A 142,552-nucleotide genomic window follows, 5' to 3' on the forward strand; every position below is an offset into this window, starting at 1 on the left:
GTCATCAATTAATTTTTCAGAACAACAGGAGGGCAGATTGTGGTTTCTTATTTAGATTACTGTACATGAATAATGAAAGGCGGGGCATGGGGGGCTAAATAAAGCCCATGAGATCACATGTTCTGCCTTTTTATCTGCGTCTCTCGTTCCCCTTTTGGATAACAAGGCCTCCATTGATACTCCTCAAGAAAGGGGTAGGGAGGGCACAGGAAAAGGGGTGTCACTGTCACCCCAATGGCCCCCGGTCACTTCTCCACGCTCCGTAATGCGATGTTCCCACCGACAGAGAAAGGCAGAAAAACACAGTGATCTCATGATTCCAGAACTGACTCATGCAAACAACACCCAGGGATGGATGGAAATGAGATGGCGGGGGCAGGAGGACAGGAAGGGGAACAAGGTGCAGGAGGAGTAAAGGAAAGGGGGCGGGAGCAGTAGGGGGGAAACGGGGGGGAGTCAAGAGACAGGTGCACAGGTGGGAGGGGGAGGGAGCAGAAGCGGTGGCAGGTAAATCACAGGGAGCAGAGTGCAAAGAGAGGTTTTGGAAAGGGTGAGATACGAAGAGAGAGGATTTAGAGGGCTTGTTGCAGACCACCAAGAAAAGCTAAGTGCAGGTACCTTACCAAACAAATGCAGACATCCACTGGCGTAGGAAGGGCGGGGCGCCCCAGGCACCGGGATCCCGATAGGGTTCCATCTCGGCGCCCCCCGCCCCCAGAACGCGCGCCAACCCCGCCCCCCGCCTGCTTCCCACCACTGCAGACATCCAAACTTTCCTGTTAGCACCTGCAGAGATCCATCCAGCAGCAGTATTTGCAAGATCTTGTGTCTACCACACAGTGCCGGAATTACGTACAGTGGCGCCCTGCTAGATGAATGCCTCGCTAGACGAAAAACTCACTAGACGAAAGGCATTCGCTAGCGGAAGGTTGCCTCGCAAGACAAAAAAGTCTATGGGCTTGCCTCGCAAGATGAATTCCCCCCCCCCCCGCGAAAACCGCTATTCTCCCGTTGGTGCTTCGCAAGACGAAAAATTCGCTATACGAAGACACTCGCAGAACGAATTATTTTCATCTTGCGAGGCACCACTGTATAAGCTAAACAAGCTATAGCTTAGGGCCCCACTCTTTTGGGGGGCCCCAAAAAATTTAAAGGGGAAAAAATGGATGTACATTTCCTAAATATAAGATAAGTTCAACAATTACTGTGATAAAATACATATTTTGTTATGTGCAAATGGCTTTAGATACCTATTAGATCCATAAATTACCATATAGCATATATTCAACACAAAAAATAGTGACAATTTGTTGTTGACAATGGACAGCTGGACATATAAAGGGCCCTTCAGTAGCTTAGGGCCTCATCAAGCCTAAATCAGGCCCTGCTACCACATAATGGGCAGGCACAGTCAAGCTCATGTTTTCTGCTTTGGGAAATAAATTAGAGAAGTACAGTGATGCGTGAAAACACACCAGTCTTCGAGTAATCCTTTTTTAAAGGGAAAATAAAATATAAGCCTAATGGCAAGGGCGCATAATAGCTCTAGACTGGGAATGGGGAACATGAGGGTCGGAGGCTGAATAAAGCCCCCCCCCCCAGACCTGTCTATCCAGCCCTTGGGCTCTCACCAGGCCACACACCCCTCACCAGCCCTGCTTCATGCCCTCCTCGAGTTCTTTTGCCTGGCTGAAATGTGTCCTTGAACCGTGTGGTGTTTCTCGCTTTACTGGATGAAGAATGTGTGCATGAGAGAGAGAGAGAGAGAGAGAGAGAGAGAGAGAGAGAGAGAGAGAGAGTGTTTGTGGGGCTGGAATGAGGGATGGGAGAAGCTGTCAATATTGGTTTCTCTCAGTTTCTCACTGCCCCCCATCAATCTTAAGGTCACTTCTCCACATTTCCAACTCAGTATGCTATATATACAAAAAAAAAAATCTTACCAAAAAATGTAAGCCAAATTTCAATTGCAGCTGTTTGTAAGTTAAAACAATTGATTTTTCCACCATGTGAGGAGTATTGCGCTTTTTCTGTTTGTGCATTTAACTGTGTTCCATCCACACCTTCCCAAGGTATGGCATAACGGATGTGTGTGTTACTCAGCACACACTCGGTATAACCCTCACATTCACTGTGATACCCATTTATTTATTTTAAAACCTTTTGATTACCACCATAGTGCTTTTCTAACTATATTATTTTAACCGAAAGAGAAGCATATCACTATAACAGCACAAATGTTTATTGTGTTGCTGTAGTGCTATATACAGCAATAATACTGGATTTTTGTTTAAAAAAAAAGTTTCGGCAATATATGGGAAAAAATAATAATAAAGTTTCAGCTGTGCTTCTGTTGCTCTTCCCAGCAGGAAGGAAAAAGCCAAGTGTGTGCTGTGTAAGCCAGCTGCTGCACTGAGCAACTTATGAGTTGTGGGGTGGGCATGCTGAGAGTCACCCCCTCCCCTGGAACCCGGGTCGGCCCCCCCTCACCCCCCTAGTGACGTCCCTGCTCAGAAGTGCAAGGTGTTCAATAACACAGGAAGAATGCATTTATTTTCTCAGGCAACCTCCGCAGAGGAGGAGGAAGAAGAAGAAGAAGAAGAAGAGGAAGAAGAGTTTGGATTTGATATCCCGCTTTTCACAACCCGAAGGAGTCTCAAAGCGGCTCACATTTTCCTTTCCCTTCCTCCCCCACAACAAACACTCTGTGATGTGAGTGGGGCTGAGAGACTTCAAAGAAGTGTGACTAGCCCAAGGTCACCCAGCAGCTGCATGTGGAGGAGCGGAGACGCGAACCCGGTTCCCCAGATTACAAGACTACCGCTCTTAACCACTACACCACACTGGCTCTCATTTTGATCTGAACAGGTTGGCAGGCTGGTATGGGAGAAGGGAGTCCCTCAGGTATCCTGGCTGCACCCACCTATGGCATTTGAGGCCCGTATCTTAGTGGTTGTGAAAACTGTGCTGCGGTGTGTGCTCTGATCATCCGGGTTTCATGCCCGATTAATCAGTTTGTTATAAAAGATGGAAAACGCACCCTTGTGCTGAGTCAGGGCAGCGGGCCAGCCAGTTCAGAATTGTCAACATTGACTGACTTCTGCTCTCCTGGGGATTTCCCCATCACTACCTGGGGACGCTGCAGGTTGAATCTGGGGCCTTCTGCAGGCACATCTACTACTACTGAGCAGTGGGCCTTTCGGGATAGAAATGTAATCTAGTCTGGCAGGTCTGGACTGAATCAGGCAAGTGCTGGAGATGCGAAGAGGCGGAGAGAACGTTCTTCCATATGTGGTGGACTTGTAAAAGGGTAAAAGAGTCTTGGGAACTTAAACTGACAGAATATGTGCAGCTTGCAGACTTAAGATATAGATTTAGAGAACAAGAAGAACATATGTTTAGAGAAGATTGGGAAATGTTTATTGAATATATGGGAAACAATTGTGTACAGCTGAAAACGCCGGCAGCATTAAGATAAATTCAGCAGTGTAAATAAGTTTTGATTGATGCAGTAATGGAATACTGAATGGTATAGTTTTTTGTAAAATAGGCAGGGATTTGTGATATGTAAAATGAACCATGGAAAGAGAAGAAGAGAAGTCATTGATATCTTAAGTACCGGTATGTAAAAATGAGTATTTTAAATGGTAAAACAGAAAATTTCATAAAAATTATATACAAAGGAAAAAAAGAAATGTAATCTAGTCTTACTGGTACCCCACCTGCAGCATATATTTAAAGCAGTATCCTACTAATTTATACAGTTATGGCTCCCCCCTGAAGAACCCTGGGGAGTGTAGTTTAATTGAGAGTTGTTAGTCCCTTCACAGAGCTACCATTCCCAGATTGGTTTAACAATTAATCTGTCTTTTTCCAGAGAACTCTGGGAATTGTAGCTCCATGGGGGGGGGGAGGCATCTACTCTTTGCAACCTTAATAAACTACACTACCCAGGATTCTTTGGAGGGGGGGAGCCATGGCAATTTAAAGTGGCAGAATGCACAGTGCATATGGGGCGTGGGTCTTATGCACCATGTGCCGCTACAAGGAACATCTGAGGCAGCGAGGAATTATAACCACATCAAAGGCCGAATCCTCTGAAGTCCCTTCTCTTTCCCCTTCTCCCTAACTGGGCTACGTTCAGGGGGTGCATTTCCCCACAGCCCTCTCCCGGAGTGGTGCAGTGACGATTAGGTGACCTCCGGACAATGTGCTCCCATCATTCAGCTCAGAGCACAATACAGCAATTAAGCTCTGACCCTTTGCTCTTTATATCCATATCCTCGGTGCAGTGACACCCCCGCTGCAGGAGGATGTGGGGGCATGAGGCTTGGTTTACACTGTTTCCATTTAATGAAGATGGAGAGCTCGGGAAGAAACAAAGAGCTCTAAGCATAAGAGGAAGTGAAAGGCTTCCAGCGGAGAGACTATAGGCCTCCCGCATGATCAGATCCACAAAGCACGCCGCCGTGGCCTTGTTCTTTCAGCTACCTGACTTTTGAGGAACCCCCCCGAAGTTCTCAGTAGTCATGATGCCCTCTGGCAGGCTTTCCCAGGACTCCAGGATGTGATGGTTCAGTCAAAGCTCCTATATCAGAGTAGAGAAGCTGCGGCCTTCCATATGGTGCTGGACTACAATTCCCATCATCCTTGAGGATTAGCCATGCTAGCTGGGGCTGATGGGAGTAGGAGTCTACAGGTTCCCCATCCCTGATACATATTTTCCTTAGCCCTGACTTTACAGAATGGACATTAGTTTGTGCCTAGGGATTGGGGGAGGGAATTCTATTCATTTCACAGTGAAAATGAACTTGCCTAACTCAGACTTTCCAAAACAATACGTGAACATCTTCACTTCTCTGAATTTTGCAGCACAGTTCTCCAGCCTAAAGGTGTGTGCAAAAATGCATATACTAGAGTGTGCATATCCAGTGCTTATATTAGTGAAAATAATATATAAAGGTGCATTATATAAAGGGAAATGGCTTTGCACAAATGTGCCCATTAGGCAATAGTGCATATAAATATGTGTATAGTACAAGAAATTCACTCAAATATGCTGACAATTTTCATGACTTTTTTTTAAATGCCAAACTCACGTGGTAATATGGAGACCTCAACTTAAAATTTGAAAAAAGAAAAAATAAGTAGCTGAGAGAAACTGAAATTGACAAATTCACCCATCTCTGGTTGCCCTCCAGCTTCTCAAAAGTTTTCTTCCCTTGCAAAACAGACCCCTGCGTTTATCCCTCATACACAGAACACTTTATTATTTCTTTGTAATTATGGTGTTTAATAAATTTGGTGTTTAATAAATATGGTGTTTAAATTTACCAAATATTTGTGTAGTGGCTGAAGAGAGGGTGTGCATTTTTCTTCCCGTTACTCAATTCCCCTAGCATTCTGCAGCCTCCCTACCTGCCCTGCTTCTTGATATGAAAAAGCTTATGGGAGGACATCTTCCCTAGGCTTAAATTTAAGGGTGGGAAGTCAAGGAGTGCCTGAGATTGATGTGCTCACTGATCTATTTTTTATGTTCTTCATTTTACATTTAAAAAATAAATAAAAAATAAATCTACACTGGTTTCTTTAAAAACAAAATGACTTAACCTTTTCCCCCTAAGTGGCAACAAACAGGTGTCAGACCAGCAGTAGGCATCCTCCACAACCTCCCATGCTTACAGGAAAGCCAGTTGAGGATGTCATTGAAATTTCATCAAGTATGGGCATCCAGGAAAGCTGCAGGATACAGACCACTAGAGATATGGTATGTTGAACGCAAGAAAAAACGCTCAGAACCACTCCTTGGTCACATTGAAAGCAAGGTAAGCACATTGCACAGACAAATCACACATCACCCCTGAGAATTTCATTGGAATTTTCTCTCCCTTTTGTTAATTTAATTGACAGAGAATGGTTAAAAAGAATGGAAGAGAAACATTCAGTACAGCACTAACAGATAGTTACCCCAGATCTGCAGTGGCCCATATCAGACGTAATGCTAAGCTATGGTTTAGCATTATATACACAAGCAGCAGTGTATTATATACTCCAGCTGATACACGTCCCCTGCCTTCTTCTTCTTCTTCTTCTTTTGAGACAATTGTCTTTTTATTTGCTTTAGTAACTGGCATGGCTGCAACAAGATCAGAAACACCTGCTTTTGCATTTACCAGAATTCTTCAATAAGTCTGAACTTGAGGAACTGTAGTTAGTTTAACTATGGCCTGTGAACAAGCCCGGGTGATTAAACTGTGGCTTCATATGGGTTTGTTTGAACAATCCATAGTTTAAATCTAAGGTGGCTAACCTGTGGCCCTCCATATGTTTCTGGACTATAGCTTCCATCCTCCCTGATTGCTGGTTGAGGCTGATAGGAGTTGTAGTCCAGTAACTTTGGGAGAGCCACAGATTCTCCATTCCTGGAACTAAAAAATGGCGAGGGTTAGGGAAATGTGGGGGTAATGCTGTCTTCCATCCTTCCTTTGACACAAGACTACAACCACTGAGGGAGTGGGAAGCTGCCTCCTTCTAGGCCCCCTCCTTGAATTTATCTCTTCTACTGTGGAGATGCACTGGGGAAAAGTTGTGCAGAGATTATTCTAATGATTTGATAGTCTGCTCCCACCTTCTCTGCCCTGTCCTATAAGCACAAAGGCACTTTTGATTGGCAAACACTTAAAAAAAAAGAGAGTCCAACTTACTATTTACCCCAACTTTCCTTACCCAAACATTCTGAAAGTAGCTAACAGCAAAATAAAATAAAATTTAAAAGGTCTGGTTAACTACAATAACAAGTTTCCCCCTTTTTTGTAACGTACATAATATCTTTTTTTGTTTTGTTTTCTACATGGCTACTGTTTCTTCTTTTTGTGTCTTATCTTACTCAGTGCACTTGTAATTTTGTACTTTTTTATTTTTCAATACAGACCATACAAAAATGAAACAAATAAAAGCAAAGCAATTTAAAAGAGCAGTTATAAAAGCAAACACAGTGGTTTAGAATAAAAAGCACAACAAGGAAACACCAACCACAGCAGTTCAGGTCTTTACATACAGTAGAATACAATAAAACAATCTACAGCCCAAAAGTCTTCTTAAGGCAAGTTTTGACTACTTTCAGGAAGGTCATTAACCATCTCCAGCACCATCATGTTTCTATGTATGCCACTTTTTCACAATGACCGCTCTCCACATCAAATGGGGGGCGCCTTTTGTGTGGTCGTGCGCAGTCCCTCGGATCCCAGTGTGGCTCCTGGTAGTTCGGGCTGGCTTCATCCTCCCCAGGCTGCATACCTGGAGGTCTCCGCCTACCTCAGCCAATCGCCCAATCCCACCTGGGGAGGCGCTGCCAGGAGATTGGCCAGGTAAGGGGAGGGACCGCCCTGCCCACACAACAGAAGGTGAATCTTACCTGCGAAGCGGCAGTCGGCTCCAGGGCTTCTCCCACCCTCCCCTCCCTCAGTTAAGTCTTCTTTTGCAGGTTAACCTCTTCTCCACAGGTACGCAGGCGCTGCTACGTCAGGGTCGCTGTTGAAGGGCCGGAAAGGAATTTTACTGCATTGGCAGGTTTTGCCTTTCCCGTAGCAAAACGTCACAACTTTGGTGATTTCAGGCCTTGGGCGGAATCCTTTAGTCTATTTTCCTAAATTGGGGGGGGCGTGAAGTGGTGACCCACGCCCCACTTGCAGCGGTGATACCAGGTCTCCCGGTTAAAGGGGTCTTGGGGGGAGGCATTGACCATACGCCGAGAGGTTGTCATTGCTCTCCCCCTCCAGCGGCAGCGAATGGGGAGGGCTCTCTGCTTCAACATATGTTCTCCAGAGCCAGCCCAATCCCCAAACATTCTGGATAACCCTGAAGTCTCCCAGATCCCCGGATTGGGAAGGATAAACGCCCAATGCCTGAGCCAAGGTCTCCCTACACCTGAATCTTAATAAAGTTGTGGCCAATTTTAATCCCACAGCACGTTGTCTTGAGTCATTATTCCGCTCAGGAGTTGCCTGGGGTCGGGGGGACTCCGCCTGTCCACACAATATACCATTAAAAGGGAGTCAATATGTGCCTGTAAACCATTAAATTATTTTAAGCCTATTTGGCTATTTGCTTTTAGGTTCTTTCTTCCCCCCCCTCCTTTTCTTTTCTTTTTTCCTTCTTTCTGTTTTTTTTAAATACTTTTTTAAAAAAAAATCTCATTTACATCACTATTGCTGTATTTGTACTTTTCTTTTTCACTTGTATTGAATTTTGACCCCGTTATGGGCATTAACAAAATCAGGCAAATACAGTAATTGTTTCTCATTTTTAACTTTATTTTTTGTGGATTGAACAATAACATTTATTTTTTAAAAAAAATATTTTAAGCTTATTTGGCTATTTGCTTATAGGTTCTGAGTGGTCTGCACTTATCCTTCTCACCCCTTCCAGGATGAACCTAGCACTTCCACCTTCACCAGAGAGGCACAGGTATTCCTAGGCATTTCACCCCTTTGGAACTCACTGAAGAAACAGAGAGAACCTTGCCTGCACAGGAGCCATAACTCAGTGGTAGAGCAGTTGCTTTGCATGTAGAAGGTCCCAGGTTCAAATCTCAAACATCTGCAGGTAGGGGTGGGAAAGAACCCCATCTGAAATCTTGGAGGGCCAATGCTAGTCAGTGTAGACAGTGCTGAGCTAGATGGACCAGTAATCCAACGTGGTATAAGACAGCTAGCTTTGTCTGTTCCTAATCTTACGCCACAAAAAGAGGGCAGGGCATTTTCAGGGAGGGCTGTAGCTCAGTGTCTTTACATGCAAAAGGTTCCAAGTTCAATCCCCAGTGAAGGCCTGCCTAAAACTCTGGAGAAGGTAGATGTGGGTGGCACTGTTGTCTAAACCTGGTATGCCCTGCAGAGGACCTTAAGGTCCATGAATAACCATAGTTTAGAGTACCCAGGCCCTAAGGAAGCCAGACTATCCTCCACCAGGGCCAAGGCCTTTTCAGTGATCGCTCCAACCTGGTGGAATGCTCTGTCCCACGAAACTAGGGCCCTACAGGACTTAAACCTCCTTCTGCCGGGCCTGTAAGACAGAGCTATTCCGCCTGGCCTTTAATTTGAACTCAGCTTGATCTTTTATTTCCCTTCTCTCCCCCCCCCCACCCCTTATGAAGATTGCCCGCTCTGGGACCCCACAGCTAATTCTCCCCTGGCCTCCTCGCTGGCCCAAGTAGGACTCATTTAGCCAGCTAGCCCTGGTGACTATATAATGTTTATTGGATGGATTTCCCCCCCAAATTGATTTTTGGACTTTGAATTTTATTGTTATTCATGCTTTTATACTGTATTTTATGCTGCTTTTATGTTGTATTAATGTTAAGTGTTTTAAATTTGTTGTTAGCTGCCCTGAGCCCAGGTTTCTGAAGCGGGAACGGCAGGGTATAAATAAAAATGTATTTACTTATTATTTAAACCACTGAGCCAGTCTTCGGCTTCCCGGTAAGAAGATCGGCAGTTCGACAGTGGCGGAGAAAGAGGAGTGCGGGAGGAGCACACCGCCTCCAGCAGCGTGATCCCAGCAGGGTGCCATCGTGACTGCCCCCCGCCCACGCTGGGTGCCCCGCCCCCGCAGGAGGCATGCCCCATCCCCAGGATGCGTGCCATGTCCCTGCGGGCGGCATACCCCGCGCTCAGGACGCACGTCAGCCCCACCCCCGCCTGCTCTCCGCACCCTGGTGCCGGAGCATGAAGCTCCACCACTGCGATTCGAATCCCCGTGATGGGGTGAGCTCCTGTTGTTCTGTCTCAGCTCCTGCCAACCGAGCAGTTCGAAAGCATGCCAGTGCAAGTAGATAAATAGGTACTGCTGCAGCGGGAAGATAAACGGCGTTTCCATGAGCTCTGGCTTCCGTTATGGTGTTCCGTTGCGCCAGAAGTGGTTTAGTCATGCTGGCCATATGACCCGGAAATCTGTCTGTGGACAAACACCGGCTCTCTCGGCCTAAAAGTGAGATGAGCACCGCAACCCCATAGTCACCTTTGACTGGACATAACTGTCCAGGGGTCCTTTACCTTTACCTTTTTACCTAAAACTCTGGAGAGCTGCTGCCAGTCAGTGATGATTATTGGTAGCCAACATGGTGGTCTCCAGATTCTGTTGGACTCCAGCCGCCACCAACCCCAGCGTGGCCAATGATCAAGGATGAAGGCAGCTGGGGTCCAACAGCATCTGGAGAGCCAAGAGTAGCTAATGTGGTGTCTCCAGATGTTGTTGGACTCCAGCTTCCATTGGCCATGCTGGCTGGATGGCACGACTCAGTAAAAGGCAGGTTTTCACATTTTCTCATCTCGTCTTCTTGGGAGATAGATGGAGGGAAGCCATGTGAGGCGTTCTCATTAGGGAGCCTAGAAGGGTGTACAAAATGGCAACCATCTTGAACAGAAAGATGGAGAAGAGTTGGCTTCTGGGCACTTTCTTGTGGTGTTGGCTAGCTCCTACCCCGCACCATACTTTGACAAAGGGTTTTGAAATTAGGCAGACAGAGAAGAGAGAGTTTCCTTCTAACCAAGGGTAAAAAGGGGGGGGGAACGTTGCCTCCTTCCTACGCAGGACCAGTGGGTGTGGGGCAAGCAAGGGAAATCTATGATGGGTAGAGCAATGCCTCAAAACAATTGAGCACTGTCCCCAAGCCCTGAGCACCCGAGCTTCTGGAACAAAAGGCTCACACACAAGGGACCTGACTGTGAAGCTTGCATCTGCTTTCATCAGTGACCCCCGGGGGCAGCCAGGTCACGGGGTCATCCCACTTAAACTCAACATTTTCAGCCAGAAATAGAGTTGGGAAGTGGGAAGGGGCTAGCTCAGTGCAGGGGTCTCTACTTCTGGAGGGGAATCTTTGACTAAACCACTTCATCCATTTTTTGTCAGACAACCCCCCCCCCCCATATTAGTAAGAAAAAAGAGGGTGTCATTGTGAATTACGACTGCTCTTAACAAGAATCTTTTTGCATTCCGAAGGTGAAAATGTGATGCATTGATGGAGAGGGTGGGCGAGACCCCCATGAGTAATGAGAGCAAACGATGGCCTTGCTTCTCACCCATCAGCTTTGCCAACCCACAAATCTTGTCAAGGGGAACTTTGACCCACCCACAGCACCCCTGACAAATTCCCTCGGGGCTTCTGGGGGCATAGCTCAGTGCATATTCAAAGTCTGGTCTCCTATCCTGCTGGTGGAAAGCCTGGATAAGCATAGATTGTATCTATTTTGGGGTGGGATTCAGTCACATACTAGCAAATTCATGTTGAGGAATGATAGCTGATTTGGTGGTCTTGTGCAACAAACCTGTGTCTCCATGATTGTGGTTGGTTGTGACAGGATGGTGCACCGGAAAGTGTTGTCTGAGACTTGCTTTCCTGCAGCAGCATCTCGCCTCTTTGAAAACACATTGGGATGAGTGGTCAATGAAGAGCTGTTGTTGTCTAACCTCCCTGCAAACAAATGCTCAGTAAACAGGTCATGTGGAAGCAGCCAGTGTTATCAGTAGCTCCTGAACAAAAGAGTCAATTATCAAGGGTCTGGAAACCAAGCCTTATGAGTAATGGTTGATGCAGTTGGGCATGTTTAGCCTGGAAATGGGGAGACTGAGAGGAGATACGATAGCCACCTTCAGATATCTAAAGGGCTGTCACTTGGAAGACGGAACAACCTTGTTTTCTCCTGCTCTGCAGGGTAGGATCCGAACCAATGGCTTCAAGTTACAAGAAAGGAGATTCCGACTAAACACCGGGAAGAAGTTTCTGACAGCAAGAGCTGTCCAACAGTGGAACGGATTCCCTCAGGAGGTGGTGGACTCCCCTTCCTTGGAGGTTTGTAATCAGAGGTTGGGTGGCACTGCAGGGGGTTGGACTAGATGACCCTCAAGGTGCATTCCAACTCTACATTTCTATGATTCTATCCGCCATCAACATTTCATCAATGAAACCAGTGTGTTGGAGAGCCAGATAGAACCATGCACAGAAGAATCATGTTATTTCAAACTAATAATCCTATTATGCACAATGTAATGCACTATGTAGTGTGGTTAACATTTCAGATTTTCCGTCTTGTAATAAAATATACAAACAACACGCAAGCTTAGATACCAACTGGCATATGCAGGTGTAGCCACAAGGTGGTGCAATTGTGCTACAAATGAATTTTAAAAAGCACCCAGGGAAAGAACCTGAGGGTCAGTCCTGTTAACTCTGTAGACAATATTCCTTTGCAGAAGAGGGTTTGGAGAGCAAAAAAACATTGTCTGCAACTTTGTCTGTCCTCAGGGGTTATTATAATTTCACCTTTCTGGAAGCATTCCAGTCTAGGGCCACCATACTCACACCTATTGCCAACATCAGCCCACCTTTTCTCCAACTCAAGGTGCTCTCCAGGCTTCTCCCTCCTCTCCATGTTATCTTCACAACAACCCTGTAAGGTAGGTTAGGCTGAGAGACAGTGACTGGCCCTGTTTTCTCATTTTTCTACCAAAGTTTCCTTGCAACAGATCTTACAATCAAAACATAAAACAGTGCCACTGATAGTGTCATGGCGGAGGATGTGGGCCTTGCCCAAATGTCAATGTGCAGATGAGCCTCTTGTGCATATGACTTGTCCATTCATCTAACTGGATGCACAGATATAAAGAAACGCATCCCTAGATCTGCCTCCAAGTCCTCATCAAAATGAAGAGAGCAGCCCTGGCAGGCAGAGGAATGTGAAGCATGCATAAAAGCATTCGTATCTGATAGCATTATAAGAGGACTTGCTTCTTTTATTTACAGCACCAGATTTTGGGAGCTACAGGCGTCCCTTCCAGTGCAAAACCTTCCTGTGCATGGCAACTCAGAAGTAAGCCCTACTCCCTAGTCAGCATGTTTTAGGATTGCAGCCCCAAGCCATTACAGATATCCCTTAGCACCATAGATTTCAAACAGTGAAATCTGGGGGTTTGTTTGGAAATGTTTCAAGGATTGAGACTGTCACTAACCTTGGGCAAGTTGCCACCCTGTTCAATCTTCCCTTGCAAACGTCAGGAATCTCACTGTGTTCAAAGAGCACATGGTCAGTTCACATGGGCTGATGCTGTCTGTCAATGGCTATGTTCTGCCGCAGCAGCCTCTGAGTACCACTTGCCAGGAATCACAAGTGGCAAGAATGCTATTGACCCCTGGGTCTGCCTTGCAGGCTTCTCATGGGCCTCTAAAACACAAAGAGGAGACCTGTGGCTGATGCAAAGGGATTTCTCAGTGGATGAGTTAATATGGAAAGTGTTCTTTGAAAAAAGAAAGCTCCCAAACCCCCGCAACCCAATCCAAAAATATTATTATTAATTAGTACACTATTAATTCCACTGTCCCATCTTTTCCACAAGGCGGCTTACACAAAATTAAAACAACACAGATAAAATACAGAAAGCTAACAGCATATGAAAGGTAAAAGTTAAAAAGCAATTAAACTATAATAGAATTAAAATGATACAAAAACAAATCTATTAAAATAATGGATGGTAAGAACAGCGCAGCATTGTTAAAAGCCCTTTCCTTAACAAAACAGTCAGTTCCCAAGAGCCTGTCAGAATGAAGCACATAAAAATATGGCATTCAGTTCACCCTGAGAGAGTGGCGGATGCCGCCTTGTTGTGCAGGAACAAGATGTGCAAGTTCCTTGCGCTTCCTGTTCTCCTGCAGCAACATTGTCTCTGAAACAGAAGCCTTTTGCATCTCCCCTGCTGGCAAGATGTGAAGGTTATACTCTGGATGGGATGTTGTCGTGGAGGAAGAGGAAACATGGGAGGCTTGCACACCCTGTTCCTGTGCCAGAAGGCAATGTGCATCTCTCTCAGGGTCAAAATGAACCTTCAAAGCTTGTATGGGTCAGGAATGGGGCAGAAATTTGATCTGTTAATGGTGAATCAACTTTATTCACACTTTCTGAAGTAATATGCAAATTGTGATGCAACCATCCTTCACAATTCACATTTATTCAAATTTTGCCATGCAGTTCCCCAGCCAAGTGATGTGCAAAAAAAGAAGTATATACTAAGTAAAGTGTGCATAAAAAAGCATTGGGGAAACTAAACACCAAAATGCATCTGCTCAGCCACTGTGAAAACAGGGTGCTGGACTAGATGCAGGCTTGTCTTGTGTTGTTGTGTATTGTATTAGGGGGAATTGTTTCCCCCCCCCCAAAAAAAATGTGCAAATTAGGAAAAATTCACACCAAAATGTTGATGACTTTTCATAAGAGCTTTAAAAAAAATGCCAACTGATGTGAAAGTGTAAAGAACTTTAAGGCTGGAAAAATGAGAAACAGAAACTGTGAGAGATTCGCCAGTTCCTAGTCAGAGTATATAGCAAAATCATCATCATCATCATCATCATCATCATCATCATCATTGTTTCTCTATAACATTCTACTGACGTAAGACCACAGACAGTTGCCTTGCACCAAGTTAAACTATTTGCCCACCTCCTGTGATTGGGAGTAGCTCTCCAGAATCTTGAGTAAAGGTCTATCACACCACCTGCTCCTTTGCACTGGAGATCCCTGGGATTGAATGTGGTTCCTTCTGCATATGCCCTCCCATTGAGCTATAGTTCCTCCCTCATACAGACCGAGCTTGTAACAGACCCTTCACCATAGGCCAGTTTACTTGGAAGAATAAACCACTTGTCTCCCTCTCTCTCACACACAGCTTCATCTCTTAGCTACCCACGTCATGCTGTCCCTTCGACATGGGTGGTTTCACCTTCAGATGCTTTGATCTGCGTGTTCATTCATGTCACTTAACCGCACGCACGAAACTTTTATGCACTGAGGGAAAGAGAAGCAATTGTTAACAAAGCCATGATCCACACAGACAAATTTCCGGATAAAAGAGCGACTCTCTTCTTTGTGTCAAAAGTCAGGTCGGAAGAATCTTGGTACTTCAGACATTTAACAGTGGTTGGGGGAAAACGACACATGAAGCAATAGGCTTCCTTCTTGGTTTTCTTTTTTTATTTTAAATCAAAGCCCTCTTTTAGTTCTTGGAATCTTCTGCCGAGGTAAAAACGCTATTAAACATTCTGACTGTCAAGCTTTTGGTTTAGAGAAAAGGCGAGTAAGAGGTGACATGATGGAAAGGGTAATAATAATAATAATAATAATAATAATAATAATAATAATTTATTTATACCCCGCCCTTCCCCGCCAAACCGGGCTCAGGGCAGCTAACACCAATAAAATCACAACAAAAACATAAAACAATTCATTAAAATACAGATTAAAATACAATTTAAAATTTAATTTAGACTCATTTTTAAGTAGCCCACCAACCACACCAAAAGAATGAAACAGCAGGGTTAAACTGAAACCAACCCAAAGGCTAGGTGGAACAGCTCCATCTTGCAGGCCCTGCAGAAAGATGCCAAATCCCGCAGGGCCCTGGTCTCTTGTGACAGACTGTTCCACCAAGTCAGGGCCAGTACTGAGAAGGCCCTGGCCCTAGTTGAAGCCAACCTAGCATCCTTGTGGCTCGGGACCTCCAAAAAGTTATTATTTGAGGACCTTAAGGTCCTACCCGGGACATACCAGGAGAGGCGGTCCCTTAGGTACGAGGGTTCTAAGCCGCATAGGGCTTTAAAGGTCAAAACCAGAACCTTAAACCTGACCCTGTACTCCACCGGGAGCTAGTGCAACTGGTAAAGCACTGGATGTATGTGGTCCCGCGGCAAAGACCCCGTGAGGAGCCTCGCCGCGGCATTCTGCAGAGTTTCTGGGTCAGCTTCAGGGGCAGCCCCGCGTAGAGCGAGTTACAATAATCAAGTCTGGAGGTGACCGTCGCATGGATCACTGTGGCCAAATCAGGGCGAGAGAGGTAGGGGGCCAACTGCTACCATGATAAAATTATACATGGCATGGAGAAAGTGGATAGAGGGAAATAAGTTTTTTCTCTCTCTCTCTCATAACACCAGAACTTGTAGCCATCTAATGAACGTGAATGCTGGAAGATTCAGGACAGATAAAAGAAAGTACTTGTTCAGACAGTGAATTAAAACTATGGAACTCACTGCCACAGGAGGCAGTGATGGTCACCGACGTGGATGGATTTAAAAGAGGATTAGACAAATTCATGGAGGATACAGCTATCAGTGACTACTAGCCGCTATGGTTATGTTCTACTTCCACTATCAGAGGTGGTATGCTCCTGAATATCAGTTGCTGGAATCAGGAGGGGAGACTAACGCTCTTGTGCTCAGGTTCCGCTTTTAGGCCTGGCCACTGTGAGAACAGGATGCTTGGACAGAAGGACCCTTGGCAAACTCTCTCCTTATGTTCTCAAACCAGTGGTCCCCAACTTCTGGATAAGATTTGGATTGAAAGACTAAAGGAAAGCATGAGTACACAGAGGCTGGGTGTTAAGTGACAACACTGTGTTAGACCGTATAACTTATTTATTGCTTACATAGCAGGGAAGTTAAACTGGGTGACTTTACTATTTCATATCAGTGCATGAGTAAATCAAATGTTTGTGCCTCAACTCACTCTAGTAAACCACTTGGGTCTTGTTTTTTATTTTTTTTAATCCCACATTCCAAATGAGGTTCACATTTCCTTGCATTTGATGGAGGGGGTCTATGATCCGAGGGACCTTGTGCCACTTTTTTTTTAAAGGCGCCACAAAATAAACGTCGCAGACAGTTTTAAGGAAGGTTGTGACAGATCGATTGTTGGCTACTATTTGCACGCGCGCGCACACAAATGCAGACACAGCTGCGCTGGTCCATTAGAAATAAAAATTCCACAGCAACACTGTTATAAAAAATTTCAGATCCTCATGCATGCCGCAGAATTAAATCGCCTAACAGCGCGATTTTGCAGCGGAGTTTCCCCTTGGGAACCGTCACACGCCTCACCGTGCCCTCCCACCTAGCACGGGAGGCTGCTAGACCCCGCCCACATTCCCTTTCAGCTGCGACGTCGACGCGTTCTACCTCTGTTACCGCGGCAACCAACTGCTTTCCCCCCCCCCGCCCCATTCTGACGCCAATCCGCGGCGTTCGAAATGTTGTTATCGCGAGAGACGAGCCGGCTCGGGTTTCCTTCTTTCCTCCTAACCTCCTTCGACAGCCTTTGGACCTCGAAGAGGGGTGGGCGTGGCTATGCAAGCGAAGTGGGCGGAGGCTTCCGGCGAGGTTTGGCACTGACGTGGAGAATCCAGGGGGAGCCTCTGGGGCTTGACAGGTAAAGGAGGCGAGGAGAGAGCGAGCAGGTGGATGCGGATGCTGAGCTCCAGCCAGGCGCTTCCGGTGAGGGGAAAAGGCAGGGCAATCCCCTCCCCCCACCACTAATAATAATAATAATATCCCGCTCCTTCTTAAGGGTTGTAAAGGGGAACTCGGGCGGTACCTGTGGCGGGAGGAGAGACTCGCAGTTCCCCTCCCCCAAGCCTACCCCGTAAGGGCTGTTGTGAAGAAAAAGTAGGGATGGCATTATGTAGCTGCTGGTAGTTTATTATTATTATTATTATTATTATTATTATTATTAACCACTGTTGGTAGTATTGTGATGTTTGGAAGAATGCGATGTTTAAATAAAATTCATTTTCTAGGCTTTTCACATACACAAGCAGTGCTAGATAAGTAAAAACAAAATTTCTCTAGTGAAAGCAGCCTTCTCTCTCTGTTATGTATATGAACCAGGCCAAAAGGTAGAGCAATGCTGTCATGCCTGAGCTACAAAAAAGTATTCATGCTGCTACATGGATATAGAATTCTGTGCATTAAAAAAAAATATGGGAGCCATGAAATCATACATCAAAGAAAATGGTCTGTTCTGTTATTGTACGGCATCCATTCTGTGCATTTTGGAGGAGTTGCCAACCAGTCAGAGCCGATTCAGGTGTTACTTTGAATGGGGAAGCACAGTTTATGTCATGACACGGACATGGTACTTGCCTGCAGTGAGATTTGTGTGCTCTGGAGCACTTTATTAATTTATTTAATGCCATTTATAGACTGCCCTACAACCAAAGTTATCTGGATGGTTTACAGGGATTGAAACCAACAAAAATGAACAAACAACAACACACAACCAGAATAACATCACAAAGTCACAATTCACTTTAAAGCAGCAGCAGCAGCAGCAAATCAATTTAAAACTGAAGGCAGAGAGCTTTCAGAGGTGGCAAGTCGCTTCTTAGGTGATGGTGGTTTTTTTCTCCTTTCCAGGTAGTTTGGAGCAGTCAGAGTCTCCCACAAGAAGCCATCAATAGTTTGGAACCATGTTTGCAGACTTGGACTATGACATTGAAGAGGACAAGCTGTAAGTGTCTTACTTCTCTTTACTTTTCTTTTTACTCAGTAGGTTTGTATGTATATATATTTTTCCTGGAAAAAAGGAGCTGTTCAGATAAGGAATTAGTATTGTCAACTTTTTGGACTGCACCCACAGAATTTGTCTCATAAGTTGGAAAAAAGTGGAATGAGCACCCTAAAAAATAACCCTGAATATCCTTCAAGGTTGAATTTAGAGCTAATTTGCATATGACTTGGTTTCGGGGCTTAATTCAGTTCATAAGGATATCTCTTCTACTTGGGTTGAATACTATGTTTTTAATTTTATGAGGGAATAGGAATTAGGGTTTGTATCTGGAAAGGAATACATGTACTAGAAGGAAAAGTTATTGTTATTGCTCTTATGTATGTAAACACATAATACGATTTTCCTTTCTCTGATAATATAATTACTGTGTTTCCCGTGTGTTGTGTTTCTTATGTGATCATTGCAGTCCCGATATATTCCACAATATATTCCGAAAGCAGAGATGACATGATGGTGGCACCCACTTTTATGCAAATTTCTGTACGTCTGTTTTATTCTAGGGGGATTCCCACTGTGCCTGGGACAGTGGTCTTGAAAAAGGACTCTCAAAATCTGATTGGTATCAGCATCGGGGGAGGAGCTCAATACTGTCCCTGCCTCTATATAGTTCAGGTGGGTGTTTTTAGGAGAGGAGTATTTTATCCTTGGGAAAAGAAGGGCAGTTAGGATTGCACTGAGTGTGAGATTGGACTACACAGTTTTGAGCATAGTGTAATTCTCAGTTTCATTGGACTTCCGCCAGCAACAGCCTTGCACATAAATGCAAAAACATTGTCTCCCAATGCCTTTCTGCCTGTCACAGGGCAACTTGAGTGGCAGATTTGGCAAGTTAACTGTATTGGTCTATTGGTCCGTTGTTTATTTGCTCTTTTTCTCTTTGAAATACTTCATGGACTTGTAAATAATTATATTATTAAGTTTACTGAATTTCATGTGTGTGACCTAAAAAGAAATCCTAAGGGGGAAATCTCATGGTCCAGTGAGAGCTGTGAGCATATTCAGCATTTTTCACCTGCAAGAGCATGTGTCACAAGTGACACTAAGGACATTTTTGCATTATCTAACAAATTTGAATTTTTGATCTACACAAATGTGAAGAACAGCCATTCTTAATTTGAAATTAGGCTGTTTAATTTGGGTGATCCAGCAAATATGTGAGCAGATGGGATCATGAATATGTTTTTTATTGGTCTCCAATATTAGTTTTTCACCATAGAGAAATGCAGAGTCAGAGGTATCCCTCCTGGGATAATGGTGTTTCTGTAAGTGGGGGGGAGACCCCATTTCATCATGATAGTGTGTGCAACAACAACATTCATGAAATTGATATGAGTGACAACTCTGAGGTTTAAAGACTTTTTATAAATAATATGAGTAAAGGGGCATGAAAACAGACGTGCTGCCATCCTAGTTCCTTACTTCCATCTTTGCCTTTTTCCTGCTTTCACCTTCACCGTGTCTTCCTCTTTAGGTATTCGATAACAGTCCTGCAGCTCAGGATGGAACTTTGGCAGCTGGTGATGAAATCACAGGTGTGAATGGGAAGTCAGTCAAAGGGAAAACCAAAGTAGAAGTGGCCAAAATGATACAGGTGGTGAAGGTGAGAGGTAGGAAGGGGTTTCTGGAATGCAAAGTGTCCATTGTTGCTTTTCAGTGGAAGTTGCCCCCCCCCTCAATTGCAGAACAATAGCTCTGGCTTTTCGTGTTCCAGGGAGAAGTGACGATTCATTACAACAAACTCCAGGCTGATCCGAAGCAGGGAAAGACATTAGATATTGGTATGTCGTGCCGTCCTCTCAGTCTCCCTTGCAGTGCTGATGTAGTAAGCAGGACTGGCTTTTCTGTGGCATTTATTTTATCATTAGCCCAGTTATGATTTCCTCTTCACTGGGCTTCCTCTGTCTGACTAGATATAATAGTATAATTGCTGTGCTATCGGCATAGAGAAATGATTCTGCTCACGGAGTGTGTTTCTTTCCTGGAATATAGTGCTGAAGAAAGTGAAGCACCGCCTGGTAGAGAACATGAGCTCAGGGACAGCAGATGCCCTGGGACTGAGCCGAGCCATCCTCTGCAACGGTAAGCAGCATTCAAGGAGGACATTCACACTTGGCTTCTGTGACTGTGCCTAGCGATGCCAAGGACCATGTTAACATTCTCACACACTTTACAAAGTGTGTGTTGTCCTGAAAGTGGCCTTCTGCATTGGTTCATAATTTTGTGGCGTTGAGAGCTGGGCTAAATAATGAGATGTGAACCGGAAAGTCCTCAGTTCAAATCGCACCTCCATCGGCAGCCTACTCTGTCTCAGCCTTAGCCCCTCATCTGCAGTGTAGGAGTAATAATATTTCCCCTTACCTACAGGATTGCTGTAAAGATTAATGAGATAATATGTGTGAAGTACTTGAACATTTCATTGTGCTATATCACAAGGCTGACAGTGAAAGTTGGCAGAAGTTTGATGAACTGGAGAATCCAAATACAGTATTCTTTCTCCTGAATTTGTGGAAAGATGTATGATTTCAGGACCCTCTCCTTCAGTTCTAGGAAGTCTTTTCCTGCACTAAAGTCCATCTGACAACTTTTCTCTTCCTCTTTCTCACTTGCCTCACCACAGCTCAAACGTTTGTTAGTTCGCTCTCTGGATACCATTGCTTTGGGAGCCAGTGTGGTGTAGTGGTTAAGAGCAGTAGTCCCATAATCTGGTGAACCAGGTTCACATCTCCACTCCTCCACATGCAGCTGCTGAGTGACCTCAAACTCTCATTGTAATAATGGATCCCTACCCCTTTCCCTGGCTCTTTTTCTTTTCTTTCTTTTTGGTAGATGGGTTAGTAAAAAGACTGGAAGAGCTGGAGAGGACTGCAGAGCTATACAAAGGTAAATAGACATTTCCCCTCCTTGCTATGAAACATAGAAAGGGGTTTGTGTCTTGGGGCTTATGTTGCTCATTTATTGAAGGATTGAATGTTTTGAGAAACATATCTCACCCTCACGGCCAATAAGCTTTTAAGGTTTCAGACCAGGAGGCTACCCCTGATATATGCATAGTAGATAAGAGACAACTTTTATTTTCTTTATTAGATTTATATCCTGTTTTCCCACCACTTAAATATTTAAGAGGGCTTGCTGAGTTTTTTTTCAGTAGGGACAGGTAAATATTTCACCCTAGAACAATATTTCACCCTAGAACAAACCAACCGACACCCTTATCCTATACAAGAAGATCAATAACCTTTATGTTACCACAGTTTTTTGCCTTGGTCTTGCTGGTAGGGCAAAGAGTAAATCCTTCCGAGAACCATTTGCATGTCCCTGCGTGCGCGCACACACAGAAACCAACCCAGGAGCAGAGCAGTTAATGACATCCAGGTCAGTACTGCTCTTGCCACGGTCTTTCCTGCAAGCAGTCTCACTGACAAGAACCAGCATAGGCTACATTTTTCTCATGGTACAAAAGGCGAAGTCAGTGGAGATTTCCCCCAACCACACTTGGCCTTTGTTTTCTTTTCCCAAATGCCTGCTGCGGTGCTAATGTCCTGAATTTAAAAGTAATGATATCCCACCCCATGTCCATAGTGAATGTTTTGGTTTTTTCTCCAACTCTGTCTAGGCATGACGGAACACACCAAGAGTCTCCTCAGAGCTTTCTTTGAACTTTCTCAAACTCACAGAGGTAAACATGGACCAGAAGACTTTCAGGTTGTGACGAAATCATGGCACATGCTTCTGTGGGCAGGAAATCTCTCATCATAGATCTTGAAAACGCTATAATTGTCATCCAAGGCAATTATGAGAACTACAGGTCTTGGTTCCAGTAGTTTGTAAAGTGTTTTGGGATTTGCTTCTCTCAGGTGTGTGCGCTGACAGGTAAAAAAATCCTTTTGAGCTTCTCTCCTGCTATTGGCCTGCAGAAAAGCAGTTTAAAATGCACCTGCATCAGGTGCTCAAATCAATTGACATACCATTCCAAAAGATGGGCTTATAATCTTATTTCAACCAATTTAAATTGTTTGTGTCACCTGTGGACATACACATTCCCCTAGGGCAGGCATAGGCAAACTCGGCCCTCCTTTTGGGACTACAACTCCCATCATCCCTAGCTAACAGGACTAGTGGTCAGGGATGATGGGAGTTGTAGTCCCAAAACATCTAGAGGGCCAAGTTTGCCTATGCCTGCACTAGGGGCTCCACCCCTGCTTGTGCTGCTCACCACCCTGTCTACAACCTACCCACCCCCAAGCAAAAAATCCACCCCACACCAAAACCATCACCACCTAGACCTTGACTACCCCCATAACTCACTAGATCAGGATTTTTTTTTTAATAAACTGCTTGGAGGAAAGCCTTGCCATTTTCACTGGAGAGCAGGGAACACCATGAAGCAAATGACTGATAATGGTGGGCTTGTAGGATACCTGTGGGGTTGCAGCCAAGTCTAGTCTCAGAGCAGTATGGGCCTCCATTGAGGGTAGGTAGGTGGGGCAGTGTCTTCTGAACTTGCTGGCAAGGGTGTGGTGACATCTGAAGTAGTAAAAGCATGGTGTTTATACTATGGTAGTGATCATGAACTGAAATGAGGAAATAGTCCAGAATGATAAACAACAAGTCTAAAAATGCACCTGTTAATTTGACTATGGTCCCCAATTGCATGTTTTGCTCTTTTTTGCCCAGCATTTGGTGATGTTTTCTCGGTCATTGGTGTACGGGAGCCTCAACCAGCTGCAAGCGAAGCCTTTGTGAAATTTGCAGATGCCCATCGCAGCATTGAGAAGTTTGGAATCCGCCTTCTAAAAACTATCAAACCGGTAAAGAAACATAGAATCATAGAATTTTGTAGGGTTGGAAGGACCTTTATAGGTCGTCCAGTCCAACCCCCTTCAATGCAGGAATCTTAGCTAAAGCATTTGTGGCAGATGACCATCCAAGCTCTGCTTAAAAACCTCCAATGAAGGAGAGTTCATCACCTTCCAGGGAATGACTGGGGTATTCCCAGAGACTAAGGTAACACTGAACCACCTTGAGACCCCTGGGTATAGGGCAGTATATAAATTCAATTAAGAAAAAGAATAAATGGTTTGCAGTCTCCTATAGAGGGCAAAAGTGAGGCAAGGCAGATAAGGCTCAATAAAAGGGGTAACAGTGTTGAATGATAAAGGGTGGCATTAGGCCAGTTGTAGTACAGCTCTTTACTCACTGTTATGTGGGGCTTTTCATCTAGCTCTGCTTGTCTGCTCTCTCCACATCACCTCTCCCTGCTAGGCAGGGACACATCAAGGTCCATTAAAACAGAGGGAAGTCAGATATGGGGTAGTGGTGGGGGAAGGGGGGTTCATGGACCTGGAATGCCTTGAACTAAGACTGGGGAGTACGTGGAAGTGGCAGAAGGGTGCTAATTTTACGTGGCTTTGGATCGGACCAAAAACAGGAGTGGTGAACAGAGCCTCCCTCAGATTGCCTAATAGATGTGCCACAAATGTTGCATCAGGTCCTCTTAAGTGAGAGGGAGGCTCCGTTGTGCATCTGGTGTTTTAACTATGCTGAGAGCTGACGGAAGGGTTGGCGTTCACAGATCACATCCACTTCTTGAGATTACTGGGCTTGTTGCATGCAGAAGAGCCTTTTCCGCTCTGTTTGGTCCTACATTTTTCACTGTTCAGCCTTTCCTTACAGATGCTGACTGACCTGAACACTTACCTGAACAAGGCCATTCCTGACACAAGGCTAACTATCAAGAAGTATCTGGATGTCAAGTTTGAGTATTTGGTAAGCTGTTCTTTTATTGTTGTTAAGAATGCTCAAGAGAGTGGTCCGCGTGGCCTGAAATACTGACAATAGTGGGTCCTGGGCGCTCTGCCGCTAGTGAACAAGGAGGAGGAAAGGATCAGTTACAGAAAGATCTGTTTGCTCACTCAGGCTTCCTAAAATGGTAAGTCACGGAAACATTCAGAACAAGTAGACATTTCATGCAAGGGACCTACCAATGGCTTTGCCTTGCACTCCCAGGTCAGATATATCAAGCCAAGGGAAACTGGCAGCACCAGAATTCAGCTCCTAAATGGAGTGGCTTGTGCGATCGGATTGTAGTAGCCTTCACAGCTGTTGGTAGCTAGACAGGGTGCTGTTTCTTTCAGGTCTGCTCATTTTCATGTTTTAAAATAAAAACAGGAGCTAGAACAAGACCCAAGGGGATAGGATGAGGCCCCAGTGCAAACCAGTAGCTCCATACAAATACGTACCATTCCACAGCTGCAGCGGGTATGTCTTCCTGGCAGCAATTCCATCACAGCATGAATGTTGAGACTTAACAAACTAGCTTTGAATAGGACATGTTTTCTCTTATTCAGGCACAATTTTTTTTTTTAAAAAAAGATTTTTTATTATTTTACAATAAAACAAAACAAAAACAACAATAAACATACATAAACACAATAAAAACATAATACACAATCAACAATATCAAACACAACAATAACATACGAAAAAGAAAACTTATACAAACCTTACCTAATACCTATCTTTGTTTCTCAACTTATTTTTTACTTCTTGGGGGGACTTCCCCTGGTCCCTCCACTGTCTTCAAAAACATATATACTCTTTAGATAGCTTCATTTCTTTTCCCATTAACTTATAATCGATTTCTTAATGCTCTTTAAGTTTACTTTAACCAATATACATCTTAACTTATACTCTATATCTTAAAACCTTCTTGTACAAATAGATCTATCACATCAAAAATTTCTTCTAGACCGTTATAACTAACCTTAAACTTCTAAAGCCGGTTCTTCTATATATTTCTGCTCAAATATTCAAACATTCAGTTTAACATACTTAATTAAATAGTCCTTAAATTTCTTCCAATCTTGCGACACCTTCTCCTCCCTCTGGTCTCGGATTCTAGCGGTCAGGTCTGCGAGCTCCATATACTCCATCAGCTTCATCTGCCATTCTTCAATTGTCGGTATCTCTTCACCCTTCCAAGTTCTTGCCAATAAAATTCTAGCCGCTGTCGTGGCATACATAAAAAATACTCTATCCTGACTGGGTATCTCTTCATTGGTCATGCTCAAAAGAAATGCCTCTGGTTTCTTACAAAAGGTAATTTTCATTACCTTTTTAAGCTCATTATAAATCTTGTCCCAGAAGGCCTTTACCCCTGAACACGACCACCACATATGATAAAAGGTACCTTTCAACGATTTACATTTCCAACACACATCCGACATTTTAGAATTCATTCTAGCTATCTTAACTGGTGTCAGATACCATCTATATATCATTTTCATTACATTTTCTCTTAGACTATTGCATGCAGTAAAATTGATACCTTTCTGCCACAATCTCTCCCAGTCATCCATCATAATATTATGACCCACATCTTTTGCCCAATCTATCATTGTTGATTTAACCAGTTCATCTTTCGTATGCCACTCTAGCAACAAATTATACATCTTGGAAAGATTTTTAGAGTTCGATTCGATCAGTTCTGTTTCCAGTTTTGATTTTTCCACTTGAAAACCAATTTTTTTGTCTAATTTAAATGTTTCATGTACCTGGTAGTATTGCAGCCAGTCGGGGACTTGGCTTTTGACTTGATCGTAGCTTTTCAGCTTAAATGAGTCCCCTTCCTGCTGCAATATGTCCATATATCGTAACCAACTTGCAGACATATTCGGTCTCTTATAGGCCTTAGCCTCCACTGGTGAAATCCATCTAGGAGTCTTTCTCTCCAGTAAGTCTTTATACCTAATCCAGACCTGATACAAAGATTTCCTAACTATGTGACTCTTAAAAGTTCTGTGGATTTTAACCTTGTCATACCAAAGGTATGCATGCCAACCAAAGATGTTATCGTGTCCTTCCAAGTCCAACACATCTACATTCTCTAATTTAAACCAGTCTTTCAACCAGCAAAAGGCCGCTGCTTCAAAATAAAGTCTTAAATCCGGCAGGGCAAAGCCTCCTCTCTCTTTGGAGTCTGTCAAAATCTTAAACTTAATTCTAGGCTTTTTGCCCTGCCATATAAACTTTGATAGGTCCCTTTGCCATGTCTTAAAACAGTCCATTTTATCCAAAATTGGTATGGCTTGGAATAAAAACAGCATCCTTGGTAGGACATTCATTTTAATCGCTGCTATTCTTCCCATTAACGACAGTTTCAATCTTGTCCATATCTCCAGATCTTTCTTTATCTCTGTCCACAATTTTTCATAGTTGTCTTTGTACAGGTTCACGTTTTTTGCTGTGAGATTGATTCCTAGATATTTTACAGATTTGACAAAATTGAGGCCTGTGCCATCTTGTAGTCTTTGTATCTGTTCTGCACTCATATTTTTACTTAAAACTTTGGTTTTCTGTTTATTTAATTTGAAGCCAGCTACACGTCCAAATTGTTCAATTAGTTCCTGCGAAGGCGCGTAGTTTGTATTCTTTCTCTCCCACCCTAATTCCTTTTATCTGTTTCTCTTTTCGTAGCATATTTAAAAGGACCTCCAGGACCGTAATAAATAATAAAGGGGAGATAGGGCACCCTTGTCTTGTTCCTTTTTCGACTTCGATTTCCTCCGATATCACACCATTTACTATTATTTTTGCTCTTTGTTCTGTATAAATGGCTTTAATGCCATTTAAAAATCTTTCTCCAACTCCCATCTTTTCCAAGTTCTTTTTCATAAACATCCAAGATACCTTATCAAAGGCTTTCTCCGCATCAATAAACAGTAGTGCTGCCTCTGTATTTATGTTTCTTTCCAGTTTTTCTAAAATATCCACAATGATTCTTGTATTATTATTTATTTGTCTTCCTGGAAGGAAACCCGCTTGATCTTTATGTATATGGTCTTTCAACACTCTTTTTAATCTTGTAGCCATAACATTTGCAAAAATTTTATAATCCACGTTCAAAAGGGAAATTGGACGATAATTTTTCATTAACGTTCTATCTGTATCTGGTTTTGGAATCAGTGTGATAAAGGCTTATTTCCACGTCTCTGGTGCCCTATCTCCTTCTAATATTTTATTGCAAATTTCTTTCAGAGGCTGCGAGAGCCAATCTTTAAGAGTCTTATAAAACTTTGCTGTTAATCCATCTGGTCCTGGTGCCTTTCCTAGTTGCATGTTCTTAATTGCATCCTCAATCTCTTGGGTCGATATTGGGTGGTTGAGGGTTACTAGTTTATCCTCTGGGACTTTTTGCAAACTGTTTTTTTCCAAAAATCGGTCTATCTCTTCTTCTTTTATCTTCTCCTCCTTGTACAGTTGCTTGTAAAATTTTTGAAAACACCTTCTGATTTCCTCCGGGTTCTCCACTATTTTTCCATTTACTGCTAAATTGCCAATGACATTTGCCTTTTGTCTTTTCTTCAGTTGCCAAGCTAGTAGTTTTCCACATTTATTCGCAGATTCAAATGATCTTTGTCTCATCAGTTTCACTTTCCATTCAATATCTTGATTCACAATTTTAGCATACTGGGATTGTAAGTATTTGATTTCCTTTTGAATTCTTAAAGATTTGGGATGTCCTCTTAATTCTTTTTCTTTTACTTTAATTAATTTCAATAGCCTTTCCATTTCCGCATTTTGTAATTTTTTCTTTTTTGCTTTTTCACTTATGAGGAATCCTCTCATTACCGCTTTACTTGCATCCCAAGCAATTCTCTTTTCTACTTCCGAATTCCAATTAATTTGAAAATACTCCTTCATCTTTTTCGCAGCTCTTTCTACCAGCTTGGTGTCTCTCATCAATGCGTCATCCATTCTCCATCTGAAAGAACCCTTGGAAACCATTTTGAGAGTTACCTGTACAGGATTGTGGTCCGAATAGGTCTTTGGACCGATTTCCGCTTTTTGTATTTTAGGTGCCAATTCATTCGATATCCAAATGTAGTCTATCCTCGACCATGACTTCTGAGATTCACTAAAATAAGTTGCCTCTGTATCAGTGGGGTTTTTTAACCTCCAAGCATCCTCCAAATTCAAGTTGTCCACCATTTCAAAGAAAGTCTTTAGTAGTTTCCCGTCATTCGTTAATTTAGTTCTTTGGGATCTATCCATTAGTGTGGAAACAGCCCCATTAAAATCTCCAAGGCAAACTAATTTATAATCCAAGTAATCCAACAGCAGATCATGTATTTTCTTGTAAAAAATTGACTTTCCATCATTTGGTGCATAAAGTCCCAGAATCAAGAATTTTTCGCCTTGTATTTTAATTTCAATTGCGATGTATCTCCCTTCTTCATCTTTGAATAGCTGTCTTGGGCTGTATTTCTCCTTTGCATATATTACTACTCCTCTCTTTTTGACCTTATCCGATGATATGAACTCTTGGCCTAGTTTTTTATTTTGTAGTAATCTTCTATGTCGCCGAACTATGTGGGTCTCCTGTAGACATATAATATCCAAATTTTTCTTTTCCAAACTATAAAATACTCTGCGTCTCTTTGGTCTCTGGTTCAATCCCCGAACATTCCATGTCATTAGTTTGAGCGCCATTTTCCTTTATTTTAGTCTTCTCCTCCAGTTGCTTCTGCTTTCTTACCTTCTTCTGGGTCCTTATCGCTTGGTCCTGGTACCCCCGGCGGTGGAAATGATCCTGAAAGTCTGTACAGGAATGCTGGATCAAGTGATGTACCTTTAAACTCTTCCAGATGTTTATCCAAAAAATTTTGCTTTTCAGCCGGGGATCTAATTCTTATCTTTTTCCCCTCAAACGTAAATGCAAGGCCTTCTGGAAATTCCCAACTGAAGGAGATGTTTCTTCTTCTTAGCTCAGCAACCAAGTCGTTGTAAGAAATTCTTTTGTCCAGGAAAAATCTGGGGATATCCTTATAAAAAATGACTTTGTTCTGCTGTACCACCAGGTTGTTTTTATAATGCAGATCCAGAAAGAAGTCCCTATCGTTTCTATCGTGCAACACGACCAAACAGTCACTGACTGTTTTGGTATTTTTCTTCCCTCTGGATCCTCTAGGCCCAAATCTGAAGGCCTTCACTATGCGTGCTGAGACGTTTACTTCTTCCAATTGCCAATATGACGAAAATTGCTCCACAATAAAGGCTTTCAGGTCTTCACCTTCCAATTCTGGAAGACCTCTCAAACGGATGTTCCCTTCTCTCTGGTGGAGTTGAAGAAAGGCAAGAGATTCTTCTACAGTTCTCTGTCGTGTTCCAATTCTCTCTATGTTCTCCAAATCTATATTTTCCAATTTCTGTTCCACCTTTTTTATTTTCTCTTTGACCACTTTAAATTCCTCAGAGTCCTTTTTCAAGGTTGTCACCTCCTGGGCTATTTTATTTATTTCGTCTCTGTTCTTCCTTACATTTTCCTCAATTTGGCCAATTGATCTCTCCAATGTATCGGTGGAGTTTTTTATATCAGCTTTTATATCAACTTGGAGTTTTTCTATTGCAGAGTTGACTGTAGCATTAACTGATGCACTGATTGTATTAACTGAGGCCTGCGTTTGCTTCAACCCCTCAGTCACACTTTTAAGTCCTTCTGCTATTTCTGCAACACTTGCAGCTAATCTCTCCATTTGTTCCTGTAAAGTTAGGGAAACAGAGCCTTTTCTTTGTGCAGAGCTAGATGTTTTAGATCTAGTGCTCTCATGCATTTCCTGTGGGCTCTGCAATTGTAATCTCAAGGTCACTCCAGTTGCTGTAGTAACCGTCTCAGACATTCACAGCAGAAAGCCAGCAGTCTTAAAAATAAACACCAGGTGGCCAGCAGTTCACTCCTGAGAACAAAGAGACTGCTGAGCCAGGAGTCCCACACAAGTCCAATAGTCAAACTTCTAGGCAAAGAATTCACAATTTTAAAGTCCCAAACTATTTTACAGTCAAAAAGAAGTCAGTTTTTAAGCAGCCCAAGACAGTAGCTATATTCCACTTGCAGTGTTACCACCAAGTCTCTATATTAAGTTGTAACTGGCCACAAAGTAACCCAAATGTCTCCACTGGTAAACAGTCACTGACACAGTAGCAAGAAAAAAAAATGGCAACAATTTACTGCAGCCCGCTTCTGACCCTGAATCCTAATCCAGAGGGCGAGCAGTGTCTTCTTTTGCCATATCTCCTGTTTTTAAGTCTTTAAACAACCTTAGAACAACTTTTAATCCACTTTTAAAAAGTTTGGCAGAGTTCGCAAAACTTTTCCGTTAGTCGCGGCTTTGATCTTTTAGCGCTACCAAGCTCCGGCAAACAGTTCAAGGGGAACAGGCTTCCTTTTAAATTTTCTCTGTAAGCTATTATTCAAAATTCCAAATCAGTTCAAAAGTTTTACTTACAGAGTTTCTTTTAAAGTTTCTGGGTAGGAAGTGTCGGGTGCTCAAGTCTGGCGGGATCGCTGCTTTGTCCTCCGAAGGCAGCCGCCTCTTCAGTCCCGTACCGGGGCTCCGCTCGCCTGATTTTCCCCCTTACGAGGGTCAATCAGGAGCGGAGACGGCACGTCTGGGACCCACGAGGCAAACGGTCCACGGGACGCTCTTCCCGTAGCTTTAAGGGACCCGTGGCGCAGGCACGGTAATCCCTAAAGCCTCACGGAGGACGGAGCCGTCGGACTCCCGTCCGCCATTGACCGGCACCAAACCGGAAGTCCTATTCAGGCACAAATTTTACTTCTGTTTAATTTCTTTTCATTCCCTTGGCTTGAGCAGTCGGGGAAGAAGAGATATTGTGGAATACCACCTCCTTTCTTCTTCAGGGTTTACATCTCTCTGATCTTAGTGTGTGATTTCTCCTCATTGCCAAGCCTGACCACTGAGGAAGCAGCACACCGTTACTTTTTGACACATGCATCCATTCACTGTTTTTCTTTTTGTTAATTGACTACAGTCTCCCTAGAATAAGTTCCTACACTAGCATGTGCCTGTTTCCCCTTCCTATGTCATGGGAACTGTAGTTCATTAAGGATACTGGGAACTGTGGTATATTACCCCATATAAGCTCTCTAAGATGTTTAAGAACATGCAAAACCCCTGTTGGAGATGTGATGAAGTTGGAGATCTTTTCCATATTTGGTGGAAATGTAAGAAAATTGAATCTTATTGGAATGATATTCACCTAGGATTGGAAGTAATTTTAGCAGCTAAATTCTCTAAAACTCCAGAAGCTTATTTATTAGGGGTTACAACTCCAGATATACCAAATAAAATGAAGAAATTTTTCTTATATACCTCTGCTACAGCGAGAATCTTGGTGGCATCCTATTGGAAGAGTGATAAAATACCCAGTAAAAAATAACGGCTTTTTAAAACTATGTTGAGTTGACTTTTCTATCAGAAAAAAAATAAAATAAAATCCGAGAAGTAAATTTGTTGAAGAGTGGAACAGTTTTTTATGTTACCTAAAAAAGAGGTGCAACCTCAACATGGTTCACGCATTGGATTAACTCTTGTAGAACAACTTTGAAATAACAGCTTTAAGATAAATTTGTGAGACTAAAGATGTTATATGACTAGCTTTACAATCAGTGTTTTTTGAATCAATGGAGAGTTGGACAAGTCAATGTTCAAATATAATCAAGTTCTTCTTTATGTGAGTATTGAAACTGTTAAAATGAATTGGATTTATGTGTAATCTGTATTTTCTTTCTAATGCTATTGCAATGTAATTGAACTTAAGCTTACCTGAAGAAGTGTACGATTGAAGCAAAGAATCTTTTTTTGTATTATTATTTCTACTTTCTTTTTCTTTTCCTTTTTTTAGTTATGTACTAAAAACGAATAATTTTTTTTTAAAGGATACTGGGAACTGTAGTTATGTGTGGGGTAAGATTCGAAATGTGGAACTTGTAGATATTAGAAGTGACAGTTCTGTTCATCCCAAAAAGCACACCCCAATCTGTCTGGATGGATGGTAGTAGTAGTTTGTAACATTGCTTATTTCTTATTCCCCTTCAGTCTTACTGTCTCAAGGTGAAGGAGATGGATGATGAGGAATACAGCTGCATTGTAAGTACTGAGCACTAGCATGCACAGTGGTTACATCCCATCATAGTCCCATCTTTGCTCATAGGCGCTTCTATTGCCTGCTTGCCTGCTTCCACAGACTTAAATGCAGGGGTTTGTGTACTATGCTCATGCTCACCAAAGTGGCGTTCTTCTGAATCTTGCATTGATGTACAGATTGACACTATTTATGACAGTGTCAGTTTCCCCCAACTCTAAATTGTGGCTCAGGGGAAGTCAGTTTATGAACTAAGATTAGAACTTACTTCAAGTGCTGTGGTCATTTGTACCTTGCCAAGCAAGCAGCTAACAGAATGTATATAGCTTTTGATGTTTTGCTGTTGGCCGACCAGGGTTGCAGCATGATCAAGTGAGAAGCTTAAGTTTGGCAGGGCACATTAGGGAAGCATTTAGCCATACATGAAGCCATTGCACGATTTGTGGTTGGTTGCTACATTGATGTCGTATTTTGGCCAGGCGCTGGGGGAGCCTCTCTACCGAGTCAGTACTGGGAATTACGAATACCGCTTAATCCTGCGTTGCCGCCAGGAGGCACGGACGCGCTTTGCCAAGATGCGGAAGGATGTGCTAGAAAAGATGGAGCTGCTAGACCAGAAACATGGTGAGTGGGTTGCCTTTTCCAAAGACTAGTTTGTAGAGACTCTGGTGTCTACAACTCCCTTCATCCCTGGCCACTAGCCATGTTGGCTGGGGCTGATGGGAGAGGGACTCCAACGTCTGGAGGGCTGCAGGCTCCCCACCCCTGCCCTGGAGCCAATAATGTTCACCTGCCATCAAGCATGCTACTAATTCTTACCTGAGGCTGGCTGTGTTCTTCCCCACCCCGTCTTGAAAGTACACCAGCTGTTCAGCCAAATGTGTCATTGCTCCAGTGCAGGGATGGGTAACTGGCAAACCAAGATCCAGATGTTTTATGAGCCAGCAGCTGAGCCAAGAACTGTGTTGGTCTTCACAGGCAACACACCCAGATTTGGACCTTTCTATCACTCTTGCTGTGACTTTTCCAGATCTGTGCGTGTGTGACAGATAGAAACTTATTTGCCTGCCTTTGTTGTAGTGGGATAAGAACGTTAATGTCACTGGAACTAGAAAAGCAGAGGGATATTTCAGAGTGACCTTAGGACATCAGACATACAGTGTGGAGGGAGGTTGAATTAGAGAGGTGTCTTTGTGCTGGGGGAGCACTCTGAGGTGAAGCTGAAAGATCAAGCATAGAACACTGTGATGTGTGATTTTTTTAAAACCTTTTCTTTTCTTTTTTTTAAAAAGTGACCTTAGAGCTTAAGGAGTGTTGAGCAACATGAACAGCTGTGTCCTTGTTTAGGAGGAAGGGTTGGAGGAGATGCACACAGGAGCACCTTTTCAAAATGTTGTATCCAGTGCTTATTTTTCTAGAAAAAGAGGTGGCAGAGTAGCTCGGTTGTGGAGCTGCTTCCTATTGAGACCCCTGCACCTCAAGATCTCTCCCATGTATGTCAGCTTACCTTCCTTTTGCTGACTCTGCTTGGTTCAATTGATCCATTCTGGATCCTTCACTTAGCAGTGCTGCATATATTATACCAGGAAGTCATATCCATTGAGTTCCAAAAAGCCTATTTCCAAGGGCTTGCTCTTGGTTCCACGGTCTTTGGCGTTTAGGCCTTTTGCTTTAAACAGTAAGTAGCATTTGAACTAATAAGCCAGGCTGCCAAAAACGAGGGTTGCAGTAACTGTGAGGAATCTGTAAGTTGGGTGCCGGCTTCCTACACACTTGCTGCACCCCCCCCCCTTAACTGCTGTCTGTCCTCTCTTGCAGTGCAAGACATTGTGTTCCAGCTCCAGCGCTTTGTCTCGACCCTTTCCAAGTACTATGACGACTGCTACGCGGTGCTGCGGGATGCCGACGTCTTCCCCATCGAAGTGGACCTGGCACGTACCACGCTGAGCTATGGGCAGAAGGATGTCTTCACAGACGGCGCAGAGGATGAGGACGAAGAGGAAGGTTGCGGAAGCCGCGAGTGCAACAGGAAGGAGGAAGAGAATGGCGAGAAGCTCATTGATGATGCCTGAGCTCATGGACTTGATGGAGTGGGAAATCCCTTCAGAGACTGATAAATTCTATTTCTCTAGGCAACTTGTCCACGGTGACTTTTTTTTTTGTCTGTATAAGCCCAGTCAGGGAATCAAGATTCTGTTCTGGATGTGGGCAGTTGCCGGGGGGCGGGGGGGGGGGGGCTTGTGCCGAAAGTGCTTTTGCACAATCCCTCTTTCAGAAAACCCTTTCCTCCTTCCTTGTCTCTCTTTCCCCCCCAAATCTTTCTTCCCGTCCCTGGAAGTGGCAGGAAAGAGATAACTACCTGGGAAAACACCCTTGAACCTCATCCCTGGTGGCTCTCTGTGCAGAGAGATTGTGACTGAATGTGCAGGACACACAAAAACACACGCTTTCATTAACTAAAATCATTAACTAAAATGTCAGAAATGGTTCTTGCGGTCAGCCTGGCCTTGTGCATCAGCTAAGTCCAAAAACTTGTCCCCATTCCTGCTTTCCAGTGTGTGAGAAGAATGGAAGTGGATAAGTTTGGTCTCCTTCCTTCTTTCTCTTAACTTACCTTGCTGTTAGTAGGCGGGTCTTACAACATGCCCCTTCCCTACTACTAGGCATGGCTCTTATTAGATAAGAAAGGAATCAAGGTGAATGGAAGCTGGGTGAAGCCAGAAGCCTTTGAGAGACTAATCAATAAAGGGCATCGGAAGGACATCCAGAAGAATCAATTTTTGTCTATCATTCTTCTCATCAGGATCAAGTCAATATGGACCAGCAATATGGAACTTGACACTGGGGAGAGCTTGCCCTGGTTTATGTTCCCAATCCCCACTGGTTTTAAGGATCTCACAGCCTGCCTTTTACACTATCTTGCATAGGTGCTTTGCTGCATGAAGTTTTGTAAAACATAAGCCTTATATAGTATTTAAGAAGGTGTTAGATTTGGGGGAAAAACCAACATTATATCTTGGGGTGGGGGAATGATTATCCATGGAATGAGGCCCATAGATTTGCTGAGGTTAAAGATCAAACAGCCAGTTTAAGCATTAAAGCTCTCAGTTCCTACACTGCACTTTCATTACACCTACACATTTACTTTTATTCCTTTTGAAATGCTGCTTCTGAGGACAGAGAGCCTATTATGCGCCTTGACCAGTGTCCCCACCCCTGTCACTCGCCCACATGAATCTTCCGACACCAAAGGAAGAGGGGTGGGGAGAGAATGCTTGTTTGTATTCTGAGGAATTATTCCAATCCTGTATCATTCTGATATTTTTTTGATGCAATGGAATGGCATTTTGTCCTGATTAGCAAGAGTGATCTTTCAGTAATAAAGGGGTGTTGGTTTCAGCTTAACTCTTATGTAGATTGTGCCAACTGGCAAGGAGAGAAGCTACAGAAGAGCTTAAATTTTATGACTTATATGCTTTCCCCTTGGTTTTTGATTTCTCTTGTGTCTTTCTCTGTGACTGGCAAAGAAAAGACCATGTGGATCCAGCGTACTCTTCAGAGCGCTTTTATGTGTTGAACTCTGTGACTAATAAAGAAAATGTGAACTTCATTGTCTTACCTTTTTCCTCCTGGCTTCTTAACCATTTGGCTTGTCTCTCCTTGATCCTTTTGTTCACAGGAAGAGACACTATCGATCAATTTTGTAGTCGGAAAGTATGGCACGGAGACCAATGCAGTTGCACTTTTCCATATACAGTGGTAACTCGGTTCTCAAACAGAATTCCATTCCGGAAGCCTGTTCCGCTTCCAAAACATTCAGAAACCAAGGCACGGCTTCCCATTGGTTGCAAGAGCTTCTTGCACTCGGTGGAAGCTGCATTACACGTTCAGGTTCCGAAAAATGTTCAAAAACGAAAGCATTTACTTCCGGGTTTTCGGCATTCAAGACAACGGAGGCGTTTGGGAACCTAGGTTCCACTGTATACGACTGTCCCTTGGCTTAAAGTTCAGGTCATATATATTCTTTCAAAGGGAACCAATGCTTAGCAGTTCATAAATGCTATGCAAGTAAGAAAGAAACAAGCTGTCCTAATGTCTTTTGCCATGTTGAATATGCAGCTGGCAGCAAAACTGTGTGTAAAGAATGACTTGAAATGACATGTCGGGAGCTTAGTCTCTAAATCTCATTTCTTAGGTAACCCAACACGGATGCTGTATATGGTGGGCACCCATACATTTTCTGCACAAGGATCTGATACTGTTTGGCATCTTGAGAATCTGAACATTTTCAAGCATGTTTGAGGAGAAAATCCTGAGAGAGTATGTGAAGAAAGAGGTTGGGAAACAAGACGATGCCTCTCGTAAGCAAAGGCTGTGGATGTAGTGTTCCACACTGCCTGCGCCTCTCGTAAGATTGTGGATTGAACTGCTGAGACTTCTGGCCATAACATTTGTCTTTGTGAGCAGTGTGTCTAGCTGTAAACTCTACAGAATATGTGTGTGCATGATGAACATGCCCACAGAGGCTGCTCTGTCCTCAAGCTCATATCTCATAGCTGGCACTGTAATATCTGCAGCATTCTCTTGGCACCAGGAAGGAGGGACTGGGAGAAACCAAACATAAAGATTTGCCCGTGGAGGCACTAATGACCATATCATAGCCATAGATAGTAACGGGCTTGTGCTAGGTTGTTGGAGAAACTAACAAGCTTTTGAAAGTGTCTGACCTGCTTGGATTGATTTTCATTTCTGCACAATTCTTCAGAGGTGTTTTGCCCTGAAATTGCCCACTAAAATACATTTATTTTTTCTTTCTCCAGTTATTAATTGGGCTTTTGATGAATGTGGTGGTGTGCTTCGTCCTGCTCAGAAGGCAGTCGAATCTGACCACAAAGCTTGTTCTGCCCACTCAGTCAACACATCCAAGAACCTTCAGCTTGTGTGGGTCCTCAACTCCTCTCAGAGATGTCTGCAGGACAAGTAGACTGGCTACATGCTGTCAGTGTTAGTTGTCACAGAGTGAAAGGTCTGGGCTTCTTCAAGACGCAACCTACTTGTCTGGCTATGTACAAAAGCAACCAAGCAGGAACCGCAGCAATTGCTGAATGGACATCTCCACTGTCTTGCCTGGATATAAGGGAGTATCCTCTTGACCCTTGCAGTTATGGTGGTGAAAAGCCCATCACGTGGGCACAACATTGCTGCTGCTTCTGCTGCTCTTAGAAGCTCTTAAACAGGGGTAGGCCAGATCCAGCCCAGTCACCTTCTAAATCCGGCCCACGGACGGTCCAGGAATCAGCGTGTTTTGACATGAGTAGAATGTGTCCTTTTATTTAAAATGCATCTCTGGGTTATTTGTGGGGCATAGGAATTCATTCATTTATTTATTTTTCCAAAATATAGTCTGGCCTCCCACAAGGTCTGAGGGACAGTGGACCGGCTTCCTGCTGAAAAAGTTTGCTGACCCCTGCTCTTAAAGGAAAAAAGAAACCTTGTAAAGGCACCATGTGGTGAAAGCTTCAGTCACCTAGACTACCATGTGCTATTTAGTTATTGCAGGAATAATTCGATCTGCTGCTGCACTTCATGGCTTGTTAAAAATGAGCTCGTCGCTCTCTTCCTAGCTTCAAAACACTTTTTGTGGTGGGGGGGAAGGGAGACTTCATCGTGATATTTTTTTCTGAGTGCCAACACGGCCCAGGGGCGCACACCCTTCCTCCTACTGAGTCTGCCAACCATTGCATTTAGTGTCTGATCCTTCTGTGATGTAACAGTTCCTCTAAGGTGCTGCCCTGGGGCACCTGAGGTCAGGATGCTGAAGCAACCGGAAGAAAGGGATTTGGCAGAGGGTGTCTCTGGGAGACCTGGGTGTAAAGCAGATTAAATGTGATTTAGGCATGCCCAAGGAGGTAGCTTTCCTCCAGAAATCCAGGTCTTTAATGACCTCAGCAGCCCTTAACCTAATTTGCTTGCTGCTCAAGTGCAGAGGAGTTTCATTTCAGCCTCTTGGCTGCTGTTTGCTGGTCACTGCTAACATTGGTTCCTTTATGTAAGGAGGGGGGGGCATGAAATTACAGCTTGTGCAACATTGCTGGGAGTGGATTATTCCTCAGGATACGGGGGTGTCTTCCTTGAGACTGCAGATATTTCTGTTAAGGAATTACCTGTGTGGGATAATTACCACAGAGTAACAAACATGCTTTCAATCCAGATGCTAATGTAACAGTCATGTACCAGTAGATGCTGTTTGAAGGACAAATGTTCCCACTAAATGTAAGAAGGGAAAATAAAAATAAAAATGCAATCCTCATAAACTGTGGCAAGATGATTAGGTGGCTGCCAGCTAGTTTTGTCCTGGATCCCCTTTCTAATTTTCTTTCTTCTCTTCACCCTGATTGTTAAACCACTGAGCCTAGGGCTTGCTGATCAGAAGGTCAGCAGTTCGAATCCCCGCAACGGGGTGAGCTCCCGTTGCTCGGTCCCAGCTCCTGCCCACCTAGCACTTCAAAGTGCAAGTAGATAAATAGGTACCACTCCGGCGGGAAGGTAAACGGTGTTTCTGTGCGCTGCTCTGGTTCGCCAGAAGTGGCTTAGTCATGCTGGCCACATGACCCGGAAGCTGTATGCTGGCTTCCTCGGCCAGTAACGCAAGATGAGCGCCACAACCCCAGAGTTGGACACAACTGGACCTAATGGTCAGGGGTCCCTTTACCTTTACCTTTACTAGTATAAAAGGACGCAGGTGGTGCTGTGGGTTAAACCACATAGCCTAGGGCTTGCTGATCAGAAGGTCGGCGGTTCAAATACCTGCGACGGGGTGAGCTCCCGTTGCTCGGTCCTAGCTCCTGCCAACCTAGCAGTTCAAAAGCATGTCAAAGTGCAAGTAGATAAATAAGTACTGCTCCAGAAGAAAGGTAAACGGCGTTTCCGTGTGCTGCTCTGGTTTGCCAGAAGCGGCTTTGTCATGCTGGCTACATGACCTGGAAGCTGTATGCCGGCTCCCTCGGCCAGTAACGTGAGATGAGCGCCGCAACCACAGAGTTGGACACGACTGGACCTAATGGTGGTGGGGGCATCCCTTTACCTTTACCTTTTACTGGTATAAAATACTACAAAAATATCAGGCAGACTTTTGTGGCACCTGCCATTCTAGTATTGTTTTGCAGAGTTTGTGAGATTTGGTTATTTGTACGTATTTTAAGGGTATCTAAGAAAGTGAGAGGCAAACAAGGACTCCACACAAGACTGCTCTGAAGCCATTGGGTCAATAATATTTACAAGATAGCAAATTACCCATGGCCAGTCCACATAATTAAACAACAGTTCTAACAAAAACTGTTTGTACAAAACTTCCTCAGAAGCTATACATTACTGCCTGTATCATCCTGACAGGATAGTTGCACTCGAAGGTGTCAGAAAGCAACCAAATCTGGAGGAAATAAATAGCCCATCTGGAAATGCTGCCATGTTAAAGTAATATTTACATTGGGGGTTGTGGTTTGCAGTCTGCTGCTTTTTCTGCCCTCAATTTGGCTGAAGAGATCCTGTTGCCAGGAGCTGCAAAATTGCAAGTGATGTCCTTTCAGGAAGGGCACAGCTGTAATGCAAGGGGTACAGCATAGTTATGAATCCCACTCGGTATCCAGTATGCTTATCAAAGCCAAAGTAACTTCAGCTGCATAAAGGACTGGCTGAATTTCCAGGGTTGCCTGGAAAAGAGTTGGAATCAGGCAGGTTTAGGATATTGTCATAGCTGCTGCTGCAGCAGCAGCAGAGATTGTGCCACATTTTGCTGTTGTTTGGAGATGCAAATTAGTAGCACTGGGCTGCCAAGACTGAAGGACTTGTCAGTGACTGAATCTTTGGTGCAGTACAAGAATTAAGTTAGACAAAAATTTTTTTATTGGATCTATGGGGTGTGTGTGTGTGTGTGTGTGTGTAAGCTTTCAATTTCCAAAGGGTAATTCTTCCAGTAGAATGGAAGGTAAAGCAAATTCTGAATTGGCATACGAAACAGCACAAATATAGGGCATCACTCATGGGTGCTTAGTATTTCTACCTCTGGCTATACAAACGCTACAAGCAGCCCTGCTGGGTAAAGAACAAAGGATAGATTTATGTATTAAAGGCAGACTCAGAAGATGCATCCACTTTTTCTTAACCCCTGCCCAGACTCCTGTGACTATCTCATACCATGCAATGAAAGGAAAGGCTTTTTTGTTTATAGATGATGGGTGCTGCTTAGGATGATGGGCCTCTTTCCAGCCACAAACCTTTCCCACCAAAGGAGGACAGTTTCACAGTGGGGCAGAGGCTTTGAAGTTAAAAGTGGCTAGAGCTCCCCTGGCTTGCGGCAATCCCTGGCCAATGGACTAGGCTGGCCATACTGCAAAAAGAATAACAAGGTTTCTTTCCCTTTAAGAGCTTTGAAAGAGCACAACAACCGACAGGTACAGTTTTCCCTGCTGTAGCAACACTGAAGAACTTTTACCTGCTGTAGAACACCTTAAAGGGACAGAAGCCCTGTTGTGGATAGAACACTAAAGGTAAAGGGACCCCTGACCATTAGGTCCAGTTGTGTCCGACTCTGGGGTTGCGGCGCTCATCTCTCTTTACTGGCCAAGGAAGCCGGCGTACAGCTTCCGGGTCACGTGGCCAGCATGACTAAGCCGCTTCTGGTGAACCAGAGCAGCGCACGGAAACGCCGTTTACCTTCCCGCCAGAGCGGTACCTACTTGCACTTTGCTGTGCTTTCAAACTGCTAGGTTGGGAGGAGCTGGGACCAAGCAACGGGGGCTCACCCCATCGCGGGGATTCGAACCGCCGACCTTCTGATCGGCAAGCCCTAGGCTCTGTGGTTTAACCCACAGCACCACCCACCACCCTTAGAACACTAAGGGTGCATTTTTTGCCAAATAAATAAATAAATAAAATGGAAGGCATTTTCCTCTCACTTGCAATGTAAGAGGGCTACATTAGAGTGCTGAGCTAATGGCATGGCTTACCTGAAATGTTTGCATTGAATATTTACTTGGCCTGCCTGAAAGCATAATCATTCTATCGTCTTCCATCTCTGTTTTAGGCCGGGGGGGGGGGGACCCTCTCTCGTTACACAGTCTGGTCTACATAGCAACCACCAGACATCCACCTTGGACTGATGGAAGCTTCTTTTTCCAACAGAAATGTGGCCAATAGTTGGCATCTCCTTAGCTCAGGGGTAGGCAACCTAAGGCCCGTGGGCCGGATACGGCCCAAATGCCTTCTCAATCCAGTCCACGGATGGTCCAGGAATCAGCATGTTTTTACATGAGTAGAATGTGTCCTTTTATTTAAAAAGGCATCTCTGGGTTATTTGTGGGGCTTGCCTGGTGTTTTTACATAAGTAGAATGTGTGCTTTTATTTAAAACGCATCTCTGGGTTATTTGTGGGGCATAGGAATTCGTTCATTTATTTTTTTTCAAAATATAGTCCGGCCCACCACATGGTCTGAGGGACGGTGGACCGACCCACGGCTGAAAAAGGTTGCTGACCCCTGCCTTAGCTACATACCATCTCTCTTGTTGAAGATTTGGCACACAGCCAGTCTTTCAAAATAGATATGTGACTTTCCGATCTATATGGTACTCCTCTCCCCATTCTACATACTGAAACTGTTAAAGGCTCTGCATGCAGAAGGTCACAAGCCGACATCTCTAGGTAGAACTGGGAGAGACCTTGGTCTGAAACCCTGGAGAGCAGCTGCCAGTCAGTGCAGACAATACTGACTGCGGTGGACCCAAGAGTTTGACTCAGCATAAGGCAGCTTGCTATGTTCCTAATATGCTCTACACCTATGACAAAACTGGGAAAACCATGACCAAGGGTAAGGATTACAATGTGATGGCCTCCTTTGCTGAGCTCTGGATTAGTAGAGGTAGCTTAGAAAAAGGTATCAAAGATAGACAGATCATTAAAATCTCCTAAATTAAGTGTTTGTCAGTACATGGGGGACAACCCCCCCTCCCATTGTGTTGAACAGCATCACATAATTCTGCAAGCCATTCAGGGGAGCCCTATGGCTTGTATTCATTCAAATTTCTGTTCACAGTACAGTGGAACCTCAGTTTTCGAACTTAATCCATTCCGGAAGACTGTTCGACTTCCAAAACATTTGAAAACCGAAGCATGCATTTCTGGAAGCAATTACGTCTGGAAAACTCAATACGGAAGCTGCGTGGCACATTCGGCTTCCGAAAAGCGTTCAAAAGCGGAAGCATTTACTTCCGGGTTTTCGGCGTTCGAAAGCTGAAACGTTTGACTTCTAAGATGCTCGAAAACCAAGGTACCACTGTACCATTGTGCCTTTACACATATAAACATCACTATTCTTGAGACTCGGTCTATCTCATCCCAGCATCCAGAAACATCCGTTTTCCATAAACACTCCTCCTTAGGTTGGACCCCATACAATAGCGACATTGTCTCTTGTTCATCAAAGCTGAGCTCCACATAGCTAAAAACTGTCTCTTTCCACTGTCTGGTGAGCATCGCAGCCCCCCGGTACCAAAGCTGTACCCTCCCCTTCCAGCCGGCCGGCTCCATCCACGTTCCTGTTCTCTGCAATGTGGTTCACTGCATCACCCGCAGCATTGTTAATGCTGCGGGAGTGGTGGTGATTGTCTCCAGGGTGATCCTCTGCTTCCGGGACATCTGATTCTGCTTCCTCTGTTTCACTGCCACCTCCGTCTGCAGGAGGGTTCTCTGGCTGAGAGTTCTTCTTTTCCTTCCTGCTCAGGCAGCAGTAAGAAGCCACAGCCAGGAACACAGACGACAACACAACCTCCGAGCCAGCCAGGTAGAAGATAACCTCGTATTTCTTGAGCGCATCCACCAATCGTCCTGGGATTTTTTTTTTAAGAAAGAGAAAGAGAGAGAGCACAGCATATCTGTATTATAGCAACCTACCACAATTTCATGTTGATGCCATATTAAAGCACTTCCTCAGAAACTGGAACCCGTGCTGCTTGAAAGCTCACAAAATGTAGACATCAAGGCAAAAAAATGGTACCCACAGTCAGTATATTTCCCCCTCTCCTTAGTTCCATGCATTCCCCTGCCTGGTCACTGAAACAGCAGAGATGGTAGGATACAACTATGGAAGGAACAGGATGAGCAAGTTGTTTCTTTAAGGCAGGGGTGGCTGACTTGTGGCTTCTCAATGGCCCACGATGATGGAAGCTGCAGTCCAACAACATCTCGAGGGCCACATGTTACCCACCCCAACTTGGGTTGGAGGTGAATCTGGGCTGGCCTCTACGCACACACCTCACAACGCTCACTTCTAAGTCTTACTCCCCCAAGTTTCTAGTGCTTAACTCTGTTCTCATTGCTGCTTCAGGGTTCAGTTAATGGTGATGTTAGGTAGCCCATAGGGCTAGCAGGAAAAGGGACTGTGTGCTTGTGGAAGAAAAGCAACAAAGGGAGAGTGATGTTGAGGGTTGCAAAGGTAGGGATCAGGCTCCTTGGGCCACCCTGGAACAACACACTTGGCAATAAATATGCTTTGCCACCACGTAGTATATTAAATGAACCAATGGGGACTTCAGAGTACTTTGAGGCATATGTGTGTATGAGGTGGAGGGGAGTCAGAATGAAAAAGGATTTAGAGAAAAATAAGATGGCTGTGTCACTTACTCCCAACACTGCCAGTCATCCCATTTTAAGCCAGCCAAGAAACACACAGAAACTGGGAAGGCAGGCAGGCAGGAATGTGTGCTTTCCATAGTAAGCTGCCTGTTCTTCTTCAGAGAGCCCATGTGCATAGGTAAAATGTCAAGTGGGATCTACCTGCAAACTGGAGATGTGCTATCCTGTGAAATAAACCAGTATTCTGGCATGATAGGAAGCCACCATGTTAGGTCAGGCTGGCTGAAGAGAGAACAGAATCCCTAAGGTATCTGTAAGCTATTTCAGCAGGAACATTGGCATTTCCAGGAGATACACATTGTTAAGGTGTTGTGGCACCTTCACATGGCCAAATCTCCTAAGAAGTCACACACCCCTGACCAGACAGCCAGTGTGATGGTTACAGGGTCAGTCTAGGATCAGGGAAACCTGAGTTCAAATCTCTACTCAGCTGTGAAGTCCACTTGGTGGTCTTGGGCCAGCCCTTCTTTCAGTCTAACCTACCGTACCTTAAAGGATTGTGTGCAAATAAAATGGGAGAAGATCAGACATGAACTCCCTAGAAGAAGAATGAGCTAAAAATTTAATAAAAACCAAACCCTCAAACCCTGGCTCCTAACCACAGATATACTGAGACTCGTCAGTGGGATGGGATAGCTTTCTGCATATGTTCAAATGCACCCTGCTCTTTATTATTACTTTTATGAAGTTTTTGTCTTGGGGTTGTGCTCTTTCATGGAAGCCCCACCTGCAATTAAGCTCTGCAGAAATGAGTGCAGGTAACAGGTGCCCAAGAATTACCTGCAGTAGGTGGTCCGATGAGCACAGCAAAGGCCTCAATGAGCAGCACGAGCCCGATGGCGCTGGAGAACTTCTGTGACCCAATGATGGCCATGAGCACTTCAAACTGCAGGGCCCCCACCATCCCATAGGAGATGCCAAAGAAAATGCAGAAGATGACAAGGGCCGTGTAATCGGTGGCCCTGGCGCTGAAGATATCTGTCAGGCCATTGAAGAGCATAGCGAAGCTGAACAAGTAGGTCACATGGGGCCGCACCCGCTTTAGCCCAGCAAGCACCCCGCAGGATGGGCGGGCAAAGATGTCTATGAAACCAATGATGGACAGGAGGAAAGCGGCCTCTTTGTCTGGCACTCCTGAGTCTTTGGCATAGTTGACTAGCAATATAGTGGGCACAAAAAGACCTAAGACCATGATGAACTTGGCAATGGCGTAAATGACGAAACCCCGGTTTTTGAAGATGGAAAAATCCAACAGCTTCTTCCCTTTCTTGGGCTTCTTTTTCTTCTTGGCATTATTTGACTTCTTGGTGCTGTCCGTGGTGCTGACAGCCTCTTCGGCCCTTCCTCCCATGGGCAGCATTTCTTTGGCTTCATATTTGTCCTGGGCTTCCTCTCTTTTCTTCTTCCTGTTCAGCTCCAGGGGTCTCATGACTGCTCCGCAGGTGCAGCAGTTAAGCAGGAGCCCCCCCATGATGAGGAATCCCCCTCGCCAGCCAAACTTCTCCAGCAAGACTTGGCCCAGTGGAGAGAGGGCTGAAAGGAAGACAGGACTCCCGGCCGCAGCGAGCCCATTGGCCAGAGGTCTGCGCTTATCAAAGTAGGAACCTAACATGATCAGAGAAGGCTGAAAGTTCAGAGCCATGCCTAAACCTGTGGGGTATAAAGAGATTTGTGAGTAACAGGTGAGAAAAGAGGATTGTGGCTTTAAGAGATGTATAGGTTTCAAGATCCTGGTATATCAGCTTTACTGAGGTCTCCATTGCACAGCCAATTCCTGAATATAGAATTCATCCATGCAATTTATAACACTTCAGAGTTATTTAAGACTATTATTTGAAGTTATGTGTCATGGAGATAGTACCTCTTGATTGGGCTCCACTCAATCACAGAATTTGCAAAGCAAACATAGAAGCCTAGCTGATATCACCAATAATGCTCACAAGTAACCCAAAGGAGCCCAAGAGGTGCATTTAGCATCGCGTGTGTGAAAATGCTGCGATCATTACGTTCTTTCCTCCCTTTTGCACTTTCACAACACTCTGACAATTTCTCATGCCATCTATCACTTCCAGGTGCATTCCCATGTGGCACTGCTTTCCACCCAGGCCACTTGCCCAACACTAACCTGTCAGCACACCAGCCGTCAGGTACAGCTCAATAATGTTGGTGGTGAAGGAGGCTAGAATCATCCCAGAGGAAGCCAGGAGCCCCCCAACAAGCATCACAGGCCGGCACCCGAACTGGTTCACCAAAATGCTGCTCACAGGCCCTGCAGACAATCAAAGAAACAAGAAAGGGAGGAAAGGCCTTGGTTAAATAAAAAGGGGAGGAAAAAGTGAAGCAACGTGTGATTTCCTGTCACCATGCAATTGGCTGCATTATTATGAATAGAAGAAACATCTGCCATCCTTAAGAACAAGGGTGGAGGAACTTTTTCTTTCTGTTGAAGGTGAAATTCCCTTGTGAGTAATCTGTTGTGATCCACATGCCAGCGCTGGGCAGGGGCAGATCAAATGCTGGTGGAGTTTTCAGCACTACAGGATTATCTAGCTCACTCTCTAGGCCACTACATAGGGACGCGGGTGGCACTGTGGTCTAAACCACTGAGCATCTTGGGCTTGCCAATCAGGGCAGCTGAAATTATAGGAATCAAGAAGGGGAGCTGGGTGAAAGCTCACTCTGCTCAGAATAGCAGCAGACTGTCCGTGGGAATGAAGGAAGGCGGTTAAGGAGGCCACTCACAATAAATGGCTAGATCTTTGCTTTCATGGCTGTGTACATTTTATAAGCACAGACAAGGAAGTGTTTCCTGGGACGGAGTCGTGGGATCCTTACCTGTTCCATACAACATAGCCAGCATGATAGATGAGATCCAAGCTGTGTCACTATAGCCCACATGGAAGTCATGCATCAGTTCCTTGAAATATATGCTCACTGCCTTTGGAAAGGCATAGGAAAAGCCAGTGATGACAAAGCAACCCAACAGTACTATCCAGCCCCAGCCACCATCTGGAGGCTTTGGTCTTTCTGGCAGGTGGCCGTCCTCAGCATGGCCCTTCCCCATTGGTCAACCAGGGGGAGGAACCCGAAAGCGAGCGAGATGAGTGGTGCTGCAGGAACAGAAGAGAACAGAGGATGCAGATACAGACAAGCAGCTCCCATTGTCTCCCTTCAGCCTCGTTTCTGTTCATGTGCTTCCCCTCCTGAAGTAGGGCAATAACTATGTCTGAAGGCAAACTCATGCAAGGGACTAACAGTGCTGCTCAACAAGGCAGTAGCTGCAGTAAGTAAACAATGCAGCATCAAAATGCAGCGTAAAACAATAGGAAGTAAATACAATTAATTAAGACTAAAATGCAACTGAAACACAATTTAAAAATCAGTTCAAATGCAAGAGACCCAGTTTGTGAAACAAGGCCTGGGTGAGTACAAGGATCTGAAAATCCATAAAGATGGCACCAGCTGAACCTCTCTGAGAAGGCTATACCATAACTGGGGTACCACTACTGAAAGGGGCCTCTTCCTGTTTCTTACCCACTTGGCTTCATTTGCAGGATCACTCAGAACAGGGCCTCTGAAGCAGATCTTAATATTCAGTCAAGTATATAAGGGGAAAGGCACTCTTTCAGGGAACCTGGTGTGGTCTCAAGCCACTTAGGTTTAAATCTCAGTTCAACATCAATAATACAACCAAAAACCAATGAATTGTTGTATAACATATAGGACCTTTTCAATTTTTTGCGGGTATGTTTAGCCTGGAAAAAAGGCAATTGAGAGGAGATATGATAGCCATCTTCAAATATTTCAAGCCTGTTTTCTCTTGCTCTGGAGGGTAGGGCTTGATCCAGTGGGTTCAGTTAACAAGAAAGGAGATTCCAACTAAACATCAGAAGGAACTTTCTGACGGTAAGAGCTGTTCAACTGTGGAATGGACTTCCTCAGAAGGTGGTGGACTCTCCTTCATTAGTTTTTAAGCAGAGGTTAGATGGCCACCTGTCATGGATACTTTAGTTGAGATTCCTGCATTGCAGGACTAGAAGGTCCTCAGGGTCCCTTCCAACTCTACAATTCTATGATTCCATAATACTTTCAAGAAAACAGCAAGAAGCAAGGAACTGGCATTTCTGGCACAGCTACTTCCTCTGGACAGTTTGGAGACATAACAACGTATCTCTAGCTTGGAGCCAGAATATCTAGGCTCTGACACTTTCTCTTTTCCCCTTGAGTTTCAGGCTTGTTTATTCCCCTCTGGTCCTTGGATTTCCTCTCCCACTCTTTGTCTAGCTTTAAATGTTAAAGTACCATGATCTGTGGTGCGATTTAAAACCATTAATACAATCTTTTGCTGAAGGTTCTGCATGCTGCTGTAATGCAGAAAACAATGGCCCGTTCTTCTGAAAGACCTTAAACGCAGACAAGTAGGCCAAAAGTTGTGACCAAGAGCACAAATTAAGCAATTAATTGTGTGAGTGCATGCCAGACAGATTATTTGTCTGTGTGCAATTGCTATGGTTGAGTACAAAAGTATGGGTGTAAACAGGAGATTGGAAGGGGGCAGTGGAGGTTTCTCAAAGCCTTAAGCTGGTCAAGAATGTCTATGTAAGTTTGCTACCCGCTCCACAAGTTTTCCGATGCAACAGCACATGACCTTTGTGATACTGAGCATGCTGGCAATGGGGAGGTTATTAGAGCATCAGCATCAGAAGGCCATGCTGCCAGATCCTGTGGTGCTTCAGTGGCTGTGGCAACACCAACAGTGTCTCACATTACCATAACTACCTTATCTGTACCCAAGAGGTAGATGTGTACAGCTTATGCCCGTTGCAGGGAAACTCCAAACACTTCCCAGGCACTGGGTTGCACCAGCACCTGTAGGATCAGCACTGGGCAAGTGCTCTTATGCTGCCTTATCTCTGGGGTTGTAAGAAGGCACCATTTCCCACTTCGCTCTCTATTTATCGCAAGCAGCCGTGTTTCCATTCTGTTGCAGTTCGTCTTCCACCTATCACGAAGTTATTCACCTCACTGTCCACTACAGTTAAATTATGTAACTCACGTAATTTATGTAATTATTTACATATTTTTTGTAATTACATTAGCATTGAATTATTCCATCCCATTCATTTCAGTGCAAAGGAAACAGAATGCGAATGGAGGGGCGGGGAAACCTAACATCTGCAGACTGAAAGCACCACCAACAGCCAACGCTGATCATATTCCTGGGATTTATTTCCATTCTGGACATGGGACAAATAGTAAGTAAGCATGGGCAATTTCTGCTCTCGTTCCCATTTTTCGTTGGAAATCCCTGGCATCCCTAGTTGTCTCTGGAGGAGAGCCAACACAGCAATACTGATAGAAGCTGCTGCACAGGGACTGGGACTTTCTCTCCCGGTTTCTGCACTAGATGTCAATTGAATGGTCAGGGCCAGTCCTACCATGAGGCAGAGTGAGGCAGCCACCTCAGGCGGCAAATGTTGATGACCAGGAAAGAACTGTGTATGCCTAGTGGCATGCCCTGCAACCCTCTAAGCTAGCCTGCTGTCCTCAGGAGGAGGATGTCCCATTTGCCATTGTCAAAGTGACATTCAGCTGCCAGTCTGGTTGGCTTTTGTACATGGAACAGGAACAGGTGCCATCTTGTCTTTTGCTTCAGGCAGCCAAATGTATTGGGCCAGCCCAGAGGACACTTGTGCATTTTTGCCTACATGCAAAGGATTCAGCAGGGTGGATCCTTTTGCAATGATGTTTTGTAGACCATATTCATGGCAGTTAGTACATTATAGTTGCCACACACAGAATTTTCAGTGGCACAGTAAAAAGCACTTGAGCTGCAAAGTTATCTGCTCCACACAAATAACTCACTGAGCCATCATTTAGAATGGCATTTGCATGGGATCTATAACATGCAAACCAGGGGTGGGGAAACTTTGGCCCTCCAGATGTTCCTGGACTCCCACCATCCATCACCACTGACATGCTGGCTGGGGTTGATGGGAGTTGGAGTCCAGCAACATCTGGAGGGCCAAAGGTTCCCCAGACCTGATATAAACCTGCCTTAGGAGCGTTTTCCCCCCTTTCTCTCAGTTCTGCTAGCCTTCATGGATACAGAAACAGGCTTCCGCTTTACTTGTAAATTGCCTCAGTCTGAAGGTTCCAGGAATATAAATATAAGCAATACCTAACACCTGGGCAGCAGACTGAACTGGCACAAAAATCACCAGGTAACAGTCTTCCCCATTTTGTATTTCTACTTAAATTATACATATAGATCAGCACATGCCATTTTTCATGCAGATTGATGTCCTCTTTCATCTTCTTCTTCTTCTTCTTCTTCTTCTTCTTCTTCTTCTTCTTCTTCTTCTTCTTCTTCTTCTTCTTCTTCTTCTTCTTCTTCTTCTTCTTCTTCTTCTTCTTGAAGTGTCTCCTCTTTTTTTGGCCACTCTGTCTTAGCCAGAGGCCTACATGTACATATCTATACAGAGCATGTACATGCACACAGAGTCTGGAATAAAAATAATCAGACTCCAGGGGAGCAGAGATTTCCCTTCAGGTCCGGTAATCAATACGGCTCATATGCACTCTTTTTAAAACAAGCCAAGACAACATAACCCAGTACACAAGGTTCTGCAAAACAAGGGACTCAACACAAACTCCAAATTTTGTACAAGTTGCAAGACCCGGGAGGCCAGTTCCTGGGATCCCCAAACCTAAAACAGCAGAGACTCTCCATCTGAATGCACAAGCAGCACAAAGGAAAGCACCCAGGGCAAATTAACTTAGTCTTTAAGAATATCCCTTGCCCAATATGTTATGACACCAGTATTCATCCTGAGTTGAAACCAGCTGGACATCCTCCTTGGGTCACTAATTCCCAACGCATATAACAATGCTAACACCTGACATACAAAATATCATGCTCCATATTAAAATACAGACCTTGGGTGGGCTGTGCCTTCCCTTTCACTTTTCGACTTCCAAGGAGATGGATCCAAGGAGTGTTTCCTGGTGCCTAGGGCTAGTTTGAAGAAGGAGGGGACAACCTTTCAGAACTCACTCCATGACAGGCATCCAATGAGAACCCCTGGAAGAAGCCTTCTGATCTCTTGCATCCTTCTTTCCTAGCCAGCCAAAACCTCAGCTCTCAAAGATCCTGAAAACCTGGTGCTGGTGGGATCTTCTTGTGGTGATCAACAGCAGCTTCCAGGCCCTCCTCCAGAGTCCCCTTGGCTCCGCGAAGCCTGCAGCTCAAGCACCAAAGTGTTTACAGCATGGATGTGGGTCAGCGGCTGCTTATGCTTTAAAGTCGCTAAAGAATCATAGGTTGCTGATCTAGCAGAAAGAAACCACTTCTCCACTTTTAAGAGGCTTTCCCAGCCAATGGGAAGGAGCAGAGCCGGCATGCCTGGGCCACAATCCCCCTGTAATCCAGCCTCTCCAAAGTGAGAGGTAGCTGGGAGAGGGCTAGAGTCTTTAAGCTGCCTCCCTCTCTGCTCTTGAGGTTTTCCTGCAGGGTTTGAGGAGGGGGGGCAGCCACTGGTCCTGGCTCCCGAGACCAGGGCAGCCTTATGGGACATAAGAAAGTTGCAGGAATGACGCTGGCAGGATGCCATCATAGGGCATGACACTGACGAGACACAATCTTAGAGCAGGGAAAATGCAGAGGTCAAGATGAACATCCCAGGGAGCCTCGTGCTTCTACATTGTCCTATGAGAAGCAGGCATGTTCAAGGTCAGATTCACCATAGCACTAACGTCTAGACAACTATCCCATGCATTCCCTAACCATACCAATGGTAAGTAAAGCAACAGCTCCATCTGCAGACAATTTAAACAATGACTTCATGTTGCACATCAGTGCACCTTACGGCTGCTTAATAAAGTGCTCTTCTGGATGACCTGTTTACAAAAAGCTTATGCCATAGTTGTGGAGCATTTGCTTGCGGGGCACTTGTGCATCAATGGCATTCATCTCCCATTGGAACTGATTTGACTGTAAGGCATTTACACAGCTTCCTGCAAATCATTTGTTCATCCCATACTTTTCAATGCGTTTCCAAACTGCAAAAAGTCAATAGTGGTGTTTTTAATAGATTTTAATCAATTTGGATTAGAATGGATTAAAACCCATTTGGATGAAGTCACAATTAATGAACTGTCAGTAACTCCTGTGAGAAAAACTGATGAATAGTTCCTTACTGCATGTTTCACATTCATAATATCAGGGGGGGAGACCCAAAATAAGGTTCCTTTCATGGTGTGTGCATGAGAGAGAAAACGTCAAGATTAAAGAAGGTATCTATATTATGTGAGAGCTGGACCATAAAGAAGGCTGATCGCCGAAGAATTGATGCTTTTGAATTATGGTGCTGAAGGAGACTCTTGAGAGTCCCATGGACTGCAAAAAGATCAAACATATCCATCCTTAAAGAAATCAGCCCTGAGTACTCACTGGAAGCACAGATCCTGAAATTGAGGCTCCAATACTTTGGCCACCTCATGAGAAGAGAAGACTCCCTGGAAAAGACCCTGATGTTGGGAAAGATGGAGGGCACAAAGAGAAGGGGACGACAGAGGATGAGGTGGTTGGACAGTGTTCTCGAAGCAACTGGCATGAGTTTGGCCAAACTGCGGGAGGCAGTGGAGGATAGGGGTGCCTGGCGTGCTCTGGTCCATGGGGTCACGAAGAGTCGGACACGACTGAACGACTGAACAACAACAACAGCAACAATCTATATTATATGAATATTCAGAAATGGACATGTATAGTCAGAAAGCCCATGTTTACTATGATGGCTACATTAAAATTCCATGGTGTTTGACTCTCTAAAAATCTCCCTATCGCAAATTACAGGCACTTTATAGGCAAAAATCACTGTGTCTTTTGAAAATGGTTACTGTTCTTTCCCCATCTCCACAGCAAGCCCCATGGTGCTATAGTATTGTAGTATCTTCGAGTGAGAGCCCTCTCTGAAAATATGAGTTGTGTGCATTCATTACAGTTTCCCCCTTTTTTGCAAGTTTTTCTTTTTGGTGTATTGCAAAAAGTAGTTGTCTTCATATTTAAGTATTTGATGCTGCAATCTGCTCAGAAGTCCCACCAACTTCAAAATGTATTGTGCAATGCATGGAATGCTACTGTTAACCTGTTTCAGGAGGGTTGTTGTTGTTTTTTTGCAAGATCAAGGGGTGGAAAAATGGCAGCCCTGAAAAGCGCATAATGCGAGGGTAAAGAGATTCTGTTGGCACAATATTTCTGAGGGCAGAGGCAGTGGGGGGGGGGTGAGGTTAGGCCACCGTAGGGAAAAAAACCAAGCTGGCACTCATGTCACCAATGAGCCCAGGTAGGTTTTAATACCTACCCTCACAAGTCCCAGAAGTGAAAGGCCTTGGTTTCTAATCCTCATAAGCTCCTTAACTTCTTTCCCTCCTTCACCCGCTTCTCTATCTATACATTCCTGTCAGGGGGAAAAGGAGTAAGAGCACAGGTAGGGAAGGGAGCGTGTAGGGGCTTTCAGAGCTCACAGACGGGGTTTAATTTCTATTAATAAGGCTAATCGGCTAAAGGAACCACAGCAGGTCTCTCCCTGCTCCCCCTTCCACTCCCGGCCACGAGGGCTCAGGCAACAATGGGGGGCTTGTGCAGAGGCCCACGTGAGGCCTTGAGATGCAGGCATCTACGAGGGAAAGAAAACAAGCTCCCTTCTAACTCCCTCCTTTTTACAGCAGAGAACCCAGTCCCGGCCACCACCACCGGGGAGATTTTCATTAAACCAGGTTTAAAAGGTGACTGACAGGCGCAACACCTGGCGCCACTGAAGGAGAAACCGAACTCCACGCAGGTGGGGGGGGGGGCAGAGCAGGTTTGTGTGGCAAGAGAGAGGGTGTGGTGTGTGCCAACCCAGCATAGTCTCTGTTTACTGTAGGGAAAAGGTGAATGTCACATCTAACAGTGGCCGGTTCACCAGCTGCAGCTGTTCCAAGAAAAGGACAGCCTTGCCGCTCTGACGCATGGCTCATAACCTTCCCAATGGATTACTGCAATGCATTCTTTGTGGGGCTGCCCTTGTAGATGGTTCAGACCCTGCAGCTATGGTCAGCTCCTTGCGGATCATACTGCATCAGTCCTGAGAGAATTACACTAGCTGCAAATTTACTACCAAGCCAAATTCAAGGGAACTCTAGAGTTCTCTCCCATTATTATTATTATTATTATTATTATTATTATTATTATTATTACTACTACTACTACTACTACTATTCCACCCATACGATGAAAGCTAAGGGTATCAATGGATGATTGCCTTCAATGCTGCTTGCAAGGGCTGGCAATCCAAACTGGTTCCTCACCTGACAATCAGCCAGTTGGCTGTTCAGCCCTGGTATTTAAAAAAAAAAAATCAGCCAAAATCAAGCTTGCCTGCTGAAGCCTCGTTCCCTCTGAAAGTTATGCTTGTTGACTTGCTAACTGGTTAGAGCGTGGTGCTGATAAACAAAAGAGGTTTAAAGACTCTCTCAAGGCAAATCTAAAATAACGTAGTATAAGCACTGACAACTGGGAAACACTGGCCTGCGGGCGCTCCAATTGGAGAGCAGCTTTTACCAAACGTGTCATGGGCTTTGAATGCACTCGAACTCAGGACGCGAGGGAGAAACGTGCTAAGAGGAAGGCACGCTTGGCAAACCCTCACCGTGATCAACTCCCGCCTGGAAACCTATGTCCCCACTGTGTGGATCCAGAATTGGCCTCCACAGTCACTTACGGACTCACTGTTAAAACAGTGTTCATGGAAGACAATCCTACTCGGCTACGAGCGATCGCCAAAGGAGGAGGAGGAGGAGGAGGTGCTGATAACGCCAAGGTTGCAGGTTCAATCCCCATAAGGGACAGCTGCCTATTCCTGCATTGCAGGGGTTGGACTAGCTAGCCATGTGCACCATGCCCCTTGCCCTGGGGAGAAGATACCATTTGTTGTTCCACCTCAAGCAGCAAAATATCCTGGGCTGGCCTTGTGTCCCTTCCTTAGCAAAGGACCAGCTGCAGGAACTGAGAGGGAGATGGGGAAGGACTGCTAGATTATGCTGCCACCTGGTGGCAGTTAGACTGATCAACCAAAAGCATGTCAAAGGAGCCAGGCTGCTGTTCAGGTAACATAAGAAACTGCTCAGCATTGTCTTGCTCCACAGCATCCTTTGCTCATTTAGCAGGTTGGGAAGAAAGAGAAATAGAATGTCTCTTTCTGCAAGAATATGCTGTCATTTCAACATGCAGACGTCAGAAACATTATTTCCGTGCAATCCAGTTTTTCATGTTGGTGACATTTTGTCCTGAGATCAGTTTCATCTCAGCCACCATCTGGTGTGCTTTTCCGCTCAGGCCTTTCATGGCAACAGAGTCTCTCTGCTGGACCCTGAAGCTGCCCTGCGAGTGAGGGGTGGTGGTGGTACCTGCACCAGATAAAAGCAGAAGGAAGCTTCTATCAGTCCAAGGAAGTAGAGTGGGCAAAGGAAAATATTGCTGTGAGCTTCAGCTGGTTTTTGTTCAGGGTAAACCTGCTGGGCAGGTCTGGCCGGCTCATCCCTTTGTTATGTAAACGACGGGAAATAAATATTGCTGGAACATCTCACTGCTCAGAGAAGTGAGTTGCCACATAACAATATCCAGGCATATTTCCTGTTTATTTTGTCAAGACGGAATTTGATCTTATTATTACAAAATACAAAAATAATAATAATTAATATTCTCTTCAATATTAAAATGTACTTTACATGTTAAGAGAGTCTTCAGGCCAGCATGTTTGAATAAGGTGGTTTGCTGTCTTAGAAAGGCAGCTCTGTATCAGAAGACAGATTCTGAAGCAACAGGCAAACAATGAAATGCACAATACAGTCCCAAGGTCACAGCTGCACCACACATTTAAAGCACAGGACTTTCCTCAATGAATCCTGGGAAATGTGGTTTGTTAAGAGTGGTGGGAATTGCAGCTCTTTGAATGGGTAAACTACGGTTCCCAGGATTCTTTGGAGGGAAAGCAGTGTGATTTAAATGTATGGTGTGACCGTGACCCCAAACCCAACAACAAGGCAAAACAATTGCTTTCCGCAGAAATTTGTACATTTTCCTCTTGTGATAAAAGCAATAAACACGTGACAACATGAGTTGTTTAGCTTTTTTTAAGTTATTGAGCAAGATTGCGAATAAAAGGAAGCTTTTGAGCTATTTTTAAGGAAAATTGTCCAAAACATTGCTGGCATAGGTTGCCATATGTCTGGATTTTCCCAGACAGTTTTAGCGGTTTCTGCCCGGACACTGCTTTTGACTGCAGTATTCTGGCTATGTCCAGGAATTTCCAGACGTATGGCAACCCTAGCAAAAATGCAAAAGTCCAGCTCAGAGGCTCCAGGGTCACTTCCAGAGATTATTTATTTACTGTTCATTCATCCTGATTTATTCATACAGTCTTTGGGGAGGTTAGAAGACGTCTACTGTTTATTGAGCATCCATTCCGATTTGTTTGCAGGGAGGTTACATGACTTTGCATAAAGAGATTGTAATTCCACTTTTTCCAATAATTTCCTCCTCACTTTCCTTACTGCAAAAAGTCTGGGGATTTTTAGAAGTGGGTTTGATGTGCTATGCAAGATCAACAAACACACTTTAATTCAGTAACCTGAATTTGTCAATATGTGATTGAATCTCACTCACAAAATACCAACAGTCTGGCAGTAACCTTGGTGGATTTCTTGGTGTCTTGATTTTTATCTGTTAGAATGGTTCAAACACTGAGAATCTTCTCTGTGCAACATGCCCTGAATGTTTCGAAGACTGCATTTTACATGGAGAGACATGTGCCTAGGGGATGGGCCAATCAACCAATTTCACCTTCCCTCAGTTTCTCAAGTTCAGTTCTCCATATTTCCACATCAGTTTGCAATTTTATTCCATTCTTTTAAATGTCCACATGAAAATTCATCGGCACTTTAGTGTGAATTTCTCCTCCTGTACACATTTCTGTATGCGATTTTCCCTAACATAATGCATTGTTGTATGTTTTCTTCAGTAACATATGCATTTTTATACACACATTATTTGGCTGGGGACATGAACTTTAGGGCTTGGGGAAACATGACTTCCAAAGAATGCTTGAGTTTTGGTTTGCGTATTGTTTTGGAAAATGCGGATTAGGAAGGTTTGCCTTTGAATGAGAACCGAATCAAATTTCTTCTCCATCCATGACCCAGAATGGGGGTGGTTATTTCCCAGAGCCCAGTGGCTAAAGAATATGGCACTGCAATAACAGAAATTACCACTGGAAAGCCCCTGCTGTACCCATGGGTCATGCTTACAGACAGGAAGCCATGTCACATTAGCCTGTTGCAAACAAAAAACAAAAACGCACAGAGTCTTGCAGCACCACCTAACAAGATTATTATGGCTTAACCTTTTTGGAGTGGAGTCCATTCTTCGTGCAAAGAACTATAAGGCGCTGTATGCAGGGTTAACCTTGCACCTTGTTTGGAAGCTGCATCTTGCACAAAATGCAGCTGCCCAGGTGTTTAGTGGGACACCCAGCTTAACACATGCTGTATTCAAGTATCTGTTGAAAGATCTGCACTCGATTGCCTATAGACTACAGAGCCATGTTGTTCAAGGTTTTGTTCCTGACAATTAAAGCTCTAAAGAACTTGGGGCCCAGTTACTCAGTGGGTGACCTCCCTCGTAGCGTAAAACAAGTTGATCTTTTAGATCTTCTGAGATTACCCTGATGATGTTTCCACGGCCAGCAGATTGTCTCTTGGTGACAACGCAAAAGCAGGCCTCCTTGGTGAAAGCACACCCACCCTCTCAGTGGCCTCCCTCAGGTAATTTGTGAGTCAGTGGCAGTGGCGACGTTCAAATTGCCATTTAAAATAAGGTTACCAGACATCCCCGTTTCCCGGGGACAGTCCCCGGATTTACAAATCAGTCCCCTGACAAAATCCATCTATTTAGAAGGAAGTTGAAAAGTGTCCCCGGATTCATTGAAAAAAAATCTGGTAACCTTACTTTAAAACTTACATGTTTTTCCCTTCTGTTAAGAAACCTGAAGCCTTTTTACTAGGTATTATAGGTACAGACATTGAAAAACAGGACATTAAACTTTTCCAATACGCAGTGACTGCAGCTAGGATTTTGCTAGCACAAAGGTGGAAACAAGAAGAAATACCGACGAAAGAAGATTGGACAGTGAAATTGATGGAATATGCAGAACTGGACAAAATGACGGGAAGAATCCAGGAACAGCGGGACCAGAAATTCATCAAAGACTGGTTTAAGTTTACGAACTATTTGAAAGACAATTTGCAGTTGAATGCGCTAATAGGACTTCAAGAAGCTTTGTAGGGAAGTCATGGCTATGTTAGCCAAAATTGGAAAATGTATGCGAATGTATATTTTATTTTTTGTAGTAGTATAGTATAAAACAATAAAACTTACATGTTTTTCCCAAGCTTTCCTGAACTCTGACTCTTAATTTGAGCAATTTCAACCTCGCAAGTTTGAAATTGTGCAAGTTAATTTCACGCAAGATGTGACTGTACTGTACTGTGGGTTGGCAGGGGCGGGTCAGAGTGAAGTGTGAGATGGAGGAAGCAGCTGGGCACGGACGTTTCACCCTCTTCAAAACCACCATCCCATTGCACCTTATTTAGGAGACAAGAGGCAAGGGAAATCAAGAACTGGCAAATCAACTTGCATGGGAGGAAGAGGGCAATCCTGCATTTCCTCCTAACCTCCTAGTTCTGTAAACACTGATGCATTTGCCTTGAGATAATACCACTATGCAAAGTGATGTAGCGAAGGTGAAAGGGAAAGGTCTCCAACAACCGCAACTTGCTCTTACCTTTTGCTTTCCATGAAGTGTGTCTCCCATCCCCTATCAAAAGGCATGCCTGAAATATGAACTTCACAACCCAAAGGAGATGTTTATTTTTTACTTTATTCTTTCTGTTTTTCTTTCTCCAACACCCCCCCCAAAAAAAAACATTTCTGTTAGTGCTACTTACAGAAACATATTGGGGTGTGTGTGAAATAATGCAAGACAGCTAGATCTCCTCAGCAATTTTAGAACTATTCCCTGTTGTGCTTATCAAAGCTGGTAGCACGGTGGTCTGTGATGAATGGGTGTGGGAGAGGAAATCCAGGCATCTTCAAACAAGGATGCCTTTAAATCTACCAGTGGTGAGGAGCAGACAATTCTGCAAGTTACCTGAGCAAGGAAGTTTACATGGCAGTCTCTCAAGACCGACTTCCACGTAGATTTACTGGCTGACCATTGAACATTAATGGTGCCCCTCAATGGTTTTACAACAAGATGTTTTGTACAGCAGACATGACTGGCTTGGATTATATCATGTTGACTGGTATCTCTTGAGCTGTCCGTGTGGGCATGAAATCAACCAAGTATCCAACAGAAGACTTCTGAAGGCTTTTCCACAGACTCGTTCTGAGGGGCCCTTCCTAGAGTGCCCTATTTATGTCCTACATCAGATGACTGCTCTCTGCTGTAATGTCTCTCGATCTTCAGTCTGAAGCAGTTGTTTCTCTGCCCGGTCCAAAGTCACTTCCAGACAGCCTGTTTATGGTCATCCTCACCCGCTTGCACAAAGTTTGCAGGGAAATTGTAGCGCAGAGCACAACCTGGCAAAATGAACGCTACAAATGGGAAAGAAACGCACCTTTTGCACAGATGGGGGGTGGGGTGGGAAGCCTTAAAAGAACAAAACAAAATGACCTTGGGACCTATTGACCACTACAACATGAGCAGACATGGAAAAGGAGGCTAGGAAGTGCCCTCCGCTCAGGCTAGCCACTTTGGGAGAAATAGCTTCTCCAAGATAATGACAGCCTGAGCTCAGGAATGAGAAGGGTTGCCCAGGACAACTTTCTGTGCAAGCCACCCACCCTCCCAAAACCGTAGCTGGCGTTCACCGGATGACAGGTGCCGATCGGTCGTTGGTCACCGTTGGGCGCAATTTGACTGTAGCGAAAGGATTGGTACCTCTAGGAAGAGGGAAAAGAAAAGTGGAGATTAAATTTTTGGAAACGCATTCAAGCCAGCCACACAACTCCATTACAACATAAAGGCTACCAACACACTGGATACAATCCGTGGTCCTCAGAAAAGTGCCTGGTGTCAGATGAATTACTAGGTTAATAGATATGGTCAGATATTACCAGATATGGTCTTCCACAGAGTGTCCTAGTTTCAATGGGCACTCAGGACCACAATACCTCAAGGACCGCCCCTCTCCATATGAACCTACCCGGACCCTGAAATCATCGTCTGAGGGTCCTCCATGAGAAGTCCAGAGGGTGGCAACACGAGAACGGGCCTTTTCTGCTGTGGCTCCCCATTTGTGGAATGCTCTCCCCAGGGAGGTTTGGCTGGCGCCTTTATTATACACCTTTAGGTGCCAAGCAAAAACGTTCCTCTTCAACCAGGCATTTGCCTGATTGACATCCGATGCCCTTTTAAATGTGTTATGAGAGGGAGAATTGTTGGGTTGTCTCTCTTCTTATTTTCATTATGTGCTTTGTGTTTCTTATATTGTAATTTTATGTTGTGAGCCGCCCTGATATCTACGGATGGAGGGTGGTATACAAATCATCACCATCATATTCTGGGCTTAATAAGTTAGATGTGAACAAGCTCCTTTACACAAGCCATGAGCAGGCCAGGGAGTCTCTCATTAACCTTAGCTTCCGTTTTAGCCAAACAGGGAAACTGTTGTTACCAGACAGTTTTGGAACAATTCAGGGTATCAAACCACCGTGCTTTAATATCCTAGCTTGTTCCAAAGCTGGTGACTGTAGTTTTCCAGTTCAGATGAAACGGGGAAATATGGTGAACTAGATACTTATCTGAGTATCTGAAGAAGTGTGCATACACACGAAAGCTCATACCAAGAACAAACTTAGTTGGTCTCTAAGGTGCTACTGGAAGGAATTTTTTATTTTATTTTGTTTTGACTATGGCAGACCAACACAGCTACCTACCTGTAACTAGATACCGGTAATTCCTGTTTTGATCAGGGTTGGCTCGAAGGGTCTGCTCCCTGGGCAGCCAAAAGGCTCCTTTATCTCAGTCTATTAATCTATGAATATCTGAATGAGGTCCATTTTTTCATGATATACATTATAAATCATCAAACATCACCATTTAATTAGGTCAACTGGACTGTCCCTTTTTGTATTTGACACCTCCTGCATTAGGAGGTGTTGGGTATTGTAACTCCAGACCCTACAAGTGTCCCTATTTTCTGGGGGCGTCCCTGATTTACAGAAGCCACCCCAGTTTCCAATTTGATCCTGGAATGTCCCACTTTTCCTTAGGATGTCCCTATTTTCATTGGAGAAATGTTGGAGGGTATGTAACTTTAAGAGGACAAAATAATTCTCTTTGAATGTGTGTAATAGGGGTGGGGAACCTCAGGCCCAAGGACTGAATGTGGCCCTCTAGGTCTTTCCGTTTGGCCCTTGAGACTCCCCAGGCCATATCCCTTCCCAAACTGCACCTCTTCTCCCCAGACCACAGCCCTTGCCCTTTTTGGCTGTGTTTTGCATGGCTGGGATGTGTTCTTAAGCTCTGATAATGCCACTCACTTGCCTGGATGGAGGCTAGAGGGGTGTGTGGGTGTGTATGTGTTGTTTGTGTAGAAACTAGTCTACTGGCCACACCCACCATTAACATGTGGCCCCCAGAAAGGCATGTGGACCTCAAGCTGAAAATGACTACTTGCCCCGATGAGTGAGTGAGATGTGGCATCATCACATAGTCCGAAGAAATATAGTTAAAAGCATCTCTTAAAAGAAATGGCCTTGACATATGCAGGGAGTATATTGTCCAGGAGAAAAAGGACACAAACATTTACCTGGGAAACAGTTCTGGATGATGTTCCCTCCCTGCTGGCTTCTGCAATAAAGAAGAAAAGAAAAGAAGAAAGGCAAAGGCTGAGAGAAACAATACCATATGAATATTCAACGGAGACAAAATGAGAAAGGAAGGGACATGCGAAACACACAGGTTCAAGTGGTGTCTGCACTAATGGTTCGCAGCAGGTCAGAAGTGCAACCAATGCACATTCAACCCCCCTCCCCCCAAAAAGCAACCCCCAATTTACATTTGCTGATCCATTCCACTCAATATCAAACCTGGTTGTTCACAGTTTATAGTTTTGCTTTAAAAAAAAAAAAGTTACTGTTCAGTTGTCGCAATGAAATTTACTGAGGGTGTGTGTTTGCTTGCTCAATTTGCATATATTCCTATACTGGAGGTTAGGTCCCCCGGGGGAATAGGAAGAAGCCTGTAGAACAGGGGTGGCTAACCTTTGGACCTCCAGATATTGTTAGACTCCAGCTCCCATCACCCTGGCCATTGGCCATGCAGTCTGGGAATGGTGGGATATACAGTTCAGCAATGTCTAGAGGGTCACAAGTTAGCTACTCCTGCTCAAGAAAGATCTGCCTACTGAAACACGGATGACAGGACTCATTCATCACAGAATGGCCTCCTCCAATCCGAGCAAAAGGGACCTCTGCTGCAAATCCAGTGTTGCTTATTGTTGCTGCTTTGTTCTCCAGGATTTCTTCCTTGCACAGACGGCAGCCCTAACAGAAAACTTGTCTGAAAAGGGAAGTCATGTCAAAATCCCTCCTACACATGGTAAGCTTACGAAATCCAGGTCTTCCACACAAGGGAGATTTTGACCTGGGAATGCTTTCGTGCCTCTTCAGGCTCTCTAGATGTCTAAACACTTCAGCAACACACCCAAGGCTGTGTTCACACGAACAGAAAGAAACAGCATTAGGCCCTCCAGGCGTGGTTATTCCAGAGGTTGGACTGGTTTCCATTGGCATATGTTCCTCTGTTACGCATATATTGTTTACGTATTTGTAATACCTATTGCCTGTCATATATACAATATATCATGCATTCGTGATCAGGACAGTTGTACATGACTCCATTTCCAATACTGATTATGCCTGCAGAAGTTTCCAGGCAAACATACGGCTTCCTTTCCAATCAGTGCATGTCCTGTAACTTTTCTGCTGAAATTCTGTAACTTTTTACATTCCAAGGTTGTTGACTTTTTGCCCTGCTTTTGTCATGCTATAGTGCCCCTCCAGATGGCCATAATACAATAACACTGGGGAAGAATCACAGAGCAACTGGAATGATGTGTGGATGTTCCAGTATAATTCCACAACCAATGCAATATTGTTGTCTCAATGACAAGTTGGCCCACAAATGCCAAACTGGCTGGATTCTTTTATCACTGTAGCCCAACGTAAGTGTATTTTACCTGGCAACAGCTCTCCAAGGCAGAAGTGCTTCCGAGATCTGCTGCGTAAGATGTCCAACATTTGTGGACTTCCTCTTCCTCCTTTTCATGCGCCCTCCCAAATTTCCTCAACTCTCTGGAGTAGATTTTCAGGGTGCAGAAGGGCAGCATTGGATGAACCCCTATGCATTCAAACTCCACTGAGCTTTAGATCCGTAATCAATCATTATTGTGTTTTCTGGTCATTCTCAATTTAAAAAAAATAAAAATGGTCCCAGTTTCATCTGGGCACTCCCTGTCATAGCAGCATTAAATAAATAAATATTGCTGAAAGCTGCTTTGGCAGCCAAGGAGAGGAAGATCAGGTCTTTGTCTTTTAACAGTGCAGGATAAGTTATTAATCTTCTTTAATCAGGGAGTTAATTAATTAATTAATTAATTAATTAATAATTTATTTATACCCCGTCCATCTAGCTGGGTTTCCCCAGCCACTGTTGTTGGCTCCCATCAGAATATTAAAAATCAAACATTAAAAACTTCCCTAAACAGGGCTGCCTTCAGATGTCTTCTAAAAGTCAGATAGTTGTTTGTTTCCTTGACATCTGATGAGAGGGTGTTCCACAGGGTCGGTGCCACTACTGAGAAGGCCCTCTGCCTGGTTCCTTGTAAACTCACTTCTGACAGTGAGGGAACTGCCAAAAGGCCCTCAGAGCTGGACCTCAGTGTCCAGGCTGAACGATGGGGGTGGAGATGCTCCTTGAGGTATACTGGGCTGAGGCCATTTAGGGCTTTAAAGGTCAGCACCAACACTTTGAATTGTGCTTGGAAACACACTGGGAGCCAATGTACTTTCCTCATGTCAACCGCTCCAGTGGCGTCCAACTTTTGTAACAGTATGAACATGGGAGTGTAAATGACATCTTTTATTTCATAAAGTGCATTTGTTAAATTGAAGTAACTATTCGTGTGAACATGGCCAAACTCTCAATCCACAGCAAGCAGCAACCCCCAACCCCAACCCCCTTGTGTTTTCCATTCCTAGAAGTTGAGAATCCGCCAGACCACAACACAAGCACCCTTTTGCTTCCAGGACAGGCCCTTTGGAAGAGATGCTCCATAGTACTCAGTGGAGGAAGAGAGAAAAGGAAGGCTTCTCCATCAGTTGACCAGGTGGCCCCACCCAAGCCCACATTCAACACTCAGCGTCCTACTGTTAGCAGAAAGAGCTGCTGCCCCGGAGCCACCAGAAATCAGGCTGAGATGTCATGGAGAAGAGGAGTGAACTGAAGGGACCCTGGGGAGCGAAAGAGAAGGGACTGAGATGCTCCCGCTGTCTGGGTAGCAAAGCAAGGGACCAAGGTGACTATGGATGAGGGTGGCATGGGATTCTATCCTTTGAGGTTGTGGGTGGCTACTGTAAACTGAAAGAGAAGAACAGCTCAGAGAAGGACTGTCCTGAATAAGGACAATAAGCAGATGTAACAGGAGGAATTGCAGAAGTACTGAGATGTCTATCTTAGACGTCTAACAGAGAATTGCAGGGGATTTCCTTACCCAAACTAAATGCCATGTTAATTCCACAAATGAAATCATGTCCTGCTTGCATCAGAAGGGAAGCCTCCATTGCTTCCTGTCTGAAGCAAATAGCAGCTTCAGGGGAGATGATTTTCATTAGGAACAGGAGAAGGGATAAACTCTCCCTCCATACCCTTTGTGGCCCCAAAGCTGCTTGGGCCACTGGTTACCTTTTTAAAAGCATTTACATCCATTCACTCATATTACGCTGCAGGCAGATCCACACTATACATTTAAAGCACATCTAAGGCACATGCTTCCCCCAAAGAATCCTGGAAACTGGTTGGTTAAGGTGCTGGGAATTCTAGCTCCATAGGGTGGAAATTACGGTTCCTAGGATTTTTTGTGGGAAGTAAATGCACATTGAGTGTGCTTCAAATGTATGATGTGTGGATCTGCCCTCAGTCTAGTTTGGTCCTAATCTTCAGGGTGAAGAAGTACTAATGGTACTTGTTGTTGCAAGAAAAGGGCTCGTGTAAAAGTGCGCTTTTAGGGTAGCTATCCTCATCCTACTCCCTTCTTGTTTTCAGAACTTGTCATCTGGTTAGTTTATCTTCTCATTAGGTGTCATGCATGTCCTTCTCATCAGCAAATTTCCAGTGGCTCTGCCTGCAGTTCGTTTTGCAGACCCTGCTGCTGATATTGGCTAGTCAGAGGGAGCTCCTGCCAGCTGCCCTGTTAACCTGTTATCTGCGCGAGAGGGAAGGGTGGCAGCAAAAGCTCCCCCACACAACAGGAGAAACTAAGCAGTCTGTCACTCATGTGAGAGAACCGCATCCGCTCTACCCAGTGGCAGGAAGACAACTTCAGAACGCAATGCAGCCTGGGAAACTGGGCCTCTGCTTGCTGCTGAAGGGAGGAGAAAGGGGAACACTCCACGTCATGGGGCACAGGGCATGGGTGTAGCCAGGATTTATTTTAGTTGGGGAAGGCTTAAAGTTGGGGGGTGGGCAGAACAAAGTTGTCTACGACACAATTGGTTAGTTAAGTATGTTTATTTATTTACTTGATTTAGGGGAGGTAGCTGCAAGTGGCTATGCCCATAGGACAGGGGTGGGGAAAGTTCAGACCAAGGGCCACATTCCTATCTGGGGGAACCTTTCAGGGGCCACATGCCGGTGAGAGTCCAAAGTGGGCCGAGCAATATAAATTTTATCTTTGTACAGTTGGCTTGTTTACACACACACACACACACACACACACACACTTGCCTCTGTCCTCTCCATTCAGACTTTGTCAAGAGGGGTGGGCAGAGGAGATGTGTCAGAGGAGGGGGGTTGTGGCCTGGGAACAGTCCCAGGGAGGCTGCATGTGGCCCCTGGGCCTGTGATCCCCCACCTGCCGCATCGCAGGAGGTGGCAGATTCATGACATATGGGGGGGGGACATCCACTGGGCTCCACTCCAAATCATAGCGTCAGTATAAGCAAAAGCAGAACAAGGCCATAGCAGCCACCTGATTAGACCTTGCATACAGATCTGGAGCTGAATGGCAGACCAGCCATTTGTTGGCAGCTGGTGCATCGCCTGCGTAACTTGTGAATCGAATCTGAGCCAACTGTCAGAAAGCACCAGGGGTGGGGAACCTGCACCCCACCCCACCCCCATCCCATATGTTAATGGACTCCACCTTCCACCATCCCTGACCATTGGGCATGCTGGCCAGGGCCGGCTGGAGTGGGAGCCCAACAACCTCTGGAGGGCCACAAGTTCCTCAACCCTGCTGTGCATCATTAATTCATCCCAATCTACTGCTCTGTTCCTGTAGCCCCCCCCCCCAACAGATTTCCCAAACACCCCAAAATGGCAGAAGCACTTACCTTGGAGTCTGAGGTGGCTGCGGCGCTGGCTGAGCTGCTCCGGCGGCTGCCTGCCCCCAACAGAGCAGGAGAAGGACCTGGAGACTGAGGTCTGCTGGGGTTGTGCCAGTAATTGCTGGCCGATGGGGTGCTGGGCCGATCCAGGAGCTCGTCTACGCTGCGACTGCTCCGCAGAGGAAACATTCTGAGAAAGTGGAGGGGAAAGAAAGGCTGGCAAAAGCTGCTGGGGTGCAGGGGGCGCATTTATTTATCTATTTGGCCTTGACTGGTTGGAGCCTGAGTACCTGAAGGACCGCCTGTCTCCACATATACCAGCATTTACGTTGAAATTCTCGCCAGAGGCTAATGAACATACAAATGATTCCCCCCCCCCAAGAATTCCACAGGAATTCTCCAAATAAATAAATGACATGCCTAACTAGCACCAGGGAGGCAGCCTTTTCAGTAGTTTTGCAATGTTCTTCCCAGAAAGGCTTGCTGGGCAACCACTGACATCTTTCCAGGGCTAAGCAAAAACTTTTATTTCCCATTTCATAGAATCATAGAATCATAGAGTTGGAAGAGACCACAAGGGCCATCCAGTCCAACCCCCTGCCAAGCAGGAAACACCATCAAAGCATTCCAGACAGATGGCTGTCAAGCCTCCGCTTAAAGACCTCCAAAGAAGGAGACTCCACCACACTCCTTGGCAGCAAATTCCACTGCCGAACAGCTCTCACTGTCAGGAAGTTCTTCCTAATGTTTAGGTGGAATCTTCTTTCTTGTATTTTGAATCCATTGCTCTGGGTCCACTTCTCTGGAGCAGCAGAAAACAACCTTTCACCCTCCTCTATATGACATCCTTTTATATATTTGAACATGGCTATCAGATCACCCCTTAACCTTCTCTTCTCCAGGCTAAACATACCCAGCTCCCTAAGCCGTTCCTCATAAGGCATCGTTTCCAGGCCTTTGACCATTTTGGTTGCCCTCTTCTGGACACGTTCCAGCTTGTCAGTGTCCTTCTTGAACTTTGGTGCCCAGAACTGGACACAGTATTCCAGGTGAGGTCTGACCAGAGCAGAATATAGTGGTACTATTACTTCCCTCAATCTGGATGCTATACTCCTATTGATGCAGCCCAGAATTGCATTGGCTTTTTTAGCTGCTGCATCACACTGTTGACTCATGTCAAGTTTATGGTCTACCAAGACTCCTAGATCCTTTTCACATGTACTGCTCTCAAGCCAGGTGTCACCCATCCTGTATTTGTGCCTTTCATTTTTTTTTGCCCATTTTTTGCCCATTTTTTTTTTGCTTCATCTACCGGTACCAGCATTCCCTTCATTTCCCCAGTCTTTTCAACTTTTGCTGACCTGTTTTACTTTTGATGCTAGATGTATATATTTGCTTCTTTTTAAACTTATTTTAATCCATGAGTTAATTTATGGGGGCACATTCAACAAGGCTTTGCCCAGGAGCAAAGAACAGCACGTATGAATATCACCATGGATGCAACTCAAGTTCACTTCACCTGGGGGTGGTCTCCTCGGGGTCTCTCGCCTCCTGCAGTGGCTTCACAAAAGCTTCAGGAAACCAGCCGCTCCTGAAACCAAAAGCACATGACAACAGTCACCGTTCATGTCCATTATCGCCACGCCTTTTATTATGGGATGTTAGCTCATCAGGTTCCCTATAATATAAGGCAGGCATCTCCAAACTTGGCCCTCCAGCTGTTTTGGGACTACAACTCCCATCACCCCTAGCTAACAGGACCAGTGGTCAGGGATGGTGGGAATTGTAGTCCCAAAACATCTGGAGGGCCAAGTTTGGGGATGCCTGATATAAGGGATACAGAAGATACAGCTATTAATTACAGGTCTAGGAGCCCTGCTCTCATTCTGCATTTAATGAGACTGACCTGATGAAATGCTGTGAGGATCAAAAAACCTGCATCTCTTGCACTAAGTTTAGATGTTTTGTTTTGTTTTGTTTTGTTTTGTTTTGTTTTGTTTTGTTTTGTTTTGTTTTGTTTTGTTTTGTTTTGTTTTGTTTTTAGGACTCAGAAACCTGGACCTGGAGAAATCACTACAATTCCTCCACATTTACTTGCTCTTATAAATACGTTCCCAGGCAGCAAAGGGGAAGTATAAAGGTAAATTTACAATGGGAAACTGTCATTGACTCTCTTTTTCCCACACGGGGCTCTCTAGGACTATCCTATAAAGCAGGAATGGGGAATCTGTGGCCCTCCACATGTTGTTGTACTACCAGACCCATCATCATCAAAGAAGATTCCACCTAAACATTAGGAAGAACTTCCTGACAGTAAGAGCTGTCCGACAGTGGAATTTGCTGCCAGGGAGTGTGGTGGAGTCTCCTTCTTTGGAGGTGTTTAAGCGGAGGCTTGACAGCCATCTGTCAGGAATGCTTTGATGGTGTTTCCTGCTTGGCAGGGGGTTGGACTGGATGGCCCTTGTGGTCTCTTCCAACTCTATGATTCTATGATTCTATGATCCCTGACCATTGGGTCATGCTGGCTGGGGCTGATGGGAGTTGGAATCCAACAACTTCAGAAGAGTCACAGATTCCCCACCCTTCTTGTAAACCAGGGATGATGAACCTCTGCCCCGTGGGTGAAATTTGGCATGCCAGGCCTCCCCTGCAAGGCCATTTCCCCCCAAACCAAACCCACCTGCCCCACACTGACTTCAGATGTGGGTCAGATAGAGATGTGGCTGATTGGCTGCTCACACAGCCAATCCTTGAAAAAACTAGTATGGGGGGAGATAAAGATCTCACACACCAGGCCAAAAAGGTTCCCTACAATTGCTCCAGAGGCTGTAAAAAGGTAAAGGACTCCTGGATGGTTAAGTCCAGTCAAAAGCGACTATGGGGTTGTGGTGCTCATCTCGCTTTCAGGCCGAGGGAGCCGGCATTTGTCCACAGACAGCTTTCCGGATCATGTGCCCAGCATGACTAAATTGCTTCTGGTGCAATGGAACACTGTGACAGAAGCCAGAGCGCATGGAAACGCTGTTTACCTTCCCGCCACAGCAGCACCTATTTATCTACATGCACTGGTGTGCCTTTGAGCTGCTAGGTTGGCAGGAGCTGGGACAGAACAACGGGAGCTTAGTGGGGATTTGAACTGCCGACCTTGCAATCGGCAAGCCCAAGAGGCTCAGTGGTTTAGACCATAGCGCCACCTGCGTCCAGAGGCTGTAAAGTGCAATAGCCCCAAACTGAACTGATCCCCCTAGACAAGCTCCAAGTCAAAGAAAAGCATGAGTGGTGTGCATAAATTCAGAAGCACGATACAAATTTCAATATGTAGCCCGAACCCCTAAAAGCCAAGAACCTCCTCAACCTATTACTGTACTCTCACAGATCCATGTCTGAGCAGACTTACGTGGATGTACCTTCCAGCTTGCCATACAGCCAGCCATTTTGTGCTTCTGGTATCAGCACGGTGACCATATCTCCAACGCTGAACTGCAAAAGGGTCCGGTTGGAACCAGCAGAGTGGGGTGCTATAGCTTGGACTCTCAGTGCGCTGTTGCTGCTCCCCTCTTTGCCCCCAGCTTCTGCTCTTCCTGCTGCCTGCTCCCCAAAGGAGCTGGAACGAGAACGTTGGCCGGTGGAAACAGAGCCTGCAAGAAATTACGAGAGGCTAGATCTCTTGGAGTTTTCTTGGCAGGGATACTGGAGCGGCTTGCCAGTTCCTTCTCCAGGTGGATCACGTTTGGTCCAAACTCTCCGCTATGACCTGTCCATCTTGACCTGTCCATAGCTTGCCTGAGTAATTCAAGCCCCTTCGCCACGACAAGGCAGTGATCCATGAAGGGGCTAGAAAAGACCCTGATGTTGGGAAAGATGGAGGGCACAAGGAGAAGGGGACGACAGAGGATGAGATGGTTGGACAGTGTTCTTGAAGCTACTAACATGAGTTTGGCCAAACTGCGAGAGGCAGTGAAGGATAGGCGTGCCTGGCGTACTCTGGTCCATGGGGTCACGAAGAGTCGGACACGACTGAACGACTGAACAACAACAACAACAAGATCTCTTGGAGGATCCCAGCTTTGCTAGAAAAGTGGGCTATATAGTTCACGTGAATTTATCCATAAATAGGTCAAATGACAAAGAAGGGCAGTGCCAAAGAATGCTCCAACTACCGCACAATTGCACTCATTTCACACGCTAGCAAGGTTATGCTTAAAATTCTACAAGGCAGGCTTAAGCAGTATGTGGACCGAGAACTCCCAGAAGTGCAAGCTGGATTTCGAAGGGGCAGAGGAACCAGAGACCAAATTGCAAACATGCGCTGGATTATGGAGAAAGCCAGAGAGTTCCAGAAAAACATCTACTTCTGCTTCATTGATTATGCAAAAGCATTTGACTGTGTCGACCACAGCAAACTATGGCAAGTTCTTAAAGAAATGGGAGTGCCGGATCACCTCATTTGCCTCCTGAGAAATCTCTATGTGGGACAAGAAGCTACAGTTAGAACTGGATATGGAACAACTGATTGGTTCAAAATTGGGAAAGGAGTACGACAAGGCTGTATATTGTCTCCCTGCTTATTTAACTTATATGCAGAATACATCATGCGAAAGGCTGGACTGGATGAATCCCCAACCGGAATTAAGATTGCCGGAAAAAATATCAACAACCTCAGATATGCTGATGATACTACCTTGATGGCAGAAAGTGAGGAAGAATTGAAGAACCTTTTAATGAGGGTGAAAGAAGAGAGCGCAAAATATGGTCTGAAGCTCAACATCAAAAAAACTAAGATCATGGCCACTGGTCCCATCACCTCCTGGCAAATAGAAGGGGAAGAAATGGAGGCAGTGAGAGATTTCACTTTCTTGGGTTCCATGATCACTGCAGATGGTGACAGCAGTCACGAAATCAGAAGACGCCTGCTTCTTGGGAGAAAAGCAATGACAAACCTAGACAGCATCTTAAAAAGCAAAGACATCACCTTGCCGACAAAGGTCCGTATAGTTAAAGCTATGGTTTTCCCAGTAGTAATGTACGGAAGTGAGAGCTGGACCATAAAGAAGGCTGATCGCCGTAGAATTGATGCTTTTGAATTATGGTGCTGGAGGAGACTCTTGAGAGTCCCGTGGACTGCAAGAAGATCAAACCTATCCATTCTCAAAGAAATCAGCCCTGAGTACTCACTAGAAGGACAGATCCTGAAGTTGAGGCTCCAGTACTTTGGCCACCTCATGAGAAGAGAAGAATCCCTAGAAAAGACCCTGATGTTGGGAAAGATGGAGGGCACAAGGAGAAGGGGACGACAGAGGATGAGATGGTTGGACAGTGTTCTTGAAGCTACTAACATGAGTTTGGCCAAACTGCGAGAGGCAGTGAAGGATAGGCGTGCCTGGCGTACTCTGGTCCATGGGGTCACGAAGAGTCGGACACGACTGAACGACTGAACAACAACAACAAGGTCAAATGACACTTGTAAAAAAAAAACCAAAACAACACTGGACCTTGTCTTTGGCAGGGGTGGAGAACCTGTGGCCTTCCAGATGTTGCTGGACAACAAATGCAGTTATCCGTAGCCATTGGCCATGATGGCTGGGGCTGATGGGGGCTGGAGTCCAACAACATCTAGAGGACCCCAAGTTCCTCATCCCTGGTCTATGGATTAGATAAATTGTTGTATTTGTCTCTCATATATGTAATGCCACATTTGCTCCATAGAGATCATTGTGGCATAGAAGAAGAAGAAGAGTTTGGATTTGATATCCCGCTTTTCACTACCCAAAGGAGTCTCAAAGCGGCTAACATTCTCCTTTCCCTTCCTCCCCCACAACAAACACTCTGTGAGGTGAGTGGGGCTGAGAGACTTCAAAGAAGTGTGACTAGCCCAAGGTCACCCAGCAGCTGCATGTGGAGGAGTGGAGACGTGAACCTGGTTCCCCAGATTACGAGTCTACCGCTCTTAACCACCACACCACACTGGATTCTCTCCTCCTCCAAGCACTGCATTCTCACAACCACACTGGTTGTTAGTTGGTAGGTTAGTTTGAGAGATAAGGACTGGCCCAAGGTCACCTTAATGGTGGCTGACTGGGGATTTGAACATGTGTTTCACCAGTCTTAGTCCAACACTCTTAATTTTGACACTACAATGGTTCTTAAGCATTCAGGTCCTATGCTTCACCACTTTCTCCAATGAACCTAAACACATCACACCGACCCATGTATCAGGAATCCCAAGGCATCTTGGGGAAATGTTTCTTAATGGAGAGTCTTCGTCCACCATCAGATGGGACTCCCTGACTCCTCTTGAACCCATAATTTTCCCCCTCCCCTGAAATATCTTACCGATAGAGGGAGTTCTTTGCAGGGTTCTCCTCCTTGTTTCCGGCTGAGAGGCAGGCAACATTTCCGCCGTCTCCTGTGGGAAGGGACTGGCGCTTCGCCCTGCTATCACCGAACTGAAATCACCCAGAGGCCTCTGCGGATGCAAACAAGGAAATGAGAGAAAGAGCAGGCACTTTGTGAAAATGATCCCAGGGGAGAAGATCCTTGGAAGCAATCCTTAAGGCATATTGTCATCTCCTGTGACACACTCTGGGCCAGTCGCCCAGTTCACAACCACTAGAAATCCTGAACTGCCAATCAACTTAACTGGGTGGCTGACTGGGAATTCATACTTTATGAAAGGGGAAAATAAAAACTACCAATTTTCTCCACACTGTGCCTAATGTTATTAACTTTGTATTACGTTCCCTTTTAGGCTACATATGCACCATACCTTTTAAAGCACTCCCTGCACCAAAAAAAGAGGAAAAGGGGATCCTGGGAACTGTGCCCCACACAGTTACAATCCCTCTTAACCAGGCATGGCCAAACTTGGCCCTCCAGATGTTTTGGGACTACAATTCCCACTGGTCCTGTTAGCTAGGGATGATAGGATTTGTAGTCCCAAAACACCTGGAGGGCCAAGTTTGGTCATGCCTGCTCTTAACAGTTCCTGGGATTCTTTGAGAAGGGAATATGGGCCTACATCATATATATATTTTTAAAAAACCAAACCAAACCAAAAACCCCAATAGATGGGGAACGTTTTTTTAGTCTGAGGTAGGCATTATCTTCTGGGCAACCACCTTGAGTCATATGCCAGCAGTGGATGGGACAGAGGCAAGAGTTGATGGAGCAATGAATGTACATTTCACCTTTATACAGTTTCTACACGCATCCGCCCACCTGCTTCTTTATCCCCCTTCTAGGCAAAGCAAGAGGCAGTCATAAAGTTCAAGGACACATTCCAGCCAGGCAAAAATACTCAAGGTGGATGTGAAACAAGGCCAGTGATGGGTATGGCTAGGGAGGGTGTGTGGCTTGGGAATAGTTTCAAGGACCGAATGGAGCCACATTTGGCCCACAGGCCTGAGGTTCCCCAATCATGATTTTGATTCCCCGCCCCTCCACATGCAGCTGCTGGGTGACCTTGGGCTAGTCACACTTCTCTGAAGTATCTCAGCCCCACTCACCTCACAGAGTATTTGTTGTGGGGGAGGAAGGGAAAGGAGGGTTGTTGGCCGCTTTGAGACTCCTTAGGGTAATGATAAGGTGGGATATCAAATTCAAACTCTTCTTCTTCTTCTTTCATAGTAAGGAAGTTGGTTGCCCTTTTTCTGCCCCTGTTCTGGGATATCCTCCTTGAGACTGTCCAGCCAGAACTGCACACAGCACCCCAATGACTGACTTAGGTGATTCCATCCCAGGTGTACCTCGTTTCATAAACCTTTCCCGCCCAAGGTTCCTTTCATCTTCTTACCATCTCAAGATGGGAAGGAGCAGGAGCCAGAGAGCCAGATGCATGACCTGGGCTGAGCATTGTGCTGCTGAGCGAGGTTGGGGCAGGATTGCGGGTGGCTTCCAGCTGTTCCTTCCACAGCGGTGCCTTGCTGTGAATGATGGCACAGGCCTTCGCAGGAGGAAAGAAGACAATAACAGAGTCTGGGGAGTAAAATGACAAAGGGGCAAGCGGGAAGTGCGACCCACAACTTATTCAAAACAGCAGTCCGAAAGAATGCAGCAAGGAGAAATCACCACTACCACCAATCTTTTTATAACGGGACAGGTCCCACATATTTCTGCCTGCCAAGTAAAGTTGTAAAAATGGCCACTTGGCACTATATTTAAGAGATTCAGACACAAAACCAAACAATGCATTTGGAATATATAGTTATGCAAACTGGGCGCTTGTTTGTTCAATATGCAGTGTTTGGTTATTAAAGTTTCATCATCTGGCGGTGGATTCCCTACCTTCCCCAGTTTCTGAGCTTTAAGCAAGCAAATAATATTAGCTATATATTTCCCATGTCTTAGCTGCTTCCATGAGGGCTAGAAACTTGGTATCTTTTAAATACAGAAGTCATAGTTCTCAGAGTTCCTCAAGCACTGTCACATTCTAATATTCTATGATTCTATGATTAACTGGGTGATTTGTGGCTATTCACGGTAAGCACTGGGGTCTCTTGCTATAGTAAAAGCCACTTGGTTCCCTCCAAGAGAAGGCTTCTCACCAGACTCCCTTTAATGCAACAAATGAGGAACCTGCAGCCTTCTGGCTGTTGTTCCACTGCAATTCCCATCGGCCCCAGCCAGAATGGCCAAGGATCAAGGATGATGGGAGCTGTAGTCCAACAACATCTGGGGAGGGTCACGAGTTCCCTGTTTCTCCTTTAATGCCAAATTAAACCATCTCCTCCACCACCAAATCGGGGTATGCTGAGGTGCCCTTTCCCTACAGACCTCCCTCATATTACATACGTCTTACCCTGGTGTAGAACTGCAGGAAGTTATTGGAGAGTAGCTGGTGCTTCTCAGCTAGGAAGCGGTAGCGGCGTTTCTCCTCCAGCTCAGCAGCCTTCTGGCTCTCGGTGACAAATTCTTGCATCTCGGTGTGCAAGCGCATCATGTTCTCCTGGAGTGAGGGGAGAAAGCATCGAGGTCAGCCTTCAGAGTAAGCCCTCTGGGGCCCAGGCGTGTGCTCACACCTGCTGCTTCGCTGCAGCCCTTAGAAATTCTCTTTTAATTTTTTTGTTGTGCAACTAGTAATTTAAAATTTTTACGGCAGTAGCAGCGCAGCACTCTCTCAGGACACCTCACCCAGAATTCCTTGTTCTGAAGAGGTACCCCCTTCCTCAGAGTGAGGTATAGGAATGGCGGGAAAGTGCTATGGGGAGCCCCACAGAAGCTGGGTGAGCAGGTGGCAGCTGCTGGGTGGGTGAACTGGTGAGTCAAGCAGGCCAGGGCCCCACAGGCACTAACTCATCATCTCCTTGCCCCCACACCCAGAGGCAATTTGCTTCATTCATTCATTTATTTATGCTTTGCTTCCCCGCCTTCCCTCCAAGGATCTCAAAGTGGTGTACATGTCTCTCCCACTTTCCAAAATTGTCCTCACAACAACTCTGAGAGGTAGGTTGTGTTGATAGGCAGTGACTGGCCCATGGACACCCAAGTGAGCTTCATGACTGAGAGGGGATTTGAACCCTGGTCTCCCAGGCCACAGTCCAACACCCTAACCACTACACCACGAGTGCTGAGCTTCAAACGGCAGCACCCGAAGCAGTTATATCTCACCCACTGGTTCGGACAGACTATAGTGGGGTGCATGCACTTTAAAAGCACAAGGCATGCCCCCCCCCAATAGTCTGGAAAGCCAGTCGTAATTCCACTCCTAGCTTTCAGCTGAAGAGCAACGACTGGGCAGTGCCAAGGGGCCATCCATCTTAAAGCAGCCTCCATATTGTTCCACACCTTCATCTCCCAGACATTCTTGTCTCGCGTTCTCTCCATTCTCCACAGATCCGAAATGCATTTATCTATGTTGGCAGTTCTGCGTCTGTGTTCCTTCTCATATCGCTGCCGGCTATCCTATGAGCAGGCACATTGAAAAGATTTTTAAAATATATACATATAAAGACAAAAGCCTGAACTCCTGGCTAAGAAAAAGGGTGGGTGGGAACCAACACCCAATCCCTGCACAATAGTTTGCTGAAATAAATTTGAATACAGTCCAACCTCGGTTGTCAAACGTAATCCGTTCTGGAAGCCCATTCGGCTTCCGAAATGTTCGACAACCGAGGCGCAGCTTCCGATTGGTTGCAGGAGCTTCCTGCATGCAAGCGGAAGCTGCGTCGGACGTTCAGCTTCCAAAAAAATGTTAGAAAACTGGAGCATTTACTTCCGGGTTTTCAGTGTTCAGGAGCCGAAACGTTCCAAAATGGAGGCATTCGGGATGCAAGGTTTGACTGTACGTTAACAACAACAAAGCACTTTTTCATTGCTCCTGAGTCAAGGTACACAGCCACACCATACTTTTAATGTGCTATGATACCACTTGAAACAGTCATGGTTTTCCCCAAAGAAATCCTGGGGACTGTTATCTGTTAAAGGTGCTGAGAGCTGTTAGGAGACCCCTGTTCCCCGCACATAGCTACAGTTCCCAGAGTTATCTCTGAAGAGGAATTTATTGTTAAACCACTCTGCAAATCATAGCTCTGTGATAGGGGTCTCCTGGCAGCTCTCAGTACATTATTCTGCTATTCTGTGTTACAGTGCTGTGTGCAAGGCCAAGGCCTTTCAGGAGAAGAATTTGGATTTGATATCCTGCTTTATCACTACCCGAAGAAGTCTCAAAGTGGCTAACATTCTCCTTTCCCTTCCTCCCCTACAACAAACACTCTGTGAGGTGAGTGGGGCTGAGAGACTTCAGAGAAGTTTGACTAGCCCAAGGTCACCCAGCAGCTGCATGTGGAGGAGCGGAGACGCGAACCCGGTTCACCAGATTACGAGTCTACTACTCTCAACCACTACACCACACTGGCTCTCCAAAGGGATGGCTCAAAGCGGAAGACAAGGGTGAGACAGGCACTCACATTGATGAACTGCACATCCAGCTTAGTGTTCTTCTCCATGTGCTGCAGCAAGTCTGCATGGAAGGTCTGCGCCTGCTCAGAGAAGAGGAAGTTGTTAGGAACCAAATCAGCATCCCTCACCTCACTCAAAAAACTGGGCATTAAGTGGGAAAGCAGTCGTAGCCCAGTGGTAGAGAGAACATACTTTGCATGCAGATGATCACCAGCATCTCCAGTTTCAAAATAACAAGTGATGGGGAAGACCCTCCTCTCCTGGAGAAATGTTGCCAGTCAGAGTAGACAACACTGGACTAGATGGACAAATACCTGTAGTCTGAACATAGGCAGATCCCTATGTTCCTAAATAATTATTAGCAGAGCTCAGAAGACTGAGTATGGTTCAGGTAGGGATTGGGAAGAAATGTGATTCAGTTGAAATATAAAGGCAATTCTACCTACCTTAATTCTCACTTTCTGAAATAATCCAAGAACCAAAACACAGCCATCCTTCAAAATTCACACTTCTCTAAATTTTGCAGTGCAGTATTCCAGTCAAGAAATGTGTACAAAAATGCATATACTGGGGTCAAGTGTGCATTTAAAAATGCATATCTTAGCAAAAACAACACACAAAAATGCATTATATTAGAGGGAAATGCTTTGCAAAAATATGGACATGAGAAGAAATTGCATACAGGTGTGGATATGAGGAAAGAAAATGCTTTAAAATGCTGGTGGATTTTCATGATTACTTTTTTAAAATCTCAAACGGATGTGGAAATGTGAAGAACTGAAAGAAAGATTGGAGGCAGGGATGGGAAATTGAGAGAAGCTGAAATTGACAGATCCATTCATCCCTGAACCCTGGAGAACAGTGACCAGTCATTTAGACTAGACTCTAATATAGAGCTAGATTAGGATGACCACAACCACGTGCCCCACTTTACAGAGGCCATTCCTGCCTATTGATAAAACAAAATAAAATAAAAAATTCCTTCCAGTAACACCTTAGAGACCAACTAAGAACAAACTTACCGTAGTTGGTCTCTAAGGTGCTACTGGAAGGAATTTTTTATTTTATTTTGTTTTGACTATGGCAGACCAACACGGCTACCTACCTGTAACTGCCTATTGATGTTAGGTAGACAGACACCCAATATCGTTTCAGACACCAGCCAAAAGCTTTATTTCAGCAAGTCCATAGATAAATATTTTAGATACCTATATTTTTACTTGTTCTGCACTGCTTAGAGAGTTTTATGACTGAGCATATATGCAAATCTTTCTAAGCATAACTATATAAATAAAAACAGTGGCAAGCAGTTGCAAACATGTACTGTGCAGACTCACACATAATGTTATTCCTTGTGGGTGGACAAAATGTAAGTAATAGGCAAGCAAAGCAACAGGAAAATAAATTCTCCTTTCTATTACACACATGAAACCCAACCACCATCATGGTAGAATCACAAGCATGAGACTTGGTTATTTCCCTATACAACCTCCCATTATTGCACAAACGTCCCTTCCAGATACTCACGACTGCTTCCAGCTTGCGGTTCAAGTTAATTTGGGTGTCAGACATCTGTATCAAGATTTCACCTTCGAGGAAGAAAGAAAAAGAGAGAGATCATAATGAACTGTTTGTCTTCTTGTGAAATTCTTGAACGAAAGACAAGCCCTGCTGGATCAGGCCGAAGTCCCATCTAGTCCAGCATCCTGTTCTGACAGGGAGACGTGAGGAAGAATGAATGAAAGGGTAGATAAAGACCGATGAGGAACTTTGCCCTCTAAAAGTCGCTACAGAAATTATCAAACATACTATATATTGAAAACAATAAATGACCTATTATCCAAGTTCCAGTGATATATGACCTTATGCAAAGTGTTATCTTGGAACAAAAGTTCAGTTATTATAATTACTTTGATAACCTGTATGAAAAGTCTATGGGAAGCGATTCAGAATGCAATCTAGGGAAAGTCCTGTTTGACTCCTGTTGAGGCTTACTTATGTTTGAAGTTAAACCAAAGGTTTAGAGGGTGGAGCTAATTTTCTTTTTAGCTGTCTTAAAAATTGAGTTTCTAGTTGAAAACCAGGTTAAAAATTTCTGAACTACGTGAGCGGATGAAGAAGAAATGAAGTGGAATGTGAAATATTCTGTTGCTCTGTAGGATATTTTCACACAAGACTCTAAAAAAGCATCTTGCATTTCTCACATGCCATTTGAATATAAGCCCATTCATTATTATTTCATATGTTTGGTTTAAATATGAACCTTGTATTCCACTATGGAATATATTTTGCACTATGAATTCTTTTTTAAGCTTTCTATTATTATTATTATTATTATTATTATTATTATTATTATTATTATTATTATTAACATATTTATATTAATATTATTTATATTTATATTTATATTGCAGTGTTATTTTTCTTGTTCTTATTACTGTTTTTACAATTACTTTTAGCTTGATGTTTCATTTGTTTTTTGTTTACCATAAAATAAAATAAAAAAGAACAGAAGTCCAGCATTCACTCAAAGAATGCATTTATTATACACAGTTCTATTCTGATTTCTGCCTCAAGCAAGAGTTAAAAATGAACTATGGTTCCACATGAACATGGAGCTTTGTGGTGAAAACTACCGAAACGTTTTTTCTCCACTCCTGTCCTGGACTGCTATCGGGAAACAAGCCAGAGTCTGGCTTGCTGTGATGTCCAGACCCAGGCTTGTGGTTTGTTTCTCTGTAAACAAATCACAAGTGATAACCAAGGTTCAGATGACACAACAAACTAGGCTCTGGCTGGATTCCCAGCAGCATGAAAGTAGCAGGAACAGAGCGAGAATTTTTCAGTGCACACTGCACACTCCTGTTAAACCATCGTTTCTTTTAAGCTGTGTTTTAATGTGACATGTGAAGCCAAACTCTGCCCAATACCTCTAATGCCTCCACTGTGGGACGCAGTAAGCCTTTGAATATGAGTTGCTGGAAATCCCAAGTGGGCGGGGGGCGGGGGGCCAATGTGGCCCTTGGGTCCTTCTTGATCCGGTTGGCCACCGTGAGAACAGGATGCTGGACTAGATGGGCAATTGGGCCTGATCCAGCAGGGCTCTTCTTGCATTCCGTCTTATAAAAATATAGGAAAACAACAGGCCAGTTTCATCTCTAGACTGGATAACATTCTGCAGCTCTTATTATTTCTTTTTTAAAACTGAAATTATATACCGCCCTATACCCGGAGGTCACCAGGTGGTTCACAGAACAAAATCAAAATATAAAACCGCAAGAAATATATACTCAAAATAAAAACAACAACCCAATAACACCCCCTCCCCTCTTAACAAACACAGGAACGCTGCCAGGAAAAATATGTGAGGGCAACTCCTGCTCCCACCACTTAAGGGGTCTTGGACCTGCAGAAGAGAAGAGTGCAGCAGCAGGAATCTTACCCAATATTTGCGAAGTAGAGCTCTGTAGGGCTTGCTCCCCGATCTTTTGGATTGCTGTAAAATAGACATCAGCAGCCTTGGATAACACTGCAGAAATTTCAAAGAGGAGAATTAGGAGGCTTCCTCTCCCTGCCTGCAACTCCTCATCTTTTTTGCTCCTCCTTCACAGCTCCTTCCCTTTGCTCTCCATTTCTGCTTTCTTCCATTTGCTGCCACCCTCCCGGGTCCACCCCTCCTCAAATTCCTTCCACCATCTTCAGAAGATTCTTGTCAGCAGCACCCAGAACCCCTGTGAAAGTCTTCTCAGACAGGATGCCCCTCCATTTGGCATAGGAGCTGGGAGGATGGGCTTATGATTAGACTTGCTGGCTCCACCCTCAAGGACAGCATGAGTCGAGCACTGGAAATTATATACAGTGGCATCAATTGTGTGCTTGGTATGTTACATGTGCACTACATACGCAGTTCATGTCTACTGTACACAAGTGTCCTTGTGCAGGTGTTCTTCTCTACATGTGGTCCTTGGGCATGCTGAGGAGGCAAAGCCAACAGCCACAATCTTAGTTTCGTCATAGCCCCAGGTGCACGTCAAACATCTCCATAGGGCTACCGATGGGCCAACATGGTGGACACGGATATTCACCTCTCACCTGCACAGTCAGTTAACATCGCCACTCACCATGGAAAGCTTGCACATACTTGTTACCCAGGTACACCAGATTCTCCAGAGCTGGGTTAAACTGTTCCAGGATGCTCTGTTAACCATCCACGTGAAGGAAGGATTTAAAAAACAAACACGTACAACAGCATATTAGCATGCATCTCAAATCACCTTTGGAAACCTTTTTGGTAGCCAATGTGGTGCCTGCAAGATGTTGCTGGACTCCAGTTCCCATCATCCTTGATCCTTGGCCATGCTGCCCGGACTGATGGGAGTTGGAGTCCAGCAAACACAGAAAGGCACCTCATTGGCTACCCTAACCTTTATGGGCTATTATTTGGCAGCAAATTGGAAACACCCACTTTTTGGAACGGGCTATTGTAGAGTTGTGAAAAATTCAGAGGACACCAACCAACATGATCAGCATTGGAGGTTTTTCCGTTTAGAGGAAAGGCAAGTAAGATAGAAATCTGTTCTAAGCTTAAAACAACAGATTATTGCCTGCAAACTAACCGTTTCAGCTCAGCTGGGCCAAATAGTGTAGAAATAGCAAATGCCTCCCAGGATTATTGAAATGCAAAGAACAGAAGTGTTACGTCCATTGCCAGCCGATTGAACAGCTAAATAGCAACCTTCTTCTTTTCAGATATTGCCCACCCTGGCATCTCCTCTGCTGCTGTCTCTCTCATATGCCGCATCTTTAAGCCCAAAGTCCAAGTCTGTCTTGAATTGGATCTAATTCCCTTACAGAAGGAGTCCCACGTGAGCCTTGTGTTAAACAGTAAAAAGCAGGACATCAAATTCTGCTTCTTCCACCTTAGAGAGAGCCACTTTACATATTGTGCAACAATTGTGACTGTCATGACTACACCAGAGTGAATGGCAGTGGCATGTCCTGTTGGGGCCTGTGGCTTGAGAGCTCTCTAGGACACAGCCAGGAGTGTTTAGGAAGGGCGCCCACCTCCAGTCACTCCATGCTTGCTTGGAAACTCTAGTATAATGGCAGTGAATATTAATGCTACATAACGGGTGAAGCAGCGATCAATTTGTCCGCAAACCTGATCAGGTTAAGAGCCTCTTTCAGTGCAAGCGCCACATGGTTTGTGCTGTCACAGATTGTTAATGACTGCCTGTTCCGGGTTCAAAATCCATATCCCTTGAATTTGTGCCATCTGAGATCTGGACCAGAGATGTTAAGAATCGAGCAAATTTCCCTATTTATTTCCCCCCAGTGCCAGATCTTTGGTTCCTTTTTTATCCCTCTCTTGTGCAACCCCTCATTAAGGAAAGTCTTTCTAATTCACATTTCCTTCAGCCAATCCATAGTAGTTCTTACGTTCCAGAACACGCACGCAAGGAACCAAGCCTCACCTTGTAGATAGAGATTGTAGATCTGTAGGACTGCTCCATACCCTCGAGTGTTTAACAACGACCCGAGTTCCTCCCAAGGATCGGAAATGTTGAGGTCTGCAGTCTTCAGGAACATGTATTAATCCTGTTCCACACCCCCTTAGCCTCCTCTCTATCACCACAGAAGAGACGGCACACTTACTTTGAAAAGAAAAACGCTGCTAGTGGGGGGGGTTTAATAATTCACCAGCCAGGATGTTAGAACTTGATCCTTAAGTGTAACCAGATACCAGGTAGGGAGGATTCCTGCTATAGCCATGAAGGTCATGTGACTTCACCCTCAATTATTTATTGCCAGTTTCCATATACAGCTCCCTGCATAGCTCTTTATGATCGAGTTGGCTGTCGTCTTGGGTGAAACAACTGCATAAGGCTGTCACCCACCCACAACATGCCCATCTCTTGAAATACAGAATGCACAGGGATCGGCTATACTGTACATGTCCTACTTCGCCATCCACTGTTGTCCATAGATGTTCCAATCTCTTTACAGACATGGGCATCCATAGGAATATTTAGGAGGGAGTGTCCATGAGGAAGGAATAAAATGCTGAAAGCGGGGAGCAGGCTAATTTCTCATTAAAAATGAAGATTGGTATATGCACATTTTTTTCCTCATACCTCAGTGTCTACAAATGCTAGAAACTTAACTTTAAAAAAGGAAGCAAGCTGGGAATCTGGGGGTTATGGTGGTTCATGCAGGGAGGGACCCCAACATGGATACCCACGATGTCAGTGCTGCAACTTGATAAAGTGCTAACTTCAAAAGTGGTGAGATTTTGTTGCCTTGCAAAATTTCCCCACTTTTTTATGGAGTTCTAATGCCGAAACTACAAAAAAGTTCGAAAGTATGTCAAAGTGCAAGTAGATAAATAGGGACCGCTCCAGCGGGAAGGTAAACGGCGTTTCCGTGCGCTGCTCTGGTTAGCCAGAAGCGGCTTTGTCATGCTGGCCACATGACCCGGAAGCTGTCTGCGGACAAACGCCGGCTCCCTCGGTCTATAGAGCGAGATGAGCACCGCAACCCCAGAGTCGGACACGACTGGACCTGATGGTCAGGGGTCCCTTTACCTTTTTAATGCCGAAACTCAATTTTAACATGCACAAGTTAGCCAAGCTATGAACAGGTATGTCCACTAGCAATTCCTATGATAGCAGCCCCTGGTGAAGGTGCTGCCACAATATCCACGATGGCCAAATTCACACATGACATTTGTCGTTGCAAGGCACGTAACACAAGGGTGTGTGTGGAGCCAAGGGTGCTAGCATGGAAGAAAAACACCAAAGCGAAGTCAAACATGAGCCAATGAGCTTAAGTGCATACAAGTTTGTGTTGGACCTCAGTCTCATTACATCCCAGCCCTCGGTCACTGCGCTCTAAAGGAGGGATGGGGAAAATCTGTAGCCCAGTCACTGGATTCCCATCAGCCTCGGCCAGTATGGCCAGTGGGCAGGAATGATGGGCATTGTAGTCCAGCAACATCTGAAGTGTTTCTAGTTCCCCACTCTTGCTCTAAAGCAAGTGGTGGTAGTTGTTTGTATAAATAGATTTGCTTAAGGACCATGTATGCATATAGAGGATCTTGTATTTAACCCAAGGGGCCAAACAGTGGAAGTGATTCTGAGTGTCAACAGCAAATGGCAGAATCACATTGCTGAAATCTCCATAAGAAAATCTGACTCCAGCTTCGGAAAAAGCTGACCTAGATCAGATTCAAGATCAGATTTTGCTTTCATCTCAGTCCTCCATTCCAGGTCACTTAGATGCACCTCCATCATCTTAGCCTATTTCCTCCTGAATACTAGTATGCCGTTCACCCAAACAGTCTATAGGCGGTCACTATAAACTGGCGAGCTACAGGCTTGCTATTGGACAGTTACATATAAAATGATCTTCCGTACAAGGACCCTAATTCTATTTTGCATTAAGAAAAGAGAGAGTGAGAGAGAAAGCTGCGGATGCTGCCAGCTACTGAGAGCACAGAGGGGGCAACTGTCTCAGTTACTGTTTTGGGTGCGGACTTCAGTTGGAGCACGGGACTGAACCAGCAAAGCCATTCTCATGGCCTTTCAGAAAGGAGCTTGCACTGTCCATGACAACTGCTTGCTCCTTTCCAAAGAAGGGAGTCTCACACTCGGAACATAGAAACAGAGGAAGCTGCATTATACAAGTCAGACCATTGGTCCATCTAGCTCAGTACTGTCTACACTGTCTGGCAGCAGCTCTCCAGGATTTCAGGCAAGAGGTCTCTCCCAGTCGCACCTAGAGATGCTGGGAATTGAACCTGGAACTTCTGCATCCAAAGCAAACCCTCTGCCACCAAGCTTCAAGCTGTATTAATCAAGCGCAAGTCAGTTTTCACATCACGCATTTCCTTTTATTTAATGTTGTGTCAGTTTCATGAAGACATCAGTCTATTAACATCACTACAGTTCAGAGTTATATTTATACAAACTAAGAGTGTTTTACAAAAATGGGGCAGAGGGGCGGGAGAAACACCAATTAGATTTCACATTCTCCAGGACATTTTTTCTGTAGTTCCAGTACAGTCTATTAAACTAGTCAAAATGCAAGAATAGTGGCAGTGTTTGCACATTTTGGGAAACCATATGTAACTGCTTATCCCTAGAGCACAGAAGGTTCCTTGCATTTTGTTCTTCCCCTCTAGCCAGTGGGAGCAACAAACCACGATCCCTTCACTCCAAACAAAGTAGGGTGTCAAGCCAAGCTTTGCTCTGCGCTTACCAATCACAAATTGCTTGAGTGACACAAACAAATCATCCCAGGTTTGGATGCACTACTAAGCCAAGGACTGTGGTTTGCTGTTCCCAGTGGCTAGAAGGGAAGAGCAAAGTGGAAGGCAAACCATTAACCACGGTTTATTGTGACATGCAAACTGAGCCAATAGGTTATTGTTAGCAGCACTGTTTTGGGGGGGGGGGGAGGCAGCAGCATTGATGGGGGGGAATCTAGTAAGGAAACAAATCTATGGGAGAACAGGAAAAAACAGACACTGGAATGTGTGCCTGACCATTGGATCTGACAACTAAAGGTCTTCTCACTAACTCAGTTTAATTTTTGATCCCCTGTATACTGCTTATTCTGATTAAGGAAGTTCTTCATAAGCAGGGAGAAGAAGCCTTCTACACCTCTGCTGGTGGGCAAATACTGTCTGAAATAATTTGTCAAACCCAGCCCATCCTTCCTGCTCTCGCTCCGCCACTCAGATCAAGCGAGGAGGAAACAGAAAGAAGGAAGCAAAAAACAACCAGGAAAGGGCATGGGGGAGAGAAACAAGCAATTCAATTTGTTTTAACTGCTCATGTACAATTTTGGACAGAAAGGCACATTAGTCAAACCCAGCATGTCAGACAATGCATCTGGCCCAATATGCCCAGAAGTAGCAGAGATAGTCCAACTCTGGTCAGTTAGATCCCATGTTATCACACACAAGCCAAGAGAAACGTAGTGAGCCCCTTCCAGTTATAAAGGTAGCTGGTGTACTGGAATCAGGCATACTGGAAAGAGCAGCCACAGCAAGTACGTGAACTGGGCAGGCGGAAAGACGTTTCGGTGGGTGCAGCCCTCCAATTCTTCCAGTCGGTTTCTTGCCATGAATAGAAGGGGCAAGCCACAGGCCAGCGGAATCTACCACTCCTTGCTGAGAATCCAGGGTCGCTGCAGCAGGGAGGCATGGCGGAGCTGCAAAGCATCATGGAACCACGAGCATATCTACCAGCTGTTGAAATTCTGCCCAGTTTTTGAAAATGTACATCTGAGTTTCCCAGAGAAGGTCCACCAGGATCACATTGCTCACCTCATCCAGCATCACATCCAGCTGCAAAGGAGGGTTGAACCTGCGGGTGCCATGAATCTGTTAGGGTGTGGCGAGATGGGAACGAGAGCAAGGGTTTTGCCTATGCCTGGCAACTGGAGATGAAAAGGCAAGTCTCCGAGATAGAAGGCAGAGGCAATGGAAAACAAGACAGAAAACCCAATACTCAAGAGAGTGCTATGGTGCAGTAGAGATTCAGTTAGAGATCCCCAAAGTGCAACGGGTGCAAGGCACCGACAAACTTAAATCAGGGACTTTGGCAGGCAAACTCTTTGGACACCTTTAACTCCATGGCATTTTGCCAGATGCAGTCACATAAGTGCTTTCAGTTTCCTTTCTTTTGCTCTCAGGTGCAACTGATACAGCTGGCCAGGAAGAGGTATCGCAGCCTCCTACTTGACATGCCCAAGCTGACTTAGTAGCTTTATCAGGTGATGGAAGGGGCCAGTGGGGTTTTAGCTTTCCCCGTAAATCCGTCAAGCCTGCCCCAGTTCTTCAGCCTGAGCCATTCTCCACAGTCAAGGACTAAGCTCTTGACTCACCCAAACCCTCCCCCTTCTCTCCAGACTTATCTCCTCAGTTAACACCGACCACCTGTCTCTGGCACTGTTAGGTAATTTTAAACTCTGGACTTAATGGTTTTACATTCCTTCTCCTTCCTGTTCCTCAGGTGGTAATGCACATTACTTCAAAAGCAGTGTTGCACTTGCGAGGCCCTCACTCTGCTTCTGCCCCAAAGTCTTTCTGCCTGCTTCCAAGTTCACTCCTTGACTGCACCTCCATATTATGCAACCCAGGTCACTTTCACTCTGCCTAAACCTGCCTCACAAAAGTGCTGCGAGGAAAGGACTCGCCTGTGTTGCACAGTTGTCCCAGCTGCACAAACCCCCTACATATTAGCAGGGGCTTCTGAGTTAAGAATTTTGCTGCAGAGAACAGTGTGCAATGTGTGGCTGTTAGAGGAAACAGACCAGATACTTGGGGGGGGGGGGCTGAAAGTGCAGCCCTGCTCCACTGTCAACACAGTTATACCCTGTACAAGAATATTACATGAACTGGGCAACTGCTCTCAGAGGGCTATCAAGGAAGGGACAGATTATCCTTGCCAGAGGTCTGATTGCTTGCTTGCTTGCTTGCTTGCTTGCTGGGACTGCATAAAATCAGTCCCTCAGCTGACTGCTGTTCAAGAAAGGCAAAATGTAACCCACAACTGCAGTAAAGCAGAGACGGTTCTAGGGTAGGGTGACTGGTGCGGTTGCATTGCAGGGGGCACCAAAACAATGCTGTAGAACAAAGTGCAAGAGGCAGGGGGGGTGTTAACGTGGCACAGGGCGCTGCTGAAGTTTGAGGGCCCAAAGTCCGCCACTGAATAAGGTTCTGCTGTTAGCTTATATAATGTGGTCTACAATGACCAGCAGTGGCTCTACAGGGTTTGGGAAGGGGGTGGGTCTGTCTCAGCCCTTAACTGGAGATGCCAGGGATCAAACTTGGGACTTTCTGTGTGCAAACCACCCACCCACTCATGCAGTCTCCGAGAACTGGATATTTGAGGGTGCCAGCCGTGCTCTTTCCAACCTGCATAGAACATCAAGGTAGACAAGTCCTATACCTGACATAATGGGCATCTATCATCTCACACCAGGCTCTTGCACGGTTCACGCATGGCCCATCTGGATCAGTGCACTGCAAAGAGACATGGATGCAATTAGGAAGTGATCCGTCCTGTGACTCAAATACCCAGGACTACAAGGTAAAAGAAGTCTAAGACAAAACAAGCAGGCATTGCACAAATATAGCTTGGAGGGGGAAGTTTCTCCTAAACACAATGCTTCTAACCTAGCCGCAGAATACAAGAAAATACATTGTTTTCCCTAAGTAGAAACAGAATTGTTTTTTTCAGTCTTCATAATATTCCAGTTATAGGTGGGTAGCCGTGTTAGTCTGCCATAGTCAAAACAAAATAAACAATTCTTTCCAGTAGCACCTTAGAGACCAACTAAGTTAGTTCTTGGTGAGCTCATACCAAGAACTAACTTAGTTGGTCTCTAAGGTGCTACTGGAAAGAATTTTTATTTCATAATATTCATAATATTTTAATGTCTGTATTGCGGCAGCAACTTGCAGATCGGGTCATGAGGGAATACCTCAGAGTCCATTCACTTCAGCCAAATTTGTCCTTGCAAGTCTACAGTGGTTGTGCTTGCATGTCACATTAAAGCAGAGGTAGCTAGCACAATACCCTCCAGATGTTGCTTTGACACTTCCCCATGGTTCATAAAATTTTGTCGAATATATTGGGGTTGAGAGGGCTCCTCCAAATCAATGAATTGACTTTCCTTAGCAATGAAACCCTTATAATAGGATCTGGAGAAGGGCCAGAGATCAGTGGTAGGATGTCTGATTTGCATACAGAAGCTCTTGGGTCCAGTGCCCATCATCTCTAAGCAGGGTTGTGAATGTCTCCATCTGAAACCCTACAAGGCAATTCCTTCACATGCATTGGGAGTCTGAGCTGGTAAATATATTGCTACCTCCCCATCCCCAGCAAATGGAGATGTCCTCTGCTAACATCTGGTTGTTCCATTCCACTGATCCATCCACATCTAATACTCACGCAGTCCACCACCAGCTTGCCCAGTTCTTTAGCCCCATAGACAGTCTTGGCCAGTTCCCAAGGGTTTGAGGGGCGGAAGACATCCACTGAACTCACAGGGACCTGTGGTGCCTTCCCAGTCCCAAGAGAGACCACCACTCCCAGCTTTTTCACCTTGTGACCCTCACCCTGGAAGAATGGGAGGCAAAAACCATCGGTTAGCAAAGCTGAACCTATTCCAAAGCTGTATATTGTCATCTTTTTAAAGTGTTAACACCTAGTTTTACTGCTGCCAATTTTAGTGTGCAATGTATTTTACACTTGGTGCTGTTGCAGGGTTTTTGTTTGTTTACTGCATTGTGTTATTTGCTGCTAAAAACTGGTTGCCCCATCTGTACTTTGTATTGACTATGATTATGTTGCATGCTGCTCTGGGTGCTTTTAGCAAAGGAGGAAATGCTTCTTCTGTAGGAGCGGGCCACAACCCCCAGAATTTTAAGTGCAATGGGGAGTGCCACTTAAGCTTACATTCTGGATTAAAATTTTGTTGCACTCGTTGATCTCAGCCATGGCATCCAGGGTGGGGTTGTTGGCCAGCAGACCTCCATCCAGAAAGCGTCCAAAGGGCCGAAAATACGTTGGGGCAGCTCCGCTGGAACGAGCAGCCTGCCACATCAGCTGATCTGTGAGGGGGAAACAAAGAAAGATGTGTCTTTCCCTCCACATACTAAACTATGTGCATCCAGCTGATTGCTAGGACAAGATCTGCTGCTACTAAGAATGCACATAGCACTGCAGGGCAGGGTGGGGTGTCTGTGCCCCTCTAGATGTTGCAAGACTACAGGCCCCATCATCCCTGACCACTGGCCATGATTGCTGGGCCTGATGTTAGTCCAATACCCTCCCTCCTTTAGACGTTCAAAAAGCTTAAAGTGCATACATTCTCTCAATAATCCACATTACAAGAACAATCTCTAAAACATGTCTGCATTATTATCCCCATATGAAAGATGGGAGTGCTGAGGCCGAAAGACCCCTATTAGCTGTGGGTTCTCCAATGCCCAAGTGACAAACAGTGGATCACACCCAAATGACTAAGCAAACACCAAGGGTTCGGAGAACTTTCACAGTGACAACCCAGGAAACCTCTTAAAGGCGGCAACAGCAAATAAGGGCCAGGAAACAATCAGAAGCATGAAACAGCCTGGCCAGACGTGGCGTAAGAGACAAACTCTGATGCTATAACACAGCTGGCAAAAGCTCATGGACAGAGTGGAGAAAAGGATGAATGACTGTGATTGCACACATTTACAACACAAAAAGTAGGAGAGGAGTGACTGTGCCAGCCAACATCACAAATCCCTTTCCTGCACAAAGTGAAATGAAGGCAGGGAATGTGTTGGTTGGAAACCTGCACAGCTGGATTCCAAAAATACTGTACAAGATAAATCCCCCAGTAGATTTTTAGCCCAGACAAATGAGGGAACACAATCATATTTCTGAGACTGCACCTAAACCGTTGGAGAAAGAATAGCAGAGGATGGGTCACTAATCCCGCACTGCATGGTTTGCTTCTACTGTGGTACCAAGTACTGCTGGCCACTATTGCCTGTTCCCAAGTTATTTTTTCAGAACAGAAATTGTTCACAATTGCACAGGGTTTATTTTGGTGCAAGTACACAAGCTAGCGTGACTGATCTGTTCCAACTTCACCCAAGACGTGGTCCATGCTATATGGAGATCATCACAACATATATGATCAGTATTGCTTGGAGACCACACACACACACACACACACACACACACACACACAAAAGATGAGGAAGGGGGAGGAAGTATCCTTGAGTAGGAGCTTGCTTTTCTTCAACAAGCAACTTGACTCCACAAGAGTGCTGTGCAAGCAAGTCTTTTACCTTCTGGCTTGGCCAACGCTTGAAACAAACCCGACGTCATGTAACGGGATTTGCCTCTTCCTTCTGGAGGGTTGTAATTCCGGAACAGGTGGAGCTCAGCAGGCTGTCGGTCGCATAGCGTCGCTGTCAACATGAGTCTGTAAGGGATTTTGAGGAATGAAGACAAGATTTCAGCCTGGTTGTAAGGGGAGGAGGGTACAGAAGGTACCAGGTTCGATTCCTGGCCTCTCCAGTTAAAGGACCTCAGGATATCTGTTGCTCCAGAGAACAGAACTAGAACCAGTGGGTGGAAATGGCAGTGAAGCAAATGTCCAGCTGAACGCAAGAAGGAGATTTCCAATGGTAAGAGCTGTTTGACATGGAACCATCTCCTTGGGAGGTAGTGAAGGCTCCACTGGAGATAGCTGGCCATCGGTGTCAGCAATGCTGTAGTGGCAGCCTGAACAGGGGACTGGGTTTAATAACCTCCAAGGCCCTTCCATCTTTATGATTCTTGTGACTTTGGGCCTAACTACCAACCACAGTAGACTAGCCAATACTGGGCTAGACAGACTTAGCACATGGCAACTTCACATATCATCATTTTTATATCCCACCTCTCTTCCATGGGCTTTTAAGGCAGCATCCCCAGGCAATCCTCCCACCTTGCCACTGAAGTGACCCAAACCTGCTTAGATTCATCACAGTAGCAACAACTTTATTATTCGTACCCCGTCCATCTGACTGAGTTGCCCCAGCCACTCTAAGCGGCTTCCAGCATATATAAAAACATAATAATAGATATGATCTCCCTCCTCCAGGGACAGGAGATCAGGAAGCCATCATGATAAAGGGCAAAGCCAGCATCCCTCTGCTTTTGGCTCAGTGGAGGTCTAGACTCTAGTCCATTAGGGCAAATGGGGCACTGTCCTCTGAACCTCAGTCTGGCCTCAGTCAACCCCCACCTGCCTGCCCTTCTGACTTAAAACTCACCCTGGATGTTGGATTCCTTCTTAGTTTCATCCTTGTAGAAGGCAGGGGGGTCGGAGACAACACTAGAATTAGCCAGTGTGGCCTGTCATTGGTTTGGAACCGCCTATCAATGGGTCCAGCTCTGCCCACAGTTACCCCCCCCCTGCCACCTTCCTCCATACTAGTTGCAATGGGCGCCAGTCACCGCTGTTTTACTTACTTGGGTTCCTTGACATCCGTCATTTTGGTATGCTCTCCAAACTCCTTCTTCAGAAATTCCTCAAGGGGCTCTGATTCATAGGGCCGCGACCCTCGAAACACCTCGTCCTTCATGCGAAAGTACAAACAGCGCATGTATTCCATCGGCTTCCCTGAGAGGCAGAAGGACATTAGTGTTACCCCAAGGGCTGTGTGTGTGTGCACATGCGCACACACACACACACGTGCTGTTCAGGGCTGTCTTAAGCATATGCGGTGCCGGGGTGCAAAGATCCACCCGGCACCCGCCCCCCCCCCCCCGGTTGTCCAGTCCCAGGCGCACAGGAGGGCAGAGACAGCCGGCTGCCTCAGCGTCTCGCTGGCTCGGTCGCCCCCAAACTTGTGGCGCAGAGCCGCCCACAGCAGAAGAGCCCGCCACGGTGCTCTGACCGACGGGCAGGCTCTTCCCTTGACTCGACTCTCGGCCTGGCACCCCTGAGAGCCTGGCGCCCTGCACCCCTAGCACCTATGGGTAAGAAGGCCCTGGTGCTGTTTCCTCCTCCATAATGTTCTATGGGCATTTGGAGTACTTGGAAACCCAGAAAATAACTTTTTGTGGAAACACGAAGACCCATGTTTTGCTGCAATATAGAAAAGCAGCCATAAGAATGATAGAAAAAGTGGAATAAAGGTTAATGGAGAATACATGGAAGAGAAAGGGGCAGAATCACCAAGGAGCAGGGTATGGTTTATGTGCACCCCCTATTTGCGAAGTCTGCAAAAATCCAAGCATTGTAAAACCAGACTAAAGCAAGCATTTGGGTAGATTAGGATCAGAGCACACACAGTCAGCTTTGTCATGTGGCAGCTTGGACAGAAATGCGAAACCCACTTCCAACCATCTCTCGTGAAAAGCAAACCCCTTGCTTCTTGAATTACCCATCAAGCCAGTCATTTCCAACCTGGTGCCCTCCACATGTTGCTTTACTCATAATTCTTAGCATTTGGCCATGCAGGGGCTGATGGGAGTTGGGCCATTTCTCTCACAGATGGCAGGAACAGTTCTTTTAGGCCAGGAAGATATCCAACACTCATCCTTTCTCTATCACTCCAGAACTCTTCCCACACCAGGTAGGGAGATTCCCTCCTCCACCTGTGGACCCACATGAGCTGCTCTTTCCTTACCTAGTATTACAGACACTGCCAGGATTCCCCCAGTGCTCGTCCCTGCGACCCAGTCAAACAGATCCCGGATGGGACGCCCTGAAGCTTTTTCTAAAGCGATGAGGAACTGGATGAGCACCAGGCCCCGGACACCACCACCATCCAGACTCAAAAGGCGGTCTTGACTAGAGAAGGGGAGAGAGAAGAGAAGGAGTTGAATGCTCCCAAGGTCATACTGTATTCACTCCTAAGATTCAGGTGCCTCATGGAGCAACATACTAACCATCAAAATATCTTCCCTGCCCTAGGTGAGGAAGAACTGTAGTTCTTGAAAGGTGTGCTGAGGATCAGGAGTGGGGAACCTCTGGCTCTCTAGACTACAAGTCCCATCATCCCTGACAACTGGTCGTGCATGCTAGGGCTGATGGGAGTTGGTAGTTCAGCAATGTTTGGAGGGCCGGAAAGCTTTCCTCTTCCTGCTTAAGATGAAAGCAGGTAGGGGGGAAATGGGGTAGGAATCCCTCCTCTCTGGGCATGCAGTGACCTCATTCACACATTATAGTTTGCATTAACGCACCAAATTGGGGAAATTTCTTCCTTCTGGTGTGTGGGAGAAACAATCCTGGCTGAACCTAGGATTGTGGTTTGTTTTGCTCCAATTCAACCACGGTCTGTAGCCAAGGTTTGCTCTTGGGTTACAGACCGTGATTTGTTTGGCGCAAAGGAAACCCTGGTCCTTGGATAAAGATATGACACTAAGCCAGGTATCCTAGTTTGTTTCTCCTGAATCAGCACACTCAAAGTACACCATTAACTGTGGTTTACTGTGATGATATGCATACAGGGCCGAGGTCTCCTCTCTCTGAGTCTTATCATTTTTCACATCAGGACAGAGCATTGCAGACTAGATGAAGTCCATCTTACTAATGACACCTACTTACCCTTTTCTCCTCTCGGTGGCAAGATCTACCACATCTTGTTTTTTCAGCATGGTACTAAGTACTGTAGAGACATGGATGATGTCCTGGAATTCTAGGGAGTCAAGGAAAAGAAAGGCAAATAATCTGTTCAGCAGGATGTTTAGAAATAGGTGCAGCAGACTAGGAACCTGAGAGTCTAGGAACTGAGTTCTCCATCCCCCCAATGGCCCTATGCAATAGAAGACAAGGCTCTCTCATACCTTTAATTGCTGTTTCGAAGGAAGCACACGGTCCGTTGCCATGACCATTATATAATAAAAACATCCCTATCAAAAGGCACAGGAGCCCCATCTTCTACTGAACATGGCAATCCTTCCTGCTTCCCCTAAAACACTTACCAGGAGCTACATCATTTGGCGCTTTCTGGAATATTAGTATATAAACATAGCAAAGCAGAAAAAGAACAGGAAGTAGAAAGAGAGGGAAATGACTGATACTCTCAGGAAGTTTGTGGCCACAGAACAGGGATGGCAAAGCTAACTCCCATCACCCCTGACCGCTGGCTATGCTAACAAGTGCTGATGGGGAGCTAGAAGCCAACACCATCTGAAAAGCCACAGCTTCTCTGTCCCTGCAACAGACCCTAAGGAAGAATCCCAGCACTGTGCCATTAGTCACCAGCCATGGTTTCCCCAGCACATGCGCACTGCATCAGGAAACCGTGGTTCAACCCTCAACTGTGATGACCACATGCTCAAGTTTCACGTTTATTCTGACATGTAAATGCCTTCCCAGATTGGAAGAAAAAGTGATCCTAAAACAGTGACAGTGAAGCAGAGACAGAGAGAAGCACAGGGCTAGGTAGTCTGTTACCTAGGTTTTGGTTAGTGCTCCTCAGGGGCGGTAGTCCTTCCTGGGAAGTGGAAGCAGTTGGTAGTGGTGTGTCAGGTGGGTGGAAGCGGTCAATCCCTACAATTTTCAGCAGGTCTAAGAGCACCTTCCGATTGGCACCTTTGGCATGGTGAGAGCGTCACATGCATTAGAGAGGAAAATCCATTAATATAAAGGACATGGTCACCGCTGCCTGCTCTGAGTCAGACTAATCCCATGTACCTGGTTTGAAAAAAACAGAGGGCTGGAGGTGGTTGCCTCAAGGGAGGACGGGAATCCTATGCCACAGCTGGGGCCGTGTCTGTGCTCCTTAGGCCTGAGATTCTCACCATCCCTCCACTGGGCAGAACAAATTTGTGCAAGAGGCCACAAGGTCACAAATGGGATTCTCCAGATCTGGAATTATGGAGTACATGGCCAGACATATCCTAATGACACTCAGCTCTATTTCTCTTTTACATCTGTAGCTGTGGCAGTGGAAGTGCTGGACCATTGTCTGCCACCCAGCTCCCATACTTCCCTTTCCCTCCCCACAGGACCCCCTCTCACCTTTGCTTATCCTGGCTGCCAGCAACCCCGGCGTCTCCCCCAAGTCATTGGGGACTTCCACATCTGCTCCAAACACAATAAGGGCCTTGATCATTTCTAGATGGTCTAGCTGCGGGGAGGAAAAAAGCTTGTAAAGAGAAAAGTGTTGCCAGGAGCTCTCTCCAGCCCCAGCTTCCTGAGCTGGAATGCTCACCTGGCGGCCGTCTTGGCAAACACACTGTGAGCTCCCGATATATACTCATCCTACCCAAATAGCTAGGTTTCTGTGAGTCTCTTCATGCAGGAGGATCACTTTAAATAGATGGGTTGCGTGCGGAGAGACAAACAAAAATATTCAGGAAAGGAAGATTGAGGCGGTAGGAATGAGGGATGAGAAAACTTTGGCTCATGGGCCTCATTAGGCACACAAGAGTTCTAATTTGGACTGGGAGGTCATTTCCCCCAAACTACGCTGTATGTGATGCCTAGTGGGAGGTAAGGAAAGGTGTGGCCTTCACTTTGAAGTTCCATTAGTCACCAGCCATGGTTTCCCCAGCACATGCGCACTGCATCAGGAAACCGTGGTTCAACCCTCAACTGTGACGATCACATGCTCAAGTTTCACGTTTATTCTGACATGTAAATGCCTTTCCAGACTGGAAGAAAAAGTGATCCTAAAACAGTGATAGTGAAGCAGAGACAGAGAGAAGCACAGGGCTAGGTAGTCTGTTAACTAGGTTTTGGCTTCCACTGAAACTACCTGGAAACATCCTTCAGATGCGCCGCTATCACCTGATGTCATATTGATGCTAGGTGACAGACAGCTGGGCCAACATGCTCCACCCACCAAACTTGGTCCAGGGGGCTTTTGGAGATTAGGATCCGGTTCACCTGGCCGAAAAGGTTGCCCACCCCTGGGCTATGTCTACATATTGAACCAGAACAGAGATGGTTACAACAGAAGAATACCCCGCCCCCCAAGGGTGTTCTCTGCAGATGTTATGCACTTCTCTCCTCTCAGCCCCTGCCCCACCCTTCAGTTCTGGAAAAGCAAGCATCCAGCAGATGAGAAGCCCACCTTCATGGCCAGGTGCAGTGGGGTGTTGCCATCTGCCCCTTTCACATTTGCCATGGCTCCATTTGTCAGCAGCACCATGGTGCAATCAAAGCGCCCCCGCCGGGCAGCGATGTGCAGGGCCGACTCCCCTGTCTTGCTGAGGGCGTTCACTTCGCAGCCATAGTCAATGAGGAGCCGGGTCATCTAGGAGACAAGGTGGAAAGGCACAAAGCCACACTTTGGATCACAAGCGCTTCTTCACTGGGACAGGTGACGTCAGATTTATTTCAATGATAAAACGAACAAGGTACCTGGGGCATATGGGAAGATAACGGGAATTTTATGCAAATGAGAAATCACTGTGTGTATTTGAATAGGGTTGTTCTCGGGGGCTGGGATGGCATTTTCCTATTTTGATTATGTTCTTTTTGAAACAGTAAACAAATATTTAAAAAGGAAGATACCTAGGATTTTTAAAACCCTAGATTTAAGGCCAAAGAGAAGAATTATTGCTCTTAAAGATGAATCCATGCTCATAGAAGCGCAAAAATTATAAGTTTAAGGCTCCTGCCTCAACTCCCACATTATCTCACCAATAAGGACATTGTAGATTTCACACATTGTGCTCGCTTATAAGGCTGGTTCCATCTGCTTCCCTCTGAGCTACAAACTCAACAAACACAGCAGAAAGAGGGACATCCAATTCACAGTAAATGTCTCAGTTACCATAACAATATACAGTTTTTCCGCTTAACTGCACCCTTTGGCAAGTGCCTTTCTGCTTCATCACATTGTTTTGCTTTTGCTCTGGCTCTTGTGTAACATAGGATACCTTAGTATTTTAATTTTACAGGAAATGGTAAAAGGTCCTAACTTCTGTCTATGTCAGGAAAGCCTGTATTATTTGGGGGGGGGGTTGCAGCCATGGGCTTGTCTTAGAAATCTATTTTGTACAACTTTGAGGCTGCTTATGTTTGCAAACTCCCACAGTACAGCCCTGTAGAGAACTTAATATTTTGGATACCCAAAGCTCCACAAGGCTAAATAAATCAGATGACTTCTCTCTGTGCTGAGAAAAGCACTACAGTGCTTGTATGGAGATGACTATTTTAGATTTCAGGCACACCAAAATATTTACTTAACTGTTACGTTTATGTGAGGAAAAAATTGAGTTAAATACTTGAAAACATTTCAGTGCTACAGCCTGTGATATCCACTTTGAGCATCCTTGCTCGCTTGTTTCTCTTCTTCTGTCCCATAAAACAATGAAAGTAACTTTTTTCAGCTGGCATTGGACTCTGAGGTAGCTGGTTCTGTATTATATTTGTGATTCTTGCATGTTTTATTTTAAGGGTGCTGTTCTCAAAACAATCTATGGCCTTTTAAACTGGGGGGTTACTGCATTTTTGTTTGTTACTAGGTTATGTATTTTTGTGTTTTTATATTGTACACCACCCTGTGATCCTCGGATGAAGGACAATATAGAATTTTAATGAATACATAAATAAAACTGTAAATCACCTGAGACTGGGAGTCAGATGGGGAGTGTCATATAATTGAGCAAAAATCAGTTTACAAATGGAACTCTAGGTATGGTAGGTACAGACATCGAAAAGAAGGATACTAGACTTTTCCAATACGCTGTGGCTGCAGCTAGAATCCTTCTAGCACAAAAATGGAAACAAGAGGAATTACCGACGGTAGAAGAATGGACAGTGAAACTGACTGAATACGCAGAAATGGACAAATTGACAGGAAGAATCCGGGAGCAGCGGGACCAGAAGTTCATCAAAGACTGGTTAAAGTTTACAAATTATTTAAAAGACAATTTACAATTGAATACGTTAATAGGATTTCAAGAAGCTTTGTAGTTAATTTGTAGAGTTATCATTGTAAGTAGAATAGAAGTAAAAAATCTTTTTTTTGTTTGATAGTGGTAAGCAATGGTTGACTTAAGAAGTATAATGTTAAGATATAAATCAGAAAGCCATGTGAAGGGGTTGAGGGAAGTCATGGTTTGTTAGCCAAAGATGATTGTAAGAAATTTTTTTGTTTGAATATGATATTAATTGTAGTTTAATATGAAAAAATAATAATTATATTAAAAAACAAAAACAAAACAAATGGAACTCTAAAAACCAACTCAAACAAGGCCGTCAAAATAATGACAATACTGGCAGCGAGAGCAACCATTTAATAAAAATGCCACCCAAGTCCCCTAACCACCTCTAAATGCCCTGCTGATTAATATCTTTATTGTCCTTCTGAAAATGAAAAAAGGGTTTGACTCCCTTGGGAGGCAATTCCACAGAATGTCAGCTGCAACAGAACCCCTATTACTCTCCAGTCGCCATTGCAGGAGGACTCCAGCTGGAGAGGTCGGGAAGAGGAGACGATAAACAGGTCCGTATGGAATGGAAGCTCTCCAGATTATTTGGACTACAACTCCCATCAACCCAAGCTGGCAGTGGCAGATGGAATTTGTGTAGCTCAACAAGGTCAAGATGTGGAAGGCTGCTTTTAGCATCAGGAAGAAGTTGGCAGGTACAAGCTTATCCCATTTCTGACATACACAGGCAGGGAAATACATGCCACCATCTCCTCCCAAGCATCTTAGTGCCATGCAGATATTAAAGACCCAGGAGCCAGCAAGCCTACACACAGATCGGAAGGTCAGAGATGGAGAAGGAGCTCTCTGTGAAGGCATGGCCAGGAGAGCAAGACTCTCTGAAGCTAAAGAAAAGATGTCTGGCCGGCTAGCAGACTACCCGCTTACATCAGCATTTCTGGCCCAGTGGAGTGGCGTTGCTCCATAGCGTGGGTCTAGCAACTGAATCTGGCTGATCTCCTTATCAAGAAGGGCCTCGGCACATCTGGAACAGAAGAACAAGAAGGAAAAGAATGAAGGGATACAACAAACACCTGCCCGCTAACTGCATGGATCCTTGAATATTCAGTAGGTAGGAGACACTTCCAAGGCTCCATTAACCAGCCTGCAGGTGTGCACATGCTGTAGAAGAGGGAAGCGTGGTGCCTTGGGCCTTGGAAGTGGCAGGTGTGCCAGCAATGGCTCCAAGGAAAACCAGTCCAGGTTTAAGCCAACTCCACAGTTCAGTCATGTATCCCTTTAATATTGTACAGGGGCGGGGCAGCTGTCTCCTAACAACTCTCAGCACCGTTCACAAACTACAGCTCCCAGAATTCTTTGGGGGAAGCTGTGACTGTTAAAAGTGGCACCACGGTGCTTTAAATGTGCGGCGTGAACTCGCCACCTTGGGCTCCTTTGGGAGGAAGTGGGTGGGGGATTAAAAATATAGTTAATGCAAAAATATATCTATTAGCAAAAATTATTTTCTAGCGCTCTTATCCAAATGAAAAAAGCAGACACACCTTTTCTGGGAGTGTTTCATAGCAATGTGGATGGGGTAGCCGAGTGCTCCCATGTTGCTGCACTTGGCATTGACCTTCAAAAGAGCATGAACAGCATCTTCTTTGCCCAGTTGGCAGGCCAGGTGCAAAGGGCTCTTTCCTTCGTCGTTCAAGTGGTCCAAAGCGGCAGTTGACCTCGTGCCCATGAGCTGCAACAATTGAACAATGTCACTCAAGTCTGGAGACTCTGAAGGATGGATAAGATGACTCAGCAGGAATACCAGACCAGAAATTGTGTATGGAAGAAAACTGGTGAATGGGCAAGGGCCACTTTCTAACCCTTCCCTCAAGCGCATCTACACACAAACACAGACACCAAAACTAGGGGGCAAGCAAGGGATATTTGGGAATCTCATGTGGGCCTCATAAGAGCATAGTTTTGCCCTTAGCCATGGAAGCAACATTCTTTTCTTTTCATTTATTTATCACGGTGGTTCCCAATTAACTAAGTACTACGGACTCCACTTTTCAACAGCCAAGCCACGGACTTTGAAAAAGTTGGTATCTCGCCAGTAGTTTTTTTTGTTATGTGAATGGTGTTGCCATACCCTCCAACATGCCCCAGAGCAAAACCAGGCCACACACCTTCCAGGCCACGCTCCTGCGCAAGTCATGTGACCCACGTGAGAGCACAGCACCCAAAGTGTGTGCTTTGGGGTGCCGTGCTCCCACACGATTTTGGGTGCAGTGCTCTCCCATGAGAGCACAGCCCCCAAAACAGGATGTTCCAGGCAGTTGATGGATCATTTCCATGGACCCCCGGGTGGCTTACATGGACCCCCTGGGTCCACAGACCACCAATTAGGAACCATTTATTTACTGCATTTATATCCCCCCCTTTTTCCCCCTAAGGAGCTCAAGGTGATATATATGGCTCTACCCTTTCTCCTTTAATCCTCCCCACAACCCTGTGAGGTAGGTTAGGCTGAGAAAGAGTGAATGGTCCAAGGTCACCCAGTGAGCTTCATGGCCAAGTGGGGATTCAAACCCCAGTCTCTCAGGTCCTAGTCTAACACTCTAACCACTGCACCACACTGGCTCTGCAAGAACAGTCCCATAAACTCATGGGGAACCGTCTCTCTCCAGCTTCTCCAGACACGGAAAGTTTCTATTTCCTCTGCTTCTGCACCTTTCCCTTCGTTCTCTTCCTTCTACCAGGAACTTACCTTTCTCTGTTAACATCCTCACCTCTATGATCTCAGGGTTGTTCCCTCGGACAGAGTAGTGGAAGACGGTGTCTCCATTTTTGTCCGTGACATCTAGACGGGCATGGCACTGCTCCACCAGCTCCCGCAGGCACTCCATGTCTCCCTTTTGGCAGGCCATGTGCACCGGAGTGCATTCATTGTCACCGCTGTTGCTGTTTATGCAGCTGCAATGCAAGATGGAGGCATTCTGGGCACACCTCCCAGGCCCGAGTGCAAAACCAGCCAGAATCGCATACCCCCACCCAAAACGGTTTGCTTCGAAAAGCTCATTAACGTTACTTTGTGGAACAGCAAACCAAATTCTACTGCTGCTGCTCTTCCAATATAGCACGTATTCAGTGCTCTAGGGAAGATTAACATCTAGGATATAGGTTAAGATCAGTCACTGGAAGAACTGCCACCCCTGTACTGTTCAATTCCAACAGAACAAGCCAGAGCCATTGAAATAAGTCATTAGAACAGGGACTTTTTGGGGATCCACAGGCCTGATCCTTATCAGGTTCTGCCTCAAGGGCCAAGTTTAACAATTGGGCAGGGATGTCCACCTGTCCACTTCGCAAGTCTATCCCTGCTCCCCTCTTAAGTACTCAGTCTCGGAAACTTAAAAGAGGAACAGGAGGAGAGTTACAGAGCTTCTTCTTGTTGTTTAAATTTGTATACCGTCCTATGTCCATAGGTCTCAGGGAGGTTCACAACACAAAGGTACCATATATGAAGCATAATAATAATAATAATAATAATAATAATAATAATAATAATAATAATTTATTTGTACCCCGCCCATCTGGCTGGGTCTCCCCAGCCACTCTGGGCGGCTTCCATCAAATATTAAAATACATTTAAAACATCACAGTTTAAAAACTTCCCTAAAATACGCAGTAAGTTTAATCAAAACACAAAGCACATAATAAAAATAAACAATTAACAGTACTAATGTATACACACTAATAAACAACACACTCCCCAACAAAAGCCCCTAAACCAGTGGTTCCCAACCGTTTTTTGGCCATGCCCCACCCAAGCATCTCTAAAATCCTGATGCCCTCCTCCCCCCCATGACATATAATTCTTATTATTCAAAAAGTGAACTCCTATTCACACGGAGGAAGCCTAAAAGGTCATTAACTGTTAATAACTCATTCTCAAATTGCCCCCCTTAAAAATAAAATTGCCCCCCCCAGTGGGGCATGTGCCTCATGTTGGGGACCACAGCCCTAAACAATACTCCAGCCAACAAATACAAAAATCCAAATTGACATTTAACAACAATTTAAAAGAACCCCCCACTCCAAATAAAACAGCACTCACCCAAGTTAAAACCCCATCCCCGTTAAAACAATAGTAACCTTTCCCAAGTCTCTCCGTGGTTCCCTTTTAAGCCTCTGAGTTTGGGGGCTTAAAAGGAGAGGAGGGGGGGGGAGGTTTGCAAAAGGCTTTAAGATGGCCCCCAGACTCCCATTTGAAATGCCCTAAACTAAGTTTGCAACGTAAGTCATTCCCCATTAGAAGGAGCCCAAGCTCTCATACCTCAGGATGTGATTGTGGCGGAAGCTCTCCAGGAGCCCAACCTCTACCGCTACATGAGCCAGCGACCAGGTAGGGTGGCTGCGAAAACAGTCCGTCAGTTGCTGCAACACCTCCAGCTGCAAAGGATTTTGGGAACTTTCATAAAAGGGGCGCAACTTCTTTGCATACAGCTCGTAGTGCTCAAGAGCAAATCCTTCGTGGTCTACCTGGAAGAGCCTACAAAAGGAATTTATTTAGAACAGAGCCTGCTTCTCCAGCTTGCAGTAGGGCTCACAACAAAGATTAAAACAATTAAGAAAAATCCAATAAAGGAATATGCAAGACCATATACACCCACAACCCCAGTCAATCAGCAAGAACTATTAATGTTTTGCTACTGCTGCTGCAGCAAAATATTTGACTTCACTCAAACTTAGCAGTCAAAAGTGCTATTAGAACAGGACAATTTTATACCCTCTCCAAAAGATTTAAAGAGAAGAACCAAAACACATTGAGGGATAGTTCAGTCGGTAGAGAAGAAGCCTCTTAATCTCAGGGTCATGGGTTCGAGCCCCACATTGGGTGAAAGATTCCTGCATTGCAGGGGGTTGGACTAGATAAGCCTCGTGGTCCCTTCCAACTCAGTCAGTCTGCTTGCCTTCCTACTTACAACTCCTCCAGTGGGAGGGTCTCTCTGCCAGCTTTCTCCTCCTTAGTCTTGGGGTTGCCCTTTCAGAACTCAGCAGAGAGGAGGATGGTGACCAAACTGAAATTACATCCCTCTGCCTGTCATTGACTCTGGTCTCCCTGCCTTCCACCCTACCAGCCCCAATAGTCACCAGCCACCACTGTCCTCCACCCCACCTGCCTAACCTATAAACATTCTAGTGCCTGGTGGACAGTAACCATGAAAACGTATGCTATTATAGCAACGTTCCTTCATTCCTGCATAGTCCCCTTGATCCCCTTTCTTCCCAATCCACCCTCAATTTCACCCTCTCCTACTAGAAAGAGGTTTTGTATCAGAGTTTCTTAAGGTCTTAGGAACAGATTGAAGCTAAAATTAAACTAGGTCTCCCTGCCACTCACCGGAAAGCAAATTTTTCATTATTGGGGTTAAGAAGGAGGCACTCCCAAGAGTGAGATGAACTTTTTTCATACAGCACTATCCTATCTTCAGACTTCACACGTTTCAGAGATGCATAGTCAGCCAGGGATACCTCCTTGATCCGGAAAGGGTTTGAAAACAAGCCGGTGACATTGTTTAAAGTGCTCATAAGCCGACCAAAGAACTGCATGTCTTTAAAAAGTAGTGCAAGCTATCTTCGTTCAATGCTGTGGAAAGATCAAAGTTCGCATTCAGATAATGCCATCATCACCCACTGAATGAATCTTCTTCTCGGCATAATCATTTTCCTGGTTTTTAAAAAACATTTTTAACATTTAATAGACTTCTACGCTACCTTTTAAAACAAAGATATCTACAGATCTATAGATTGCCAACAAAGTATGATAAAACATTTTTATTCTTAAAAAAAACAGCAAAAATACATGATTAAAATAATAAATTAGAAAGAGCTGCAAATCTATTTCATAGCCTGTTAACTTTCCCATCCCTAAATTTAAAAAATGTAACTCATCCCATTAAATATAACATGTAGCAAATGAATCTCCTAACTAGATTAGGAGCACCTGTGTCAGGATAGACAGGAGAAATGTTTCCTTGTTATGTCTCCTTAATCTCTCAGTGGCTTTTGATACCATTGACCAGCTGTCTGAGTTAGGGGTGAGAGGCACTGCTTTGTGGTGGTTCTGGTCCTACTTGGATGGTCGTTTGGGGAGTGCTCTTCAGCTCTGTGGAGCCTTCAATGTGGGGTTCCTCAGGATTCGATTTTATCCCCCATGCTGTTTAACATCGACATGAAACCGCTGAGTGGGGGTCATCCAGAGCTTTGGATTACCCTATCAGCAATATGCTGATGACACTGCCGTGTGGCAGTGAATGTGCTGGACCACTGTCTTGCCTCGGTAATAAACTGGATGAGAGCCAAGAAACTGAAGCTCAATCCATGTACAGGTAAGTCTGAGGCACTGTTAGTGGGTGGTTACCTAGACTGGATAGATGGGAGACTGCTCACTCTTGATGGGGTTACTCATAGAAACCCAAGGAGAAGATCCCAAAACAGCTTCAACAGGACCCACTAAATCCCCTCTCAAGACAGTGGAGTAAGAGGACTTGATGTCTGGGTCACAGACAAGTTTTATTCTAAATTTAGACAATACAGAAGAGCTGCCTTGTTAGTTCTGAGGGGATTTCTTGGCTTATTCCGAAACTGTTTTTACATCTTTCCTAGTAGGGAAGTGATTATTGCCCAGTGAAAAATAATTGAGAAATCCAGAGTTTTAGCACAGCTGTGACTAAGCAGCAGCAAAGACAAGGAGTTTGTGCCCTTTCTAACTCGGGTTCAATTTCAGGCATTTAAAATTCTTGTTTCTTCTGTATGTAAACATTTCCAAAAAAATGCAAATAAAATCCATAATTAGTATTTTCATATTGCCAGTGGGTGGGCGGGTGTCTCTCTGTGACTGAGAAAGCATCAATTTTATCAGGCCTACAAAGTTTCCCAGTGTTGCTGTACTAATACAGGGGGGCTGAGAGAAAGTAGTGTACAACAACCCTGCCATGGCATGTAGTCCACTGTTGTTACACAGTTTCTTGGTGTGTTTTTATTTTGTTTTTGGAGAAATACAGGAGAGACTGTTAAGCTAATGTAGCAGCAATGTGATGAAGGGGGTGATTAATTGCTTTCCCATGAGGGAGAATAGGTGCATTCTTGGGCTGTAGCTGTTGGTGTGAACACTTTAATGGGTACATTTGTGTGAAAGTTACAAACCCTAAAAATTAAGAGAGAAAGGCTGTCTGTTTGACCTATGCTAATAACACTGCTCTAATTATTAAGAGGTACAATTAAAAACCACAAAAAAAATGCTATTTAAAAACACCGGTTGTTTTTTAATTGAATCTTGAATGAAAGACCTACTGTAACATAAAAGTTTACATCTCATAAAACTAGAATTATTTGCACAGTTTAGGGTTGGCATTAAGCAGGGCGCTCTTGTCTTTAACAGCTGCGTTGCAAGCAGAAATTCAACAGGTTAAACCTGTTGACATTCTGCTGGTCAAACATCTTATTACCTGGCGTGCGGCCACGAATTTATTTTTGAGTCCTCCACCTGATCAACAAAACAGGATGTAAATTTGAATATGACACAAAGCATATACAAAGTTTATGCAAATTGGTGCCTACTTTTGTGAGCGGGGTGGAGAACCCAAGACATGTAAAGTAGTGGGCAAGAAAATACTAGAGGCACCTCATACGGTCAGTGGTTGGGACGATGGGAGTCCAATAACCTCTTCCACAAGTACTCCATTCCTGATTAAGTACAATAGTACTTGGCTTGCAATTTGGAAATCCTAGCTACAAGTCTAGAATCATTATAGTTCAATTAGTAGTCCACCAAGAAGAAATCCTCCAGATAGTTCCTATACCTCCTTTCTAAAACTAGTTTGTGCGTAGTGTATTTACCCGGCTTATTGTGCTAAGCACAATTGAAATTCTGTGTAGCTCAACAATTGGCATTTTCTCTCATCACATGACAGAGGAATATCATATTCCCTACTGCCGGGATGCAGAACCTGTGGCCCTCCTGATACTGTTGAACTGCAACTCCAATCACCTCTGACCATTGGCACTGCTGGCTGGGGCTCATGGGATTTAGAGTTCAACTATATCTAGAGGGCCACAGGTTTCATAAATTCCTGATGTAAGGGGATGGCAACACATTCATAATATATCTTCAACATATTGGAGCCTGCTTTATTAACACCCCACCCAGGATGATCTGTAAGGAGACACATTTATATTCTTTCCACTAACAACTGAAGATCTATTTTGTATTAAAAACATTTATCCAACGTGCAGATAAAATGTCACTTATCTTATGCAGCTTCCTGGTAATTTTCAATTGTATTTTTGTAATTTAATTATTTTAAGGCATTTATATATTGCTTAATTATTAATTATATATTGCTAAGCAGTGTTGCTGTTGTTCATTTTTGTATGCTTGGTTTGTACTTTCTCCAATTCACTTTTGAGTGTATAAAGGAAAATGGCAAGTAAGTTTATGCTCATTAAGATTTTGTCCCACACCACTGCATGTTAGAGTGACCAAGAAAAAGAACTGAAGATGAAGGGTTAGAGCTATTGCGATACGAGGTCTTTATTTAAAATAATAGCTAGGGTTCACCCAAAGCAGATAGTATGTTTAAAATGACATGTACACAAACAGCTGTTGTATTCCTACAAAGTGGGGAAGATGGCAAAACTTGCCCCTTAATTTTGACTGAGAGGGGTGAGAGGTGGGCTGTCAAAGTGATAACTAGAATAAACAGCCTAACATTTTTGCATTCAGTCTTTCCTTTTTCATGGTTTTACTTCCAGGAGATAGAAAAGGCAAGCAAGAGAAGCAATATAATGTATTTATATTCACAATATAAATACATACAGAAGGAGGAAAGGAACAGAAAGCCAATTCAAAGAAACCTTCAAACTGGAAGAGAGAGGAACCACCAACGATTGAAGAATGGCAGATGAAAATGATGGACTATATGGAACTTGCTGAGATGACCGGGAAACTCCGTGACCACGCAGTGGGAGAAGAATGGAAGAAATTTAAATTGTATTTGAAAAAGTATAGTAAGATTGAAATCTAGAAGGAACTTGGAAGAAAAGTTAGACTGCAGATTTAGAATTGTGTTAAGTGTTAAGGAAATGTGAAATAATGAATTAGGATAATAGTTGAAGAAATGGATAAGATTTTTTGGGAAATATGGTTAGTATAATGTAAAGAAATTACTAAAGATGAATGACAATGAACACAGAAAGGGCAGACGAGAGGAAGTCAAACAACAATGTTAAGGGAAGAAACAGTTTTTAAACAAAGATTTTGTTGTTTTTTTTTGTTTTTTGTAGTTTGTTTGTAATAGTTTTTATTTTTTATTTTTGTAAGGTGTTTGTAATTGTTGTATTGGTTTGTTTTATGTATTTTGTGGATGTTTGGAAAAAGTTAACAAATACATTTTTTAAAAAAGAAAAAAAATTGACAAACTTTGGAATTTTAAAGTAACTTCCGTTTTGTTACTTCCTTCCACTGACTTTCAGAAAAGGTGCCGTTTTAATGTCTCTAACATTTCACAGAAAGTGTGGAGGAATTAAAGAACCTTTTAATGAGGGTGAAAGAGGAGAGCACAAAATATGGTCTGAAGCTCAACATAAAAAAACTAAGATCATGGCGACTGGTCCCATCACCTCCTAGCAAATAGAAGGGGAAGAAATGGAGGCAGTGAGAGATTTTACTTTCTTGGGCTCTGTGATCACTGCAGATGGTGACAGCAGTCACGAAATTAAAAGACGCCTGCTTCTTGGGAGAAAAGCAATGACAAACCTAGACTGCATCTTACAAAACAGAGACATCACTTTGCCGACAAAGGTCCATATAGTTCAAGCTATGGTTTTCCCAGCTGCAGATTGCTGTCACCTGTAACCAAAATCTATGCTGTGCCTGTCTATATAATCTTACATTGTAACCATTGTTCACTGCAGAAACCACTATGTTATAAGTTCTAGTATCTTGCTACTTCATATATGGTATGTACTTCTATAGCACAATTGTTTATATAATTTCAATTTGTTAAAATATGTTTAATTACAACATTATATTCATTTATATTACTTAAATATGTACAACTCATGAAGCCCAGGAGGGAGAGTTCCATGACTTTGACATACTACATATGAACATGTACCACTGATGAAGCCCATGAGAGCTAAACAAGGCATTATTCCGGAAATCCTTGTCAACTCTGTGGAACTGTAGTAGGCTCCAATTTGGACTTTATGAACATACCTGTATGTGGAACAGAAACTAGCAGATATTTGGTCTTTATGAATGAACTGATCTATTGGGACTTCTGTCTATATTATTGCACTTTATGTGTTGTTTATGTGCAAGATAAACACTTGATATTGTGATAAGAATATATAAAAGAGTATTGTTTATGTGAATGCACAGTCAGTTACCAGTACATCTTGTGTGTTTGTCAAATGTATTTCATGTAACACAAGGTTTGATGTTGTTTTGCAATTTAGCAGCTGCTGGGCATGCAGACTTCCACTAAGATACAACTGTTTATGAAGGCCAGGAAAACCTCACCTGCTGAATGGCTACTCAATTGTTTAACATCAGTAACGACTTTTTCTACCTAAACTGGGCTGCTGAAATGATGAGAGTTATAATCATGAGTGGGCTTTTGTGTGAAAGGACTGTGAGCTCAGTTCAGTTCCGGCACTGGAAGCAAATTCGCGGACTCAGAATGTGGTCAGAGGCGAATTGTAAAACTTACGTCTTTTGCACCTAGTTCCTGGGGTTCTGGTTTAAAGGTGGGATATGGAAAAGAAGTGCAATGGGCGATCGCAGCAGAAAATAAAGCAGAAAGGGGAGCTTCCCCACCCCCCTTGCTTAGCTTAGACCCCAGAACCTTTATCAAGCCACTGAGACACACACTTTAAGGACTACTAAACACGCAGAAGAGAGATCTACCCTTCCCCTATCCTCTAAGACTTGTACTCACTCACCTCTTCAATTAGCCACTACAGTACTGTACTCACCCCAACTACTTCCGCGAACAAATTCCGACAGTCTCACGTGATCGACGCTCTGCCAACCACAATTCGTCGGAACGACTCCTCCCCGCCGCTTAGTCGATCACCTCATTGCTTGGCCAGCCAAAGGATCCGAAAGCGGTGTAGTTGCGTGCGTGCGGCCATTGCGTCTCGACGTTAAGGTGGCGGAGCGGCCATCTTTGCCTCGGGCATCTGATGGCGCGGTTGGGACGCCGCCGCCATCTTTGTGAAGGGGCAAAGAGTGGCGCACGCTTTCGCTGTTGCCCTTTGCCCGCCTTTAAAGTGACAGTTTTAACTGTCAAGTGTTCACTTACTAGAAAATAAAAAAGGGAGGAGGAGAAACTAAGGAGGCTTCTTAAACAAGAGCCGGAGAGCGGGGAGAATCATATACTGGTCTTCAAAGTGTGAAGGCGACATAAGAACCTGTTGCATGAAAAAAAAACACACAGAAAATTCCAGCATCAGACCGTTTCCTTACTACTAACAGGGCCATTTTAGCCAAGTCTGCTCATAATTAAGTCCTACTGGTTTCACTGGGGCTTACTCCCAGGTAGCAGGGGTTAGCATTTCAGCCTAAATAATGAGGGGCAAGGAGGGTGCCCTGCAGTGAAGGAGCTGTGCCTTGTTTCTCCTATTTAACTCTGTCAACCAACGAAGGACAAAAATTGTGAGTCAAGATCCTCCATTAGGCGTGGAGGACTTGGAGTCGAAAAAAGCAAGAACGACGCAGTTTTGCCTCCCTAAATTCACAGGACATTTAACCCCCAAAACTCACCCACACATTGAAATAAATTTAAACTAAATGGAACCTCTATCATCAAAGGCAGTGTACCGCTGAAGACTAGATCCCCGAGGTGAAATAAGATGGGAGGGCTGTTGCCTTCATGCCTTGTTTATAAACTTCCCAGAGCCATTTATGTAGCATCTGTTGTAAACAGACTCTGCTGGATTTCTTATCAAAGACTTGGGCTGTAAGCTAATAGCTAATGGTGTCTTATCCATACATACATACATACATACATACATACATACATACATACTTCCGATTGCTGAGGTATGCAGAGACCAGGTGAATTTATGTCTGCATTTTTTTTCCTACCGTGAAAATCAAAAGATTGCAAACTGCCCTGTGATGTTCAGAAGAAGGGTGGTATAGACATTTAATTAATTTATTGTTATTAATAATAATGATGATGATGATGATGATAATAATAATAATAATAATAATAATAATAATAATAATAATAATAATATAATAATAATAATAATAATAAATTAATAAACCTTTTAAAATAAACATGTTTACATTTAAGCACCCTTTGCTCTTTCTGCTATCCTGAGGTAATTTGAAAGCTGCATACTTAACATCAAAGTATTTCAGCAGTATAAAATGATAATAAACAAGGTGGCTTTTTAAAGTCATTTTTACCCAGTATTTTATCTACTGAAAACCTGGAAGTTTAATTAATCTAACCTATACTAGGATGGTGCACACCAGTTTACAGTGAACAAGCTGTGCACTTAGTTGTGGTCCATGGGGTGGTTGGGGGGTCATAGTTCCAGAGTCACTGCCTCTCAGCAAAGCACTCACTCTGGTGGGCTTCCCAGAGCAATACATTTTGAACCAGTGCAAACTGTTATTGGCAGCATGCCCAGGAAAGAAGGAGAAGGCGTTTGCAGGCCCTAGTGAGAGACTGGGGGAGAGGGAATGAGATCTACCTGCTCTCCCACCTTCCACTAGTTGACTTTACCTGGAGACTTTTCACTTCTGCAGCAGAGACCAGAAAAGGACCAAGAGGCAGGTGGCAGCAGAGTGTATTTGGCTCTAATCTGTGTTATGTAGTAACTATATAACTGATTAAACAATCTATGGACTTTTAAAAGTGCTGTGAGAGGGGGTTATTGGTGGTGGTGGTGATTGTTATGGTATGTATTTTGTGTTTTCATTTTGTATTTTTATGTTGTAAACCGCCCTGTGATCTTTGGATGAAGTTTTGTATAGACGTTTGATTAATAATAATAGTAATAATCCGAACAAAATAGAAAATTCTTTCCAGTAGCACCTTAGAGACCAACTGAGTTTGTTCTTGGTATGAGCTTTCGTGTGCATGCACACTTCTAATGTAATAATCAGGTTGGTTAAAGTCTTGTAAATGGGGTAAGACCTTTTAACGCATATTTGGCACTTGATTAAATGTGGCATGTCATTCTAATTCACTTTAGTTATTAGTGTCAAGTCACTAAGATTACTGGCCCTCCTGGTTTTTATTATATGCCGCCCAGGAAATATTATATTGTTGATAGACAATTGTATACATTTAAATAATTATGTTAAGTATTATTAATAACAATAACTAATTAGTACACATGCCTCCGGCTGCAGCTGAAATCTTGTCAAGTTGCAGCCAATATTTACAGCTGAGATCTCCCCTATCTACTAAGTAAGCCAATGCTCACTTGCATATGCATTCATATCTGAAAATGAATGTTCCTGTTGTGTAAGAGTGATGCTTAAAAAAAAAACAAATTACAGTACCTGGCTTGCTATCAGTCAACAGAACTGGTTGGGCCGGTTTCAAATCAGGCATTTTTTTAAGGGTTGTCCATAGGTGAGGCAGACCTGGGTGCAAGCAGGTTTAGGAGACCAGATGTCTACCCAGATAGCCACTGCTCCATTCCTGCTTCCAAATCCTGGGTTGTCATTTGGTGAGGGTGTGAGAGACTAGCAGAATGAACTCTTACTTTAATCCTCTTCCTCCCCCAAGAGAACATATAACTTTGACCACAACATGAAGGCTTATGAAAGCAGTGATCTGAAGTCTTATTATCTTCAGAAACTGAAATATTTAGGAAGTTAAAGGGGTTCTGAGAGAAAATGTCAGGGCATGACTCGTACAAATCTTTTAGGAATAAGTACTGAAAATCCTTTTAAAAATAAACTACTGCACAGTGCTTCTTGTGGATAACTATGTTGACTTATTATGGTGCTGGAGGAGACTTATTATGGTGCTGGAGGAGACTCTTGCAAGTCCCATGGACTGCAAGAAGATCAAACCTATCCATTCTTAAGGAAATCAGCCCTGAGTTATCACTGGAAGGACAGATCCTGAAGCTGAGGCTCCAATACTTTGGCCACCTCATGAGAAGAGAAGACTCCCTGGAAAAGACCCTGATGTGGGGAAAGATTGAGGGCACAAGGAGAAGGGGACGACAGAGGACAAGATGGTTGGACAGTGTTCTCAAAGCAACCAACATGAGTCTGACCAAACTGCGGGAGGCAGTGGAAGACAGGAGTGCCTGGCGTGCTCTGGTCCATGGGGCCACGAAGAGTCGGACACGACTAAGCAACTAAACAACAACATGTTGACTTTACCGGGACGCGGGTGGCGCTGTTGTCTAAACCACTGAGCCTAGGGCTTGCCGATCAGAAGGTCGGCAGTTCGAATCCGTGATGGGGTGAGTTCGAAAGCACGTCAAATTGCAAGTAGATAAATAGGTACCGCTCCAGCAGGAAGGTAAATGGTGTTTCCGTGCACTGCTCTGGTTCGCCAGAAGCAGCTTAGACATGTTGGCCACATGACCCGGAAGCTGTACGCCGGCTCCCTCGGCAAGTAAAGTGAGATGAGTGCCGCAACCCCAGAGTTGTTTGTGACTGAACCTAATGGTCAGGGGTCCCTTTTCCCTTTACCTTTATGTTGACTTTGTGGAACAAGCTATCAAAGGTGCAGGAGCCCTGTCCTCTTTTGCATCTGGTCACCCTAATGACATTGGGGAAAGTTCTGTAGCTCTGTGGGAGAGCACATGCGTCATATACAGAAGTCCTTGGTATTTCCAGGTAGGGCTGGAAACAACCCCTTTGTAAAACCCAGGAGAGCTGCTCCCCACCAAACTCCAAACTCTACACTGCCACTCTTAAAAGTGGCTTAAACATATCCACTGTAGATTTACCTTCCAATAATTATCCAACTTGCCGCTGCTGCTTTTTAAAATAAACAGTTGGTATACATGTATAAGCTGGATGGCTGTATTAAATACAGTTGATGATTTAACACACAGTAGGCTACTGTTGTCAGTTTGGAGAGTTTGATCATTCTGGCAGGGGTCCTGCCCACATACATTAACGGATGTGGTTTTCCCCAGAGAATCCTGGGTACTGAAGTTTACCCCTCACAGAGCTACAATTCTGAGCACGCTTAACAAACTACAGTTCCCAGGATTCAGGGGTGGGGGGCGTGTCATGTGGTTTAAATATATGGTGTGGATGTGGTCAGAGCAGCTAGGACAAAATAATGGTAAAGGTGATTTCTGGCATGGGCAATTCACCTGTAAGAGAGCAGGGGGTCTAAGATCAGCTCTCTCCATTTTTACAGTCTGAATTTAGAGAACAGAGCCAAGAGTTTGGATGGGAGGCAGCTTTGGAGCTGGCTGCTGCAGCTGCTCTCTCTAGGAATCTGATGCAGAGGTCAGCAGATTTGCTGCCTGCTGTCGGACAGCTGTATTTCTTTCTTCCAATAGGTTCTACTTGTATATTTGTAAATAAAGCGGACATCAAGTACGTCTCCAGTGCGCTCTCATCTAAAGCAAACTTTGGCACTGCTCCTTGATCTCCTCATAGCTTAGGGAAGTGTGGTGAGTGAATAACAATATGCTATTTCTATCTCTCTCCTTTTCCTGCTCTATCTGACTTGAGGAGGTGTGTTCTTTCTCACCTGGTGAACTGAAAGCTGTAGCAAAATTTAACAGGAAGGAAGCAGGACCAGACAGACCATCGCTATGAAGGACTTACAAGAGAAACAGTGGTGGTCTTGGAATGTGTTTGCAGGCCTGTGGAGCAGGCAGAAATTAATCCAATAAAGTTTTCCCATCATAAGCGCTACCTGATGATTTTCGGCCAATCACAAGTTGTTAAAGCAGTAATGTGTTACACCATGGGCCATGCTGCCTGAGGCTTGTGGCAGCTTGAGTTCAACAACGTCTGGAGGGCCGCAGGTTCCCCACCCTTGGGTTAAAGGCTAACGTAGGAAGTTGTGAGTTATAGTGTTCAGAAACAAGGAACTTTTTTCATAATAAGGTGTACAAAAATAGTAGTATAGTTGAAGCTGGCATTTTTGCCTCCTGACTTTCAGTGGCTCCCCCTTTCCTCAGAAACAATCCATTTGTTTGTATCGGCGTGCAGATGGCGACTGGACTGCTAATTCTGGAAAAGGAGCACTAGCACCAGTAAAAGATTTAGGCGCGGGTCCCTTTAAGACGAAATGCCCAGCACCAAGATGGCAGCTTCCTTTCACCTCTCTCCTGCCTGTGCCCTTCACTAAGATGGGGAGGGAGGGGAAAGAATGATGTCATCGCATGACTGTGTTTTTATGAATGAAAAGAATCCTGTGAGTGAGTAATTCCAGGAAACTCATATTACAACTCAGCAGATCGCAGCGCAGAGCCCAGCTCAGCCCTTCTCCTCGGAAAACAACAACCTCGTTTACAGAAATAAACAAGGAGATTTGGGGAGCCGAATCGGCGAGAAAAACGCGGGGGCTCCCCAAGGAAGGAGAGAAGGGAAGGAGAAGGGCAGCGAACAAAAGGCGGACTCGGGGCGTTCGGGCGAAGTAAGTGGACGGTGCGTTTGCAACTCTGTAGTAGGGAAACTTAGAGACGTCAGAGGACGAAGGGTGGGCTCTTTCTGCTTCTGGGCGCCCGGGCGCCTTCCCCGCGGGGGCTCCGCGACGCCTTGCGCACAACGCGGGCGCACCGAGGCTGACGGCTGGGCGGAAAACCGCGTTTCGTGGCTTTATTTTCGGTTGCGAGGAGTGGCTTCTGGTGTCGATTTCCTTCAGGACACGAGAGCGAGAGCCATGATCCCCTCGCGAGGCTCTTTTAGGTAGCGTTTTCTGTCCACGAGCGTAGTTTTCGTCTGTGGGGGTATAGAAAGGCGCCCGATCCAACAAGAATGTACGTGGGTTCCTCCTCCCCCCCCTTTTTTCGGTCTCCGTCTTCGGTCCACGCAAATCCACGCAGTTGCGAGAGAGCCGAGACAGCTGCAAAAAGGCAGGAAATCGCTTAATAACATTGGAGTTACTCATAGTTCATGTTAACCATGTGTATGCACGTGCTGCGGCCTTGGTCACATGTAAAGATGTCTGTCTGGCACGGACGTGATCTGGGATCTGATGGTGGGTTTCGGGGTGGCAGGGCGGTCTCAGCCAGAAAATCCTCTGGTTATGTGTAGGTCCGACTTCAGTTTTAGGGTTGTTTACCTCCTCCTCCTCCCCCCCCCCACGCCCCACGCCATACCGCGTAGTTAAAAAAGCCAGTTGTTATTTTCAGAGAACGGCGTACTGGCTTTGGCGGGCCGGGGGAGACGTGTAGAGGAGGAGGGATTCCCCAAGCAGGTTCTTTGACCCTCCGGAAGGGGGCTGGGAGTCTGGTGACAAGAGGTCAAGGAATGGGAACACGGAGGGGGTGCTTTGGGAAACTTCCACAGGAGAGTTTCCAGATCAGCATTTTAAAGGACAAAAATAAAACGGGAATACTCTGGTCTGGAGCAGTGCTGTGTGAATGTTCTCTAGAAAAAGGCTGGGTGGGTGTGAGTATCCTCTATGCCTGGGGAGTCCTAACTAACTATTTGGGATCAGGAAGGAATCCCATCCCCTCTTGAAAACTGGCAAGATATCTAGAGAGAGAGAGAGAGAGAGAGAGATATCACAAACGAGAAACCTGTGGCCTTCCAGATTTTAAAGGAATCTTAACTCCAACTCCTATCCACACCAACGGTTAGGGATGATCGAGGTTTTTCCGACAACGGCTGGAGGGCTGCAGGTATGTAAAATATGATATAAAACTGACAGTCATTTAAAACAACAAAATGAGCACCCCATTACAAAGCTCAAACAATGTGGGGTTGGGGGGGGGAGAGAGAGAGTGCAGAAGCAAAACAGCCACGTCAATTTTAAGAATAATTTTGGAACCCAAGAGGCCGCAAGAGAATAATGTGGTTTTAGCCCAGTGCGTAAACAATGCCAGAGTAGGTGGCAGGTGGGCACCAGGAAACCTGTCTTGCAAGCTACACCTACTGATATTCCGTCTTCTATGCAACTATGAAAGAAACAGGAGTCAGTGCCCCCTGTTGCATCTGGCCACCCCAGTAGCATCTAGCATGAGCTTGAGAGTAACCAGTTCTCTATTATTTGACACTAACCACTTTATATTATTTGACTAGTAATTTGATTCTCTTTGGGCATTTTCTTAAAAATATTATTTTTATCCTGTATCCCGTTGTGTAGTAGTCTAGCCACACAATGCAGAAAAGACCTACCTGAGCCTGTCCAGCTGAGATGGCTACAATTTTGCCAGTGAGTTTGGTGGTGGCTGGCTGTACAGATAAATAGCTTCAGAGAAAGAAAAGAGAATAGAAGGTAAAAGGGGGACAGTTGAAAGAAGAGGAAAAAAACTGTAGGTTGAAAGGCAAAGGTTACCCAATGGATATCATAGTTAGGAAAATTACTAAATTCAGGGGGTGAGAAAACAGGCAAGGCCCTCAAAAGATACAATCACTCGTGAGGAAACTGTAAAAACATGTGGGTCCTGCATTGAAGATTACTCTTGCTGTCTCTTCCAACTCTACAATTCTTTGATTCTTTGTAATGTTTCAATTTTCTTAAGCGATGATACAGTAAACAACAAAACAGACCACCTCCCTCCAGGGAGGCAACAAAAATAATAATTCCCTGGCTGCTAATTTTTCTTTTGATTCATTTAGCATAAAAACAAGAAAGCAACATCATTCAAGGCACATAGTCAGTTGTCAATTGTTTGGCACATTCAAGTTCAGGGACTCGCAGGTCAGAATTTCTAAGACTGTAAGGTGCTTTTAATTTGTTTGTTTGTTTGTTTGTTTGTTTGTTTATACCCCGCCAATCTGGGTATAAAAAGTTACCCACTATAAACATAGTGCACATATTTAACATATAATTTTCTGCTTCTTATAAAGAGGGTCTGATGTTTGTATATGAATGCCTGCATAGTATAATTTTTTTTAAAAAATGAATATGCAGGAGTAAGTAAGAATAACAATATTTTGAGAGTCCAATTAGCTGTCGCGGTTTTCACAGAAACCTTTGCCACGGACAGGTACTCTGTGGTTCCATCTCTGGCCTGCTATAAACTCTTTGATGCATGTTTATGGCTTCTGAGGAATGTAATTCTCCAACTAATGGCTTGGTCCACAGGCTAGTTATTACTCTGCTTAGGAAATTCTTTCATTAGGCCTACATTTAGTAATGCTTTCTGTGCGCAGAAAATCTGGTGCTTGTTGTTTCTGAAGATAACGTGTGCTGCACCAGGACTTTGCTAACCTTTTTCTCAGCCACTTTCAAGGTTGGCCAACCCTCTGAAAGCCCCCCAAGCCCCCCAAGTTGGTCATCGCAAAAGTAACTGTGACCTCTGAACGTGTCCTCCTTCATGCATACACAGATCACATGCAGCTACACTGCAGCAAGTTTCTCTCAAATGCAGGTGGGAAGAGTCCAGGCGAGCTAGACCAGGGGTAGGCAAACTAAGGCCCAGGGGCCGGATGCGGCCCAATCGCCTTCTCAATCCGGCCCACAGACGGTCCAGGAATCAGCGTTTTTTTACATGAATAGAATGAGTCCTTTTATTTAAAATGCATCTCTGGGTTATTTGTGGGGCATAGGAATAAGTTCATTCCCCCCCCCCAAAAAAAATATAGTCCAGCCCCCCCACGAGGTCTGAGGGACGGTGGACCGGCCCACAGCTGAAAAAGGTTGCTGACTCCTGAGCTAGACAGAGGAAAGCATTGGTCAAAGTTGGCTGATACTATCTTTAGCACCATCAAGATATGCAGCACTTCAAAGAGAAACAGAAAGGTGGATATCTGTCCCTAGAGAAGCATTTGACAGGGAGGAAGAGGGGAAATGGAACATTCAAGAGGGTGGTGTGTAACTTGTTTTTAGACTCTGGGGGGCAGGTGTGGGGAACCTTTGCCTCCCCCCCCATGTTGCTATAAGACACCTCCCATCATCTCTGGCCATCGGCTGTGCTTGCTCAGACTGATGGGGGTTGTCATTGAGCAAAATCTAGAAGGCCAAAAGATTGCCACCTCTGCTATTGGGACAGAATAAACTGAGAATACAAAACTTCCTTATTACAATCCAAGCCATTGGTTGGTCTAAACCAGTGTTGTCTTCACACTGACTGGCAGCAGCTGTCATTGTTACCTGCAGGTTTTTATTTGGAGATGTTGGGAAATGTACCTCTTGGCCTATGAAACATGTGCTCTGGCCCCACCCCTCTCTCCACTGAGGGAACTTTCGTGTGCTGCAGTATATATCTGAATGTCTGGACTTGTTCAGCTGTCACACATTGTTTATTTGCATAACTGCAAATCCTGATGGTGATACTTTAACTGTACATGGGCTCCTGCTCATCCATGTGATTCCATACCTGTGGTTCCCCCTTCCCAAGCCAAAGTATTGTTTTGGTTCCCATAACATGAATGAGGAAGGGAGGATGTTGCTGGAATAGGGGACAATTCAAAGGACTGGTGCTTATCTGCTAAACCCAATGCTGCTTAGGAGTGTAATGCTGCTTCATTTTTTTAAGATGCTTCTATTTATCACATGAGATTTGTATTTTATTGTGTTGTTGTAAATTGCCTTGGAGGCTTTGCTGAAAGGTGGCATCTATTAAATAAATAGAAAACTGGCACATTGATCCTAAGTGCATTTCCTAGATAGGGTGGCCAGATGAAGAGGGGAGAAAGCTGATGTGCTGAATCCTGCACCTTTAATAGTTGTGTAGAAGAAGGGATTTTAGCAGGTGTGATTTGCCATGCTATTCTTAGGGTTGCCATCCCATTCAGATCTACTGGGAAGTAAATGCCATTGAACTTGATGGAGCAGGTTCTGAGTAAACGTGAGTAAATGGGCTGCAGTTGTCAGTTTCACCTGCAATCGATGAGGCTCTGTTCCAAGGAAATCTGGGCTGTTAGCATTTTTGTTTGGGATGACTGTGACTCATGACATGTGAAAGGTATAGAGTCAAAGGACCAGTTTAGAAGCAAATGCCTCTCTATCTTGAGTTCAAACTTGAGCTTTCCGATATAAAGAAGGACAGGACTAGACAGGAATACACAACTATGAAACGTGCAGGAACCCACTACTTCCTCCTCCTCCTCATTGTTGTTGTTGTTATTTAGATTCATATTCCACCCTTCATCACAAAATCTCAGGGCAGTCAGTGACCTAATTCAGATGTCCAGAGTCAGGCTTTCTGGGAGGGTTTGCAAGCTGGCTACTGCTGTCTTGTCTGAAGTTATATGAGGCGGCTTCTTGACTGAAGCCAAGTTGGTCTGGATCTGATCACTGCCTGGTTGGTTGGGTGACTTCCTGTGAACCACTTGTATGCTACCTTAGACTCCATGATATAAGAAAAGTGGAGTGTAAATATAAGAAAGTAAAAAAGAAATGAGTGGCTAGTCCCCCATGATGGCTGCAAAAATCTGCACAGACAACCTATTTGAAGGTTAAAAAAAAAGGTATAAATTCATGTGTCCAAATAACAAAAAGGTGAACAGGTCACCTAAAGCAAGACGGATAGCTGAGCCAGCATTTAAATTGCTGGTCTGCAAATTTGAGTTGTGAAGCCAGGGTGTAGCCGGGCTCCCTCTGAGCCTGAGGGACTTTCTGTGATCTTCATTCACCCTAGTTGAGTCTTTATCATTTTCACGTGGCTGTTACTCTGTCCTGTCTCACATTAATTTTAAATTGACATGGAATTAAGTGGACTAAATTGTACTTCATATGAAAAGGGGAGAAGCGTAGAAGGGTGGGGAAAGAAACTAATCTTTAAATACCACTCGGCTTCAGAGTTTCCTTTCGCTTTGCTCCTCTTCTGCCTGCCACAGATAATACGCTAGTATGTGTCAGCCCTCCTCTAATATGTAGCACAAAGACGGGAAACCTGTGTGGTCTTTCAAATGTTTTTGGACTCCAATGCCCATCATCCCCAGCAAGCATGGCCAATGGCCAGGGATTATGGATGAAGAAGTCTAAAAAAATATGAAAGCCACCCCTATAGGCATGAGACTGTTGCAACACTGGATTCCATCCTAATGGAAAGTGAAAGTTCAGACCGACATAGAGACAGAGATCTTAGCTGCTATTGTTAAAGCTGAGCTGGATTCTTTCAGATAACATTATTCAGAGAATAGAAATTAAGCAGATAATTAACTCTTTCTTATAGATGTCTCCATACCACATCACAATATCCTCAAATCACTATGTCCATTTTTTGATTTAGATATAAATTTGGTTCATGGACCATAAAATGTATGGTCTTTTGATCCATAGGTCATAAATTTATATAGCAGCACCTTTTGACCTGGGGCAATCCTGCAATAGTACCCAGAGAGACCTAGTAATCCTCATCTCCTAAATTCAGAATTATCAGAATCCTATCAGATACCTGGTTCTCTCTGACCTAAAATCAGCTTTAGGTCATATTGAACTAAGGTTATGTTGGGAACAAGTCAACAGTAGAATCATAGAATTGTAGAGTTGGGAGGCACCACAAGTGTCATCTAGTGCAGGAATCTTTTTGCCCAATGTGAGACTTGAACCCATAACCCTGAAATGAAGAGTCTCATGCTGTAATGACTGAGCTACCCCTCAGACTATTTTTTATTTATTTTAATTTCTAACCTACCCTTTATCAGAAGGTCCCAAGGCAGGTTGCAGAAATAAAACATACAATTACAAAACGAAACAGTTGCAAGCAGAAAAGTTTAAAAACAGTTCCATATATCAAACCATTTCACATAAAAAGATAGTTAACTATAGCAGTGTTTTTCAACCTTTTTTGGGCAAAGGCACACTTGTTTCATGAAAAAAATCACGAGGCACACCACCATTAGAAAATGTTAAAAAAATTAACTCTGTGCCTATATTGACTATATATAAAGTAATTCTCTTGAATTTTTCAATTTTTCCCACGGCACACCAGGCAACATCTCGCGGCACACTAGTGTGCCGCGGAACAGTGGTTGAAAAACACTGAACTATAGTTGCAATACAGATGCAGACTAGGATAAAGATAGCTGCTTGAAAGGCTTGTTTAAAGATGAAGGTGTTCCGTAGGCACCAGAAAGACAGACAGAGATGGTGCCTGGCTAATGCCCTTTGGAATTATGTTCCATTAGCCTACATATCATATTCTATAATATAGGTTGATACCAAACAGATCCACATTGGCACTCGATCACATTAATCCATCTGTATCCTCCCTTTTCTCCCACCTCCTTTGTCAACATTTAAATTGGAAGCTCCTTCAGGCAGGATCCTGTCTCATTGCACAGACTACTTATGAAAGAGCCATGTACACTGAATCTGCTCACAAATAACAGATAATTGACACGGGTCCCTTTTCTACCACACTTATTTCATGCAGTGTTGATCTGAGGGAATCCAAGCTTTAGAAAACAGTTTGCAATGATTTGGCCTCCCTTTGGCCTAGTTCCTGACACAGGTAGTTCTTGAAACTTGATGGATGTTGATTTGGAGAACACTGAGTGGGGAACTGAGTTCTGAAGAAGTGTGCATGCACACGAAAGCTCATACCAAGAACAAACTTAGTTGGTCTCTAAGGTGCTACTGGAAGGATTTTTTAATATTTTTTATTTTGTTTCGACTACGGCAGACCAACACGGCTACCTACCTGTAACTAAGTGGGGAAGCCATTCTGGGTATATAAGGCAGCGTTGGCAAATCTATGCCCCTGCAGATGTTGTTGCACCCCCAATTCCCATCAGCCCCCTGCCAGCACAGCCAATGGTCAGGGATTATGGGAGTTGTAGTCTAGCAACATCGGTTATGAAGGGGTTTCAAGAAGTCGCTGCTTGGTGGGGAAAGTGGTCTTGTAAACCTTCTGTTTCTTGTTGGCTTAGAAAGCACAACTTGGTGTCCTCCAAGGAACTATCTTGAGCATTTGATACTATTATGCTGGAGTTCAGCTGTCTGCAGATGTTTATGCATATGCAATTACAAGCTGCCTCTGCTTTCGAAATAGCATACACAGCATTGAGAAGTATCGGCTAGTTTTGAAGTAGCAACTCTCTAGTGAGGTGAGTAAGATTCATCAGAAGTTGGATGCCAGGTCTACGACAGTGCACATCTTGGAATGCTTCACTTAAATTAATGCCATAATAATGATTTGTGCCAGCAGGCAAAATATAAGGACTATCTCCTGCCTTAACTCCTCTAGGAGTTGAGTTGGCAACTCCCAAGTTTGAAAGGCTTTGAAGCTTATGCTGCAGAGTTTACATAGAGATGGTGGTAGGCTCAGTGAACCTGATGCAAAACGGGGTGAGAGTTTTTATTTTGATCTCTGCCGCCACCCACTGAATTGTCTGGAGCACCTATGCCAGTTATTGAAGGCAGTGAGGCAGAGATGTTGGATTCTTCTGGAGTTGTGGTTGGACGAGGATTGGTTGCTTATCAGTATTGTGGCTGGTTGGTATTGCACATTAGGGGGGCCAAGTGGAAAAAGAGGGCTGGGGAGAGCCAAAGCTCGGTGGTAGAGCAGCTGCTTTGCATACAAAAGGTCCCAGGTCATCCACAGCGACGCCAGGTATGGCTGGGCAATACTCCATTTCTGAAAACATGGCGAGCTGCTGTCAATCATTGTGTGGGCGCTAGAAGGGCCAGTCATCTGATTAGGCAAAAGGCAGCTTCCTATGTTCCTAACAGGGCTCTGTCCAGATGCTGCATCTGTTTCTACTGTCTTGACTTCTAACCCATGTTAACCCATATAGTTGCCACTGAATTATATTATGCATTTGTGCTGCTATTCCTTAGTCACCCAGTGATGATGTCATTTCTGTGAGTCCCCGTGCAGTGCGAGCCTGTGCACGATTCCTCTGTTGCACGGTGTTCAGAGGGGCATTTCCCCAATAAATGGGTTTAGGATTGTAGCCTTAGGGTTGTGTCCAACTACGTTCTAGGTTGTGTATACACCATACATTTAGAGCACATTAAGGAATGTGTTTTAAATGTATGCCGTGTACACAGCCCATCTCAAAGTAGACCCATTATGATCAGTGAAGCTAGGTTAATAATGTCCATTATTTTTAATGGGTCTACTCAAATGTCGACTGCAGCACTTAAAGGTCTTTGGGATGTGCTGTTCTTCTCCACCTTGCCTGCATCTCGCTTTTGCTTTCAAGTTCAATTAACATGCTCTTCGGGAACAGAGAAAAGTACACAGAAATATGCAAATGCCCTGTTGCGAACCATCTCTCAAGCTGCGTTTAGGCCAGCAGTCCCATTGAATTCTATGGAGCTAACTAGGGTTTCAGTCACAGTGCTTCATTGCACAGAGGGTTGCTGATGCGTGTACTTAATTGGCAAGTTAAGGTAAACAGATGTTTATATTTCAGAGTAATGCTTTTTATCTCCTAGCTGTTTGCAGCCTCCTTCCTCAAACATAAGGAGAGTGGAAAGAAGCTCTCCTCCAAGAAGAGGGCAGGAGAATGAGCACAAGCCCATAGACCTATTTAAATATCCTAACATAGTTGCCATATTTCAAGAGGTAAAAATCTGGACACAAAAGGTTGTTGAGCTTTTTTAGGGCAACTGCCAGAGCCTGAACCACAGCCACCTGCATACACACAAATTTTAAAATCCAAGATCCAGGACATTTGCTTTAAAATGTAAAATAGCCCCTGGATTGGGCATGTAGGACTGCCAAAAGAGGACATGTCCAGGAATTCCCAGACATATGCCAACCCTATCCTAACATACACCTCTTATTTGACTTTAGTTTCCTGATCCTGAGAAGTATAACACCAAGGGCACTTGCTTGCTACAAACCGTTCTGGCTGCTGTGCACTTCTAAGCCTTTCCAATGAATGGCTTTATTGTTTGTTATTCTGTTTACTAGTTAGTTGTACGCAGTCTACCCATCTGTTCTTTATGTCCCAGCACAGTATTTTCTACTTTAGCGAGGTGAGGGGAGCAGTACTTTCCCCCAGTACTCCTCCCCCTTCCACCTACTCTGCTTGCTTCATGGAATGTGGTTACACAAGTGTCATGGAGACTTCTTGGACATTCCCTATGACGCAATTAGTGGTGTCTGGCACAAATCACTGCCCCCCTCTCCGTCACACACACACAGTGGCCTGCAGCACCCTATGAACTTCCTTAAAGAAGAATTCTCTCGAGTTCATGAAAGGGTGAGACAAAATATATGAGGTGGGGATAGCTGCACTTCTGTTAAATGAGAGGGAAAATGCAGGTTTAAACAGCAGCAGAGGTTTGAGTAAAGCAGGCAGTGTTATAAATGCAGATCTATAAGCTAGGTGCCAAATCGCTCCTTAAGCCAAGGTATCAATCGCCAAAATGGAATGCCTGTTTGCCATTTTGGGGCAAGACGGCTCTAAAGTCTTATTTTTCAAATGATGGACTGACTGTGATTGATTCTTAGTTAAACACCCGGCTAGTTCAGATGACAACCTTGAGCTAGGTTGAGAGCTTTGAGAAGTTAAGGAAAAGTTGTTCGATCCAAGGACAGTCCCATGTATGTTGGCTTCTTCCGACCTCGTCTTAATGGTGACTGCTCCTGCTCAGGCTGCACAGAAAAAGCAATTTGGTTCCAGAAATTCATTCCAATTGTGCGGATAAAATATAATTGATAACATTCTACAGAGTAGTTCTAAAAACAGTCCAGATCCAGTGATTCCCGGGCATGTACCTCCAGATGATTGCAAAACAGAGTGATGATCAGTTGGGAATGTAAGGGGTTGACAATCTTCTAGGTATCCTAGTTCCTAGCTTCAAGCTGAATAGGGCTTTGTATATCAGTGCCAGGACCTTGCACCTACTGTGGTGACTAATTGACAGCTAGTGCAATTCTTTCAGCAGTGATGTGACATGATGTTGATATTCCACCCCAATGAGCTGTTAAACACCATACCTTCTACTAGCAGCAACTTTAAGCAACATTATAATCTGCACATTGAACTACATTATAAAGATATCTGAGCCTGGCATTTCCCTTTCCACCCTTCCCTCTCTTCTGTGCTGGAGCACACATTTATTTACACTTTAAAATTGGGGGGGGGGGGAGGTTGCAGTGAGGATAGCCCAGCCCCTGCAAGAAGCTTCCTCTGCTGCAAGGCTTCTTCTCATCCTTACCCATGGGGATGGAATGTAGTGCTACTATAATGCAGGAGTATTTCACAAAGGTTGAAATGTGGTTGTGGTCAGCATACCTTGGTTGTACAGAAAGGCCCTGACTCTTTCTAGTATTATAGAACTATTTTTTAAAAAAAATTAAAAACCTTAGCATCTGTGTAGCACTTCAGGAACATGCAGTAATTTTCACGAAAACTCTAGGGTAGATCAGTGTCGTCATCCCCATACTGCAAATTGAGGTGGGGAACATGCCTGACAGCACAAATTTTGCACATGTACATGGAAGCAAATTCCACTGTGTCCAGTGGAGCTTACTCTCTGGTAAGTGCCTTGAGAATTTCAGCTTGAAAGATATCGCCTTACCTATGACCACCTAGAGAGTTCAGGGGAGAGGATCAAGCAAAGGATGGTGTCAGGGTCCACATTGCTGGGGGGCTCCCAAGATCCACTCCCCCCCCCCATTGTGTGTTGTCTTTCCCTCCCCCTCAGCGACCACTCTTTTTCTGACAAGTGAGCAGATCGTGACAGTGGCGGGGGAGAACAGGTGGTCCCATTGATGGATAAAGGCCCATGGAGGATGTTTTGCCCAAGCTGTCCAAAATCTGGACACAACACTGATTGTGAACAGAGGACTTCCTCGTTCAAAGTTTGATTTCAACATTTCACCCGCCAACCACCCGTTGCTTCAGCTCTCATTTCCAGTCTTCTTTTCTTCCCAGTGTGTGAGGTGGGGAGGCTGAACACATGGCTCATTTTGTGTCCTCCCCCCCCTCTGTTCCCCCCTTCACTGGAAGTATACCTTGGCTGCACCTGGCTTTCCTGTATCCAAGGCGTCTCCGATGTGATACCTTCCAAATATTGCTGGATTCCCAACTCCCATATTTCCTGGCCATTGGCTGTGCTGATGGGCATCGACCTCCCAAACATCATGGGTGGAGGCGGGGCACACCAGATTGGGAAATGTTGGCTTATCATGCCATTTCCTCTGGCAAGTACAGTGCTCCCATACTTCGGAGTATAAGCAAAGAATAAAAGCCAGGGACACTCTCTCTGTATTGCAATCCTTTGAGTGTTTTGTGCTGCTTCCTCTTCCAGAACATCTTGACTCCTCTGCTGTCATTGGCTGGGGAATCTCATCCGTCTCCCATCTGCGCAAACCCTGACACGCCACATCTTCTCGTGTTTTCCTTTACCTGTCCTGTTTTACCTTGTGGTGGGGGGCGGGGGGGGGCGGCTTGCATGCCTGGCTACTTTGCAGCAGTCAGGTTCAACTTTCGGTACTGGTGGACTGCACAGTGGAGAGGGCAACACGGATGGCCTTAGCAACCTGTTTCTGCTGATTCACAGTGAGCCGGCTTTTCTCCCTCCCACGTTCCTGCTGTCTCTGACCTATCGGTCCTCCTCAGAGGGCTCTCCCTCCCTCTCTCCCTCTCTCTCTTATTTATTTAGATGGATAGCCAAGCCCGTCTGAAGGGCTTGGGGCAGATAATGATTTTAAAAAAAATATCAGGTTGGCTAAAGAAGAAGAAAATACCATTCCTCTTCCGTCTTAATTAACTGTGCAGGTTTAGCCCAAATAGGACTTTTAACACATCTGCAAGATTCTCCATCTAGAGGGGTTGTGGGAGTTATGTTTCTGTGGGAGAGCCACCAAAAAATCTCCTCTTTCTGTGCAAAGATGGTATTGTTGTTAAAAGTGTGTCCTTAGTTTCAGATGGGATGGGATGGGATGTTGGGGAGGAGACTGACTGTATGCTTCTTTGGGGCTTGTTCATAATTCTTAAGACTACATTCACAGACAAATGTTGGTTTGTTTCCTTTTAAAACCACTGCCGTTAGCAGCACCCCTGGGCAGTTTGTATGGAGGTCCTAAATGGTGGGTTTATTTATTTATTCATTCACTTACACCCCATTTATGCACCAGCCAAGATGAGGTTTCAAAGCGACTTAAAATTGAATTCCCCCACAAGTGGGTAATAGAAATATTAGAAGTAACTTTACATGCAGATGGGCGTTCTCAAACTTTGTCGTAGTGACATTCCCTGTTTCAGGGTAAGAAAGGTCCTGGATGAGGCAAACAGAAGGTTGAGCTTTCATTATTAACTCTTGCTCAGCTTTCAGTGTTAACCCTTGCCTTTACCAAAGCAGCATGTTCAGAAGGGATACATTACATGCATTTAGGTGGCGGAGGGGGGAAGCTTTGCAAAAATGGGATGGTTCATCCCCAGCACTAACAATCAACACAGTGATTGATACACTCTGATTTGGGGTAACCACTGAACACATCACCAAAAATAGTGAGCACGTGTCCGTGTAAAAAATTTCCATGTGCTCGTTGAAATGGGTAGATGCAAATTTAGAAATAAGTGGTATAATACGTAAGTGGTGTAATTCAAATATAAATTATAAAACTGCACTTCGCTGTGGTGGGGACGACTGTTACCGGGGGGGGGGGGGGGAGAGACCTGTGTGCCTGCTCAGTCTACAGTCCAGGTGCTGCCAACTGTTGAGGGGCAATTTTCAATTATATATTTTCTTACAAACATTTTAACACGTATTAAAATACCATTTCATCATAAAGCTTTTGAATAAAAAAATGTCCACTATTTTGTGGGGGGTGGAATAGTGAACATAATGTGAAAAAAGTGGACTGTCCACTCAAATAGTGGACACCTGGCAACCCTATTTTGCCCCCACAGGTTGCTACTGAGTGGTGTGTATCCATAGTCTTGTTTTTGTTTTCTTTTAAGGTGTGTTGTGGCCTGGTTTGCATGTAGGGTTAAGCCACAAGTTTCCCTACAAACAAGCAAACCAGCCTGCTTTGTAGTTTGGCAAGTGTCTGGGGTGAGATGGCGAAATGAACCCTAGTTAGGGAAGGGTTCTGTTTTCACACCTAACACCTTCCCATAGTTAAAACAAACCAAGCTTCATAATGTATGTGGGATGTATGTATTTGTACTGGAGAGGATAGCTGTACAGTATTTAACGAAGGAAATTAAGTAAGAGGCTTGCAGAATGCCTGGGACTCATAGGAGGGAAGGATGTTCTCCAGTGTGCATGCAGCTGAATGGCACAAGAAGGGGGAATGTTCAGCCCCTAAAGTGTTAAAGATGAAAAATATTTAAAGTATGACATTAGCAAGGGAGTTGTGTCACGGGGCACAAGCACCGTCCAGAAAAGGGGAAAGGTGCCTGGGACTCCAACAACGAATGAGTTACAATGTGCAATGGTTAGATGAAATGATTGCCCAAAAAGGTCTTTAGAGAGTCACTTCTTTTTCTATATGCTTTTTTGAACCAGTAGCATAATCGGGCGTATTTAGTTATACCTGGATAGCTTCGTGCCTGCTGTGTGCTGGGGATGCAGGCAGGAAATGTATTAGCTCATGGTTCCCCTCTACCTCCCATCTTGAATGTCATTTGACTGTACAGACAGGTACTGTTTGTCCTCCCATGGAAACACGGCTGCCCTGAGGGTTGAAAATGGTGACTGACTAAGCTGCGGCAACAGAAGCCAAACAAAATGAGTGTATTTTCTGCTCACTGAGCTGAAGCTGCTGAGTGCATGTGTGGCTAGGTTTCTATTCCTAGAAGAAACTCTGGCCTGGTTCTGGAGAGGCAGGTTAGCAGTGCCCCAATCCAAGCTGGCACTGTGGGGCTCTTCTGCCTTCCTCAAACAGGCAGTCCTGTTTGTTCTCCAAGACTTGGGAACCTGTTGTTTCTCTAGCTGCTGGGCCTGTGCCCATCGCCGTTGCATCTGTCCCCAGTCTCCTGTCTAGGCATGTCTCAGTATGAGCAAAACAAACAGACTTGAGTAACTTTTTCCCTCCTCTACCTCCTCCTCTCATTCTAAGGGGAATATACATCTGGCCATTTCTCCGGCCAGGGATCTTCCACAAATACATTTGGGCCCTAACCGTGTGTGTTTGTTTTGTGTGGTGAACATGACTCTTAGGAAAATTACTGCGGATTTGAAAGAACTCCACGCCTTGAACTTCTGCCTCAGGTTTCATTCCTGGGGCTTTGATGCTCCTCTGTGAGGGAATGTGTATTAAAATCCTGCAAAAATAAATTGCTGACCTCAGGTGCTGAAGCTGACATGACTGAATTTGACCTGACTTAATTTGCCCTTTCTTTGGAATCAAGGAAGTATAGCTCCCATCAAGTTTTAGAAAGAGAGGCAAGGCTGATCTTACTTTGTGCTTTTCTCTTTCCACACAAACACCCAAATTATGCACTTAGAATAAATTCAGGCTTCGTTGGTCTGTTTTTGGAGTCCCTTTCCCTTTAGAAGGGAATCAACAGTACTCGGCCAGCATTTTGGAAATTGCTTGATTTTCATAGGCTTCTGGAGCAGTACGATAAATGGGAACTTTTTTGGGGGTGCCTGTTTGGATCTAATTGTCCCTATCCCCAAAAGCTCAAAATGCATGACAGTTACAAAAAAAAAACCTGTTCTTAAACAAAGAAATCCTTGCTGATCTCTAGCACCTTTAAAAAAAAATGTTTTTATTCTCTCCTCTTCAAAAAAAAGTTCAGGGCCATGGGCATGGTTTCCTTCCATTTACCTTCCCAACAACCCTGTGAGGTAGGTTAGGATAAAATAAATAACTGGCCCTAGGTGAGTGAGGGCTAAGCAAAGATTATGAACTCTGGCTTCCCCAGTCCAGCATTTGTACATAGCAAGGTGACTGCGCAAGCTTTGGGCTCACATGCCTGATGGGGATAGCTTTCCAGTCTTCAGCTTTGAGAATGGGAAACCTGTAGTCTCACAGGTGCTTTGAACAGACACCTTGTATCCACAGATAGCTGCTGAAACGTATGATCTGGCCATGCCCTATAGTGGCGCTGATCTGGATGGAAGTTGTTGTCAGTATAAAAACTTGAACCTGGGAAAATCATTAAAATTCTCAGGTGCCCGTGCTATACTCGGTTACATTCCAACACTGTGCGTCTTGACAGAAGGGCAGTGTAGTTGGACTTTGCACGTCCTGTCGGTGGCCAAAAGGCTAGTTAGTGTTGCAATGCTGGGAGGGAATTGTGTTTCCTCCCCTGATTGCCCAGTGGTTGGAAGACTTGTCTGCTCTTGCAGCATATGTGACAGCTACCTTCAGCAAGTGGCGCAAGGAGGAGTAAACACACTCCGGCATTTGGAGTCTGTACTGCTGCAGCCTGTTCCCCACCCCACCAAACTCCCTTTTAGTTTTGCTCTGGTGGCATTAACTTTGAATTGTATGATACTGCAGTACAAATTGCTATTATCCTTTTATTGTTTCTCTTGGTTGATTGTCTTGTTAAGAGGACACAAGAACCAATAAAATATTAACAGGTGTTTTTGTTTTGTTTATAAGGGTGGCTAGATCCAGCCAATGGGCACTGCTGAGGGAGTTGGGTCAGATAATAATAATAATAATAATAATAATAATAATAATAATAATAATAATGAGTCCAGGACAGACAGCAGCAGCGGGGCCTTGCCAGGGTTGTCATGGTAGCTGGTGAAGGGTGCCAGCTGCCCTTTTTGCTGCAAAATCTTTTAACAAGAAATTCTTCAGGCTGCCGGTGTCAATGCAAAGGTTTCTGCCAATGGATATAACTGAGATAGTCCTTTTCCCTAGTGAAACAGCTGGTCCCAAAATTTCATAGACACCTGGCTGCAGGCAGAGCTGCTTAATGCCTGATCCCCTAAGGAGAGCAGATTTGAATGCATCTGCACTTGTGGATGTGGGGATTCTTGCTTATTAGGCACCGGCCGCCAAGTGGCCTGAATACCTCTGCTGTGCATGTAAAAAGATATTGTGTCAATTCTCTCTCCCTGGTGGCTTTCTAGGCACTGTGGCATGTCAGAGACACACCCAGCAGCTGGCTCCCCACCGTTCTGTTTCCTCTCTCTCAGGAAATGTTTGCCCTTGTGCAGTTTCCGGTAGCTGCAGGACATGCCCAGTGTAGAGATGCTATTGCAGGGTGGGTGTGTCTCTAGCTTTTAGGGTAGGTAGGTGGGCTAGTGTGTGAGAGCATCAGAAAACCAGAACAGATTTTTAAACACACACACACACACACACACACACAAACACAAACGTTCTTTTAAAGCAAAACAAACCAACAGCCATGACTCATTCTGGCACTGGGTCAGCAATCTGGTATCTCTCCTTTGCTCTGCTGGACCAAGGAATTGTGGAACATTAGAATACTTCCACCCATCCACAAGGATGGTTTTCTTAGGGAAGAATCCAAGTGTCTGTTCTGTGCCTGTCCATTTGGCATGACGGCTAGTGGAGGATGGGGTTGGGAGACCCAAGCAGGTAAAGAAAGGAAGGGATACGTTTGTGTGGCAGGTGTTGCCTCTCTCCACCCACCCCACCCACCAGAGAGCACAAAATGTAGAGGTGAATAGAGATCACAGGCTTATTTTTATTTTATTTTTCTATCCTGCTCAATTACAGACTCTTTTCCTGGGGATCGGTGGGAGTGCGACGTAAAATGTCATCTGACAGCTTGTCGAGCAAAGCCCTAAAGGTAAGAGTCACTCTGCACCGAAGAACAAGCTTCTCCCAGCCCTTGTTTTCGTAGATCTCTAGATCAGGACAAAGTCATGCCAGGATGGGAGGGTCTGACGGGAGAGAGGCTGATCCATCCCATAAGTGTGGGCCAGTGTGGGAGACTGGTCATTATGCAGGTGAGCAACTAACTGTTCATATATTTACATGGAAAACCTGGCCCCATTTGGAACAATTCAGAAATATGCAAAAGCACCTTTGCCCAGCAATTCTGCTGTGTATTTTCTGTAGCTTTCCCCCACCTCCTCCTTTACTTTCCCCTGCCTTCCACTTTCCCTCTTTTCTCTGGGCCCTCCATTTCTTATTTCACAACTCTGCTTCCTCCCTCTATTATTACCCGCTTTTTCCTGTCCTACTCCCTGAAAGTTCGGAGCCAGTAAATATACGTGCAGAGGTTAGTGTGTGGAATTAAGACTTTCTCCCCTCCCACCAGCAACAGGCACAGGAGCATCCTGAGAATCTGGACTTCCTTAAGGTTTTTGAGAAACGCAAGTTTCTAATCCTCATGGTGGGCAAAAATATGTTTTGGAAAGTGGCAGCAGACAGTGACTGCAAAAGATTCCAGTCTGGGTGGAGCTGAAAAGGGAAGGATGTTCTGTGCTCTTCCTCTGGTACTTTTCCTCTTAAGGGTGTGATCGCACTACATTATGTTTTGTTCAACATGATCTGCCTTTTGCTACCAGGATTAGTTTGTGCAGCATGTGCTCACCTTGCCTGTTGTATCGGAGTCTCTCCAGGCCTCCTCCGTATTTTCTTTCTTGAGTCTATCTTTACATTGGTAACATCGGTCTGATGTGATACCTTGGCCCCATGTTCCTTAAAGCGTGCCAGGGCCTTCCTCACCCCAGCCCCATATATAGAGTTAAAGGGCTTCCCCTTGCACACAACTTGACCCAAATTGTACAAGAAGTGAGCTTAGGAACAGGAAGGAAAAGGAATGTCTTAACTGGAAATTATAACACTTGTTTTCCCACTTGCTGGGACTATAATGGAAAGGGGAAGGTGAGCAAGCCGGTTTCTTGAGAGATTTCTCGTGAAACAGCCTGTAGGGGTGTGTGGTAGGTGAGCACACCCGTGATGTTTGAGGAAACGAAACAATAATAAGAAAGCAGTGTTGGGCAACTGGTGTACAGTATTTGCCAAGAGGACTTGAGGCTGAGCAGGTATTGAAAATAGAGACACCTGATTCCTTATCTTGTCCCAGGTGTCCCTTCCTAATGCTAGCCATCAGTGGCCTGAATTTTACTGCTTCTTGTTTTGGTACACCACTTCTCTATTCAAAACAACACTGTTATAAATCTTTTTTTGGTTCACTGTAATTGCCTTGAGGTTTCGCGTGGTTTCAAGGGGTGCGGAACTGAAGCTTGTAGGTTAAGGCAACCAGGGAGTGGGGGGACACTCTACAAGGTGACGTTCCTGTTTTAATTGTCTCACACCTCAAAGTGTGCTGGATATCAGATTATAGGAAGCCTATGCTACACCTGTTGCACCAGTTACTGATTTGTTATGCTAATCATTTCAAAGTCACTGAGTTGAATCCAGACTAAGTTAGTCATACTTTCAATCTCATTGAGTAGTCCCGCTGAAAACAATGGGATAAATTAGTCACGAGTCACTTGTAAGTCCTATGGACTTTGATGGAACTAAAGCATAGATGTGCAGGGTCAGATCCGGACCAAATTCAGTACTTTTAGATAAAAACACACCCATGTTTTAGACACAATTTGCAAGCACTCTTGAATCTCTGTTGGAAGTATGTGTAATTACCGCAGACCTGTGGAACCTGTGGTCCCGTTGAGGTGTGGTAGTTAAAAACGACAACTCCCATCATCCCTGACCATTGGCCATTCTGCCTGATGCTGATGGGAGCTGTAGTCCAACAACATCTGGAGGGCCACAGGTTTGACATCCCCAAATAAACATAATGTATGCATTTTATAATGTGCATCATGACTATCAGAGCACTTGGGTTTCCTCTGTGCAGAACGTTACCAGACCTGCTCAGCTTCCTCCTTGGCTTCTTGCCTTTCTGAGCTGCTCTCCCTCACCTCGTGTCCCCTTTCCCCGAGCTTTGCTGATGCTCAATACTCACCTGCTCCTTCTGCTCGTCAACAGATCAAACGGGAAATGGGCGAGAACACGCCACACCTTTCCGACGAAGAACTAATGGGTTTGTCGGTGCGAGAACTGAACCACCACCTGCGGGGCCTGTCCAAGGAGGAGGTGGCGCGGCTGAAGCAGCGCCGGCGCACGCTGAAGAACCGTGGCTACGCGGCCAGCTGCCGGGTCAAGCGGGTGTGTCAGAAGGAGGAGCTGCAGAAGCAGAAGACGGAGCTGGAGAGGGAGGTGGATAAGCTAGCGAGGGAGAATGCCGCCATGCGCCTTGAGCTCGACGCCTTGCGCGGCAAATACGAGGCGCTGCAGGGCTTTGCCCGCACGGTCACCGCACACGGCACTACTGGCAAGGTGGCCACTGCCAGCGTCATCACCATCGTCAAATCTGGCTCCAACCAGGCCACATACTCCTAGTGTCCGTAAGCCCGAGTCGCGAACTGAGTCCTGTTGCCATGCCTCTGCCCAGCTCTCACCTAGAATGGCTGTAGCTGCACTGGCCCCTCCCCCTTCTTCCACTTTTCTTCTGCCATCCAAAGGGGACAGAATCAACTTGAAGACGAAACGGCTGAATGTTGAACTTCCTCCTCTGTCCCTTAACCTTCATGAGGAGAGGGTGGGGAAGTGGTGCCCGACTTGCGTAATTAACTGTTGATGTTTATCCGTGGATTGAAATGCAGTGGCCAGTTATCCCCTTTTTCCTCTCCCCCCCCCCCCCGGTTTTATGTTTGCCAGGTTTTTCTCCTCTTGCCTTTCTGCGTACCCTTGCCCCCAGCTGATGCAATGGGGTGGGACTAGAGAGGGCTTCCCTGCTATAAGCTGGGAACACAGGCTCAGAGAACCTTTCGGTCGCAAGGGTTACAAAAGGGAAATAACCTTCCTGTGAGAGGGCAAACTAGGTAGAAGCCGCCATGTTGTCGGTGAGAGCTGCCGCTGCAGGAACCATCCAGGATGAAGCAAGGTTCTGGGACCCTTGTCAGCTCAGCTTTCTCATCCTGGCCCTGTGTTTGTCTGTGTTGTCACTCTGCCTTTCCTCTTCATTGTATCTCACAGCCATACACCCTTTGGCTCAGATCTCTTCAATATGTGGGTGTGGTTTGAACCGGCTGTAGCAAGAGCAGCCCTAATTAGACCTGGGCCTTTGGTAAGTGGGCAGGCTCAATAACAATAAAGAGGGAGCTAATTGCAGCAAGGGACAAGGAAAGAAATTATTGCTGTACGGTCGTACGAACGATCTGAGGAAGGGGTCATTGAGGTACATGCCGAGAAGACTAGGTCAGTTGCTGGTATCCCACTCTAGCATGCTAGAATACAGTGCACCGCAGTGATTTGAAAAGGCAGCCGCTGTCTCCAGCTGTGCAGGTGTGCGTGACGCTAGTTCATGGGACACTATGTTGTAACGGTGCTCTTGGGCTGAGGTTGCAAGATCTCTGACGTAGGGTGGAAGCAACGTCCTAAAGAGAGGGAGAGCAAGCTAGGAGAAAGTGAGGAGGGGAGTGATGGGGCGAGGCAGGAGAAGGAAGGGTAAAGCAAGTGAAATAGTTGAGATGGGGAAGGGGGAAACAGGATTATAACTGAAATCCTGGGAAAGCCATTTGGTTCTAGTGTGAATAGTTTGCAGAGGCATCTCTATGGTGGCCTGTTGCCCAATTTTGCAGTATTCCTGCTGAGTGACAGGTATGATAATTTGGGGACAAAGAAGAGGCAGTCAGAAAGAAACCGCAGCATGATATGCAATGTGTTTCTTTATTATACTATATCAACCTGTGTGAAAATAAAGAGCAGATGAGGTATTGCAGCGAGAGAAACTGCCATATATACTCTCCATCTTCCCTGTGTAGTGGAAGAAACTAGGCCCACAGCATCAGGAAATAATTAAATATCATCATTACACAAATTTAAAAGCATCTAGTTTCAGGAGAATTTAAGTATGCAGAGGACTGGCCCAGCCCCAAAGTCAGGAGGATTCTGCAGCAGGGATGGGAAACCTGTGGCCCTTCATCTCTTGTTGGGTTGCAGCTGCCATTGTCCTTGACCTTTGCTCATGTTGGCTGAAGTTTGTGGGAGAAGCAGCCAAACACCAGCTGGAGAGGCGTCAGTTCCACTTCCCCAACGTAGACTAAAAGAAAACCCTATGAACCCCTTTGTGCTCTCTGTGAGCAAGTGGGAGAATGTCCATTCACTCTGGTGGAGGAAGGAGAATAAACTGCACATAGGAACACCCATCAAACAGGGATGCCACACCATTCTCTGGCCTGCATCCCCCTTCTCTTTGCTCCATTCAGTTGTATGGAAGAGGGGAGGGGGCACTGCAACTGGTGCAGGGAGGGGAGGGTGCAGAAGAAACACAATTTCCTCAGCCCTGTGCAAGCCAGCAAATGTAAATTGAAAGATTGATTTGCACACAGGGCAGTTTAAAATAGCTTAAAGCAATCCTGGCTACAGAAAGCAAAACCGAGAGCTCCTCACCGAAAGCAATTTCTGCCCTAATGAACTACCCAGATAAAAGTTGGAGAAACTGAGGTGAAGGGGAAGCTGAGCTTTGCTCAGAGGAATTAAGAGCTCACAATATTTATCCCATCTGCATCCTTTTAAGGCTGCAATCCTGGGAGTTGATTCCAAGGTTTATTTGGAGGGCAAGACATTGGTTAGCCTGATACTAGATGCCCAATTCACCCCCAAACTCAGTAGAACTTCCTTCTGAATGGACACACATAAGGTGGCACTGTAAATAACACTGATTAGCGAAAGTAGAGCATTGCTAACCAGTCAGCATTTGAGTGAGTTTTTCCTCCTCTGAAGTTTAAATGTCCCTCTAGATTACTGCTCTTCCACTGGGAATGAGCAGTTGTGCCATAAGAAGCCCAGCAGAGGCTCAGTTTAAATGTGATGCTAAGTGGGTTTTAAAAATATATGCTGAGCCAGGATTCAATAAAGCTGCTGTTCCCTTTAAACCAGGTTTGGAATGGAATTCATAGGCCAGATGTGGTACAGAAATGTGCTAATGGTGCATGCAGGAACCAGCACCCAATTAAAGCGTAATACTCATCTCTAATCCACCAGGGGGAAATTGGGTTTGGTCCGTCACCATCAACTTTATAATTGGGCTAGAATTTTGGCCCAAGCTGGGAGCGTAAGAGGGGGAAAAGGAAATGTATGCCACCTACAATCTCACCAGCCCTGGAATGCTAGGCTCACCACCTCGCTGATAATGTTAAGATGTTGGCAAGGAAACAAGTCAGGGTTGGCCTGAGTGCAGGTAGCCATGACAGGGCATGGAGGGTTAGATTAGATGAGTATTGGAAGGTATCTTCCACCCTTAAATATATATGCTAATACAGGAACCAGTGAGTATTTGTGGGCAGTCACTTCCAGGCATGTATCACAGTGACTTATTTATATGGCAAACAATTGACCCTTTGATTTCTTTAGACATATGGTTGGGTTCACCCATCCTGCAGCTTAACAGTGACATCACACCCCCCTCTATGATGGAATCAGCTTCCAAACCAGTGTTGTCTGTCTATCCGTCCGTCCATCCTCTCCCTCCACCCTGTGATAATGCTTATGGGGGTTCCCTATTTAGCATTTCCCCTACCCGTTTCCCTTTGTTCCTACCTGTGATTTATTTATTGCACGAATATAAGTTATTTTTCACGTCCTTTATGCCATTCCGCCTTGTGGCACGGCCAGGATGTTGGTACAGAGCCGTACTTTATATTTTATATATGCAAATCACATTTTATCTTCTATAGAGCAAGAAAAGTACTTATTTATTTTCTGACTTACAGTAAGTGTCCTGCCAGACTCCTCTGTATTTTGTAGACTTTACAAATAAAGCCAGATTTTTTTTTTCAAAACGGAGAAGCTAAAAACAAGAGGTTTGTGTTTTTCTCAAAACCCTCTACTCAGCAGGGAGAGGTGCCAGGCTGAAGCTATAGGAGGCAGTTTTCAGGATCTTCTGCACCACTGAAAAATATGAACTCCAAAGTAATTTTAATCTTTGGGTGAAAGTAACACACACCCTTGAAAGACAATACTGTGGATGCATTTCACACCAGTTTAGAGGGAAATTGTATACATGAGAACACACAGATGACCTCATTGAGCTAAAAAGAATTAAAAGTGAGGTCAGTGATAGCGAACCTATCCATATATTGCTAGACTCCATCACTCATCAACCCCAGCCAGCATAGAAGGAATGATCCAACAGCTGGAAGACCTCAGGTTCCCCATCCTCCAGCTAACTGATATTCTGAACTAGGGAGGTAGAGTAAGTGCTCCCCCTGTATACCACGATGGGGATTGGGTAAGAGGAACACACAATGAAGTGGGGATGGGAGCTAGGACTGGTGCCACTCATTGCTACTCACATCACAGGCAAATAACCCATTTGGTGTCAGTGGCACCCTTGCAACCACTTTCTTCATGTCAATGGTAACAATAACAGATATGTTGCCTGGACTTCCCATGTGCAAGATGCAGGCCAGCTGCTACTGGGGAAGCACGAGTCACTGCAACAGATTTACAACTGCATTGGGGGGGGGGGAGATCAGGCTAGCAATGCTTCAACAAAACCAAGACACATTGGCCTGCTGAAAAATATGGATTGAAGGCTGCTTTAGCCAGAATTTGGCAATGTGAAGGTGCAAAGGAACTGCAAATGTAAGCATAAGTTGTTAGACTTGCCTTGGGCTCTGGCTGAACTGTGCTGGACCCTTCAATTGCAACGGGAATTATTTACACTCATGCTTAACTCTTCTACAGCAGAGTATTAAACAACTGGCTTAGTACTCCCTTGGTACTCCAACTTTTATAGATCATAGGTTGCTGCAAGAAGCATACACATCACAATGAATTTAAAACACACTCAGGTTTCAGTTGGTCTGCTCAGAGTATGACTTAGTGTGATATCACCCTAAGCTTGATTCACGGTTTCTTCTGATCTGTCTTATAACTGCATATTCTTTATTAGCCTTCTATTGTTCAATTATGTAGCAAAAATTGGGGGAGTGGGGTGGCTCAGGGGAAGGGTATATGCTTTGCATGTTCCGTCTCAGGCAGGGCTGGAAAAACTTGCATCCAAAGCTGTGGAGAGCCATCAGCAATCGCAGTGTTGTAGATAAGAGTTAGCTAGATGGGCAAATGGTCTGACTCGGTATAAAGCACTTCTTAAATCGATTTGTGCAGTGAAGCAATTATACAACTGCATCAGGCGGCACAACATGAACCATGCCAACTTTGGGAAGCCTTGCTGATAAACACAAGAGCTCTTAGCTGAATTGGTGGGGAGGCAGGCACATGACCCCTTTAGCACATACTTTAAATTACTGCATATTGCACATCTGTATGGATCAGGCTATGCCACTTTAAAAATCTCACAAGCCGCTTCAGCTAGAGCATTTCCACTTATCAGCTCTCTGTGTATGTTTTCTGAATGTGAAGAATTTGGAATCTTTTCCTGATCTACAAATCTAGTTTCATTGACACAGAGCGCAGGTTGTTTTAACAGAGAGTAGACTGCTTGTATACACCAACCTAAGTTCTTTAACCCAGGAGGGGGGGGGAATACAACAGCAGCTTCTCACATCATCCCCAACACACCCTTTAGGGTCATACAAGCAATGCTAATGGCAACTGCCATTTCAACACACATGAGGAATCCTACAATCACAACAGGGACTTTTGCCTGTAAAAGGCCGGAGAGAAAAAAATCTTAAAATGAGAGTAAAATACCAAGCAGGGCAGCTGAAGCAAGCATGTGAAAGAATCCCTGGAATGCTACCTGGAGGTCAGAGAGTTTGGCAAGTAGCCTCACCCATTCCACATTCCAGAGCATTGCCATCACTGTAACGCCAGGATTCTCTTCACACTAGAAAACAAGCAGCCATGTCAGTTACTAGGAGACTAGGGGAAAGGGGAAATTAGGTAGCAGTTCAGGATCACTAGGTTTGAAGGCAGTGCTCCATGAAAACTGATACCGTAATACATTTGTTGGCCCCAAGTCACTTTGTTGTTTATCCACTAAGACTAACACAGCTACCTGACCCCCCCCCACTGCAAAAAGGTTTCCAAGTTAACTGAGCTTGTTCCATTTAGTTGCAACATGCCTACACTGGGGACAGGTTGCTGCCTTAAATTGGGAGCATCTTATATCAGGGATGGGGAAACTTGTGGCTCTCCAGGTGTTGTTGGGTTCCAATTCCCATCACTCCTACCAGCATGGTCAATAGCCAGGGATAATGGGAGTTGAAGTACAGCAACACCTGGAGAGCCACAGGTTCACCAGCCCTTGCCTAGAAAAATCTACTGTTTTGTTTTCTCTCTAAAAGCATTAGGTTTTAGCTGCATTGTTGCCACTTCCTCCAACACTGGTCTGACAACATGGTTATCTTTTGCTCAGGTGGTTAGGGCAAATTGCCTGGGAATATACCAATGAAACAAAAACACAAACATACAAATCAAATTATGAGAACAAAGCCTAACTCTGCCCAAGTTTCTGCAGAGTAAGCTAGATCTTGATATTTCAAACACGTGAGCTAAACCACACAACAAAGGCAAAAGGAACATATTCAAAAACGCAGTGCCAAAATCTAAGCAATGTTATATCTAAATGTCATGCTGTTTGCTGCCAATTTTGGGAAAATCCAGAATGCACAATCTACACACAAGGTTTAAATGTAATCCTCTGACATCCAGCAGTCGAGCACAAGTTAACTGCTGACACCAGGCTTTCAGGGAAGTGAAAGTGTAGTCTCACCATGAGCTGGCAGTCTCCAGAAATAGCTGTCAACCTTCTAGGACATGGGAAAGTTTATACAAAATCACTCCATTAATGTTACTGCAAGGAGGGGTACTGACTCTACCACTCTGAGGTTATGAGACATAGGAACCGGGTCTGTGCCAAGGGAGGGCAGTAAAGGAGACAAGGGTCCAAGTTGAGGGGTGAGCCATGGAGGCAGCAGGTGGCCCTATCTTCCTGGCAGCCAAACTTGAAACGGAGGAGCCCAAGGCTACAGACACTGCATCCTAAAAGGCTACCCGAGCCAGTAGCAGAGACGGTAACAAGAGCAGCTATGTTGTGGCCCTCCAAGACGTCGTTGGACTCCAGTTTTCATCCATCTTAAGCCAACATGGCTGATGATTGGGGGGGGGGGAATGACAGGAGTTGAGAGTCCTCTGACATATGGAGGAGCCACCAGTTAACACTATGGACTATAGCAGTTCAGTCTAAAGACTTTGTATAAGCAAAAGGCTTGTTGAGCATACGAAGGTGGAGATTGAACAGGAAACAGCTGCAGCTTGGAGGGCTGCCTTTAAGAGTCTGGGGTGGGTAAGGAAGGCTGGCTTTCCTGAGGTTCCCTCCAACTCAAAGGAAGCACTCATGGCAGACTAGATGAGACGTCATAATATGCAACTAGCAATCACATGAAGGGCTCTTCAAAGTAAATTTCAGCCACATCCAGACAGGGACCCTGACATGATTAGTAGGGCACCCCACCTGCAAAGCCAACAGCCTTCTTCTTTCCTTCCTCTTGCCCCTAACCAATTGGTACAATCAGGAAGGAGTCCAAGAGTCCCATGGGGCAGGGTGTGCTGAAGCTCAACAACTCTGCCT

The 142,552-nt window shown here is 44.8% G+C and overlaps 5 protein-coding genes across 12 annotated transcripts; 2 read left to right on the forward strand and 3 right to left on the reverse strand.

Moving 5' to 3' along the window:
* The first annotated feature begins 17,111 nt into the window (after positions 1-17,111).
* Positions 17,112-34,457, forward strand: PICK1 (protein interacting with PRKCA 1). Of its 3 annotated transcripts, none has more exons than XM_033162329.1 (13): positions 17,112-17,302; positions 18,224-18,317; positions 18,878-18,989; positions 19,849-19,977; positions 20,089-20,155; positions 20,367-20,456; positions 21,204-21,257; positions 21,991-22,053; positions 23,052-23,185; positions 24,051-24,143; positions 32,276-32,326; positions 32,801-32,945; positions 34,140-34,457. In XM_033162329.1, the coding sequence occupies exons 2-13, from the start codon at positions 18,277-18,279 to the stop codon at positions 34,391-34,393; spliced, it is 1,233 nt and encodes a 410-aa protein (XP_033018220.1). In that variant the 5' UTR covers positions 17,112-17,302; positions 18,224-18,276; the 3' UTR covers positions 34,394-34,457. The 3 variants fall into 3 exon arrangements, with proteins under 3 accessions (XP_033018220.1, XP_033018221.1, XP_033018222.1); XM_033162330.1 differs by having other exon boundaries at positions 18,228-18,317; XM_033162331.1 differs by having other exon boundaries at positions 17,112-17,237.
* An 8,151-nt stretch (positions 34,458-42,608) lies between these two features.
* Positions 42,609-47,112, reverse strand: SLC16A8 (solute carrier family 16 member 8). The gene is made up of 4 exons (XM_033163303.1): positions 46,843-47,112; positions 46,133-46,276; positions 44,788-45,657; positions 42,609-43,200 (listed from the first exon to the last, which is right to left on the reverse strand). The coding sequence occupies exons 1-4, from the start codon at positions 47,069-47,071 to the stop codon at positions 42,815-42,817; spliced, it is 1,629 nt and encodes a 542-aa protein (XP_033019194.1). The 5' UTR covers positions 47,072-47,112; the 3' UTR covers positions 42,609-42,814.
* An 11,924-nt stretch (positions 47,113-59,036) lies between these two features.
* On the reverse strand, positions 59,037-83,176 carry BAIAP2L2 (BAR/IMD domain containing adaptor protein 2 like 2). The gene is made up of 14 exons (XM_033163174.1): positions 83,089-83,176; positions 81,736-81,811; positions 81,057-81,143; positions 79,142-79,203; positions 77,623-77,694; positions 76,502-76,618; positions 75,516-75,662; positions 74,511-74,660; positions 73,052-73,190; positions 70,116-70,356; positions 68,238-68,309; positions 66,725-66,908; positions 61,921-61,961; positions 59,037-60,049 (listed from the first exon to the last, which is right to left on the reverse strand). The coding sequence occupies exons 1-14, from the start codon at positions 83,125-83,127 to the stop codon at positions 59,974-59,976; spliced, it is 1,503 nt and encodes a 500-aa protein (XP_033019065.1). The 5' UTR covers positions 83,128-83,176; the 3' UTR covers positions 59,037-59,973.
* A 2,390-nt stretch (positions 83,177-85,566) lies between these two features.
* On the reverse strand, positions 85,567-110,320 carry PLA2G6 (phospholipase A2 group VI). Of its 4 annotated transcripts, none has more exons than XM_033161974.1 (17): positions 110,050-110,320; positions 104,411-104,656; positions 103,343-103,558; positions 101,796-101,979; positions 100,569-100,756; positions 99,955-100,051; positions 97,200-97,382; positions 96,143-96,251; positions 95,576-95,713; positions 94,724-94,814; positions 93,804-93,967; positions 92,641-92,791; positions 91,470-91,606; positions 90,085-90,239; positions 89,674-89,745; positions 89,270-89,275; positions 85,567-85,824 (listed from the first exon to the last, which is right to left on the reverse strand). In XM_033161974.1, exons 2-17 carry the CDS (start codon positions 104,617-104,619, stop codon positions 85,687-85,689), a joined length of 2,238 nt encoding a protein of 745 aa, XP_033017865.1. In that variant the 5' UTR covers positions 104,620-104,656; positions 110,050-110,320; the 3' UTR covers positions 85,567-85,686. The 4 variants fall into 4 exon arrangements, with proteins under 4 accessions (XP_033017865.1, XP_033017862.1, XP_033017863.1 ...); XM_033161971.1 differs by lacking the exon at positions 89,270-89,275 and adding an exon at positions 88,573-88,646 and having other exon boundaries at positions 85,741-86,985; positions 89,578-89,745; positions 110,050-110,315; XM_033161972.1 differs by lacking the exons at positions 89,270-89,275; positions 110,050-110,320 and adding exons at positions 88,573-88,646; positions 110,017-110,042 and having other exon boundaries at positions 85,741-86,985; positions 89,578-89,745.
* A 5,136-nt stretch (positions 110,321-115,456) lies between these two features.
* Positions 115,457-136,127, forward strand: MAFF (MAF bZIP transcription factor F). 3 transcript variants are annotated; one of them, XM_033162154.1, is made up of 3 exons: positions 115,457-115,667; positions 132,709-132,781; positions 134,938-136,127. In XM_033162154.1, the coding sequence occupies exons 2-3, from the start codon at positions 132,746-132,748 to the stop codon at positions 135,349-135,351; spliced, it is 450 nt and encodes a 149-aa protein (XP_033018045.1). In that variant the 5' UTR covers positions 115,457-115,667; positions 132,709-132,745; the 3' UTR covers positions 135,352-136,127. The 3 variants fall into 3 exon arrangements, with proteins under 3 accessions (XP_033018045.1, XP_033018044.1, XP_033018043.1); XM_033162153.1 differs by lacking the exon at positions 115,457-115,667 and adding an exon at positions 116,083-116,106; XM_033162152.1 differs by lacking the exon at positions 115,457-115,667 and adding an exon at positions 116,796-116,877.
* Positions 136,128-142,552: the final 6,425 nt, after the last annotated feature.

This window comes from Lacerta agilis, chromosome 10 (genome assembly GCF_009819535.1).
Source record: "Lacerta agilis isolate rLacAgi1 chromosome 10, rLacAgi1.pri, whole genome shotgun sequence".
NCBI lineage: Eukaryota > Metazoa > Chordata > Lepidosauria > Squamata > Lacertidae > Lacerta > Lacerta agilis.

Bases quoted from the DNA above. Each gene is read 5' to 3' on its own strand.
- PICK1 (XM_033162329.1), top strand. From the start codon at position 18,277: ATGTTTGCAGACTTGGACTATGACATTGAAGAGGACAAGCT. The intron at 24,144-32,275 runs GTAAGCTGTTCT...ATTCCCCTTCAG, and splicing joins ATGTCAAGTTTGAGTATTTG to TCTTACTGTCTCAAGGTGAA. The intron at 32,327-32,800 runs GTAAGTACTGAG...TATTTTGGCCAG, and splicing joins ATGAGGAATACAGCTGCATT to GCGCTGGGGGAGCCTCTCTA.
- SLC16A8 (XM_033163303.1), bottom strand. From the start codon at position 47,071: ATGGGGAAGGGCCATGCTGAGGACGGCCACCTGCCAGAAAGACCAAAG. The intron at 45,658-46,132 runs GTTAGTGTTGGG...TATACCCCACAG, and splicing joins GACGGCTGGTGTGCTGACAG to GTTTAGGCATGGCTCTGAAC. The intron at 43,201-44,787 runs GTAATTCTTGGG...AAAAAATCCCAG, and splicing joins CATCGGACCACCTACTGCAG to GACGATTGGTGGATGCGCTC.
- BAIAP2L2 (XM_033163174.1), bottom strand. From the start codon at position 83,127: ATGGAGCAGTCCTACAGATCTACAATCTCTATCTACAAG. The intron at 79,204-81,056 runs GTAAGATTCCTG...TCTTCCTCGAAG, and splicing joins CTCTACTTCGCAAATATTGG to GTGAAATCTTGATACAGATG. The intron at 74,661-75,515 runs GTAAGACGTATG...CCTCCTGCGAAG, and splicing joins TCCTGCAGTTCTACACCAGG to GCCTGTGCCATCATTCACAG.
- PLA2G6 (XM_033161971.1), bottom strand. From the start codon at position 104,619: ATGCAGTTCTTTGGTCGGCTTATGAGCACTTTAAACAATGTCACCGGC. The intron at 93,968-94,723 runs GTAAGTAGGTGT...CCCCTTCTCTAG, and splicing joins GCCACCGAGAGGAGAAAAGG to TCAAGACCGCCTTTTGAGTC. The intron at 89,746-90,084 runs GTAAGCTTAAGT...CCATTCTTCCAG, and splicing joins ACAAAATTTTAATCCAGAAT to GGTGAGGGTCACAAGGTGAA.
- MAFF (XM_033162154.1), top strand. From the start codon at position 132,746: ATGTCATCTGACAGCTTGTCGAGCAAAGCCCTAAAG. The intron at 132,782-134,937 runs GTAAGAGTCACT...GCTCGTCAACAG, and splicing joins TGTCGAGCAAAGCCCTAAAG to ATCAAACGGGAAATGGGCGA.